This window comes from Dasypus novemcinctus, chromosome 19, assembly GCF_030445035.2.
Source record: "Dasypus novemcinctus isolate mDasNov1 chromosome 19, mDasNov1.1.hap2, whole genome shotgun sequence".
NCBI lineage: Eukaryota > Metazoa > Chordata > Mammalia > Cingulata > Dasypodidae > Dasypus > Dasypus novemcinctus.
The window spans coordinates 51,308,430-51,449,619 of NC_080691.1; the positions used below are offsets into that span (position 1 = coordinate 51,308,430).

The 141,190-nt window shown below is 49.0% G+C and overlaps 3 protein-coding genes, 2 long non-coding RNA genes and 1 pseudogene across 12 annotated transcripts in view; 3 read left to right on the plus strand and 3 right to left on the minus strand.

Annotated features, from left to right (window-relative positions):
- Positions 1-7,412: 7,412 nt before the first annotated feature.
- On the plus strand, positions 7,413-12,465 carry CCDC74B (coiled-coil domain containing 74B). 3 transcript variants are annotated; one of them, XM_004480987.3, is made up of 8 exons: positions 7,413-7,702; positions 8,720-8,764; positions 9,799-9,858; positions 10,686-10,845; positions 11,489-11,675; positions 11,763-11,842; positions 11,930-11,986; positions 12,096-12,465. In XM_004480987.3, exons 1-8 carry the CDS (start codon positions 7,426-7,428, stop codon positions 12,232-12,234), a joined length of 1,005 nt encoding a protein of 334 aa, XP_004481044.2. In that variant the 5' UTR covers positions 7,413-7,425; the 3' UTR covers positions 12,235-12,465. The 3 variants fall into 3 exon arrangements, with proteins under 3 accessions (XP_004481044.2, XP_071066023.1, XP_071066024.1); XM_071209922.1 differs by having other exon boundaries at positions 11,763-11,986; XM_071209923.1 differs by lacking the exon at positions 7,413-7,702 and adding an exon at positions 8,342-8,524 and having other exon boundaries at positions 11,763-11,986.
- A 689-nt stretch (positions 12,466-13,154) lies between these two features.
- On the minus strand, positions 13,155-78,210 carry MED15 (mediator complex subunit 15). 4 transcript variants are annotated; one of them, XM_004480974.5, is made up of 18 exons: positions 78,013-78,210; positions 55,337-55,424; positions 46,051-46,102; positions 44,484-44,513; positions 42,672-42,884; positions 34,184-34,404; positions 32,618-32,950; positions 31,738-31,866; positions 25,869-25,988; positions 17,752-17,888; positions 17,511-17,638; positions 17,199-17,333; positions 17,056-17,119; positions 16,081-16,147; positions 15,547-15,707; positions 15,297-15,463; positions 14,672-14,770; positions 13,155-14,175 (listed from the first exon to the last, which is right to left on the minus strand). In XM_004480974.5, the coding sequence occupies exons 1-18, from the start codon at positions 78,078-78,080 to the stop codon at positions 14,039-14,041; spliced, it is 2,349 nt and encodes a 782-aa protein (XP_004481031.2). In that variant the 5' UTR covers positions 78,081-78,210; the 3' UTR covers positions 13,155-14,038. The 4 variants fall into 4 exon arrangements, with proteins under 4 accessions (XP_004481031.2, XP_023441122.2, XP_058137771.1 ...); XM_023585354.3 differs by having other exon boundaries at positions 14,668-14,770; positions 78,013-78,192; XM_058281788.2 differs by lacking the exon at positions 42,672-42,884 and having other exon boundaries at positions 78,013-78,192.
- Positions 72,527-74,027, plus strand: LOC139436988 (uncharacterized). Its single transcript, XR_011646539.1, has 3 exons — positions 72,527-72,601; positions 73,576-73,659; positions 73,773-74,027. It is a non-coding gene; the product is annotated as an uncharacterized lncRNA (long non-coding RNA).
- A 4,717-nt stretch (positions 78,211-82,927) lies between the features above and the next one.
- LOC111761276 (U6 spliceosomal RNA) lies at positions 82,928-83,022 on the minus strand (annotated as a pseudogene).
- A 14,664-nt stretch (positions 83,023-97,686) lies between these two features.
- On the plus strand, positions 97,687-138,680 carry KLHL22 (kelch like family member 22). 3 transcript variants are annotated; one of them, XM_058281789.2, is made up of 8 exons: positions 97,697-97,758; positions 102,270-102,314; positions 102,955-103,220; positions 116,378-116,543; positions 119,716-120,434; positions 128,137-128,329; positions 134,716-134,949; positions 137,707-138,680. In XM_058281789.2, exons 3-8 carry the CDS (start codon positions 102,994-102,996, stop codon positions 138,082-138,084), a joined length of 1,917 nt encoding a protein of 638 aa, XP_058137772.1. In that variant the 5' UTR covers positions 97,697-97,758; positions 102,270-102,314; positions 102,955-102,993; the 3' UTR covers positions 138,085-138,680. The 3 variants fall into 3 exon arrangements, with proteins under 3 accessions (XP_058137773.1, XP_058137772.1, XP_058137774.1); XM_058281791.2 differs by lacking the exon at positions 97,697-97,758 and adding an exon at positions 98,026-99,043; XM_058281790.1 differs by lacking the exon at positions 102,270-102,314 and having other exon boundaries at positions 97,687-97,758.
- LOC131274621 (uncharacterized) overlaps positions 132,481-141,190 on the minus strand; it is a 9,259-nt gene continuing 549 nt past the window's right edge. The window contains exons 2-3 of the long non-coding RNA XR_009181907.2: positions 140,255-140,382; positions 132,481-134,535 (exon numbers count right to left, since the gene is read on the minus strand). This is a non-coding gene — a long non-coding RNA (uncharacterized lncRNA). The remainder of the gene's footprint in view (positions 134,536-140,254; positions 140,383-141,190) is intronic.

Below are 141,190 nucleotides of genomic sequence, written 5' to 3' on the forward strand. Positions count from 1 at the left end.
GTTGTTCAACCTCACTAGCTATTAGGGAAACGCAAATCAAAACTACAATGAGATTGGAAAGCAGACTTGGCCCAATGGATAGGGTGTCCGCCTACCACATGGGAGGTCCGTGGTTCAAACCCCGGGCCTCCTTGACCTGTGTGGAGCTGGCCCATGTGCAGTGCTGATGAGTGCAAGGAGTGCCATGCCACACAGGGGTGTCCCCCTCATAGGGAAGCCCCATGTGCAAGGAGTGCGCCCCAAAAGGAGAGCCACCCAGCATGAGAGAAAGTGCAGCCTGCTCAGGAATGGCACCGCACACCCGGAGAGCTGACACAACAAGATGATGCAACAAAAAGAAACACAGATTCCCGGTGCCACTGATAAGGATAGAAGCGGTCATAGAGGAACAGACAGTGAACGGATGCAGAGAGCAGACAACTGGGGGAAGGGGGGGAGAGAAATAAATAAAAAATAAATCTTAGAAAAAAAAAACACTATAATGAGATATCACCTTATACCTCCTGGACTGGCTACTATTAAAAAAAAAAACAGAACTGCAATGTTGGAGAGGATGTGGAGGAATAGGAATGCTCATCGCCTGCCAGTCGGAATGTAGAATAGGCAGACTCTGTGGAGAATGGTTTGGCAGTTCCTCAGGAAGCTAAATATAGAATTGCCATGTGATCTGGCAATCCCACTACTAGAAATATACCCAGAAGAATTGAAAGCAGGAATGTGAAAAGATACAAGCATGCCAATGTCCATCGTGGAATTATTCATAATTGCCAAAAGTTGGAAGCAACCCAAGTGTTCATCAACAGATGAATGGATAAATAAAATAGGGTATATACATACAATGGAATATTACTCAGCTGTAGGAAGAATGAGGTATTGACACATGACACAATATGATTGAATCTCAAAGACCTTTTATTGAGTGAATTTAAGCCAGTCACTAAAGGACAAATATTGCATGGTCTCACTGATATGAACTAAGGATGTTGAGCAGACTTACAGAGGTAGAGTCTGGAAGATAGGCTGCCATGAGATAGAAAGGGAGTAGAGTATTGGGCCAATGCTCAATCTGGGCAGAATCTATGATAATGGAATGAGGGTGGTTGGTACTGGACAGGGGTGATGGTTGTACAGCGATGTGACTGGGGTCGACAATGCTGAAATGTGAGCAGGATTGGAGGGGTTGGGCCATCCATAGAGCTATGGGGAGGACTACAGGAAGGTGAACTCTGGGGAGGTCAAGGACTATGGTTGAGAATACAATTGTGGGAGTGTGCTTTTGGCAACTGTGGCAGGGGAGGGTCACTGGTGCAGGGTGTCAGTGGTGGAAGGATGTGTAAGGAAGGGTGCACCTGGAACATGTCTCTATGGAATATGAATGTGTTCGTTCATGTGGTCATAGGGTGTTATCTCAGGGGATGGAGACCCACACAATAACCAACAAAACATTAAACTCTTATCCTAGGGAGTCCTGCTGTGTTCTCTAATAGAGTGACAAGAATCTCTGGAGTGTATAGGCAGTGCCTAATAAAAGAAAACAGACCAATACTCCAAGCCCTCAATATTAATGCTTATACTTTTGAACATTCTTGTAAAGTTAAAACTTAGCCTAACACTGTATTTTGCCTAAGAGTTATCTCCTGAAAACCTCTTTGCTAAACAAATGTGGCCTCTCTTTAAGCCAAACTCAGCAAATAAACTCACTACAATCCTCCCGGCATGGGACATGACTCCTGAGGATGAGCCACCCTGGTACCGAGGGCTTAATACCAAGCACCAAAAGGCAATGCATTTTGAAAAAGACCTTGACCAAAAGGCGGAAATATTATACAAAAGAGTTTTTATGGCTGAGATTTCAAAGTGAGTCAGGAGGTCATTCCAGACGTTATGCTCATGAACAGCCAAAAACAGGGTGCTCCTGAGGGCTCTAGAGACATCTGGACACTATAGGGAAGGCACACAACCCCATGAAATGAGCATCCCATCAGTAGGCCTTTCCTTGGAATATGTAATAACCTATTTCCCCAATGTAACAGAGTTAGACTCATTTATAATTTCCTTACACATGATTCTTCTACCCCTTGTATTTGAACCTTTAATCAGCACTATACTTGTTAAACATATGAACCAGAGACTTAAATCTTTGGTCAGTTCACGTGCCAGTTGAGCCCTGAATCTCAGCAGAGTTGCAGCAGACACCTATTCTCCATTTCATTGGACTTGCCCAGAACAACTAACAAAATTATGATGATGGACAACCCCCATCCCAAAAAGCAAAAAGGATCTACAACATCAAGCAAAACATTTGCCCCATAAGATCTAAGACCCCTCTCAATCTGAAGCAGAATGTGCATTACCATCCCCAAATCCTCAAGACTGAGGAATGAACAAACATAAGAGGGGAATACAATAATGGACCAAAGTAGACTTATTATTATTGTAGTAATGGAAGAACTTGTAACATTGACATAAAGATAGTGGATACCAGAGGTTCTGAGGAGAGGAGGAGGGAATAATAGGTGGAACATAGGGCATTGTTTAGACATTGGGATTGCTCTGCATGATATTGCTATGAAGGATATAGGCTATTATATATTTTGTCAAAACCTATAAAACTGTACAATGCAAAGTATAAACCATAATGTAAACTATAGACCATGATTAGTAGCAATGCTTTGATATTTGTTCATCAATTGTAATAAATGTTATCACACCAATGTAAGATGTCATAGAGGGAAAATGTAAGGGGAGGAGGGGTGGGATATATGGGAATCCCTTATATTTTTGATGTAACTTTTCTATAATCTAAAACTTCTTTAAAAATAAAGTTAAAAAAAATATTACTACCAACCATAACCCATATCTTACATTTGGTGTATTTTCTCCCAAATCCACCTGATCAGCACCCTGTATTAGTATTATATATTTGTTATAGTTATAATAGGATAACTATAGTTATTATAATATATATATAGTTATAATCCCTTTTATTTCTCTAAGGTTGGCAGTAATGTTCTCACATTTTTCTTTCTCATTTTAGTTATTTGTGTCATCTCTCTTTTTTTCTTGATCAGTCTAGGTAAATGTTGATCTAAAAAAATTGTTTTTTAATCTTTTCAAAGTACCAACTTTTGGTTTCATCAATTATATGTATTTTTCTCTCCTTTTCATTTATCTATGCTCTAATCTTTTTAATTTCCTTACTTCTGTTAACTTTGGGTTTAGTTTCCTCTTTTCTATTTCCTCAAGGTGTGAAATAAGGTTATTGATTTGAGATTTTCTTCTTTTTTAACAGGCATTTACAGCTATAGATTCTGAGCACTGCCTTTCCTCTATCCCATTTTGGTATATTGTGTTTTTGTTTTCATTCATCTCTAAGTATTTTCTAATTTCCCTTATGCTGTCTTCTTTAACTCATTGGTTGATTAAGCATATGTTGTTTAATTTTCACATAATTTTGAATTTTCCAGTTTTCCTTCTGTTATTCATTTCCTGCTCATTTCATGTGGTCAGAGAAAATAAAGGAGTTACTGCTGCTATTTAGCTATTTTGTTTGCTGTGTCTTCTATGTTTTCTGTTCCTCTTGTTGCCCTTTTGTTGCATTTTGTAGCAGTTTGATAAAGTTATGAATTCCAAAAATAGATATTGGATTATGTTTGTAAACTGGTCTGTACCTGGGCGTGATGAAATTATGATTAGGGCTTTGACTGGCCACATCAGTAGGGTGTTGAGTCCCCACCACTTGGCAGGTGGGGACTCCCAGATAAAAGGCATGGCAAAGGACAGAGTTGAAGGTCTTTAATGTTGGAGTTTTGATGTTGGAGTTTGATGTTGAAGTCTTAATCTGGAGCCCTAGGAAGTAAGCACACAGAGGAAAGAGAAGCAAGCCCTGGGAAGAGAGGAACCCATGAAGCCCGAACCCTGACTGATGTCAGCAGTCATCTTGCTCCAACATGTGCAAATAGACTTTGGTGAGGGAAGTAATTTATGCTTTATGGCCTGGTATCTGTAAGCTCCTGCCCCAAATAAATACCCTTTATAAAAGCCAACAGATTTCTGGTATTTTGCATCAGCACCCCTTTGGCTGATTAATACACATTTAGTTGACTTTCTTTTTTTTTGTACTCGACCATTTTGATTCCTCTTCTTCACTTTATTTATTTATTTAGTTAGTTAGTTATTTTCTTAGTGATTACCTTGGCGAAATTTACCTTAATTTAACCATAATTTACCAGCCTCTTCTTCCAGTTCATACTTGGGTTATTCAAGTGTTCTGTTAGACTCCAGAGTCTCAACATAGTTGATTCTGTGCCAGTTCAAAAGTAATTTCAGAGGGGAGACTGATTCCTGCAGCTTGCTACTCTTCTGTCATCTTCCCACAATCCTCTCCTCAGCATTATTTCTGTAGGTATGTTTTCTGTCCTATTCCTTCTTTCTTGTCTTTCTGAGACTCCATTTTCCTGTATATTAAACTATTTAATACCATCCCACTGTTAATTGCTCTCTGTTGATTGCTTTTCACGGTTTTTCTTTTCCCTCTTTGCTTCATTTTATAATTTCTACTGATTCTTTTTGTTGTACCCATCTGCTATTAGTTTCAACTAATGAATTCATAAACTCAGATATGTTTTTCAGTTATAGGATTTCCATTTTGCTTTTAGGTTCCAAATTCTTTTTGAAATTCTCCATGATTTTAATCACCATATTTATATTTTTTGTAGATTCTTTAACATATTTATTGTAAGGTACTTTGCTATTAATTTCAATATCTGGACTTTGTGTCTCTGTTGCTATAGACTAATTTCTTTTTTTTCCTTTTGACTATACATCACATCTGTTTCTTTGCATGTCTTGTATTAGTGCACATGCTCTGTGGAGATGACGTTTTGGGAAGACTTTGGATTATGTTGTCATCCTCTTTAAAGTGTTGAGTTTTGTTCTGTAGGCACTTAAATTCCTGGACGATCACCAGGAACTTGTGGAGAATAGGGTTAAAGCTCTATTATGGCAGATATATACTGATATTTCTTTTAGTCCCAGGACAAATCCCTTAGTCCTAGAACATAACTTTAATCCTTACATGTGGCCCTTCTCTGGTTTGTTGCTTTTTTTATTTATTTATTTTTTTTTTTAATTAATTTTTTTATTTTTTATTGACTTTGTAATAATATTACATTAAAAATATATATGTGAGGTCCCATTCAACCCCACCCCCCCACCCCCCCTCTCCCCCCCCCCAACAACACTCGTTCCCATCATCATGACACATCCATTGGATTTGGTAAGTACATCTTTGGGCACCTCTGTTGCTTTTTTTAAAGGTTTTTTTTCCCCTTCTCTGACCCTGCTGTTTTTGCTGTTTGTGTCCATTTGCTGTATAATCTTCTGTATCTCTTTCTCTTTTTGTCTTCTCTTCTCATCTTTCTCCTCTAGGACTCACCAGGATTCAATCCTGGGGACCTCTGATGTGGAGAGAGGTTCCCTGTAATTGTGTTACCTCAGTTCCTGGTCTCTGCTGCACTTCAGTTCGACTCTCCCCTTCGTCTCTCTTTTGTTGCATCATCATCTTGCCATGTGACTCACTTGCACGGGCACTGGCTCACCACACGGGCACTCGGCTTGCTGCACAGGCACTCAGCTCACCATATAGGCACTGGCTCGCCATGTGTGCTCTGGCTCACCACCTGGGCATTCACGTGGCCACTTGGTTTGCCACACGGGTACTTGCACAGGCACTGGACTCACCAAGTGGGCACTCAGCTCACTGCGTGGGCAGTTGGCTCACCGCACGGACACTCAGCTCACTATGCTGGCACTGGATTGCTGCTCAGGCATGCTTTCTCTTCTTTTTTTTCACCAGGAGGCCCCAGGGATCAAATCCCAGTTCCTCCCATATGATAGGTGGAGGCCTTATCACTTGAGCTACAACTGCTTCTCAACATTTATTTTTATTTATTCCACCCCTCATTGTTTTGTGCTTGCTGTGTGCTCTCTGTGTCCATTTACTGTGTGCTTTCTGTGTGAGCGCATCTTCTCTTTAGGGGGCACCAGGAACCAAACCTGGAACCTCCCATGTGGGAGAGAGGCACTTAATCGCTTGAGCCACCTTTACTTCCTGCTTTTGTTGTCTCTCTCATTGTGTTTTCTCTTTGTGTCTCCTTGTTGCATCAGCTTGCTGCGCCAGTCCATCGCGCCAATTCACTGTCTTGTTCATCCTCTCCAGGAGGCACTGGCTGCCAGTACGAGTTCTAGCTGACCAGAGGAAATCCAGCCGATTTTTCCTCAGGGCAAAAGCTGTTCTTCCTTCAAGAGCTGGCTCCTCTCCAATTTCTGCCTACGCATTGTCATTCTACAATGCCTTCAGATAGTTGTTTTTTTTTTATATTCTGTCCAAAGTTTTAATGCACAAAATTTCTGTAATTATTGGAAATGGAAACTCTACCTTTTTAAGAAGTGTCTTTATGAATTTTAAAAATCAGTTTCATTGAGATAAAGCCACATATCATACAATCCACCTTGGTGTACAATCAGTGTTTAGTACAATCAAAGAGTTGTGCATTCATTTCCACGATCAATTTTAGAACATTTTCATTACTCCAGAAAGAGGTAATGAAAGTAATTGAGAGGTGATTGGCAGTCAGTCACCTGTCAATCCCTCTATCCTTCCCTAGCCCTATATAACCTCAAATCTAATTCTGTCTCTATAGACTTACATTTACATTTTATACAAATGGATTCATATCTTATGTAGTACTTTGTTTTCTTTCACTCAGCATAGTGCTTTTCAGTTATTGTAATTTTTTTAAATTAGAAAAGTTGTAGATTTACATAAAAGTCACGTAAAAAATACATTCCCATATACCCTCCATTGTTGACATTTTACTTTGGTGTGGTAACTTTGTTTCAATTGAAAGAATATTAAAATGTTACTGTTAACTATAGTCCATAGTTTGCATTACCTGTATTTTCCCCATCTACCATCCTATTATTAACACCCTGTAATAGTGATGTACATTTGTTATAATCCATTCTTATATTTGTACTATTCAGCACAGACATCGTCCACCACAGGGCTCACTATGTTACACAGTCCCGTGGAAACCCTATCCTTTTGATTTTTGAACGTGTAAACTGTACCACCTTTTGAAAAAATGAATTACGGAAATGCAAGTAAAGGAAATTAAACATTAGGATCTACGACAAAGGCAGACAGTTCTCCTGTCAGAGGATACCTTAAACTTGGTCATCCTCAAGCAAGGCCGTACCCAGGCCCCGCCCCTCGGCCAGCGAGGCCCCGCCCCTCGGCCAGCGAGGCCCCGCCCCCGGCTGCTCGGGCCCCGCCCCTAGGAGGCAGGGCCGTTTCCATGGTGACGCTGCGCCAGGCCGCCGCGGCCGGCCCACCGAGGGGCGTGCAGCAGCCCTGGCGACATGAGCACGGCGGCGGCGGCGGCGGCGGCGGCGCCCGGGTCGCGGCCCCACAGCTCCGGCGCTGCGGGCTCCCGGGGCGCCTCGCGCCTCCGCCCGCGCCTGGGCCTCCCGCCCCAAGGCTCGTACCCCACGCCGTACAGCCCGCACCTGGGGCTCGGCGAGGCGCAGAAGCGGGTCCTGGACCTGGAGAAGAGCCTGCAGTTCCTACAGCAGCAGCACTCAGAGACGCTGATGAAGCTTCACGAGGAGATAGAGCACCTGAAGCGGCAGAACAAGGGTGAGTCAGGTCTGGCCTTCCGGGGACCGCCTCTCGCCGGCCTTGTGCACCAAACATGCACGCCTTAACTCTCAGGAGCCTTAGGGTGCCTGGAGGCCCTGGAAGCGAACCCCTGCCTGGGTCCCCACCGCGGAGCCCGGGCTCCCTGCTAGCTGGTATCTAGGCAGGGTCTAGCCCCGCCTGCTTTAAAAACAAAACAAAACAAAAAACTTCTATAGAAGTAAAACGTACGAAAGTGCACGGTGCACAACTTGCAGAATTTTCAGGAACTATACACACTAGATCAAGGGCAGACAAGGCCAGCCTCCCGGAGAATCCCTCATGCCCTTTCCCCACCCTGGACCCAGGCCTGGTGGCCCCTGCCCGAAACCCCTCCTGAGGAGAGCGGGAGGCCTTCCTTAAGGTGACCCTGCCGTGCTCCCCCGCCCTCCCGACTGGACCTACCTCGGTTTCTCACCCACAACTTCGGGCTGCCTCCTTACCTGCAGTGCCAATTCCTCCATCAGGACCCTGCCTTGCCTTCTTGAATCCCACTCTGGGTCTCAGGCCCATCAAGTGGGGTTCTGGCAAGTGTGGGGGCAGCCCCTGCGGATCTGGCTGGATGTGGCCACTTTAGGTCCTTAGGCATCAATCGATTCTGGCCAGGGGTTATCTTGTCATCCATGGGTCAGGAGGGCTGAGTGACCCTGACTCTTCTCCATGTCTCTGGAGCCCCGGGTCCCTCCTGGCGTGGGCACCCCATGGATATCACTGATGAAGAGACAGTTGAGTGTCCCAGGCCTACTTTCCTCCGCAGGGGACTGCTTCAGGGAACAGCCAGAGGTATTTCTGTCTGGGGGGAACGGGGTGCCCAGGCAAAGGCTTGGTGGAAATAAGCTGGCAGGGTCACAGGGACAGGGTCGTGAGCTAGGACCTGGGGGGCTCAGCGGTGGGAGGAGGGGCAGTCAGCAGGGGGCTGTTCTCAAATCTGTGGCTTCCAAAAAAAAAAAAATAAGGAGTACCTCTGCTTGCTTTCAGATCTCCACTACAGGCTAATCATGAATCAGAAGCCACAGAAGAAAGGTGAGGTCAAGGCCTTCGGTGCCTGCCGGGAAGTGCTACATTGGGAGCATGCTGTCCCAGGGAGGGGCCTCTGGGGGACCTGGATCGATGTCACTGGCCCCCAGCCACAGTCTGGGTGATTGTGCACATCGGCATGGCAGGGGCTGTTCTATGGGGGCCCAAGGCCAGTGCCATAAGGACAAGCCCCCCACTCTGCTTCCATCTCTGCAGCCTGCTGGGCTCCTTCAGTAGTAGATAGTGCTGCAGCCGGCACCAGGCTTGGTGGCGAAAGTCTGTCCAGGCTCTGCAGACCCAAATCCTGGCCTCTGGTCCCTGCACCTGGGAGAGGCGCTGAGGTCCCTCCTCCCCACTCGGTGATGGGGCAGGAGCCCAGTCTTGTCCAAAGCAGAAATGAATTCTGGCTGTGCCCAGCCCTCAGCCCCAGCCCCTCCTGGCCCTGGGAGTCCACCCACCTTGCCCAGCCCACAGCCCAGCCCAGGTCACCTAAGTTTAGTTCTTGGGCTCTCTCCCCGCCTTACCTTTGGGGTCAGGGATGCAGTTGACCTCACACATGGAATTTGGTGGGCTGGCCTGCCAGCCTGAATAGTGAGTGCCCCAGTCTGGCGGGTACCCAGGGCTATCCCTTCCTTAACACAAGAGAAAGGAAGGGGGAGAGGACCCTCCTCTGGTGGGCAGAGCCACCCCAGGAGCAAGAAGCACGGCCCGAGGTAGTGGCCCCAGCTCTGGGGACAGCAGTTGAGGGCATCCCTGCATTCAGCACTTGTCTGCTGCAGTGGTCCCCGCTCCCCCTTTCCAGATGGTTCCTCGGGAAACATTCTCTTTCCCGTGGCCTTCTCTCCCTCAGGCATTCAGCTGGGTTGGGGGCTGCGTCGCTGAGGCCTGAGGAAGGGTGAACGGGGGAGGCCCTGCTGCTGGGCTGCCACAGACAGCTAAGCCAAGGCCAGGGTGGCAGGCGTGCACAAGCTGTTGCGGGAGCTGGGGTGGGCCGGTTGCTGCCACCGCCTTGGGCTGACGCCTGCGTGTTCTCCTCGCAGGCAGCCTGTCCACTTCCAGCATCTACTCCAACAAGTCTGTCTCGAATTCAACAGTGTCAGGTATGCGTGTTCCCACAAGTTCCGGGGTGGGGGCCCCCAGCTGGGGGCCGAGCAGAGAGCCCCACGGCTGGCAGTGGTGCGCTAGTGGGCAGACCTTAACAGAACCTCCTCATCTGTGCTCGGCACATGGATTTGGGGTGAGGGAGCAGTGGCAGGGAGCCGGGGGTAGAGGGAGGGCAGCCGAGGAACCCTGTGGAGCTTAGACCACCGGGAGGGCCAGGTTGGAGGGAGAGGAACATGGACTGCCAGGAGGGAGGCCTGGAGGTGAGGCTTCCAATATAGACTGGGCCCAAGGACGGTGAGTGGCCAGGCTTGCGTGGCAGGCCCAGAGCAGCAGCAGGAGGCACGGCCCAGGTAGTGTGGAGCCCTGCTCGCCCATGTGCCCCTCACCAAGCACACAGGACGCAGGCCCAACGCCCTGCTCAAGATGGGGCTCCGGCCTGCTCACCAGCAGCAGCCTCGCCACACCACCAGGCAGGTGCTGGGCCTTGTCCTAAGTCATCTGTGGGCCTTCTAAGACTCACATGGGGGCTAGAGCCTGGGGACAGCTTGTGGGCCTTCCTGGGGACTGTGAGACCAACCTGGGGTGAGAGGTGAGGCTGCACACTGGCAAGGCTGGCCCTGTTTTTACCATGTCCAGCATGGGCGATACCTACCAGCCTTCATCCTCAGACCCTCATCCACTCATCCCAAAGCCCTCCTTTACAGAGGAGGAAACTGAGGCGGGGGGAGAGGCTCCTTGGGCCCACACATGGCTGATGCCAGAAGACACAGGCATTGGCTGCCGATTATGGCAGTGACGGCCTCTGTCGTGGTCTGACCTGCAGGAAACTCTCAGGGCAAGGTCAAGCCGCAGCCCAACTCCTTCAAGAAGCAAGACTCGAAAGCCGATGTCCACCAGAAAGTAGACTTGGAGGAGCCTCCGGGCCCTGCCCTGCCTCAGAGCAGCAAGCTGGACAAAGGCCCTGGGGCGCAGGGGCAGGCTAAGTAAGGCACATGAGGGCGCAGGCCCAGTAGTACCAAAAGCAATTTGGCCTCCAAGTTGTTTGCTTTTGAGACAGAGAACAACGAACAGGGTTGCCAAGACCCACTGTGGGAGTGTCTGGCTTGGTTAGAAAGAGCAGGTTTTAGTGGGTGACTTCCCTTTAACAGTTGCCACACACTGCACAACCTGCCACAGCGTGGCCTGGGAGGCCACGGCAGAACCAGGCTCCAGCAACACCCCAAGTTTCTGGGACTACCAGGGAAGCAGTAGTGAGCCTGGGGACTTGGCATTTTAAAAGGGGACCCTGTTGTTCCCCTGGGCAGTACAACTAGCAGCCCAGGCTTCTGGGTCTCTGCACACATCCTCAGCCTCCCTGGCCATCAGTCTCGCAGCAAATGTGGGGACAGGACTGGGGGTAGCCTGGAGCCAGCCTGAACTACACTGACCCCCCAGTGCCCCTCAAGGAGAAGAAGAGACAGGCTTGGGTCATCGCTGGCTGAGATACCCCCGCCCCACCCTGACACTGATGCCAGAGCCCCGGGGCCAGGCCATACCTGGCCCTGTGCAGAGCGGCTGCAGCCCTGGGGAGGGGAGGTGGCTGGGTGGTCAGACCCGTCGGGGCCAGGCTGCAACAACTGTTTTCAGGGACGAAGTGGAGACCTTCAATGTGGGGGCTGCCCCGGCGACAGGCAGCCAGCCCAGGGGCAGGCAGTTGGCGGGGGTGCCCCCCCTGATGAGCCTGCCCCCGCACCTGCGCAAGGCCACCACACTGCAGCAGTGCGAGGTGGTCATCCGCCAGCTGTGGAACGCCAACCTGCTGCAGGCCCAAGAGGTGAGCATCTGGGCGGCGGGGGCGGGCCCAGGGCCTCTGCAAGCCCCTCCACACCGCCTTTCCTCGCCGCCTCTCCTCGCCTTCCAGCTGCAGCACCTCAAGTCCCTCCTGGAAGGGAACCACAGACCCAAGGTTGCCCCCGAGGAGCCTGGGCCCAGCTCTCCCAAGTGCGTGCCCGGCTGCACCCAACCCCCCCCACCCGCCCTGGCTGCGGGGCCTGGTGCCCTGGGGCTCACGGACCCATCCTTCTCCAGGGACCAGGAGGCCACGCAGTTCCCCAAGGTCCCCACCAAGGGCCTCGCTAAGAAATGGTGCGTCCCACTGGCACTGGGAAAGGGCTGACTGCAGGGAGGCGGGACGGGCTCAGGGCAGAACAGGCCACCACGGCAGGTGCTACCAGTGACCACCCCCCACCCCCAGCCTGCTGCTGAGCCCGATGCCGGTGGCAGAGAAAGCCATTCTGCCTGCACTGAAGCAGACCCTGAAGAGCAACTTCGCTGAACGGCAGAAGAGGCTGCAGGTGGTGCAGAGCCGGCGCCTTCACCGCTCTGTGCTGTGAGGGAGGGCAGCCGTCAGCCCAGGCGCTGGCCCTCCCACGGAGAATGGAGGGAGAATCCCAACCTCCTAGGGCAAGCTCGAGTCTGAGATCAACAAAACTCACGATAAAGATCTCAGAACTGAGAAATGGTTTATTTTCTTGCTCAAATTTTGCTGTCCTGCATTCAGAAGCATATTATGAAATAAGCATCACCCTGCCCGTTAAAGATTACAAATAAATTTTGTTTCTCCAGATTGCTCACCTGAGTCCTCACTGCTGACCAGGCATCACGTTCCTGGTCTTGTTGTCCTCAATCCTGCTTCCTGCTAATCTAGAAAAAACTGCCCTTCTAGTTAAATCCCAGCTCATCTCCGGACCTTCGTCCCAAACTTTGGCCGCCCTGGGAGAGAGGCTCGGGCAAAGCATTCCTGGTGTTTGTGGGGCCAAGGGAGGCCCTGTCTGCCTTCTGGCATGTCACCGGGTCTTCCCCTCTGCCCAGCCCGGGCATTTCTGGGAGCAAGGTGCGTCCTTGCTGCTCATTTTTGCTCTGACTCGTGATGAACAGTGCTGGACAAGCCTTCCAGGCTGGGCCTGGCTCTTCTCCTTGGAGGCCCCTATGCAGGGCCTCACGCCACCCCCCTTGCCACAAGCCTAGGGAGGCAGCCGCTGTGTTCTACTAAGGTGGTCGGCTTGGTCCCCTCCCTGCCCTGCCAGGCCAGACCCCAACTTCCTCAGCACTGTCAGCCTTGTCTTCAGAGAGCAGGAACACTTGCCTGGAAACCTGGTGGTGAGCCGGGCCTTGGGGCAGGAAGAACGTGGGGTGTGAGGAGGAGGGTGAACTAAGGCCCCAAGGTGGACCTGGTCCTAACAGGACAGTGGGCCCCAGGCTCGGGGGGGGGGAGGAGGAGGAGGAGGAGGGAGTGCAGTGACAACTCATGACCGAGACAGGAATGAGGTGTTTATTATAAGAACCACAGGTGACATAGTATGCACATACAAAAGGTGGAGGGCCGTCACGATGGGCTGCGGGCTGACACTAGGGGTAGGATAGGGGTGCAGCACCCGTCCGCCGGGGGCTTTGCTCTCTGCAGCAGCGGAAGAGCAGGTGCTCCTGTGGCCCAGGCTCAGAACTGGCTGTCACAGAACAGGCTGTGGAGGGCAGCCCTATGGCAGCAGCTGGGCTGGTCACTTGGTCCCACACGGTGAGGCCGAGGGAGGGCATCTCACGCCCCTCTGGGCTTAGAGGACATGCCCTGCTGGCGGGCATCACACCCAGCCACCCTCCAGCCACACCGCTGCTCCCAGGTGGAGCCTCCACCCCAATCCGAGTTCCCTGTGACGTGGCCCATTCTGAAGGCCAGATTTTCTGAGCTCAGAACTGGGATCACAGACTGCTGTGTGTGTTTAAGGGTTTCCTACAGGAGCAGGCAGGACTGCACCCCTGCACCCACACGAGGTGCTCCAACAAGACCTGGAGACTCCCACAGCCTTCCAGAATGGCCCTGAACATGAGGCCTGCAGAGCGTGCTGGGCCCCAGGGAGGGCAGCCAGAGGTGTGAACAAGGTGGCGTTAGTGTCTGTCACCCTGCAGGGAGTCCTTGTGGAGATCTTCTCTAAGAAGCCAGCACCCCTGCCCTGACTCAGTTGCCTGTCCAAGAACTGTACAAGTGTGGGAAAATGTCCCGTAGGTCCCCAAGGCGGAAGATAAAAGCAGGAAAGCTAACCTAACCCCAGGCTCTCTAAAGAACCCCACACCTAGAAATGTCCAATATGAGGCTTGCCTCTCCAGCAGCTCCCGGCAGGTGGCCCTAGGAGCGAGCTGCTGCTACGCGGCCGAGAGGCAGGCCTGGTGGATGCTCTGCGCCCAGGTATTGAGCAAGGCTGTAACCGAGTGCTTGTCGGGGAGCTGTAGCAGCCGTGACGTCATGCACTGGTGCACTGACCGCAGGAAGGGATTGGCATCTGCAGTGGAGAACAGAGGGCTGTCACCATCAGCCCTCCAGGGAGTCAGCCAGGGGCTGGGACAGGGGACCCACCCCACCCACTCAGTCCTGCTCAGGTCCCAGCAATGCCCGGGGCCATCAGGAAAGACCTGGATCTAGGCCCGGGTCTCAAGTCCAGGGCTTCCCTCTGAGACACCCCTGGGTGCCCGTGCTGGCCCACAGCCCTAGGCTCCTGTGGTGACCAAAGCCCCTGTGCCTGCATGCTGGCCTGCAGCTGCCTCACTTCACCAACACGGCTGCCTGCGAGTTGCAAGGTTGAGAGGGCGGGGGTGAAGGGGCAATGGGACACAGTGGGGGCACAGAGACCCCTCTCTCTCCAGGAAGTGCTGGGTCACCCACCCGTCTGTGTTGTGGGAGCAAATGAGAGGGGGAAAGGCCTCAGAGGCCTGTCCCACGGCTCAGGAAGCTCTGGCCGCCCAGAGCTGACCCCTTGCCTACCCACCCCACTCACCCACCATATTGCCACTGCCGGTCAATCCACAGTGGGCTCTGGGCAGGGTAGTCGGCAGGCACGCTGAGCTCCAGCGGTGGCACGCTGGGGAGTTCCTTGTCATCTGCAACACAGGAAGTTGCCCTTGACCCTGGCCTTGCCAAGCCCTGCCCCAAAATACATGACGCCAGAAAGTTCTGGTGAAGCTGGCTGCAAAGCCCAAGACCACCCTAACTCTAGTTTCTGCCACGTCCCTTAAAATTTGAGATGGGCAGATGTCCTGGCTTGGATGAATGAGGGCTCCTGGGGCACCCCAGGGGAGAGGGCACCATCAGGGTCTCCCCAGCACTTGTTTCCAGCTGAGAGTAAGTATGGGGGTATGGGCTCATGACCTGGGGCCAGGTGGGCCAGGACCTTGAGGTGACCAGGAGTGAAGGCCGAGAGCAGTGTGGCCAAGGACAGGGCCTGAGTGGGCAGGTGGCTGCGAGCTGGCCGGGGTGAGCGAGGACATGTGTATGCAGGGGACAGAGTGCAGGCTGGGAAGGAGCGTGGGGCTGCTGTCAGGGGCCAAGCCCTGCTGAGGGGTGCACCTGGGAAGCGGGCAAAACCACGCCAGAACTGTGGTCAGGGCTCACGCTCGCCACGCTCACCCAGCTTGCAGATGAGGTGGACAGTGCCGCTGTTACTGCAGTGCGAGGGGTCCAGGTTCACCAGGAACTTGGGGTCTAGCCTGGCTACCTCGCCCTGGAGCACGTTGGGAATGCTCTGCCGCTCATCCTCGTCCAGCCTGCGCTTCCGGGAGCAGACCGCGGGGGCCCTGAGGGAGGGGGTGCGGTGAGCACTGAATCCGCACTGCCCCTGCCCCAGCCGGGTCCCCAGCCCACGCCCAGGTGGTCGTACGTGATGGGTGGGCCATGGATGGCTGTCATGGCCGGCACGAAGGTGCGGTACAGGGAGTGGTTGAAGACGGGCGAGCGGATGTTGGCCAGGACGGCTTCCAGGAGGGGCTGGCATAAGTACTGCTGCTTGGTTGGTGGCACCGGGGGTGGAGGCGGCGTGGGCTGAGGGCAGGACAGGTGGGGTTAGGCTACCTGGGGCTTGTGGCCATATACACTCTTCAGAGTGCTTTCAAGACCCCAAAAGCCCTCGTCTCCCTCACCCACAGGGCTTCCCACTGCGGCCCCACATCCCCACCCCACACTGGCACTCCCTACAGGCAGGTGCAGGATGGTGCTGCACAAAACCCCCAGCCCAGGAGGTGGAGGAAGCTGCTTCCTTGTTCCCACATCCATGCTCCTGCCCCATCCTCACCAGAGCTGCCCTGAAAGAAGAACCCCTGGGCAGGCACCCGGGCAGAGTGACAGCCGCAGGCTCCAGGGCCTTGTGGGTGTGCCCTGCTGACCTCCCGACGACTGCAGGCGGTGCCACACTCACCACTGCCATGTCGTTCTTGAGCTTCTCCAGGGCAATCTCACACTTCTGCAGGGTTTTCAGGGGACACCTGCAGGGAGAGGAACAGGCAATACGCGCGGCCATCAGCCCTGGAGGGTCAGAGGGAACGTGTGCCAGCTGTAGGCCACCAGAAGCCTCCACAGACCCCCAGAGGCTGGGCAGGCAGTTGCAAATACCTTGACTCCCTTCCTGGCTCAACCCAAGAGGTCCCTGATGGTCCCCAATTTGGCAGTGACCAACACTCTGCCCATATAAGCAGAACAGGGGAACCTTCTAGAAGGACAGAAAGGGAGCAGAGCCTGAATGAAGAAGGGAGAGGGAGGTGGCCCACAGGCCTGTACACATGCAGTGTCTGTGGCACAGGCCAACTTGGTGCTCAGGGCAGCAGTGGCCGGCAGGGTGGGCCTCTCAGCTTGTTTCCAGAAAACAGGAGACAAGCTGGGGCATGGGAGAACTTGCTTCTCAGTGCAACATCTTCTTTTACTCTAACAAGTGCAGGCCACAGCCATGCCTTCTGCAGGTGGGGTGACAAACTAAGTTATTTGCCCCAGGTCATCGGCAAGTCAGGGACAGAGCCAGGGTCTGAGGGCAGACCGAGGCCCGTCACAGCCCAGGCAAAGTGGCAGCACCTAGGCAGCAGCAGCTAAACAGGGTCAGGCCCCGACAGCCACAAGCTGGCTGAGTGGCATCTGTGAGGGCTGAGGGGTTGAAAGCGAGGTGGTACAGTAGTGACTGCAACGTGGGCCCCTGGCCAAGGTGAAATTGGGGTTTCCTCAAGGGGTGAGGCTTAAAGCCAGAGCAGACACAGTCAAGGGGCGCCCCGGAGAGCTGCCCCAGCCCCTTCTCTAAAGCCATGCGGTCACCGAGCGCCTTTCCTCCTCACGGTAAGCATGCCGTGGGGAGGGCGGCTAAGCAAGCACACTCTCCTCCCCTGAGGGTGCTAGGGACAAAGCTCACCGCTTGGAGGGGTCTGTAAGAATGTCCAGAAGGCTCTTCATCTTACTCAGGTCCTTTTTTCTATCTGGGACAGAAAAGGCGACACTAGGACACAGGTCCTGGGCATCTCGGCCTCTCCTCCCAACCCTTGGCCCTGCCCCCACCTTCATTCTTGTCGATCTTGTTGATCATGCGGCGGAGGGGCTCGATGTACTTGGAGAGCTGCTTCAGCTTGTCCAAATACTGCTGCTCCTCAGCCTGGCTGGAGCCGGCAGGGCTCATGACCGCGCTGGGGTTCACTGTGGGGACACAGTGCAGTGAGCATGGCCCAGCCCATGTGTGAGCTACAGGCTGGGAGGCCGAGGAGCAGGGTGGCTCCCAGCTCCTGCAACCCACATGGCCTGTGCAGATCACAAAGGCAGTGCCTGTGATGACTGCCACCAAGCCCCCATGGCCCAGGGTCCAGGTCGACTCACCAGGGGTGTTCAAAGGTCCTGGGGACGGGACGCTGAAGTTCTGTGGGGTGCGTGCTGTCACAGGGCTCTGGGAAGGTTGAGGTGAAGGGCTGGGCAGGAAACTACTGGGTGACGGGGCAGGGCCGGAGCTGTGGTGAAGCAGGAAGTGCTGGGTGAGCTGAGGCCCAGGGGTGCCCACCCACAGGCCAGGGAGGCCCTCCAAGCCACCCACCCACAAGCCATGGTACCCCACCGGGTCTACCTGACGTTGGAGCCGGGCTGTGAGCTGGGCTGGCCGGGCTGTGGGGATGGCTGTGGGGGCGGGGGCATCGACTGTGGGGTCTGGGCCTGCTGCCCCGGCGATGGTGAGGACAGCATGGTGAGGCTGCTTTGGCTGACCTGGGGGCAGAGGGCAGCTCAGCCCACTCACGGTGGCCTCTACCTCAGCAGCCCCCAGAAGCCCACATCCTCTCAGCCCTCACCCACACCCTCTGGTCTTCCATAGCACCTTCCTCTCCCAAACACACACATACCCCACAACACCCTGTCCTAAACTCTGCACTCGCCCGCTCCACGGTGAGCATGTGCATGCACACACACGAATACACACACATGCACACACTCTGGGGCCCTGCCAGCCCTTCCACCCACAACGAACTTCTCCAGCAAACTCTGCTCCCCAGCTGCTTTTGGTTTAGGATGCTGCCCCAGCTACACCTACATCCCTGCAGCAAGGGTGAGCCTGACCAAATGTGCAGAAAAACCAACCCCTTCTTTAGGCCAACCAGGGTACAGGCAGGAAGGCTGGTCTGGGTGGGGGCCCTTGAAAACCACGGCACACCATGGTGTGGCAGCCCTAGAGGGAGGCGAGGGAAGGCCCAGGGCCCAGGCAACCACCAGCCTGGTCCCTCCATGAGCTCCGCAGCCACAGGCAGGCCTGGCTCGATGGCACTGAGCCGCACCCAGCCAAGAAGGTACCCTGTCCCATCCCCACACCCACGGGCAGCCCCACTGGTCAGACCAGCTCCATCCCAGCAGGGAGGGGCACAGCCATGAATACACCCCCAGCGGCACGGTGCCTCCAGGAGGGCCCAGCGCCCTCTGGCAGACAAGCCCCTCTCTGGGGCTAGATGAGAGACCTAGCGTCAGAGCCTGCCCTCTGCCCTGAGGCGTTCCCACTGGAATCCTCTCAGCTCTATGTCCGCAGAGCCTTGCTGAGGAGGCCCAGGCAGGACACCACCACTGCCCGGGAACAAGGGAGGAGGAGTGTGGAATCCCTCTATGTCCTGAGGGAGAAGTGTGTGGTGGCAGCCCTCAGCGGGCAGCCCCTCCTGGGATGTACTCAGCAGGGCCGTACAAAGAGCCATGGGAAGGGTTGGTGGCGACCCTTACTCACTCTCCGCAGCTGACTGGTATGTCCCCGTGAGTACTCTGGATGCTGCTGCCGCCCGTCTCGGGCCACGCGCTTGCCTCTCCCACCATGCTCAGGGTAGAGTTAGAATCCTCTCAAGGGGCTGCTGCTCTGTTGGTTCCCTGAATCGGGGGTCAGGAAGGAGCCCTGGGACCAGCCCAGACACCTCCCACAGAAGCAGGATACGTGCCCTCCCACTGCCTCTCTGTGCCTTCAGCCAGGCTCGCAGAGGAAACTGACTCTCCTATCTTGCTCTTTGGTACCCCTTCCCCTCCCCCCGAGGCTGCCACATGGAATGCTGGCTGGAGACTGCTTTGGGGGAACCACCCACCCTGAGTTAGGGCCTGGGAAGGCTCAGGGCCCAATGCAGAGGATACTGGCCTGCCATCCTGGGCTTCTGAAACAAGTGAGTCAGAGTGGTGCCAAGCCAAGGCCGCTGGGCCCGGTGGCCCCATCACTCCATGACCCAGGTCCCTGCCAACAGCTCTGCAGAGAAGTTTCACATGGGACAAGCAAGAACTCACAACATTCCCACTTGTCAAATGTGGCTCCTTGCAGAGTCGTGGGACCTCAGTTTACAAGCTCCTGTGCTATGGCATTTAAGAAATGTGGTTCAAACGGATTCCAACAGATGTCATGAGTTAGGATCAGGAGCTTGGTTCCCCTGAGCAGGACCTGTCAGCCTCTGTGGGACAGGTGGGGGCTCTAGAGCAACCCAGATGCCAATGAAATTCTGCCACCAAGCAGGTAAGCAGGTTGCCTCGGGACACTTCCCTGTGGGTGTGGGGAGCTGCCTCCAGCTGGGCCTCTTCTGAAGGCAGGTCCAAGAGCCCCCACAGCTCCAACCTGCTGCTGTCTAACAAGGCCGACCCGCTGGGGATTTCTCCAGCTCGGCCTGGGGGAGAGAGAAAGGCCAAGTGGTGGGTGTGGCATCAAGACCGAGCATGTGAACCACAGCCCTTTAAAGAGCTGCACCCCCATGGTGGAGTGGCAGGATGCTGGGGACAACGTCCACACCGCGTGCTCTTCCAAAGCCACATGTAGGTCCGAGCTCACAGGCCCTGCAGTGGGACGCAGCCCAGCCTACCTGTGCTGCTGAAACCCACAGCCACCCTGCTGGCCTGTTCCTGTGCCTGTGAGCTCCTGGGACAGGCAGCCTCCTCGAAGCTGCCTCTTAGCCAGCCTTTGAGAGGCTCCCTGGCATGTGGCAGGAGTAGCAGAGCAAAAGCAAGAGGTTGGGACGCATGCTTCTGAGAATGGCGGCCACCTGACTCCTGGGGAGATTTAGGGGGGTTAGGGAGTGGGGGGGGACAGGCAAGGAGGGGGAAAGCTGTAATGACAGCTGTAGGGGGCAAGGACCCCACAATCTGGGCTCTGGGTTGCTGTCCCCACGTTAGCCCTTACCCAGCACCCCCCAGTTGACCAGCCCATCCTGTCCATGCCATCCTGACATGTCCACAACCAAGCCCTCCCAGCCACCTTGCCACATGCTGCACCCTGGCCGTCCCCTCACCAAAGGCTACAGCTAGAGCCCCTTGTCTGCCATCTGCTCCCCCTCCCTGCTCCCGCCACCTAGCATCCTTCCATTTCTATACAGGTGCCACAGCCCCCAGGGGGGCACACACCTGCTGAAGTCACTCCTGAACAGCCTCAGTGGAGCTCAGAAGATGGCCTTGTAGCCCATACCCTGTCAAATCCTGGGTCAAGCCAGTCCCTCTCTCCCATCCTGCCGTCCTCCTGAAAACTCTGCCTCGGTCGAATCTGGCCTGGCCTGGGAAGCAGAGAGAACAGTCTTCTCGCAGCTTTTGCTCAGACTAATGTAACAGAGCCTCTGTTGGGGAGGCAAGCCACAAAATGAGGGTGACACCGAGGAAAGCCGCCTGCTCCATTGTGACTTAGGCTTCCATCTCTTCTTTCCGCCTCTTGTCAGAGCCATAGGCTTGCAGCTGTTCACCACTGCCAACAGCACGCCCCAAGCACTAATGTGTCCCTCTGGGCAAGGGGGCTTCGAGCACCTACTACACACCCAGCAGCCCCTGTGAAGGTGGACACCAGAGGGGAGGGGGCTTGCTCGAGGTCACACAGTCCTGGACAAGTTACACTTCAGCACTTCAGCAACAGCGCAAAATCTGTTTCCCAGAAAGCCAGAACGCAGCTATACACAAATGGCCCCTATCCCACAGCCCTGCCCACCTACCCAGGGACACCCTCCTGGGCTGGGTGATCCAGGAAGCTGCAGCAAGCCAGGGGGACAGAAGGGAATGCACTGGGCCCTGGGGGGGGGGGCCACCCAAGCAGAACAGGCAGCAGAGAGTAGGGAACCGGGAAGAGAGGGTGAACACAGTGAGCAAAAGCAGCAGCCATAGAGGATAAGGGGCAGCGGGACCAGATAATGGGACAGGGCAAAGGGCAGAAAAGCAGAGCCAGGGGACTCATGTCTTAAGAGGAGAACCCAGGAAAGGCGGGTGGCACCGCCTGCCCCTCACTCCTTCCCAGCCCTGTCCCCCACCCACCTCCTACCTCTACTCATGGGCCTTGTGGTCCCCTCTCCAAAGCAGGACAGAACATGGACCCACCCTGTGGCCATCTGCTGACACCTTCCCAGGAGGCAAAGCCCATGTGACTCTACATGACCCTCAGAGCCTGGCCTGGGTGGTGGTCCCTATGCTAGGATGCCTCCCCCAGTTACTCAGCATGGCACATGGTGTCACTAAGGCCTCTGCCTCCCACGCAGCCATGGCTGCCGGGTGACCTGGTACCTCCCAAACGAAGCAGAGGCTCTGCCTCATCAGGTGGGCGAAGAGATTTGCAACGCCAGGGGAGCACTGAAGGGTTCCGGGCGAGGAGGGAGATGTTCCAGCTGATGTTCCTGGCCAGGGACCAGGTGGCAGGGGGCACCTCTGAACAGTAGGCACCTTCCACAACCCTGGGGATAGCACTAGAGCCAGGGCGGGGTCCTTGCAGGGCACCTGGAATGTGAGGCCTGCCCAGGGACCGGCTGTGGGCCTGGAGGACATACTGGGTGAGCAAGGGACAGGGGCAGGGAGCTGGGGTGGGGTGGGATCAGGAAGCAGGAGGGCTGTGGGCCAAGGTCTGGGAAGGAAAAGGGTGTTTGTGTGAGTTCTGAGGCAGTGGGCATGGCTCAGTACCACCTGTGTCTCCCAGCCCCTCCCTGCCTGATGACACCTGCCAAGGTGACAGCAAAGAACTATGACAAAAACACACGTTTGGTTTGTTGTTTTCTCAGAAACTGAAATGTTTGGAAGAAGAAAAAAACTTTTTTAATTTATAAAAATATATCACATCAGTAGTAATTAAAAATTATGGACCTGTTGAAGAGCCAACAGCTTGTCCCACTTCCAGTGTGACAGCTGCCTCCCTTGGGACAGGGGCCTGGATCACCCGTGGAGACCCGTGCTAGGCACGGAGAGCACCCCAAACCCCAAGATGCAGCCAAGTGACAGCATCACAGAAATGGGGGTGGGGATCGGGGGCAGGGGCTAAGGAGCCCCCACTAGACTGGTACAACGCTCACGTCACAGCTTCCCGTTCGGCCTGTCTCTTGGACCTGTGTCAGCATAGGCAGTGTGAAGGCCAAGACGCACCTGTGGCGGACTCTGGGCAGGGGCAGGACACAGGGTCCCTGCCTGGTCACCATGGGATGGGCAATAAGGTTACTGATAGGACGGCAGGAGCAGCTCCCTTCTAGACGACTGAGCAAAGTCCTTTTGCCGCTGGGGCTGGGTTAGGAAGGCCCTGAGCCCAGAGCGTCTGCACACTTTCCTGGAACCAGGTTGTTAGCAGATGCCCCTAGTAAGAGGCACTCTGTGTGAAGCCTGGGCCCATGTGGGGGTCCCCGTACCCACGCCCAGCCCTCAGCGGGCAAACAGGAGGTGGCCAGAGGGTGGGAGGAAGCCCACCTGTGTGTGTGTGAGGCCGGCCTGCAGGGGAGTGGGGCCCGCTGGTACAGAGGCCTCCAGAGGCGGCAAGGTCAGCCTGTGGCGGGGGGAGGGGGGTGCGGGGGGTGGTGGCCGTGTACTGAAACGCCAGCCAAGTCTGAGCAGGCAGGGCCATCCAGGTGCCACCGTGAGGGGTGGGAGGTGCAGGACAGGGCTCCCTGTGGGAGAGGATGGGATCAGAAATAGGCTGCAGAGCAACATTACAGGCAGTGGGGAGGCCTCTACTCTAGCTCTCCTCTCCACTGCTCCTTTCCCTTTAGGGAAATCCATTTAGGGCCTCCCTCTCAAAGGTCTCAGACAAGCAGAAATGTGCCTACTTTCAGAGCCAAACCAAACACAAGCACAGCTGTGTCTGAGCAACGCTGCCTCCTCCTCTCTCCTTCCAGGGATCCTCTGGCTTCGGCTCACTGCTGGGACAAGGAGTTGACACTGCCACATGTGCCCTAAACACATGCCCAAGCTTCAGGGATGTGTCCCACCGTGATAATGGGTTGGGAACCGGTAAGCCACTGTGTGTGTGGGTAGCCAGCATCTCCCCACAATGCCTCCATCACTTCACTCACCCCCACACCACAGAACCCAGATGAAGCAGAATTTTCCATGGCTTTCATTTCAGGCACTAGCTTTATTTTTGCTCTAATTTTCTCTTTATCTTCCCTCACCTCTGCCTACCTCTCTTGCCTTATTTTGGGGAGTGGGTACTATGGAGAGTGAGACCCGTAGGCAGCATGCTTAGGTCAGCATGCTTAGCACTAGCTGGTGGCCGATGTGCCATGGGGGTGGCGGGTGAGGTGCCTGAGACAAACAATGCTGAGATGGCAGTGGCCAGTTGTGTCAGGAGCGGTGACCACGCAGGAGGGTGACAAGCAAGGTGAGGCCCAGGGCAGAGTCCAGAAGGACCCTGCTGAGGGTCTGGGGTGGGAGGGCAGCAGAAAAGCAGGAGCCTCAACCCTCATTGGGGCAGCCCTCGCTGGCCCTGAGTACCACCTACCTCACGCGCCACTGGGACCAGCGGCTACTCAGCACCACCTGCCTTCCTGGGGCTGCTGGCAGATAAACAACACCCAAAGAACCCACCCTAGCCTTGCATGTGCCACCTACTACGAAGTGTTACGGTTTTATAAAAATCAATCCTACAAGTTGGTGCTAAAGCCACCCCCCCCCCACCCCCAACAACAACCCCTCCCCAACCTGGCCCATCACCCTAACAGACACTGAGCCTGAGGCTTAGCCAGAGGCCTCTGCGAAACAGAACGAGCAGCTACAAGCCCAGAGCCAGGGACCCAAAGCGGACAACCACAGAGACAGACAGTACAGACTCATGAGCCAGGAACAGGGGACCCTGCCCTGCCCTCCCCACCATGCTGCCTCCCACCCTGTAGCAGTTTGATATAATTGATGAATTCCAAAAAGAAATATTGGATTATGCTTGTAATCTGATCTGTACCTGGGCATGATAGAGTTATGATTAATCACCACCAAGGGGTGGGGGGGGACTCACAGATAAAAGGCTTGGCGAAGAACAGAGTTGAGGCTTTTAATGTTGGAGTTTTGATTTTAGAGTTTAATGCTCAAGACTTAAACAGGAGCCCTGGGAAGTCAGCACACAGAGGAAAGAGAAGCCAGCCCCAGGAAGGAAGGAAACTTAAAGCCAGAGTAAAGCAAGCCCCAGGAATGTAGGAACCCAGGAAGCCTGAACCCTTGCAGAGGTTGTCAGCCATCTTGCTCCAACACATGGAAATAGACTTTGGTGAGGGAAGTGACTTATGCTTTACAACCTGATATCTGTAAGCTTCTACCCCAAATAAATATCCTTTATAAAAACCAACCAATTTCTGGTATTTTGCATCAGCACCCCTTTGGCTGACACACCCCCACCTGCAAAACCTCCAGGAAGCTCTTTCACAAGGCCCTTTAACCAGCAGATTCCAGCAACATCCTCTTCCTACAACCCAACAATCACCAAGAGGGAGGTCAATGCCAAAGAATACAACTTCCAGTCACTGGCACCTTGGGGACAACCTGGGGGTTGTGTTCCCACCTCGGGAAGGCCCCTGTCATTGTGAAAAACAGGTTCCGCTCCTTTTGAGTGTCACGTGAGGAGCACAGGACTGGGATGGCTCCTTGGGATGAGGCAGCACCTGGTACTCAAGGCTGATGAGGACTGGCAGGCAGGAACTGCTCTTAGACCATAGATAGAGTTCTTAATAATAGAAACTGATTTTTAAAGTTCTTTTGGCAAACCTGAGGTTTTCATAGCAAACCTGTAAGATGAGGGAACCTCACCAGTGTTTGTTCTCAAACTCTTAGAATAGGGTGTGGCATACAGAACACACGCAGTAGTTACTTGTTAAACAAATGAATGCACCATGGAGTAATTTCAATTGCACACAATAGCGGAGAACCACAATCTATGTCTCAGGAAAAGTATAACATGTGAAGAAGCCTATAGACATGTGTGCGCTCACACGCAAATGTAGTAAAGGTCATTTGAAACTTTGGAACAGTACTGCCCAAAGGAACTTCCTGTCACTTATAGAATGTTCTTTAGCTTGTGTTGTCCAGGGCAAGGGCCAATAGTTTCCCCAAGTGGCTTCTGGACACCTGCAATGCAGCTGGTGGAACTGAGGAACTGAGTTTTGAATTTTATTTTATTTTAGTTAACGTAAATGTAAAGAGTCACCTGTGGCTGGTCACTACAGTATTAGCGCAGCTCTAAAAGTAAGGTTATTGGCATGGTGTGTTTCACCATGCCATTTCATTTAACCATGAAAATGACAGCGGCATAACTATCCAAAACCCTAAGTAAGGTTTTACAAAAGACATTTCTACCGAAAACGGAAATGTCAGAAATATGGAAAACATTAACCTCAACACTAAACCCCAGCTATCTGCTCACATCCCTCAAGAGAAACCCTTTTTATGGAAGGGGGTAAAGCTCGGTTTGCATACTGAAAACATGGGCAAATGAGTCACTGAGGTGGAGTTACGAAGAATTCGGTTAAATACCTGTGCCGTGGGCTGTCCACTCACAGGGATGGAGCTTGATGGGACGGCTGGCGCAGCAGTGGATGGCGGGAACCGGGCTCTTACTTGCATCCCGCCTTGGGCCATGGCCGTGGTGATCATCTTTGGGACAGAGGGACAATAGACAAGGTCATCACAGAGAAGGCAGTGTGCTGGCTGGCAGTGAGCTGTGGGTGCAGGCTCTGGCTCAGTTCAAGGAGCACCAAGCCAGGGCCCTGGACTGCTCACCTACAGGTTTCACCACAGCATTCTGAGGCCTCTAGCAGGCCCCAGGCATCTGGAAGAGCGGCTGGAATGCAGCCCTAGAACCATCCATTGGCCACACTCTCTCCTTGCCATCCTGAACACACCTCTAAGTAACTGATGGATTTCAGGGGCGAGGGTTTGTGTTTCTGGGAGACCAGGCTACAGGGGGCATACTTCAAGAAGTTACCTTCCACCAGCACTCACTGGAGGAAAAGGCTTCCACCATTAAACCCAGAAATCATCTCAGGGAACCCCCTTTTTGTGCCTGATGGAAAACAACTCTTAGGTCCTAAACATGCCCCACCCTTTATCTCCCCCATACCTCTATGAAGCTACTAATTCTAGCATCTACTGAGGAAATGGTTTTCTTTTAGAACTAAAAGGGGGAAAGGTGGGAAAGAGAAGCAGGGGACTCCCATCTGGAGGGCGACTTCGTCTTTGTGGATGCTTACCTCTAAAAGATGTGTGTCAGATTTGTTCTTAAATATACACAGAAGACTACAGATCTGAGAACTCCATCTTGGGCTGATCACCTACCCCCTATCAGTTAGTTTACCTTCCTGCAGTATGAAGGCCACGAGACGGGCCCAGGGCTTCGAGGGCAGGGCCAGGCCAGCACTACAAGTGCCTGGGCAATCTCTGGGCTGCACTGGTGGGCTGGAGCCCTGGCCCGGTCCTGGGAGTGCAGGGACAGCACGTGCTCAGAACTGCTAAGATGAAGCCAAACTGGGGTATATATGGGAACCTCTTAAGTTTTTTAATGTAATGTTTTGTGTCATCTAATAACTTAAAAAAAGACAATTAAAAAAAATTTTTTTAAATAAAGAATAACATTTATGTAATCTAAAACCTTTTAAAAAATAAAATAAAAAGAAAATTATCCTATTTTTCAAAGGGAAAAAAAAAAAAAAAAGATAAAGCCAAACTAAGGCTGAGCAACACAGCCGGGCTCGGAAAGCAGAACACGCAGTCCCAGAGGCTGCTAGCTGGCCGTGGATAGTCCATGCAGTGAGCGCCGGGAACAAGACTCTGGAGAGGCAGGTGTGCCTCCCATGCTCCCACTGTGCCCCATGCAGCAGGTGCACGGGCTGGGGTGCTGTGAGCACCAGCAGATGCTACGCAATGGCTATGGGGGGACAGCTAGGAAGTGGCATTCTTGCAGCCAGGCCTCTTCATGACCTGGAGGTCATATTCATGTCCTTTGGGGGTGATGGGGGAAGGGATTACCCAGGATGCCCCTGGGTCCTGAGGACCCACTGCCCAGAACTCTGTCATTAGGCACAGAGGGAAAACAAATCGGGCTGTGCGAGGGCTCAGAGTATAATTGGAGAAATGAGAGACAGGAAGGCTCAGGGAAACAGGCAAATGGGCAGCTCTGCCTGGGTCGTGGCCTACGGTGGCTGCTGCAGGTCAAGTGTTCATCTATGCTGGCCACTGTGCTAGAGGAGGCCCTGACAAGAGCAGCAGGGGTTAAACAGGGCTTCTTCCAGACAAGAAGCAAGGCCTGAAGTCAGAAGAACTCTCAGTACTTTAAGTACTTGAAGGAAAAAGGCCTTGAGAGATGCAAATTTTTTTTCCAGGAAAGAAAAAAAAAAAGAAACATGGAACAAAAAACTTAAATCCAATTCACTTCTCACTGGTTTTCTTATCAAAGAAATCCTGCCAGGGAAAGCTCATTTTCTTTTTGAAAATGCACCAAAGAATGTTTACAGGGTTAGCTGGGTCAGGCAGCTAAGAAGTAACTTGTTTCCAAGGGAGGCTATATTTTCCTACTTCCCAACACTTAGACCCAGGAAGAATCCAAAACATTCTCACCAGCCTTATGGGGCCTGGAAGGAGAAGGGAGGGGAGCAACTGCCACCATAGTGATGCTCAGAGACATCTGGAAGGGAAGCCTGTTCTTGGAGACAATTTTTCATAGCTTGTGAATTATAATTAGTTTCCGTATAGACAAAATCACGGATACTGAAAGAAAAAAAGATTTAAAAAGCAAAGGAACTGTTTGAAAGGGAGGTGTATACCTTGGCTGGTTTTCCTTCTGTGTGTGGATGATCACAGATAAAGCCTGGGGAGAATCACACATTGATGCAGCTCTCCTGCTGGGGCCAGAGTGGGTTCCTCATCTACCCTGTGGGGTGCTGCTTTGCTCAGCTACCCAAGTCAAAAGGGTCACACATGCATACCATGAGCTAACCAATTTCCTTAACACCAAAAAACCCCAAACGCCACCCCAGGGTGAGAGGGGCAAAGGCCGGCCAAAGGCTCATCAGCTAGTCGATCTCCTGAAAGACAAAGTGCTGTCTGCTTAGGCACCCTAAAACACAGCATTTCCTTCACAAAGCACCCAGCCTGCTGCTGCGTGCCACCCACAGCAGCTCACAGGATCTGCACCAAACTGCACAGTACCTGTGCCCTGAGGTCAAGTGCAGAAACGCCACGTGGGATGTTCTACTCTGCATCTTTGAGCTCCTGCCTGAACAATGCTGTTAAGACTCATGGGGCCTTCGGGAGCAGGTGTAGCTCAGTGGTTAAGCACCTGCTTCCCACGTATGAGATCCTGGGTTTAATCCCTGGTACCTTCTAAAGGGAAAAAAAACACAAAAAAATAAAAAAGAATCACGGGGCCTAGAAGTATCCATGCCAGGTGACCCAGTAACCCAGTTCTGGGAAGCTTCAGGGAACAATGCAGAAACACAGTCAGGCATCAAGATATGCATCCCAGCACCACTGGTGATAGCAAAAAATTGCGAATGATCTGAAGACCCAAGAATGACAGAGAGACAGCGAGACACATCCATAAAAGGACTAGTACACAGCCATTTTAAACATTTTGTTATCAAGTTTTTAATAACACTAGAACATTTCACTTCTGTTGTAACGCCAACATGAAAAAAGTTGCATGAAAATTTCCACATACAGAATGACCTTACCTATGTGGAGGAGAGAAAGAAACGACACCAAGGTGTTTCTCCTGCACTGGGATGCTTCTCTTACTTAACACTTCTCTCATCTTTCCAACTTTCTACAGTTTCCACATACTTAAAAAAGTGTCTGCATCTGAGAATCCATAGCCTCATCTTGTCCAGGGAGCCAACCCAGGTTTCAAAGAAAGGCTGTGGAACAAAGACCCTGTCCTCAGACACCCAAGTCACCAGGCCACACCCTGGGACTCCACTGCTGCTACAGCAGTGATGATAGGCTGGTCATCCTCCATGAAGCTTCAGTGGTGCGAGACCAAGTTTAGAGACCAAACTAAGGAGAACAAAAGGCGCAGACAAGCCAAGTGCTGCCATCTGAGCTGAGAGTGCAACACAAATACGGTGTCGGCATCCTGGTCCGCTCACTGAACAGGGCTGCTGATTCCCCAAGAGTCTGGAGGTTCCCTCCTGTCACCAGTGGCTGGGAATCCCACCACACAGCACACCATGGAGGGGTGCCCTATCTCGGGGATGCATGTGACACGGTTCGGCTGGAGCAGGGATGGTCTCTCACATGCCTCCTCCCTCAGTCTCTTGATGCTCCAAAAGGGAGGTGGGCAGCACACCTTAAAAAACTAAAGGCTGAGTCCTCATCGAACCAAACCCACACGTGAACTGAGTCCAACTGCTTTCCACCCTCTCCTGCCACTAGAGAATCCTACCAACTTTCCATGGGGCCCACTACGTTAGTTCCATGAACCATGAACCCTCCATGCCCCACTAAGGTGACAGGAATGCAAAAATCTAAGAGTACCCCGGAGATGTCTGTGCTGGCCACATGCACTCACCGGCTGGACTGGGAGCACCATGGGCAGCCAGGAACGAGGGTGAGACCCAAGTGCTGGCGTCCTGCTTTTAAACAGTAATGAGACGCCAGAGCGGCTCCAGGGCGTGCACTTTCTTGAGCAAGAAGCCACGAGTACAGCAGCGGAATGGGACCAGACAATCAACTTGCATTCAATGTTCTAGGGATACTCACTTTCCAAACACCAAGAAGCTGGGTGAAAAGGAAGTTTTGCTTCAGGACAGACAGCTGTGAAGGCGAAGAATGCCAAGTCTCTGTTCTCTACTCAACAAGACCTGACATGCAGGAGTTTCAAGGAGGTCCGGCTGACCAGGGAGGGAAGTCATACAGCAGCATGGGCAGTGGCTCCCAGGGCCAGGTGGTCGCTACATGCCACCAAAGGGCAGACTCTGAGCATGCATCACCTCCTTCAACCTGCAGGGGAGGCCTGAGAGGAGGGTATGATCTGCCCATGAGGCCTTTGGGAGCCATCAAGAGGAAGAATGAGCAGCTGGCCCCATAGCACACAGTTGGGGGTGGCGAGAGAGACTCTAACCTAGTTGTGCAGGGCAAGCTGCCTCCTTCCCAGCTACAGCATGAAACCTATAGTGGGCTTCTCAAAAACCATGTCTGAGACAACTGGTGGTTGGGGAGTCCTGGGCCCAGGCACGTTGAGTCCCAGGAGGCAACTGGGCCAGCTTGACTACATCCAACACTCAGGCCCCAAGAGTGGCAAGCTTCTCCTCAGCCAGCTGCCCTGAGTCAAGGAGAGCTGAGAGCAAGACCCCTCACCCAAAAAGGGATGGCTGACAGATCATCTGGGGGTGAGGCATCCTGCCACCTAGACACTGCACTCAAAGGTGCACAGTACACACATGCAGGGTGCAGGGACACCCGGATTCCACGTCCACCACGGCAGGGACCCAGAAACATCTGACTTTCCCTCAGACAACCCTCGGCTTCTAAATGAGGGCTATCTGTTTCCACCACCATCTGTGGACAGGAAGAACTGAGGCCCCGGCCTGGGTTGGTCTCCCCATCTCCCTATCAGTACAAGGCTGATGTGGGTCTGGCAGAGAAGTCACAGGGCTTGAACCACCCGTCTTCAAATGTGAACAAGGATGTGGCCGCTTTATGAGAAAGGCCAGGTGAGGAATTCCTGTTCTGAGCTGCCTGCACCGTCGGCAGAGAATGCCCATAACTCAGCTGAGCCCGCCCAACGATCTGGCATGCATGCGGCACTGTGAGCAGGCTGAAGTCCTCAGTGCACGGCAGGCCCCAGCCGGAGCTGAGAGGGAAGGCAGGTAACAGGCTGAAGTGAGATAGGGATGGTACTGCTGCTCCTGCTTTGGACCTGAGCGGGCCAAGGGATGGGTGCCCTCTCCCTGCAGTGCCAGCCTCCGTGTTATCTTCCAGAGAAGGCCTGGGCTCAATTCTCTCATCCTCTTCCTAGTTTCCAGAGAGCTACTCTCCACCTCCCAGGCAGCCCTGCCCTCCAACACTTGGGTGGGAGCTGTTGCGAGGATGACATGCAGCAGCCCCCACAAAAGTGTGTTCCTAGACCACACCAACCAGCATTGGCAGAGGAGATGGAGGAGCCATGGGAAGGGGGACATCGTGTGGACCAGGCATCTGTGTGGTCCCAGACCAAGACCAAGCCGAGTGACCTCTCCTAGGACCACGGGGCCAGCTCACAGGGGCACCTGCCTCACAGGGCACAGGGAGGGAGAGAAGCCCTGTGTTTCTCCAACTTGGCTCTCAACCCAACCTGGACTCCTGTCAGAGGGCCACAGGAAACCCACCTCCATAAGCAGAATGGAAAAGCACTTCCTGAGGCCCTTACCTGGACCCCGGAGGCCACCATCTGGGCAGCCTGAGGCGGCTGCACAGTGGTCTGCGATTGGCCTTGAGGCTGTCCTGGCTGGCCCTGTGGCTGCCCCTGCGGCTGCTGTACCACCATCGGGGCTCGGACCTGCAGAGAGAGAGAGAGAACTCAACTGGGTGCCACCCATATTTTGAGGCGGGGGGCGGGGGTTGATTCAAAGCTCTTCTTGAGGTGGTGGGTAGGATCTCACAATGGGGCTGCACTGTCGGCCCCTTACCACACAGGCTCATCAGTGTTCCAGCCAGCTCGCCCCACCTGACCTCCCCAGCTCAGTGGGGAGCAAAGCTGCCTCCCACTAAGGATGTCAGCCACACCCCATCACCACTGGCCACCACTTAGGAATGCGACTGCTTCCCCAGCCCTCACCTAATGGGACAAGCACCCTGACAGTGTGCTGGGCTGCACTCAGAGCCCTAGGCTGCTCGAAGGAATCCAGGGTAGGCCAGATGAAACTGGGCACAGAGCCAAGGAGGAAAAGAACCAGGCAAAGGCACACAACCTGGTGGAGAAGCCTCCAGAGGGCAAGTCACATGTGATCCAAACCCCTAGAAGGTGGCTCTCCCACTAGATGCCTCTAGGCTACCAGACCTGACCCCAACAGGATACCCAAGGAGCACCCAGACACAGGCAACAGGTGTGTGGCCATATCTGCTCTCCATGACCCTGCCCAGCCCCCCAGCTCTCCCCAAGCCCGTAATGGGGAACTGGCCTTGGGGGCCAGCTCCAGTAACAATGCTAGAAAGGAAAGGATATGTCCCTCACAGCCAAGGAGCCTCCAACCCAGCAGTGGACAGAGAGGGGGCCCTATACACCCACAGGGAGAGTGATGGGTACTCACGAGTTTCAGCTGTTGCTGTGCATACAGCATCTGTCCAGCGAGGGCCGGTGCCTGCGATACCAAAGGCTGGGGCTGGGACTGGGGAGGGAGTTGTGATGGCTGGTTCTGGGAGCCTGGTGGCTGCTGGGGCTGCTGTGGAGGTGGGTGGTGCTGTGGGTGATGCATCTGCTGCAGCTGCTGGGGCAGGGTTTGAGAGGGGGGAGGCTGCGGCTGCTGCATTGGTGGCTGCTGGAGTGGCGGCTGGGCCTGCAAAGCCTGCTGCTGCTGCTGCTGCTGCTGCTGCTGCAGTTGCAACTGTGCCATCCGCTGCAACTGCTGTTGCTGCTGTTGTATCTAGGGGCAGAAGATGTAGCGCATGGTCACCACCCACCAGATTATGGGGTACCAGGTGTTCCCTGGGCCAGCATGCAGTAAGCCCGGGTGGGCACCATCACAGCCTTCGAGAAAGCCTGCCTGCTCAGATTGCTCAGAGGCAGCAGGGGGCTCTGGCACAGAAGGGCTCTGGGTCCCCAAGGCGGACACCAACTGTCCTGGCTGAGGCCACACAAAGTGTGCACCTGGGCCCTGGTCCACCTCTAGGTCTGAGAGAAGGAAAAGTTAAAGGGAACTATCTAGAAGGTTAGGTAAGGAGTGAGAAAGAATAGCTGCAGCCCCACAGAAGCAAGGAAAAGCTCAGGTAACTGCAGGTCTGATGGCTTCTCCAGTCACACTTGCTTTTGCTTTGTCCTGACAGTGGACATTAGGATGAGGAGGAAAGGCGGGGATGGAAGAGGAACTGTCAGCTCTGGGACAGAGGGTCATATCAAGGTCCAGGAAGGTGGCACTGGGAAGAGGAGGTGGTGAGCCATTCTGGAGGGGTCTGGAAATGGGGAGAAGCCCCACCAAGGCTTCCTACTCTCAGCCAGGACACAAGCTGACAACAGGTGCTCAACGTGCCAAAAGTCTGATGGCAAGTCACAAAAGAAAGAAAAATGGTCCTTGTGAGTAGGCCTCAGAACATGCCACTGCCACTGCCCTGCAGAACACTGGACAGGAGTCCCTAAATACAGTAGCCAGAAACCACAACACTGAAAGACAAAACAGAGGCAGTGAGTCCACAAAAGAATGTCCTGGGTAACGGTATTTCTCAGTGGTTGAGCATCTGCTTCCCATGTATAAGGTCCCGGGTTCAATCCCTGGTACCTCAAAAAAAAAAAAAAAAAAAAAAAAAAATCCTTACACCAACATTTCAAGCATTCCCGGGAATATTCTCCTTACTTCTTGCTTTGTCTGACTCTTCTATGATTGACTCCTGCCCAGAAGCCTCCTCTGATTCAGGCCCCTCAGGGCTGAATCAGCCCATAGTTGGACACCCTGTCTCCTTGAGGCCCCCTCCATCATCACTGCACCTGTTACAGGCAAGGGCTTGGTTTTTCCTTCCTATCCTAGACTCTGAGGAACACTGTGAGGAGGCAGGCACCTCGTGGAAGCCTCTGGGACTCTGTACCCAGTACTGTGGCTTGAGCCTACCCAGGATTCAACAATCTTAGGACAAAGACTAAGGACTAAAGGAGGGAACCCTGGTACCTGTTGCTGGTTTTGATGATGCAATTTAATCAGGTGCTGCTGCTGCTGCTGCTGCTGCTGGAGTTGCTGCTGCTGCTGCTGCACCACTGCTTGGAACTGCTGCTGCATGGCATTCTGCTGAGCCTGGAACTGCTGCTGCTGCTGCTGCTGCAGCGCCACCTGCTGCTGCTGCTGGAACTGCTGCTGCTGTTGCAGCGCCACCTGCTGGAGCTGCAGCTGGGCTGGGGATGAGGCCACGAGTCAGTAGGGGTCAGCGCGAGTCAGTAGGGGTCAGCGCGGGTGACCAGGGGGTCCAACACCGCAGAGCTGCGCCACAGCAGAGGCCCGGCTGCCACACAGGCAGGGCATTCAGACAAGGCCCCCTCCCTGGACAGCTGCTGACTACAGTCTACGCTCACTGGAATTTGAACATTCCATTTACTTCAGAGACAAATATGATGGGAAGCAGCATTATGAAACTTACTATTATGACTTACATTATAACCAGAGAGAAAAGAAAAGGGCCAACTAAGTCCACGGGGAGTACCAGAGGCCCAGCCCTAAGCAGCCACTAATCTACTTCCTGTCTGTCTATTTTCCCTATTCTGGTTATTTCTTATAAATAGAATCTCACCGCGATCCTTCAAGGTTCACCCATGTAGTGCCATGCATCAGAACTGCATCCCTTTCTATTGCCAAGTAATATTCCACTGTATGGATACACCACATTTTATTTTTCCATGTGGACATTTAGGTCATTTCCACTTTTTGAATATTATGAATAATGCTGCTATGAACATGTGCGTACAATTTTTGATGTCAGAGGATTTCTTTTTTGGGTGATGAAAATGTTCTAAAATTAATTGTGGTGATCAGTGCCTATCTCTGTGAAACTACTCAAAAACACAGAATGGTGCACTTTAGAGATCTTTTTTTTCTTATCACCCCCGCCCCCCATTTTTGCTTGCTGTCTGCTCTCTTTGTGCATTCCCTGTGCCTTCTTCTGTGTATTTATTTTTGTTTATCTCCCCCCTTTGCGGCTTTCATGCTGTCTGCTGTGTCCATTCGCTGTGTGCTCTTCTGTGTGTTTGCTTATCTCCCTTTTTGTTGCATCACCTTGCTGAGTTGGCTCTCCACGGCACTTATGGGCCAGCAGCACTCCACGGTGCCCAGGCTGGCAGCTCTCCACAGCATGCAGGCGAGCCTGCCTTCAAGGAGGCCCCAGGGGGAAACGGACTTGGCCCAACGGATAGGCCATTCACCTACCACATGGGAGGTCCGTGGCTCAAACCGAGGTCTGCTTACCACATGGGAGGTCCGTGGCTCAAACCTGTGTGCTGGCCCATGCGTAGTGTTGATGCGCACAAGGAGTGCCCTGCCACGCAGGGGTGTCCCCTGAGTAGGGAAGCCCCATGTGCAAGGAGTGCACCCCGTTAAGGAGAGCCGCCCAGTGCGAAAGAAAGTGCAGCCTGCCCAGGAATGGCACCGCACACACAGAGAGCTGACACAACAAAAAGAAACACAGGTTCCCAGTGCTGCTGATAAGGATAGAAGCGGTCACAGAAGAACACACAGTGAATGGACAGAGAGAGCAGACAACGGGGGGGTTGGGAGGGGAAAGGGAGAGAAATAAAAATAAATAAATCTTAGAAAAAAAATTAAAGAGGCCCCAGGACACAAACCTAGGGCCTCCCATATGGTAGATGGCAGCCCAACTGATTGAGCCACAGCCACTTCCCAAATAGGTGTATGTGTACGGTATGTGAATGGTATCTCAATAAGGCTACTGTACAAACAAACAAAGCAACACTGCAAGATAGATTCCTTGTATGCTGTGCCCAGTTTCCCCCAATGGTAACATTTATGTAAAATTATAATGTGATACCACAACCAGGACAGATATGTGTACATGGGGAGTGGGGAGGGGTATGTGTTTTAAATTCTACACTAATTTATCACCCGTGTATGTTCCTATACCCACCACCAAAAATCAGGATACTGAACAGTTTCAACACCACAGGGGCCCTCGGCCTCTTCCCTTCAGCAACCTCAACCTGTGGCAATCACTGATGTGTCGCTTGTTTCTAAAATGCTATCATTTCAAAATGGGAACCGTATAGTAGATAACCTTTAAGGATTAGCTGTTTTTATTCAGCACATTTCTCTGGAATGTGCAGATGGTAGTGTGTATCAGTGGTTCCTTTCTGTTGCTGAAAGGAACTCCAGTAGCATGGAATGCACCAAAAGTTGTTTTGCCATTCTACTGCTGAAGGGCATTGGGATGATTCCAGTTTGGGGTTATTACAAACAGAGCTGTCACACCCATTGGCTGAGAGGTTTCTGTATGCGCCTAAGTCTGTTCCTCTAGCTAAATGCCCAGGAGGGCAAGTGCTAGGTCCAAAGGTAGGTGCATGTTCAGTTTTTTATCCATATCCTTGCCAGCATTTGGTGTTTTCACTATTTTTGCCATTCTCCTAAGTCCAAGAATTTTTTATTCATCTTTTCGGTTCTGACGTCTAACCTCAACTGTTTTACAGTAAAAAAAACATTATCTGTTGACAGTACTTATACACTACGAGTCACTTTACAGTTTACTTATTTATTTTGAGATACTGGGGCCAGGGATTGAACCCAGGACCTAGTATTTAGGAAGACAGCACTCAATCATTGAGCCACATTGCCTCCCTTGAGTTGGTTTTTGTTTCCTTGTTTTGTTTTTAAGAGGCACTGGGAACCAAACCCAGGACCTCCCATGTGGGAAGCAGGCACTTAACTACTTGAGTCACATCCACTCCTATGGTTTATTTTTGAAATGTATTTGTTCTATCTACCTCCTTAATAAAGCTTGTTCATTATGTTATTCAAATCTTCTCTAACTTTATCACTTTTTTGTCTGCTTAACTGTAAGTAAATGATAATTGCCCAATATATCTTTTATCATTTTTTATTTTCAAACCTTTCTGAATCTCTTATTTTAGCAGTGTTTCTTATAAAGATTATATAGGTATACTGTTATCTTTCATTTATGTTCAATCTCATAATTCTTGTCTTTTAGCAGGAAAGTTTAGGCCATTCATATTTATTATGACTATTTGTATTTTTCAATTTATTTCTCTGTCTTCCCTTTCATTTTCGTTGCATTTCGTTATATTGGTTGGATTTTTGTTTGTTGGGCTTTTTCCCCCTTTAGTGAATTTTTTTCCTACCACTTTGGATTATTATTTTTTTTATTTTGTTCCCCCTTTGAGATGGCTCCCCTTATCTGCTTGCTCGTTGTTTTTGCCCATTGTTTGCGCTCACTGTCTGCTCATTGTGTTTTCTAGTTGTTTTTTCTTTAGGAGGCACTGAGAATTGAGCCCGGGACCTCCCATGTGGGAGGCAGGTACTCAACTACTTGAGCCACATCTACTCCCTGCTCATTTTGGGGTTTTTTTGCTCATTATCTATGGTTTTTCCTTGTTTTTGCTTGATGCCTGCTCACTGTCTGCTCATTGTCTGTCTTCTTTAAAAGGCACTGGGAATTGAATGCAGGACCTCCTATGTGGGACATGAGTGTCCAACTGCTTGAGTTACATTCCCTCCCCTTGATTTGGAATTTACAAAAGTATTTTTATTATTTTAGCAATTTACTCTTTCTACTTGATCATGCAAATTTAACTTTACAAAGTAAAAAGTAAAAAGTTTATCAGCATTTTAACCTCTTTCCCAAACAAGACAAGGACTTTTGAACACACTATTTTCAAAATTTGGTTTACTAATTATTTTGTTGTTGTTGTTTTTGTTTTTATTAATTATTTTTAAAAGTAGTTTTTACATGTATATGATATACCTGATATAGGCCCCACTTATTTCCATTAGGTTCTGTTCCTGCAAACATTATATTAAGAGGCAGGAAAGAATAATGGCTAGGTTTGAACTAGACTGCCTGGACTCAAATCCCAGCTGTTACTGCTCTGTCTCAGCTTCCTCATCTGTAAGAAAATAATACCACCTCTCTGACACAATGCAGCAAGAATTCTTAGGTAAAACTGACAACAGTGGTTAGAATGTGGCAAGTTAGTACGAGGTTAACTTTAAGCATTATCACTTTACAGAAGTAATTTCTATTTACACCAAGGTTCTCAACCTTAGCACTATTGACATTTGTGACCAAATAATTGTGTCGTAGGGGCCTGTCCTGTACACATTTAGCAGCCTCCCTGGCCTTTGCCCATTAGATGCCAGTAGCACACCCACAGTTATGACATCCCCAAATGTCTCTGCACATTGTCAAATGTCCCCTGGGGTACAAAATGGCCTCTGGCTAAGAAATACTTGTTCAGATTTACTCATGTATTTACTACCTTACATGTTCAATGTTTCTTCTTCCATGTCACTTTCATACCTTGCATCTTAGAAGGATGATCAGAGCAGTAGGAGGAAATGGTGAGCAAATAAAAGAATAAAGCCTTTTGAAATCCTTACAATGAAGATCTCTTAGGTCTTGTTTGTGTAAAAATGTCTTTGCTCAGGAACTACAAAGGTTGGAGAAGATGTGGAGAGATAGGAACACTTAATTCACTGTTGGTGGGAATGCAGAATGGTACAGCCACTGTGGAAGACTGTTCAGCAGTTCCTAAAGAAGTTGAATATAGACTTGCCACACGACCCTGCAATACCACTACCGAGTATATACCCAGAAGAACTGAGAACAGTGACACGAACAGATACCTGGACACCAATGTTCACAACCACAACTATTCATGATTGCCAAAAGGTGGAAACAACCCAGGTATCCATCAACAGATGAATGGATAAACTAACTGTGGTGTATTCACATGACGGAATAGTATGCAGCTGTAAGAAGAAATGAAGTTGTAAAGCATATGACAACATGGATGAACTTGGAGGACATTACGTTGAGTGAAACAAGCAAGACACAAAAGGACAAATACTCTAAGACTGAGTTACTATGAACCAAATATATAGTGTAACATACTGTATAATCGAAAAAAATTTATATGTATCCAGTACATTTAACTGAGAAATGTATGTTTTTATTCAATCGTGTTTTCTTTTAGTTTTTAATTGTTTATATTTTCAACTATTAAATGTACAAAATTTTTTTAAAAAATTCTTTGCTCCCCTCTCATTCTTTAAAGAGAGTTTTGCTGGTACACACCTGGCCTGCCAGTTATATTCTCCATGCTCTAACAATATTTCATGATCTTCTGGACTCCAATGCTAAGTCTGCTGAATCTACTTATTGCTCCTTCAAATGAACCGGCTGTTTCTAAGGTTTTCTTTTGGTCTTTAATGTTTAGCATTCACAATAAAAGGTTAAGATGTAGCTACCTTTTATTTAACTTGCTGGGGGTCATCTGGGCTTTCTCAGCTAATACCTACCTCCTCACACACTACCATTCTTCCATTCTCTCCACTTGGCCCTTTTGGATTGTCTGTTAGAGGTCGGTTAGATTTTCTCATTTTATCCACATTTCTTACCCACGTTTTCACATTTTCATTATTTGCTACATTCCCAATTAATGTCATCATTGTAGCTTCTATATTCTAGCTCGCAAATCCTCTTTTCACCTGCATCAAATCTGTTTACTCAGCCACAATTTCTTAATCCAATAATTATATTTTTCATTTTCACAAGTTCCTTTTGGTTCATCTTATAATATGCTCTATCGTGTCAAGCCATGTGTCTGAGCCCTAGCAATTCCTGTAGGTGGTCCCTGAGCGTGCCCACTCCTGTTTATCACTTCTACTCTCCCTCACAGTGTCTCTAATTCCTTTCAAGCCTGGGGATCTTTGATCATGTGCTCACTGCTTGACATTAATCGGTCTGATTCCTGTGGGCCTAAATTGGGGACATTTTCCTCAAGCTGCACCTGATTGTGGGGGAGCCAGGGGACACCATCTGCCCCAGTGCAGACCCTGACTGGACAAAAGAATCAAGTCCCAGGCTCCTGTGTCTCACTGAGGGCCAAGGCTCAGAGGGGCAAAGAGCTTCCCCTACCTTCTGCAGGCCCAGCAATCCAAAAGTGCACCCTAACCAGGATCTAGTTATCCAGAAGGAGAAGGGTTCCTCAGCACACAGTCTGGCAAACAGCTGGAAACAAATTATTCTTTTAAAGTAGGTTTTCCAAGCACATGGTACAAAACTCACTAAAGAACAAAAATGTATAGCAGGAAATGTCAGTCTTGCTTCCAAACCTGTACCCCAGTCTCCAGCCCCAGACACATCCAGCAAGCAGTTTCAACATTTTGTATGACTAACCCCGGGCCTCCTGAACTGCCCTTTGAAAAACAGTCTCTGATACTGGCTCTGCCCTCTTGATAGACTGGATTAAGACTTGAAGCATTTGGAGAAGGCATCAGCAAATGCCTGTTGAGTGAAAGCACCTATTTCAGGTAGACTGGGAAGGTAAGAGGTCAATAAGAAGGAAGGTCTCTGACAGAGAAAGCAGCAGGACATGAAAGTAGAGAATGCACGTCAACTTTCAACTAGTGCCACACAGTAGATCAGGTTCTCCTGAAGCTGAAAACAGGATGTGGGCCAAGGTCAGACTGCAGAGGGTGTGGGCAGGATACCAAAGCTTCGCCACTGAACTTATGACAAATAATCGGTCTGAGATAAAGTCTGACAAGGCAAATCATGTGAGTATTCTAAACTCCAGCATTTTAAAGCTATTTCTCATAAAATAGAAGTTCATGGTAAAAAGAAATTCAGCCAGTATAGAGGGTAATGAAAAAGTAAGCAGAGTCAGGTGCGTCTCTTGCACCTGCCTGTGTATCAGGTGTATTTATATACCAAGAGAGAAGAGAGGAGACTGCAAGGAAGAACTTAGCAAAGACTTTAGGATGGAGGACACTAGAACATGCTAAATGGCAAGAAGTCAGTAAGAAGAAAAGAATGAAGATATGCAAAAGAAGGAGATGGCAGCTGATGGAGGAAGGTTCCAGAACAGGAGTGTGTGGGAATGAGGGTGTCATGGCCCCAAGAAGAGCAAAGTAGTGCTCACACAGGAAGCACTCACATGCTGACACCAGACGGGGGACGCAAGAAGGATGTGAGGGGGATGTAAGGGTACTCGAGTCCGGCAACCCAGTTACAATCCCAGCTCCAACAGGCCTGGCCTTGCAGGCCTTGGCCGCCTCCCTGACGAGGCAGAGGTGGCGACACTGCCCTCTTGATGGGGTTACTATAAGGTATACACTACAAAGATACACCGAACACAAAAACCAGTACACAAGTGTTCACAGGAGCGTTACTTGTACTAGCCCAAACCTGGAAGCAACCCCAGTGTCCTTCAAGGGTGAGTGGATCAACAAACTGTGGTCCATCCATACCGTGAATCCCACTAATACCAGTTTACAACAAAGAGGAAAGAACTACCAGTACAACTTGGCTGCATCCCAAGGGCGCTAGGAAAATGACAAAAGCCAATCTCAAAAAATCACATATTGAATGATTCCATTTATGTAACATTTGAAAAGAAACCAATTATAGAGGTAGAAAACAGATACACGGGTGCCAAGGTTTAGGGTTGGGGGAGGGTGTGATTACTAAGGGGTAACCATAGGCTGACTCATTCTACATGTGCTATAACTGCATGTAACTACATGCAGGTACACACATGCATACATGTGCACATAAAAATGCACGTAAAAACCAATAAGTCTGAATAAGGGACCTGAGTTATTAGTATTGCTTCAACATCAACGCCTTGGTTTTGACAAGGTACTAAGTAAAATATTATCACTGGGAGAAGCTGGGTGAAGGGTGCATGGGAACTCTCTGCTATTCTGCAACTTCCTGTGAGTCAAACTATTTCAAAAATGAAAAGTTATAAAAAGGAAAAAAAAAAATCACTGAAGCACTTTTGCAGAGTGCACGGCACAAAGTACTTGATAAATGTTTATGAGCCCCAAAGTACATGGAAACAGGCCCTGGGGAGAAGAGGGCAAAGGGTCTTTAACTGCCTCAAAAACCTATGACCCACGAGAGTCCCTGCCCTGCAGCTGCTCCAGCTCCTGCAGTGAGTGAAGGGATAAAGGCCGGCTCTCGCAGAGAAATGGGATGAGGACAAAGTGCCTCCTTTGTGGAAGGGGAAGCCTGACAGAGACCTGGCTGCAAGCCACAATGCAGGACTGACAACGGGACAACAGCAGCACTGGGAGGGACAGCTCCCAAGGTGTGGAACAAGGGGGTTGGGGGCTCTGGCCACAGCCCTGCTTCATGGCTGGAACACCCTGAACCATAACCTTCTGCTTAGTAACAGGGTCCCAGGCCACCCCGACCTCCCATGTTTCTGCCTCTCTGCCCTGGAGGAAGGGGAGTATCACTAAACCCTTCTGGTACCTCAAAGAAGGCCTGGAGCTTTTTCTCTCCACATATGACAAATACAGAAAGCTATTTGGAACCTATTTGTGCCTTCCTCAATACCCTCTTTAAGAAAAGGTATGACATGCCCTGTCCCCTGCAACAAGTGGCAAGTCCTCTTGGGTGTGTGGTACTTACTCTGTGGAGTTGCTGTGGACACAACTGCCATGCCATGAGGGGCCATGCCAGAGGTTCCAGGGGGTGGCTGCCCAGAGAGGGGCATGGGTTGGCCCATGGCACCAAGGCCACCCATCCCGCCCAGAGACTGTCCCGGGCCCCGAGAAGCCATGCCAATGCCAGCAGCTCCTGTGGGGGGCCCGCCGGTTAGGGTCTGGAGAGCATTCATTGGATCTGCAGAGACACAAGGGCACAGAGCCTCAGAAAGGCACCCGCTGAGCTGGGTGAGGCTTCCGTGGCTGTGAGGCCTCTCCCACCTGCAGGCTCCACCCCTCACAGCCCTTCACAGTGAGAAGCCCACAGGGTCCTGGGAGCCTTGTTCACCCCTGCCCTGGGCCAAGATTCAAGATGTGTCTGTCCCTGGACCTGGACTATGAGCCTTCCAAGGGCAGAGACCATGCCACATCCCTAGCCCAGCCCTGTGCCAGGTTCCTAATGTCGAGGGCAAGTGACCCCTCCCCTTCTTGCAGCCCCACTGGAGAAGGCTGGGGCCTAGCAGGCAGAGGGCAGCACCTAGTCCTCCTAGCTGGACACTCCTCCTGCTGAGGGAGCAAATGGCATATAGTGGACTCCAGCAAGTTCACTGGGCCTTATACAACAAACAGGACTATCGCCAGAGAAACCAGGAGAAATGAATCTAATCCATTACAGTGCTGGGCGGGTGAGGCCAGAAATCCCACCTCGGCTGCTCAGTCCATGTAGGACTCACAGCCCACAGCAATCATAGGAAAGACTCCTGTTTTCAGGGCCACTCCTCAAGAACTAGCACGGGAGTGATGGAGCCCCTTGCATGAGTCCACAGCCTGGACAGGCTCTGCATGGCACAGAGGGGCAAGGTGGTCCCCACCCACCCTGCCAGGTCAGTGTGGCCCCCCAGCAAACAAGGCGGTGACTGAGGTCAGTGAAGAACCTGATGCTCTCGCCAAAACCGAGGAGGGACTCATGGCAAATGGCTACCTGTAGACAGCCGCAGCCCAGAAGAATCACCCTGTCCTGGAACCAAGGACCCCGAGGACTCTGCGCTACAAGGCGAGGGAGTCCAGGCCATCTCCTGGTGCTCGATCCCCTGGCCCAGGCTGGCCAAGAATCACTGTACCACAGCAGACACCCCTGCTGGGAAAGGACCATATGGGCAGGTGCAGCTGGCCCGTGCTCAGGCATGGACTAACGCCCTGTGTGGCTGGCACCTCTGCCCACAGAAAAACAGACAGAGCTTCCTGCCCACGAGGCCAGGTTGGCCCCTCCCAACAGGGTGATGCTGAAGCTGAAGCTGCCACTTTAGATACGCTAAACCCTCTTATTTGCATCTTAGTCAGCAGAAGCCAAGGCTGTATTAACTGGAGTCCCTTTGATAAAACCTTGAAATTTAAAAATTTAAAAAAAAAAACATAACTTATAAAGAAACTTTATAACTTAAACTACTACTACTGTAGATTTTCACACTGTAGTATGATCGGTTCTCTCCCAGAAAGCTCAAAGTTCTAGCTGTCTTAAGTTTGTGAGTATTTGTACTTGTTCTGCTGAGCAAAACAGCATTTTCATGAAGCAGAATGGACGGCATCGTCTGATCCAAACTCTGTCGGGAAGGAGGACGGAGGAGGCCGGGCCTGCTGCTCACCAGCGCGGTCACAGCCAGCCAGGGCGCTCCCGCCAGCACACTTCCTCTTCCCTTAACAGGGGTAGCCCAGGCACACAGAGTACCCACTACCTTATTCCTGCTGCCCAGAATCTTATATTTGGAAAAACTTTAATTCAAAAAGGAAAAACTCTTACCACTGACGGAAGCTTGAGATTTCTTGTTATCTATATAAAAATAAGAATAAAAACAGTCAGCAAAGTTTTATGTAATCATGTGTTCATTCCTATGGATGAGTCACTGTTGTAGGCATTTTTGCCTTTGGGTCATTTGCAAAAACAGAGCTAAGCCTGCCTAGAAGCCAGGCGAAACACACCTGTCGGCTACAAAGACTGGACCCGCAAGGAGCTCCTGGTGCTCCCAGCAACTGGGGGTGAGGGTGGGACGCCGAAGAGCACCTGCTCCTCGCAGCATGGAAGTCACAAGGGAGGCCAAGGAAAGAGAGGGTGCAAAACTGCTCCAGGGTCAGCCTGGGGCTTGGGAGAAGTACCTCCAAGGCTGAGGTAGGCGGGGGGACAGGCAAAGCCTTCTGGGCCTACTCTGGCTTTCCTTCCCTCCTTCCCCGCCACATTCTGGCTCAGGCGAGTAGAAATCTATGACGGGCCAGAATGATGCTGAGCACCACTCTGTGAGACGGTACCTCCATTTCCTAGAGGAAGACACTGAGGCTCAGAAAGGACTTGCCCAAGGCTGGCTCAAAGTCAGGCCTGGCTGGACCCAGAACCAGGGCACAAGTGCTGCTGCAGCATCAGCTGCCACACCAACAGCCAGCTGACCCTCAGCCTTCTACTTTGTTCCGTGCCCTAAGCTTGCAAGGCAGGGCTGTGTGCACCATGGAGCCAGGGCCGCCTTGTGAACACACAAGCAGCGTGGCCAAGAGTCCTGCCAGGAATAAGCTGGGCCCAAGCATCCAAGGTGCTCATTCTCTAGGCTCGCAGCTCCTTCTGTTTATCTACACTTCACAGGACCTTCCCACACTCTGCAACAAAAGTAACATCAATCAAAGTTTACCTTGCTGGTCATCCTGATAAAATGTTATTGTGGAAAGAAACAAAACTGACTGGCACATGGGGACTTGGAAATCACCCATGGTTCCCTTGACCAGAGGTTACTGGAAATAACTCTGTCATGGCTTCTGCAACCAATGTTCTGACTGTAGCTAAGCCTTGTGGGAGCAGCAGAAGGACTTGTCAGAGCGCCTGCTCCAGGCACCAGAGCCCTACTCTCTGGGGTTGCCTAGCTGTGGGGTGGTGGGAGGTGCTGGAGGCTGAGACCACGGGGCGCCTGCCACCCCAGGCTTCTTCTGGGGACGAGGGAATGTAGCTGCTCAGGCACGCTCAGTGTCTACATGTGGGCGATATGCTGACCTGTAACACATCAAGATCCTTGAGATGTCCAGACCCCTGGACACCAGTTCCATTAAAAAATGGAGATGAAATGGACAAGACCAAAAAAGCAGCCCAGTTTAGACCACTTTGAGGGAGTTTCCATTAAGCTCAAATCAGCACTTTTGAGGCTGAGGCGCAGGGAGGATGGGAAATAAGGGATCAAATGTATTGCAATGGACAACTTCCCAGAAAGCAGGCATGTTTACAGACGTTCGACTCAGTGCTGCAGCCAAGTGCCTCCTCTGCAGCAGCGACCAAGACAGCCTCTCACTGTGGCACTGATCACACCAACCCAGAAGTGAAAATGTTTACTTACGGATGTCTCGAAAATGGATAATGAGCCTGGCCACAAGAGAAAGGTATTCATCCTAAAACGAGAACAAGAAGCATTTCAATCCCAGATGAAGCAGCGAGGCCATGTGACTCCCTCTCCCACCCCTGCACACGGTTCCTCCCGCAAGGCTGCTGGCCTTGGGGCCAACTTATACCGATGGTGATACTCTGCCCAGGCATAACCCTTCCTGGACTCCATCTTTCAGAGAAGAGCAGGGAACATTCAGCGAGGCCCAGCAATAAAAGGGAGCAAGAAACCACTGGTCCTTCTGTTCTGAGGCCATCAAAGCTGTATCCCTTTCCAGAGGGGCCAGCCTGACCCTGAGAGGACAAGGGGCTGGCCTAAGGTCATGGGCTCATTGGCTGTAGATGAGGATGACTGTGCTTGTCTTGGCACCATTTGTATCCAAGTGCTTTCATTTTTCATGCTCAGCCTGTTGCCCTTTCACAGCTGGCATTTCATTTGTGTGCAAATCTGGACTGTGGCTTTGTGGGATCTGTGCTCATCTCAATCTCCTGGGCAGCTCTACCCCAGGGTGCAGGGGAAGCCCACTTGCTGACAGCCTCCTGGTCCAGGCTGCTAGGTGCCTGGAACTCCACAGACTTCCTCTTTGCCCCCAGACTGCCCCAAATGGACAAAGCCCTAGCTCTCTGCCCTCCCTGCACGACTTTCCTTCTAAGTCACTACTCTCTCCAGAGAACAGATGGACAGGCAGCATCTATGCAGCGAGGGTCCTGCGGCAACACCACGGTGGCACTGTCTGGGTCACATACCCTGTGAGCCCAGGGCAAACAGGAACCAGAGCTGCAGGAAGACTTATGTGGAGGGGGAGTAAAATGAAAGTGGGTTTAGATGAATTAAAAAGATAAGGTTATAAACCTTTATTACCCCTTCTCTCTCTCCAAGCTCCACCCCACTACTTTCTTTCCTCTGGGGGAATTAGCAGAGGATTAGTGAGAGATGAGGGCCAAGGGAGAGAAACGGGTGACAACAGAGGCAGGGAGGGCAGGCATAGAGCTTTTGTCAACATTCTGACTTCCGACTTCCCTGCCCCACCCCCATCAATTTCCTGTAGGAAGGACAATGTGCTGGAGCTGAAGAGGCCCCGGCTTTAGTTGGGCTCCTGACAGTGTGTGGTGCGTGGGGCCAAGGACTAAGCACAAAGGAGAGGACCTTCAGGACAGTCAAGCCAGTACCTTACATCTTGTCAAGTCTCGGGACCAGTCTTTAGGTCTGCAGTATTTGAAAGTAATTTGTTGAAAGAGGGCTCTCCATTTCCATTAAATAGATTAAGAGGAAGCAGGTTTAAATGTAGGTTAAATCCTTGGACTTAGACCCAGGGCACAGTAAATGAGGCTCAGAAACTGCCTCCAGCCACCTTGGGTACAGGGCCAGGTGAGTGTGCCCTGCCACCAGCCGGCCACTCACTCCCTCTTGCTCCCTGGCACCCTGGCCTGTGATGGCCTCCCTCTTTGCTCACAGCCTACGCCGGCCGGCAGTCTGCCCTCAGCTGACACTAACCCACTGGCCTGTGGAGGCTCTGGGGACATGCGAAGTAGCTGGTGAGACTGCAGCAACCTGACACCTTAAACGGGCTTGGGACACAGTCAGTCACATTTCCTGAATCTTTCCAAAGGCTAGGACATCCAGGAACACCTGGGGATGGACTGCTGCAGGGCAGCTGCAAGAGTGCCCCGAGTTTCTTTGCAGCATGAGAAAACCCTGGAACCTCAAACTGCACCTTGTACCTCTGCTCCCCTGGGCTGTACCCTTTTACTTTACCAGTTGTGGAGCTGCTGCTCCTTAATGTCCCTTTTTGGGACACTGGTATCCAAACTGACTTTCCCAACTGTGAGCCTTCTGAGCCCCCATCCAGAAGGACTAGTTATGGTATCTTCCTTCTGTCCAAAGTACCCTAATTCTCTACTCAAAAAAAAAGGGCTCACTGGCGCAGAACCTGTACCATCTCCCCTGTTCGCCATCAAAAATCTGTGTCCAAGGAAATGGATGTGGCTCAAGCAACTAGACCCCCATCTACCAAATAAGAGGTCCAGGGTTTGATTCCCGGGGCCTCCTGGTGAAGGCAAGTTGGCCCCACACAGCCAAGATGACACAACAAAAAGAGACACAGAGGAGAGACAGTAAGAGATGCAGCAGATCAGGAAGCTGAGGTGGTATAAGAGATTGAGCACCTCTCTCCCACTCTGGAAGGTCCCAGGCTTGGTTCCAGTGCCACCTAAAGAGAAGACAAGCAGACACAGAAGAACACACAGCAAATGGACACAGAGAACAGACAACAGGGGGAGGAGGGGAAAGAATAAATTAATTAAAAACGAAACAAAACAAAAAAGCAACCTGTGTCCACACAAGGATAAATGTCACCAGACCATGACCCTGACAGCTGACACTCAAACACTTTGTGAGGTGCCAGGCACAGTTGTAAGCACATAGGTATTCATTTAATTTTCCCTACAATCCATGAGATGGGTCCCATCAGGATGCCCATTGTACAGAAGAGACAACAGAAACATTAAAGGAAAAAGAAAGGCTTCAGGGAGTTGAAAACCTTGCTGGACCTGGGCCCAGCGCAGCAGAGGTAGTGAAGGCCTCTCCCCAGGAGATGGGGAGGGAGCACTGGGACCAGGAAGAAGGCAAAGGGGGAGGCAGGGCCACACCCATCCACACACCCTACGCCTTCTGTACACAAGGGGAACCTAAACATGTATCTGCAAAAAAGAAACGCTGAAAGGATAAACCAAACTGGAGCTTACAGTTATCTCCAGGGAATACTGGGAATGGGCTAGATAGGAGACTTTTTGGGATCCACCTTGCTCTTGATTTTTTGAGAACATGTAACTCTTTTGCCCAGGGGAAAGAACCAAATCAAAAGAAGAAAGGATAGGGAAGCAGACTTCGCCCAACGGATAGGGCATCCACCTACCACATGGGAGGCCCACGGTTCAAACTCCAGGCTCCCTTGACCCGTGTGGAGCTGGCCCATGCAAAGTGCTGATGTGCGCAAGGAGCGTCCTGCTATGCAGGGGTGTCCCCCGCATAGGGGAGCCCCACGTGCAAGGAGTACGCCCCATAAGGAGAGCCACCCAGCACAAAAGAAAGTGCAGCCTGCCCAAGTATGGCGCTGCACACACAGAGAGCTGACAAAACAAGATGACACAACAAAAAGAAACACAGATTCCCGGTGCTGCTGATAAGGATAGAAGCGTCACAGAAGAACACACAGTGAATGGGCACAGAGAGCAGACAACTGGGGGGATGGGGGGGAGGGGAGAGAAATAAATAAATAAATCTTAAAAAGAGTTTAAAAAAAAAAGAAGAAAGGATAATTCCCCCAAAATCAAAATGGAAATGAATGACTTGGCTATCAAGTTGTTAGTGGAATTATACAGGGTGAAAATTCTTTGGAGTGGCTTTTTTTTTTTGACTGCCTAAGTTTAGTGGAATGGATATATTTTAAGGACAAAGAGAGCTGCAAAGAAACCTTCAATTTTAATTCCACATTGTATTATTAGTGGCAATAGTTGACTTTTATGCAGAAACTATTTTAGAGTAAAGCGTAATTTTGCTAACGATATCAGAAATCAAGATAGTCATAGTAACAGAAAGATACATGTTTAAAATGAAAAAAATAAAAACTCTGTAAGGTTAAATTAAAATTGGAAATAATGTGAAATTATGTTTGGTTTTTTTTTAGGGAGAGTACTGTTATTTCAAAAACACTTATTTCTTCTTAGCTGTTCACTAAAAAGCCCAAATACAATGAGCAACCCAGTGTCTACCCTGCATCCCCTAAATACCATTTCACGCTGAAAAAAGGAAGCAGGACTCAGGGGAACAGCTGATTCTGAGCCTAAAGGCAAGCAAGCTATAAAAGATTAATGGGGAAAGTGGATCTGGCCCAATGGATAGGGTGTCCACCTACCACATGGGAGGTCCAAGGTTCAAACCCCGGGCCTCCTGACCCGTATGGAGCTGGCCCACGTGCAGCGCTGATGCACACAAGGAGCGCCATGCCACGCAGGGGTGTCCCCCGCGTAGGGGAGCCCCACACACAAGGAGTGCGCCCCGTAAGGAGAGCCACCCAGCATGAAAAAAGTGCAGCCTGCCCAGCAGTGGTGCCGCACACACCAAGAGCTGACACAGCAAGACGACGCAACAAAATGAGACACAGATTCCGGGCGCCGCTAACAAAAGCGGACACAGAAGAACACACAGCGATTGGAAACAGAGAGCAGACAACTGGGAATGGGGGTTGGCGGGGAAGGGGAGAGAAATAAACAAAAAATAAATCTTAAAAAAAAAAAAGATTAATGGGAGAATGCAAGTCGACACAGAAGAACACACAGCGAGTGGACACAGACAGCAGACAATGGGGGGGAGCGGAGATAAATAAATCTTTAAAATAAAAAGATTAATGGGGTCGACATAGGGCACCCCAAGAGTGACAAGAACACTTGGGTTCTCCTGTGGGGCAGGGATGAGGCCATTTAAGCCTCAGAATGAATGCAACGGACTGACACACACCAGAGCCACAGCCCTGAGCTTAAGATGTCACTCACAGAAAGAGGAACCCATCCCCACGCCCACTCCCAAACCCCACAGGCAGCAACACATCCTGTAACAAGGAGCCACAGCACAATGGCCTTCATTTCCCTGACAGTCATGGGGCAAGCTGAGTTTCGATCCATCAAGAACCCCTAGTTGATGGGGAAAATCCTTCTTTAGAGAAAAATTCCATACAATAAAGGTGTGAGAAAGGACAGAATTAGGGAAAATTACCATTTTACAATCCCTGATTAAATGACAGAACCATTGGATGAAAAGTAAATTGGGGGGGGGGGCAGGAAGCGGACTTGGCTCAACTGACAGAGCACTTGGCTCAACTGACAGAGCGTCTGTCTACCACATGGAAGGTCCAGGGTTCGATCCCCAGGGCCTCCTGACCCATGTGGTAAGCTGGCCCACAAGCAGTGCTGTTGCACACAAGGAGTGCCATGCCTTGCAGGGGTGCCCATACGCAAGGAGTATGCCCCACAAGAAGAGCTGCACCATGTGAAAAAAGCGCAGCCCACCCAGGAGTGGCGCCGTACACACGGAGAGCTGACGCAGCAAGATGACACAACAAAAACGAGATGCAGTTTCCCAGCGCCACCAGATAATGCAAGCGGACGCAAAAAAACACACAGAGAATGGACACAAAAGAGCAGACAATGGGGGGGAGGGGGAGAGAAATAAAATAAAATGCTAAAAAAAAAAAAAAAAAGTGAATGGGGGAGGTCCCAGGTTCAGTTCCCCATGCCTCCTAAAGACAAACAAGACAGCGACCTGACATGACAGGCTGGTGCAGCAAGCTGGCTCAACAAGATGACACAATGAGGAGACAAAACGAGGAACACAATGAGAGACACAACAAGCAGGGAGCAGAGGTGGCACAAGAGATTGGGTGCCTCCCTCCCTTAGGGAAGTCCTGAGTTCGGTTCCTTGTGCCTCCTAAAAAGATGACAAGCAGACACAGATAGTAGATAGTACACAACAGACAGACACACAGAGCAGATAGGGAGCTCTAACAACGTGGGAGGGGGAATAAATACATAAAATAAAATCTTTAAAAAAAAAAAAGAATGGGATATATATACCCCAAAGAAAGACTCAGGTATTTATTTGTACACCAGTGTTCGCTGCAGCACTATTCACCACAGCCGAAAGGTGGAAGTAACCCCAAGTGTTCATCAGCAGATAGACAGATAAACAAAATGTGGTCTATTCATGCAATGGAATATTATGCAGCCATAAAAAGAGATGAGGTTCCTGATGTATGCAACAACATGTATGAACCTTAAAAATACAATGTTGAGTGAAATAAGCCAGACACAAAAGGACAAATATTGTATGATTTCACTTACATGAAACATCAAGACCAGGCAAATTCAAAGAGACCAAGAAGACCAACAGTGGTTACCAGGGGTGGGAGTGGGGGAGGTATAAATGGGGAGTTGTTGCTTCATGGAGGTAGAGTTTTGGTAATGGATGGTGGTGATGGTAGCACAACACTGAGAATGTTAATTAATGCCACTTAACTGGACACTCAATGGTTAAAATGACAAATTTTATGTTTATATATATTACCATGATTTTTTTCTCAAAAGAAATGCCTTGATGAAAATATGATTAACTTCATTATTGACCAAGGAAATACAAGGTAAAATCACAAGGCAAAAATAAAAAATTAATTTAACAACAAAAAAACAAAACAAAAAAAACCCATAATGCCACACATCACACACTCACCAGAATGGCTAACATCTAAAATGAGAAAGACAAAAATACCCAGTACAGATGAGCATGGAAAGCAACCCAAACTCTCACAGGCAGCTTGTGAAAGCACACTGGTAGAATCCCTCTGGAAAACTCCTGTGTCAGCTAAAGCTACTAAAACTGGACCTATGTCCCAGCAATTCCACTCACAGATATATATCCCAGAGAAGTGCATACACACAGGCAATGAAAGACATGTACAAGAACATTCTTTTCTTTTTTTTAGCAAATATAGGGAAGCTTTATTTTTTTTTAATTGCCTTTTTTTTTAAAGTTACATAGATCACAGAGAATATTAATTCCCAATTACTGTAACCTCAAATGCCCATCGACAGAATGGATAAACTGTGGTATAGTCACATAATGGAATACTATACAACAACTATATGTATGACATGGATAAATCTCACAAATATAAGGTTGAGCAAAAGAAGCCAGACTCAAAGAGGAGTTAATGAACGATTGTTGAAATAAAGGTCCCTCTCTGATGTCAGAAGTCAAGTTAACTAACTCCTTAGAGAGGGGGAACGACCGGAAAGGAGATGGACTGGGGTTTGTTTCCAGCTCTGGAGGATATTATAACATGACGGTGGTCAGCTGTGAAAATTCACTGAGCTGTGCATGTACAATTTGTGTACTATTCTGTATAACATACTTCAATGACGTTAAAAGAATAGAAAAACAAAAGTGGACAGGGAGTTTTACAAGGTAAGAGTGGAACTGCCACATTCCGAGCCCCCGACCCACTGTGGCCTCATGAGAAAAGCAAGGTGTACAGAAATGCAAATTGAAGGCACCAACCCCTTCAGATGCATTCCTGCTAACAAGCCCACTTCATCCAAATCTAATCTGGCCTTTCGCTCTAGTGTCCAGATGGTGGGAAATTAGGGGAGGCAGGAGCGAGAGGGATGAGAAGGGGTCACAGGGAAGCCTCTGGCTTCTCCAACGGGCAGTGAGTGGCCTGAAGGAAGAGAGGGATCTTGTTTGGATTCTGATTCAAATAAACCAACCATGAGGAGTAAAGTGTTGAGGCAGTGAGGGTTCCTCAAGCAGAACCATAATGGGGCACCATGGAGGGGTGCTGCCAGTACTTGGGGTCCCTGGCATGCCTGCCGTTTGAAGAGTGAAGTGTGCAGAGTTGAGATGTGGTGAACTCGGGATCTGCTTTTCAGTACTCAGGAGGGAAACAGACACGGAGGAGGGAAGGGAAGGACTGCAAGACCTCTGCAGTAGGCTGTGGATTAGAGTACGTGGTGCCTCTCTGCTTTTCTGTCTGTTTGAAAGTTTTCCTAACATGGTGACAATGTATGGAATGCACCAGATCCCAGAGCAGGCACTCCAGAGCTAGTGCTCTCAGCTCCCTGAGACCTTGGCCCTTGGCCCCTGGCCAGGCATCAGAAACCAAGCTGGGCCGTCCTAGCATATAGCATATCCCAGCCATTCCCCCCATCAAATTGTCCCCACCTGGCTATAAAAAGCTTTCTATGTGGTGTAAAAAGTCCCTGGTGAAGCAGGTGACACAGATAAACATGTGGCAGAGAAAACAAAGGCCCAGGATTGTCCTGACCTCTGCTGGCCACAGCACCAGCAAAACTGTCATGTGAGGAAAGATCAATGAATTGTGCTCCCTCCCACATACAGGGAAATATTACTCAGCCACAAAAAGGCGGGAAGTTCCAATACAGGCCACAACATGGGCTGCAGACATCATGCTAAGTGAAAAAGGCCAGGCATGACCACATTTATCCAAAAGGTCCAGAACAGGCAAATCCAGGGAGACAGAAAGTCGAGTAGTGTTTGCCTTGGGCTGGGGGAAAAGGACAGTGGCTGATGATGGGGTGCCTTTTGGTGGAAATGAAAATGTTCTAAAATTAGATTGTGGCAATGGGTGCTCAGCTCTGGGTATATACTAAACACAATTTAACTGGGCAAACTGTACGGTGTATGAATTGCATCTCAATAAAGATGTTTAAAAAGAGAATTATCACCTACATCTATTTTGACACGCACACTCCCACCCTCCTGCATGGTGGAAAGTCCACTGGACCACCTCAGGGCATGTGCCTGGAGCACAGCCGTGCACACCTATGTGTTCACAACATGCATACATGTACTCTCACCAAGACCAGACTGTACTGACCGTTTTCGGTTTTGTAACCTGCTTTCTTCAGCCAATGAACTCTTCCTTCCCATTTCAAAAAATGCTCACCTCATCCAAATACCTAGAACATACCTAAATTAACCCCACTTGCATTTGTTCCTGACACACAGCACGTCTCAGAGCCGCAGCCGTACTCAGGAAGGAGTCGGCACAGCAGAGGACAGCATGGTTGAGGAACCAGGTGGAGGGTGGCTCTGGTGGGGTGCAGAACAAGATGCCAAAGGCCAGCTCCTCTCACGAGCTAAGTCACCTTAGACAAGTGACTCAGCTTCTTTGTGCCTCTGTTCTGCTACCTTTCTAGTAAAACAGGCCTGGCCCCAGGCGAGTGCAGGAATGCAAGCACTGGGGCACACAAAGGTAGGAAGCAGGACAGGACGCTTTCCTCCACCCACCTCTGACTTCCACTCCTGGGTCCTTGCCCAGGCCTTCACCTGAATGAGCGTTGTCCTGTCACTTAACAGCAGGGCCACAAACCTTTTTCAGCCTGTGCACCAGGGAAGCATGGGGTTAGGTAGGAGACTGCTCTGTGGAGGCAGAGGAAATACAAGACCTCAGAGCACTCATCACTTTCAGGAACAGCTGTGTGCCTGAGCAATGGGGGGTTCCTGGCAGTGAAGTCTCAGGCCAGGCTTGTATCCTGGGTACCCGTCCAGCTCTGGGCCTTCCACTGACACAGAAACATGTAAGGACAATGTGTGGCAGGTAGAGGTCCCCCCAGCCCGCCCATGTGGGCTCCACCCATTCCCCCCACCTGGCCCCACCCCAAGGTCTTACCCGGGTCTTGGCCTTCAGGAACACATGGCTCTCCATGTCTTTGCTGGATTTACTGTGCGCCACGCCAGCTTTCCTCATGGCATCCTCACTGAAACACAAAAGGAGAAGGGACGTTTGTACCCCAGTGAGTCCCCTCCCGTGGGGGAAGCTGCCCCTGGGCCAATGAGGCTGCGTCACCAAGGGGATTCCTATGTACCTGGGCACTCCTGCCCGGCTGAGACCAGAAGAGGGCATGAAGGGCAAGCACGCAGCAGAGCGATGAAAAGCAGCTGCAGGGTGGGCAAGCAGGGAGGGAAGGCCATCATGCTGGCACCAAGAGGAGGCCCCTAGCAGGAGAAGGCAAGATCAGAGCATTGTCACAAAGCCACGTAATTATGCCTCTAATTCCTATCCCCTGAATGGCCAGGAACCCCAACAGCTCTGCCACTGTCAGTGGGACTCCTGATCCCAGACTTGACTGCAGAAGGAAGGGGTCATATGAAGTTCTCTTTTGGTCCCTCCCAAGGCAGAGTTCCCACATGGGACACGCACACTCTCCACCTGGGACCAAAGAGGCTTTGACAACTTCTAGCTGGGGAATGAGAGGAGAAAGTCCACACATACTTGAAAAACATCTCAAAAACACACTCGCCAGGGGAGTGGATGGAGTTCAAGTGATTGAGCATCTGCTTCCCATATATGAGGTTTCTGGGTTTGATCCCCAATACCTCCAAAAAACAAACAAATACAAAAACCAGTTCTCATTGGGGAACAGACGTAGCTCAGTGGTTGAGTGCCTGCTTCCCATGTATGTATGAGTTCCTCGGTTTAATCCCCAGCACCTCCTAAAAAAAAAAAAAAAAACGAACAAACACCCATACTTGCCTAGCAATAAACAAATGTACAATAAGAGATGGGATCCTATTAAATGTTTTGCATCACCCTGATGTTCCATAGTGATGACAAGCTGCTTTGAACGGTAACCTTCCAGCCCCTCTCCCCCCAAGTACGAGGATCTGCTAGAAATGTTCATGGTCCCCAGGCCTGGCCCAGGCTCTCCCACATCTTGTAGGCTGACTCCTCCTGTGCCAATAAGCAAGTAAGCAGAGTAGCAGTTCTGCCATCCAGCATCTAAATGAATGTCAACAGGCTTAGTCCAGCTGGTGTAAGAGAAAGCACACAGCTGCTTAGAATGTTCTGACCACACCAAACCCAAACAAGGGACTCCCAGAGCCCTGAAGGAAGGTGAATATGGTGCTGCTGAGTCACGTTTGTCATTCTTAAAGAAGTCACAGAGCAAAGACGTACAGCCAGAGGGGTACACATCTGTGCTAGAAGTAAAATGGCACTGTTTGCCATCAGACTGCTAGATAATTCATTCAACAAGTATGCCTGGAATCCTTGCCTCTTCACCCAAGCCTGGACTTTTAGGGTGAGGAGGAAGCAACAGGATGAGGAAGACACATGAAGGAAATCTGACCAGGGATACTGAGAGACCCAGTAGGGACAATGCAGGTACAGTGCAAGAGTCAGTCAATGAGCAGCAAAGGGTCAGACATGTGGTACGAGGAGGCACAGGCTAGCAGGGCAGAACTGGCTGAATGCATACTGAGGCCAGTATGGGACAGGATGTTCACATTTAGAGACAGATGTCACCTGGTAGGTTCCAAGAAGTGGATGCACAGAAATCATTTTCAGAAGCCTACCTCCCTGCACCCACCCCTCCTCAGGACCATACCTGCTCCTCTTTCCCCTTCCTGAGAGCAGCATGAAAAGGGGACCATGAAGCAAACCCCAAAATAGAGGGAGACCTACCAAGGGCCAAGGGCTACAGTGTCATCTGGGCAGGCGGCCCAAATGAGGGCAGGGGCAGGAGGGCACTCACTAATGGGACAGCATGGAGGTTGGCTGGGAGGGGAGCAGGAGGCCATGGGTGGCAGGTGGAGACAGGAGCACCGGCAGGAGAGGCAGAGAGGAGGGCACCTTGGAGGAGTGGAGGAGACGGGTTCTGCTTGCAGAGACCAGAGAAAGCAGTCACCAAGGCCAGGCCAGGTTTGGGGAAGGCAGTCACCCTGAGCTGAAAACAGCCGTGCTGATGGCATCACTAGAATAACAGGATCAAGACACACCCCAGACCCCAAGCATCATGACTGCAGCAAAGGATCCTTTGCAGAGGCAGAACAAGGAGGCTTAGTGTGACGGCTAAAGCTGGTCGGATGGTAATACACAAAGAATCATGCTTTGTGAGTTGATGGCCAGGTGGCCTGATACCGAGGGACCAGCCAGGTGATGACTTCCCCTGTCCTGGTGAGTGCCACATAACAGGTGATGGGGACAGGAGCAGGCACCAAGCATGAGAGATTCGTAGACTGAGTAGCATCAGCCACACTGGAGACCAAAAACAGGTGGATCTCGACAAACAATAGACAACGAACTGGGTGGACGTCCAGCCGCCCTTTGCTTGGAGTACAGCGGCAGAGGTACAGAACTGGGTGAGGCTCCGCTCTGGCTGGGTGTCCAGCTGTGAGGGCAGCACATGCCCAGCTTGCTCATGTCCCCTTGGGCCCACACTGTGAATAATTAAGACATCCTGAGCACCATTTTGAGCTCTGTCACCCTATTTTTAAAAATGTTTTTTGGTCCTGTTTCTAGTCTGAAGATCATATGCCATAAAATAGAAGAGGAAGCAAAAAGAAACCAGTCAGTTTGCTTTCCCTTTCTAGTCTGCATTCTCCCCTCAGATGTGGAGAGGGCCTGCACTTTCCTTTGGGGGGGGGCAGTTAGCAGCTTTCCAGAAGTTCGGGTACTTACCCTCCCTAGCAGAGCAGACCTCCCCCGAGCTCAGGCAGGGTCTCCTGTGCTCACCCTGGGGTAGGGCAGGTCCTGGTACATGAGGCTGCCACTGGGGTGAAGGTGAGAACCATGGACCCCAGGCGGAACTGCACCTGCTACAAAGTGATCCCTAGCACCAGAGATGTGCGTCACTGCACCCCAATTTTCCTAAGTAGAGCACTGCTCACCTTCCCCAGAAAACCTCCCCAGTGGCTGAGTCGAAGTTTCTGTCTACTGAAAACAAGACCCTTCCAGGAACTTTCGCTCAACTGAGACAGCTACCTGTGCGAGGAGAACAGAGAGGGAGACGCACCAGAGGCTCTGCCCTATGCAGGCTGTCCCACGTGTCTGTGCAGGGAAGGGTGGGCCTGCCCAGGTGTAGGCTAAGGGGTGGGCCTGAAACGACTTTCCTGTCACAGTTCCCTGATCTGCAATGTGCTCATAGAAGGGTGTGCTCCAAAAGGTGTGTGAAGAGATGTCCACTGAAGAACCTGGGGCTGCCAGAGGGACCTGGCAGCCTGTTCCCTGGGGCCGCCAGCCGGTCCTGAGAAGACAGATGTGAGAAATGACTGCAGCCTGGGAGCACGCAGCCCCACGTCGGGCCCCACGTGCCACAAGCTCCCCCTTGGTAACCAAAGATATGCCTGGCCTTGGGCCATCAGTGTTCCCAATCAGTAGGTGGCCAGAGGCCTCTTGGGAAGGCACAGGTGCAGGCCACAGACCGATTATCATACGGGTCTCTGAGCTCACCCACTGGTAAGTATAAGGATGAATGTTAGCCAGATCCTCCAAGGAGTGTACCGCCACCCCCAGCTGAGCAGCCAGCAGGCAATGCACCAAGAAAATATCTTCCTTTCTGTAACCTTAGCTCTGTCATCCATGTTGTGAGAACTCCCCAGCCCTGCACCCGTTTGCACATCCCCATTTCCACCTCCATTCCCTAAAGTTCCAATCCTCAGCCCACCTCTCACAGTAATGGTGCAATCCCTCCCCACAGCCTGTTGTCAGTTCCCCAATCCCAGGTACACCACTTCCACCAGCTCCCCAAGGCACACGACTGCTGGTGCGCTGACAGCCAATGAGCTGGTCGTCCCTGCCTACCACAGGGCTTTGAGCCTCACCCTCTCCCAATGAGCTGGCAGGCCATTAGGAGCTTACACCTGGTCGTGCCGCTCACCCTGGGCGCTGGTGGTTGGTGACCCTGCTGCCTGGCACACTGCCCTGTCTGCCAGCCTCTGACTGTGCTTCCACCTGGCACCCAGCTTGCTGCCTCACAGACATATAACGGCCACCCCGACTCCTACCCAGCCTCTTGGTCCTGCTGTATGATGAACACCTTGAGAACAGAGACTGCATCACCCACTGATATGTGCAGTAGGCCGTCACTGGTGTTGGACAAAACCATTGGATATTTTTAGCACCAGGAGGGGTAACATCAGGCATTTTTCACTGGACATGATAGGCAGAATTGAAAGTTGTTACAGCAGGCACAGAGAGAAACTCAGCCACAGTTGAGAATGTCTAGGCAGTGGGTAGCCAGTGTGAACAGGGCAGGCATGGGCTGCGTGGAGGCCCCAGGACAGCTGACCTGGCAGGAAGTATGACAGAGAACTGCCTGGGCTCCTAACCACACAGTCTTGAGTTTAAATTCCAGCTTGGCCCCTGCCCAGTGCTGGGTCTTGGCAGATAGGTCTCGTCTCTATTGAGTATCAGAAAGGGTGGGGCCAGGAGGAAGTGAGAGGCTAAGAGGCAGGCAGACGTAGGGCAGTCCCTAGCCTGGGCCCTGGGCCGACTGGTGTGCCCGAGGCTGAAGCCAGGGAAAGACGGCTCCACGCCCACCTGCTCTTCCTCCCCTCCTCCCTGGGCCTGCCAAATCCAGAAACACAGTCTGTCCACCAAGATTCAGGCCAGGTCTTGTCATCTCACCAACGCGAGATAAGCAGAAACAGTGCAAAACCTGTGTCCTCGGCAAGTTACAAACTCAAGTGGGCTCCGAGTGGGCTGTGGGGAAAGCCGACAGCTGTTGGTCCAGAGACTCTGAGGCGGGCTGTCATCCACCCCCCTGCTGTGTGACCATGGGTGAGATGCTGCCATGCCCTCTCCCGCAACGGGAGGCTGTCTTGAGGATTCCCTCAGTTCACACTCTAAAGCACATGGCATAAAATAAAAATTAAAGTAATAAAAATAACAACAATAAAGCACATGGTACCCAGGAAGCACTGAGTATGGGTTAAACAAGTACCAGTCAGGGAAGCGGACTTTGGCCCAGTGGTTAGGGCGTCCGTCTACCATATGGGAGGTCCGCGGTTCAAACCCCGGGCCTCCTTGACCCGTGTGGAGCTGGCCATGCGCAGCGCTGATGCGCGCAAGGAGTGCCGTGCCACGCAAGGGTGTCCCCCGCGTGGGGGAGCCCCACGCGCAAGGAGTGCACCCGTGAGGAGAGCCGCCCAGCGTGAAAAGAAAGAGCAGCCTGCCCAGGAATGGCGCCACCCACACTTCCTGTGCCGCTGACGACAACAGAAGAGGACAAAGAAACAAGACGCAGCAAATAGACACCAAGAACAGACAACCAGGGGAGGGGGGGGAATTAAATAAATAAATAAAATCTTAAAAAAAAAAAAAAAAACAAGTACCAGTCAGAGGCAGTCAGCCTAGCTTCGACAGCATCCCCAAATACTCCCACTGGGCTCAGGTGCTGGTGTAGCCCCCTTCCTAGGAGACGGCAGCAGTGAGGCGTGCAGCCCCCAGGCAGGGCTCTTCTACAGGGAAGGCCCCGCCCCCGGGGCTCCCAGGGTCCGGTGAGTGATGAGCTTTCACCAGCCCCCTCCTCCCAGCTTCCTGACCCTGCCTTCCACGCTCAAAGCCTCCTGGCTCAGGCCTCTCACCCCTCCCCAGCCTCTCTCCACACGGACCACCCAGGCACTTTCACTGCTGAATGAGCGTGTCCTCCCCAGGAATGCCGTCTCCTCCGGCCTCTGCTGGTGTCTAATACAGGAAGGTTCTGGCCCCACCCCCACCGGGTCAGACTCACCCTCCTGACCTTGGTGGACAGGATACCTCCCTCCCCTCTGCTTGTGACAGACTGACGCTCTGCCCTAAGGCACCCTCTGGCTTTCTCTTAATTTTAAGAACCACAACACCTGAGCTCCTGTGGGGCAGAAAATGTTCTGCCAGACCCATCACACCCCAGGGAGAAGCACCCCCACCTGCACACAGAGCTGTTCACTCGCCTGCAGCAGATACAAGTAACTTGCACCTGGGACCTTTCACCCAATCTATGTAAAAACCCAAATCATCAAAGTACCAGAAGACAACAGAAAGACATAGATAAGGTAGCAAGACAAGATTCTTTCCCCAACATGTCATTGAGAGTAGACCCCATAAAGGGGAAAAAAATCTTGCCATATTGAAAAAGGGTTTCTACCAGCCATCATCTACCAGGGAGGTAAGGAAAAGCTGTCCCCGATATCGTGCGCCACCACAAGCCCAGCACTGACATCGGGGCGAGACTATGCAGCCCAGTGTCTGGGTCTGGGCTGCGGGGTGAAATCCTCAGGGTGCTCAGGGCAGTGCTCTCCCCCTTACCCCGTGGAGGGGAGCTGTGCTCCTAGCATTTGCAGCACAGACCAGGGTGCTTTATTTTGCACAGCACAGCTCATCCAATCCGAATGGAACTGCCCAGCCCGGGCTCAATGTCAGCAGCCACATACTCCAAAAGACCCCAGTGGCCTCCAGCATCCACCGCTGGGCCCACACGCCACATACGGAGAGAGATGTCAGCACCAGGGCACTCAGCAGCCCCTGCTTCCTGGAGAGGACCCAGCAACTTGGGGGTGGGAGATATATAATAAGGGACACACCCCACAAGGGCCTGAGGGAGGAGGAGAGGACCACTTCCCCCCAAAGGAACTTCCTCCTTCACTGATGCTTGTCACATCCAAGGGGATGCAGACTTTCAATCCAGAAAAGCCTTATCTATCACTCTCTAATTTGAATTTGTTTCTTAGCACATATCTATAAGTCTTTTTTTTTTTTAATCAGGAATTTATTTAGAGAAGATGATGAAAAAGGATCAGCCAGAATAAAATCATACAGGATCCAATGTGATTTTCTGACCCTCTGAAAAGAGAACCCTAATTCAGGAAACTACAAAGCTGGGTGATGGGTGACGGGCTCAACTTAGATTAAGCCAGGTTTAAGTCACAACCCAAATAAATCTATTCCCCACAAATTCATATTTTAAATAAAATCAAATGAGATGTGAACCTCCAGGTTAGAATGGGGGAATGAGCCTGTGCATCTCATTTGTTCCATCCCCAATTCCCAAAAAAAAAACAGAAAAGAGGGTTTTTGTTTTTCTTTCAGACTGGAAGATCAGGAGAGGTGGCCCAGGTGGTGACTGAGACAGCACTTCCACCAGGAAAGCACATTCCTAAGCACGTCCCAGTGAAGAGAGCTGAGATACAGCCCAGTTATAGCCCTGGGCCCCATGAGCCCTTTCCCAGGAAGCCATGGAATGAGGGAGTGAACCAAAAAGAATGAGACAGGGTACTGGCAACAAGTGTTATGCTATCAGGCAGGATAACGACCCTTCCCAGACTGGAGCCAGGCAACCAGAGACAGACACACCAGGGCTGTCATCGCCACGCCTCGGGCCTCTGTGGAGGGACAGATCTGGGGAAAACTGGAACCGATGGACAGCTGGAGAGCACGGAGCTGGGCTAACAGAGCTGGGAGGTAGCTGGCAGGTACAGGAGACCCTAGCACCCAGTACACAGAAAACTCAGCACATTTTTTAAAAGGCAATTATTGAACTTCTAGGGAAAAAGAAGACAACACTGACAGCACATCACTATGCTCAGCTGTGCACATCATCAGCAGAGGCGGAAAATGTAAACATTCACTCCCCATTTACCCTAAAAGTAAGATCCTAGAAGGATGTGAAAGGAAAAACAGAGATGATGGTGGTGTGAGAGGGCCACAAATTCGAAAGGTAATTCATCAAGCTGATGGGTCAAGAGGTAAGCATGTGCACAAGAACTAGACTCTTGGGGACAGGCAGAAGCAGCCACGGAGAGCGGTGCAGTCATGTCCAGGAGGACAGGGGTGCAGGGAAACACTGTTTCCTTAGCAGTCTTTTATTATTCCTTGACTTTTAAACTTATGTGCATGCACTGCTTTGATAAAGTAGAAAGTAATTTAAAGTTAAATGATATTGCTAGGATTAAAAAAGCTCTCCCTCACCCTTCTAAGGTGAAAACAGGGAGCTTCTGCTTCCTTAGCAGTTTTGCCCCCAGGATTGCACAGCTGTCTGGAAAAATCTCCGACCCATTTTGCAGGTCCTGGAACTGCATCGGGGTCACCAAGTAGGGAGATGGCAGGTTCCTGGGACGCCGCCTTCACAAGGAAATCAGTCCCTGGGAGCGTACTGGAGGGAGCTGCCTTCTGGTGGCGCTGACCTGTACCCCTTCCCCCCTCCCCCACAGCTGGAGCAACTGCTATCCTGGAGTCTGTCCTGCAACAGCACAAGGCTAGCTCTGATCTAGCCTTCTATTCAGTTTTCACGCCTTCGGAAATTTACAGGGCTTCAGCAAACAGCAGAGTCTGCCCCACCACCTTGGCTCCTCCTGATGCAGCAGCAGGGCCCAGGGCCCTTCAGCTGCCGGGCAGGAAATGACTGGTATGTTGAGTCACCAACAGTAACCAAAGCAAAAAGGGGAAAAAAGGGCCACGCCACTTGACCTCACAGGTAGCTGGGAATATGTTTGCCAAACTACATATAAAACAGACTACTATGTCTTCCTTGTCCTTGTTAGCTAGCTTCTGCATTCTGGTTCTCTGACTTTTTAAGGAAACATAAAAGCAGTTTTTAAGACCTATTTCAGAATTTAACCACCCACCTACATGTAGCAGTCTATTTTTATTTTTTCCTACAAGAAATTTAATCAAATGCAAGAACTTTAAACATTTTGTCTTCACATTTCTCTACATTTGTTTGGTTAAGATATCACAATTCCCAATGAACTAGATCAATGAAAGAATGCCACCTGAAGAAAATGCTGCCAACCTTAGTAAGCTGCTGCAGAAGACGATGCATCTGTTGGCTAGACCCTGAATGAACCAGGAAAGCTGGCGAGGCCTGGAGATGGATCCCTGTCTATGTGAGAGGCCAAAGGCTCCCAACTCCCTCAGGTGGCAGCCCCCAGCATGTCTCATGCACCACCAGGCAAGCACAGCATAAGGATGCACTCTGCCAACCCGAGCCTTTAGTAAAATGCTGAGCTCACAGGATTTTGTGGTGCTGGGTGGGGGGCTTGTCTGTTAGAGATCTGTACACAGGTATTCACAGTTGAAATTCCATAAGGTCTAGAATGTGATTTAAAATAACGAAGGGAGGGGATGACAGATGAAACAAAGGCCCTGAGTTTCTAAGTCTTCGAGTACTTGGGAGGCCATTTTTCTATTATCTCTATTTCTGTGAACATTCGGAAAGGCCCATTTTTAAAACTTGTTAAAAAATATAATAAAATGTCCATCTCAGAACACGGGATGGCTGGGCCAGGGGCCTGAAGGAATCTTTCTGCAGAGTGTCCCCTCCAATGGGGCAGCAGGGTCCTCTCACAGGGAATGACCACGTACTCTTGAGTCACTTGGCTGCAGGCTCACCCCTGGTAAAAGTTTTTTAAAAAAAGCCTACTCCCATAACGTCAAAACAAGATCATAGCTACCCTGAGCCTGGCTATCCCAAAAAGGCCCAGAGCCCAAATGATGGCTGATACAGGCCACACCTCAGCCAAACCTGGTTGGTAGCTGCTTGCCGCTGGGGACCCAGGTCCCAGCCAGAGCCCACCCAAGGAGATGAACACAACACGCGTGTGAGAAGCACACAACTCAAAACTGACCAAATGGGAAGTGGACGTGGTCCAATTGATAGAGCATCCGTCTACTACATGGAGAGTCCAGGGCCTCCTGACTAGTGCGTTAAGCTGGCCCACACACAGTGCGGCCGCACGCAAGGAGTGCCGTGCGACACAGGAGCACCCCCACATAGAGGTGCCCCACATGCAAGGTGTGCACCCCGCAAGGAGAGTCACTCCACGTGAAAAAAGAGCAGCCCACCCAGGAGTGGCACCACACACACGGAGAGCTGACGCAACAAGATAATGCAACAATAAAGAGACGCAGTTTCCCAGTACCACCGGATAACGCAAGTGGACACAGAAAAACACACAGCGAATGGACACAAAGAGCAGAAAATAGGGAAGAAGGGAAGAGAAATAAATCTTTAAAAAAAAAACAAAACCTGAGCTAACATTTACAGCTTGATTCCATTTTTTAAAAAAAGGATACCTATGTATTTCTATTTCTAATAAACTGCACACACATGTATATATATATATAAAGCTTTATGCACCCAGAAACAGGGCTGGAGCAAACAGATTAAAATGTCAGTAACAGCCATCCCTGGGCAAAGGGATGACGTAAAACACCTTCCTGTTTTCAAATTCTCTTCAATGTTATCTGGGCAGGAATAAAGTACTACACCCAGAAGCACTGAATCCGCTGCCACAATAGGAACCGGTGACAAGACTTGATTTCATGGGACAGCTAGGTCCTATTGTGCTCCACCACACACCCCCAGCACTCCCTGCCCCCGGGCACCCTATGCTGCCTCCCCTTGCTCTCTCACTTGCAGAGATGTGGAGATGTTCTGTACCTCGGCCTCCGCCCAGGATGGCCGCTTCCTGTGTGCAGTTGGTGGTCCTTCCAAGAATACTTTCCATGCTCCCCTCACTGTTGGACATTTGTCCTTGGGGCCTCATCACCCCCACAAACTCCACCCATCATCATTTTGCATCCCACCCTTAGATTAGCCCAGAGGAGGGCTCATCTACCCCAGTCTCTGCTCCTTCCCTCCCACCCTCTCGCACATGCCTGGACATATATGCACGCACGTGGTCACCACCTCTTTCCTTACAGGGCCTCTCCCAAGGAAATCATTCCTTCCATTCCAATTTTCACTGTACCCAGTGGTTCTCAAATTTGAGCCAAATCACCAAGGGGGTGTTACAAATACAGGTACCTGGACAATGCCAAGTGCAAGAAAGCATGTCCAGCAAGTGGAATGCTCTTACGCTGATGGTGGGAACATCAACTGGCAAAACTACTGAGGAAGACAGGCCTATCTCCCCAAGCTGCTCACCACATACCCTGATCCAGCAAGCCACTCCTCTCCTGGGAACATACCCCAGAATGAGGGCACATAATCCCCAGCACATTCCTGGCAGCTGTAGTCATGGTGCCAGCACCTGGAACTAACCCAAATGCCCATCAAGCATACAAAAGTAATCTGTAGTGGAGCCATACAGTAGAATAACACATAGCATAAATAAGAACAAATGCACCCGTGAAGATGAATTTCACAGCCTGATGCTGAATGAAAAAAGCCAGACAAGACTCGCTGTGTGACTCCAATGACAGAACGGGTGAAACGTCTCCATGGCTGCAGCAGTCAGAAGAGATGGCGCACAAGGAGGCTGCTGGATGCTGGGTCATGGCATTTACACTGAAGATCCATATCACTTACTGGACTATGTCTTACTTCAAAATAAATAAAAAATATGAGAAAAAAGGGAATATCCCCAAACCCGAGGCCCCAGGATCCTGCCCCATCTTTGGTTTGCAGACCCCAGGCCTCTTGCCTGAATTCCTCCTACAGAGTGCTGGGCACTGATTCACGCGGCATGTTCACCAGCATGATTCCTCCCCAGTGTGAGTCAGAGCAGACAGCACTGGAGAGTCCACAGTTATCTACCCAGAGCTCTGAGAGCAAGTCTGCTGCTCTTTCTACTTTAATAGGGCCTCTCTTCCCCACACAGCAGCCAGATCATCTTCCTCCAACATCAACTCCAGTGAGGAGGAAGTTGCAATGGCAAGAGGGGAGAGCAGAGCAGCACAGAGCTGGGAATGTGGGATGAGTCAGTTCTTAACCAACCAGCACTACCTCACTGTCCCACCCTTCATCACCCCCTCCCCCCACAAGCCTGCAGGTACAAAAGGGTAAGGGATGCACCAGCTAGAAAAACAGGCACCCCCGAGGCACAGGGATCTGTTTCGGCCCTGGGCCCTCAGCTTAGATGCCCCTGACTGTCCCTCTTCCTGATCTGCACCCCAGGTATCATCTCACTCCTGTTCCCTACAGGTCCCATCCCCTCTCCACTGGCTTCCCAGGCTGAGAGCTAAGAGAAGTAGGGCCAAGGGCTAAAAAGGAGCAGGGTCCAGAAGATGGTATTGGCTGTAATGCATTAGAAGGTATGCAAACCCCAAAGTGGGCCAGTGCTAGCCACCAGGGATGCCAAGGGAAGGTGGTGCCTGTGGGCTTTGTAGTAGCCTTGCAGCTTCTCTGTATGTTTGAAACATTCTCAAAATTAAAAACTAAAAAAAAAAAAAAAAAAAGTAATTCAGTGTTAAAGAACCACTACTGGAGAAAGCCCTCTGGGAAGTGACACCACTGCTCTCCACAACCTGTCTGCAAATACCGAGTACCCGGCCTATGCTACGGCACTGCACTAGGAGCCAAAGAAAACGCTGGGTTGTATAAGATCGGGACCCACCCCCAAGGAATTTATCCTACTGTTGGCGAGGCCAATAATAATAGTAAATGTAAAAACAGCAAAACTAGTTCATCTGTACAGTTCATGCACCCAGTATGGGCTCCATGGACTCAGAGCAAGGAGGCTGTACCGTGGGTAGAGTCGTCAGGAGATGAGGTCACAGTCAAAACTTCAGTAGTTGGGAAAACAGGAGGGCAGCTGTGGGAGGAAGAGGAGGAACCGATGTGGGCAGGAAGGGTCTGGCTAGGGATCTCACATCAAACAGGGAGGGAGGTCACCTGGAAGGACAGTTTCAGGTAGAAAGGAAGAGTGCCTAGAGATGCTTAACAGGGAGGGAAGAGGTAGAATCATCCTAGGAAGGGTGATCTGGCACCGAAGCATAACAGGTTTGAGAGGGCATCTGCTCTGAACTCAGAGCACATGGTGATTCCCTGATCCACTCGAGGGAGCTATCTATGACCATGGTTCACCTCCAGACCAGACCTGCGGGGGGGAGGGGAGGCGGGGCGACACCACCTCCTCTTCAAAAGATTTCTGATTACAAAAGAAGTAGGCAATCATTATTTAACAAAATACACACACACGTACTGAAAAGTACAAAGAGCTTTCTGCTGAAGGCCTCAATGGTTGCTGGAGAAATGTGCAAGTTCATGAAACCGGACAAGGTGGTGCTCGTCGTGGTTGGATGCTACCCTGGCTGCAAAGCTGTCATCATGAAGAACAGGGATGACGGCTCTGCAGACAGCCCCCATGGCCGTGCTCTGAAGGCTGGAATGGCTTCCTAGCCCTACAAAGTGACAAAAAAAGTGGGCAAGAAGGAAATTACCAGGAGGTCAAAGATCAAGTTTTTTTGTGACAGTTTATGCTCACAATCACTTCAAGCCCACAAGGTACTCGGCATATTCCCCTGGACAAAACTGCTATCAACAGGATGTCTTCAGAGGCCCTGCTCTTACATGCAAAGCCCGGCAGGAGGCCAGGGTCGAGTTTGAATAAAGGTACAAGGTAAGCAAAAACAAGAGGTTCTTCAAGAAGCTATAGTTTTAGATATTTATTGCTTTAATCATTAAAAATACAAAAAAAAAAAAAAGCCTTGTGTCTGACTGGAGATGTTTAATAGCCTGGGAAAAGAAAGGCATCCATGGGATGAGAGACAATGGGTGATGGTGGATGAGGGGCCATGGGAAATATAAAAGCTAAATCGGCCTTTATGGAAAAAAAAATACAAAGAAAATTACAATAACTCGGATCACCAGATAAAAATATCTACTTAGCAAAACTCAGCCCCCACCATACATCCTGCTTGGTAATCTGCTCTTCTTGATAGCAATGGGCTTTGGAGCACACAGAACCCCACCACTTGCAACTACAATAATAAACCTCACCAAGCCCCCACAGCTGGTTTGTTTCAAATTTCCTACTACTGAGATGACATGGCAATGAGTAACCTCATCACCTTTCAGCACTTTTTGACTATATCCTTGGACTAAATTCCTAGAAGCAGGAACTAAGAGTCAAAGGAAATGGCCATTTTAAGGTCACTGAGCTAAAGGGGACTGCCAAACTACCTTCCGGAAAAGGGGCTCTAATTTATGTACTGTTGGCAGAAGCTTATGAAGATGGGGGCTTCCTTGCATCATCGAGGGGTGTTACTACTTTTTCTAACTCAGGTGAACGGCCCTTTTGGGGTGACTCCACTATCACCTTGGCACCTGGTGGGGCACGCAGCAGGGCCCAGGAACCTGCATCGCACAGACCAGTGAGTCCTGTGTGCCACCACCCGACCAGCCAGGCAAGACCTGACTGATTCAAAAACACTCCTGATGTTACCAAAACTTAAAAGCAAACAAACAAAAAATAATTAAAAAAAAAAACAAAAATAAAGCAAAAATTAAAAAAACAAAGGAAAAAAAAAGCAGACAAAGAACACAGACCTGTACAACACAAAGAGGAACCCTACTGTAATATGGGATATAATTAATAGTACAACTATAATAGCATTGTTTCATCAATTATAAGAAGAGACCACACCAATGCAAGTGTTGTTAATAGTTAAAACCATATATGTGGGAACTCTATACTTTTTGCATGGTTTTTCTGTAAACCTACAAATGCTCTAACTTTATTTAAAAACAAAACAAAACAAAAAAACCAGGAGCTTGTGGTTACCAAGAAAGTGAAAAGGCAACCTACAGACTACAGAATGAGAGAAAATACTTAGAAACCATATACTTGATAAGGGTTTAACATCCAGAATAAATAAAGAACTAATATAACTCATAACAAAACAACAGCCAGGGCAAAGGACTTGAACAGACATTTTTCCAAAGAAAATATACAAGTGGCCAATAAACACATAAAAAGATGCTCATCATTAGCCATTAGGGAAATGAGAATCAAAACCACAATGAGCTACCACATCACAGTCACCTGAACATCTATTATTCAAAATAAAATAACAAGCATTGTAGATGCAGAAAAACAGGAACCCCCATACATTATTGGTGGGAATGTTAAATGTTACCGCCACTGTGGAAACAGTTTACTCGTTTCAGAAAGTTAAGTACAAAATTACCATATGACCCACTAATCACACTTCTAGGCCTTCGCCCAAAAAACTAAAAGCAGGGACCCAAACAGATATTTGCACACCAATGTTCATAGCAGCATTATTCACAATAGCAAAAAGATGGAGGGAACCCAAGTGACTATCAACAAAGGAATGGATAAACAACTGTGGTCTATCCACGCAGTAGAATATTATTCAGTCATAAAACAGAACGAAGTTCTGACACCTGTTAAAACATGGAGGAACCATGAAAACATCACATGGAGCAAAACAACCAGATACAAAAGGCCAAATATTGTATGACACCACTTACATGAAATAATTAGAATACACAAATTCAGAGCCATAAATTAGAATTCAGGTTACCAGGAGCAGTAGTAGGGGAAGGGAATGGAGAGTTACTGTCTTAAAGAGTACAGAGCTTCTGTAGAGGGTGATTGGAAAAGTTCTGGTAATAGATGGTGTTGATGGTAGCACAACATTTTGAATGTAATTAACAGCACTGAAATACATATTTGAATGTGTGGTTAAAAGGGGAAATTTTAGGGTATGTTACTAGAATAAAAAAAAAATTTTAACTTTTTTTAAAAATTAAAAAACACTTTAAAAAGCACAGTGGGGAAGCAGATGTAGCTCAAGCAACTGGGCTCCCATCTACCATATGGGACACATCCAGGGTTCAAGTTCCAGGGCCTCCTAGAGAAGGCACACTGGCTTGACCAGAGTGTTGGCCCACACAGGAGAGCTGGCCCGCGCAGCGAGCTGGCCTGAGCAGAAAGCTGGTGCAGCAAGATGACGCAACAAAAAGAGACACAGAGGAGAGGCCATAATAAGAGACGCAGCAGACCAAGGACCTGAGGTGGCACAAGAGATGGGGCACCTCTCTCCCACTCCAGAAGATCCCAGGATCAGTTCCTGATGCCACCTTAAGAGAAGACAAGCAGACAGAAGAACATACAGAGAATGGACACAGAGAATAGACAGCGGTGGGGAATAAATAAATAAGTCTTAAAAAAAAAAACACACACAGTGGACCCTACTGTAAGTGATGGACTATAGTTAATAATACAATTATAAAAAGGTTCCTTCATTGAACTGTAACAAACGTGCACTAATCCAAGATGTTAATGGGATGGTATATGCAGGATTTTTCTATAAACCTACAACTTTTCTATTAAAAAATGAAGAATGTGAGCCTAATGAACTATAATTAATTACATAACTATAATAATATTGGTTCGTCAATTGTGGCAAATGTACCACACTAATGCAAAATGTTAGTAATAGGGAAAACTATGTGTGGGGGCAGTATATAGGAACTCTGTACTCCCTGCTTGGTTTTTCTATAAACCTGCAACTGCTCTAAAAAATGTAAAATACACAGAAAGACTCATGGTGTTACTGCCCTGAGTTCAAATTGGGGGAGAAAGGCACGTGTTCACGGGTTCACTGGCACATCAGGAACATGAACGCAAAAGGCAGAGAGAGTGGGAAAGAGGCCTAGCTCCTGGGAGGAAGGCTGCATCAGCTGCTGGGTCAGCTGCTCAGCCACTGCAAGGACAGTCTTTCAGGCAGAGGAACAGAGAGTAAGGGGCAAGGGGCAGTGCAGTGGGGCTGGAGTAAGGGCAGAAGGCAGGCAGCCCCAGTGGAGGGAACCAGGCTCAGAGCTGAACCTACACCAGGCTGCAGCCACTAAGACATTCTGAGCAATCAAAAGCATTGTGGAGTCATCTGACCTATCTGTGCTCATTTATTCATCTTTCAGAACACTAGAGAAACAAGTGAGTTTATTAGGATTGAATAAGATAGGTGTGCCTTGTTGGGATTTTTTAAAGTGGTGCTTCCAAGATTTGTTGGGCTGCCTTTTGTCTTTTTATGTTGTGAAGTTGAAAAAACAAAAACAAAAAAACACATTGTGGGGGAGGGGGATGGGTGAAATGAGTTGAGAGCTGATGAAGCTGAGTGGTGGGGACATGGTCATTGGGGTCTTTTAAAACTACTTCGCTTTATGATTTATACTTTCCAAGAGTTTTTAAAAAATTCACCAGAATTTCTTAGGAAATTTACCCTGTGGGTATTTAGCTAAAATGGCTGCCCCTGAAGAATGCTTTCAACCCGGGTACTCCCGGACTCTGCTGTCATAGGTGGCAGGAAAAGTAAACAACTAGTTCTGGTCTTTCCACCCAGAACTCCCCACACAGGCCCTGGACTAGTCACAGCCGGATCATCACAAATGAGAACAGCTTAAAGACTTCTGATCAGGAATTGGAGGTAAGAAAATCCACACTGGCAGCTCTGTGGCAGGTGGTAGAGTCTATTGCAACAGGAAAGCCGAGAGGTTTGGGTTTACCTGTTGTACACTTGTATAAGGGCCAGAGAGCAATCTGGGATTTGCTGGTTGGTTCTTCTTCTATTGTTTGGGGGATGATGACCCAGGGGGAGTTGCTAAAATTGCAAACAGGATGCCCACCAGCAGCAGACTCCTCTAACTGGGTCTCCCAGGGCATGCAGCTTAGGGTAACCTTGGGCTACCACCCTTCCCCCCAACCCAAAATAAAGGTGCTATTTTTCTTACAAACATTAAAAGGTGGTTTGCTTCTCCAGCCCTGCTGTGGTTCAGCAAGCATTCATTTGTAATGTGCAAAATACGTATAGGCAGCAGCAGTCCCTCCTCTATGCCTGTTTCCTCATCCAAAAAATGGGAGTAACAAGTACACCTACGACAGGGCAAATGTGAAGCCAACTCCACTGCAGGGCTGGGCACTGGCACTAGCTCACTCCACAGCAGCTGCTGCTGAGAAGACCCTGGGCTCCGGGGCAGATGACTGCAGGCACACAGCGGCACACGTTCCCTCAGTCGCTGTCACTACAGGTCTACAGGCAGCAGGGCCACAGGTCGGGAATGTGAAGTCAGTGGCTCAACAAACAACCCTCAGTTGCCCATCAGGAGCAGGCACCTAGGAACAAGGCAGTTAGAAAAACAGGGTCCCTGCCTCAGGGAGTGGACTTTCCAGCAATGGGTTATATGCAGAAACCCTGTCAGCTAGTGGGCACAGTGGCCTGAGATAATGACTGGCTATGACAAAAGCAGCAGGGCTTGACAGTCTTCCCCCACTGGAATACAAGGGCCAGAAAAGCACTTGAGGAGCAAGGGCTGGGGGGAGGACTGCATAGGACAAACCACAGAGAAAGCTCAGCAGAGGTCCAACACAAGAAGCACTCTCTACAACCTCTTATTCCGTAAGACAGGGGGCCTGAGAAGGGAACCAGTGAGAGACATGCTGCCTTGTGCCTGTGAGCAACATCCAAGAGAGGCCCTGGACTACAAGGTGAGGGCAAGTCTATCCTTCCACAGGTCTCTCGGGAACTGGGAAATTTTCCGGTTTTCTGTACCATGTTTTCTTATATTTGTTGTTTTGTTTTACTTTATTTCTGGTTGAAGAAGCACTCCTTCCAGGTAGGCTGACCTCGCCGTATGTCTTCTAAGTCTCAGGCCTGGAACTCCCGTCTCCCTCAGGGGCTTCACCTGAAGAGGTGCTGGACCTATCTGCTGCCAACTTCCCCCCACGCTCTCCATGACTTCATCCTGGCACTTAACAAGAACCCCAACTCGGAGCTGCCCTTCCCCACCTGGGACCTTCTTCTCTGCATTGTTTGGCCCAACAGATATTTTATGGCAAGATTTACAATCTGCTGTCCTGAGGGTAGGAGGGATAAAATCCCAAGAATAAGGTAGAAGAAAAAATAAAAAGAACTGGGAAGAAATTACTTAAGTCCTTTCATTCACTCACTGATTAATTATTTCCTGTGAGCCTATTCTTTGCCAGGCCAGTCACTACATACCCATGCTTGTGCTTGGGAGCCTGTAGATGCTCAAGATTTACCAACAATCCCACAAGCAAGGCCCAAGACCCACAAAGACCAGTTCAGGGGGCTCTAAAGGCAGCTTCTCCTGGGGTCTCTGCAGGCAGACTGGGGTCCCACGAAGATTAGATCTGAAACTACCAAGTCTCACTAACTACCCTCCCCCCAAGGATGCCTCAAGCGTCAGACAACTTCCCTAACAAGGTATAGAGTCTCTCACTTTCCAAGGCTACTGAAGCTCCCGCTCCTGCAGGGATGCAGGGAGATGCCACGGAACTGTACAGAGGCCCCTTTATTTTCCTTCCCACCATCCCTGCTAGACAGATAGGATTCTCTGTCCAATTTACAGGCGAGGGATGCGATTCAGAAAGGTTAAGTATCCCCCTAAGGTCACTCAGTTAAGCGGAGAAAGTAAGAGTTACACGAGCTTGGGTAAAGGTCACTGTACTGCAAGAGGGGCCCACATTCTTCACCAGGGTTTTTACACATGGGGTGCTATTAAGTCTGGGGTCCTAAGAAGAAAGCCAAAATGGATGGTGATAACAGCATCAAGGAAGGCAAGGAAGGAACCTAAGTATTTAAGAAGAGAGACCAAAGGAAGAATAATCCTGACAGAGCTTAAAACACACAAGAAGCTAGAAGACCTTTTCCAGAGAGGCTAGAACAGGGCGGAAGTACAGAAGAGGTGGGTGGGTAGGGCCTGGGAGGGTGGGATATCTGGAGTTTCATTTTAAGTTCTAAGGGATCTCACCGATGGGCTTTCAGGGCTTTCAGCCAGGCGGTGGTGTGAGCCACTCAAGCTGTGCTGCTGGGGGAGGAGGCTGGGAAGGGGAGGCCAGGAGAGCAAGGAAGCCAGGGGAGGCAGCAGGCCAGGACATGCCAGGAAGAGGCGGAGGCAGTGGAGGGCTAAGAGGAGACTGGACTACAGTCTCCATGTCAGCGTTCATTCATGGCTCTGCTAAACACCCCAACTCCAATTTGCTTTTTTTCAGTGGCAGCTGGGAGACAAGTGTGCCTGAGCTCTGCAGCAGTATGTAGGCTCTGGGGGGATTCCTAAGACCTAGATGGAGACAGTGAACTGTCAGATGCTTTCCTTCCCTCAGAGCCTCCCAGTTCTTTGTTATGCTTCCTTTACTCCCTCACTCAACTATAAATTACCTGGGTTCAAAACATTTCCCAAGATGGCTGACTTTTAAAAGCAGCATAAACACCAGCGGAAGTTAGAATTAAAGACATGTAGAATAACCTAATGCAAATCCTCTTTTTTTTAACTGTAAAAAACGTAAATCAAGTCACCAAGAATTATAATTTTCATTTAAAAGTGATCCCCAGAGAGAAAAGAAACAAATCTGAGGATAACCAAATCGCATTTGGAAGGCAACCTAAGGCAATCCACTCATGCTAGCTGTGGTGGGCAGGATGGCCTCCCAAAAGATGCCCATGCTCTATGCCCTGGAACCTGCATATGCTACAATACAAGGCAAAAGGGACTTTGTAGATGTAATTAAGGTTATGGACTTTAAAACAGGGAGATTATCTTGGATTTTCTGAGTGGCTCCAATCTAATCACACATGCCTTCAAAAGCGGAGAATTTTCTCTGGCTGGAGTTCGAGAGATGTAGCAGAAGTTCTCATCCCAGAAGCCAGAGAGGGATTCCACCCACCCTAGTCAGAGGGGCAACATGGAAACCCTAAGAACTCATGCCAGCAGTCTCAAGGGACAAAGACTGACCCACTGGCTGACAGCCAGTTAGGAAAGAGGACCGCAGTCCTGCAAGGAACTGAATTTGCTAACAACCAGAAAGATCTCAGAATGAGATTCTTCCCCAGAGCCTCTAGTAAGAAATGAGGTCTACCAGCACCTTGATTTTGGCCTCAAGCTGAAAACCCAGCTGAGCCTACCTGAACCTCTGACCTACAGCAACTATCAGATAATAAATCGTGTTTTCTAAGCTGCCAAATTTGTGGTGATTTGTGACAGCCACAACAGAACATTAATATAAACACGCAAGCAGTGATCAGGCCAAAAACAGTTCTCCCGGAAGCAAAAAGAAGCTGGATTATAAATTCTCCAGTCAGCCTCAACACCCAGAAACTCCTCATTTGCCCTTCCAGCTCTATTATCCTCTCCGGTTTCCTTTGATGACATCTTATTCTTAATGTTCTTAAATTCTAGGCTTTCCCAAAGAGGAATCCTTGCCCTGGGGGTTTCTCTTGCAGGAGATGCAAAAGGATCCACCCTCCAGGATTTCACCTACAGACAACTTCCCAACCAACACATCCGCCTTTGAGTGCAGCCACAAAACCCAGCTTCTGCAAGATGCAGAATCATCCTGAGGCCACTTCACAGCAGTGCCCAGAAGCACTAATTCTATGTTCCCACGCTCCTTCCACTGTACCAATCAGTTTCCCGGCATTCAGTCCCACTTCCTTCCTTCCACACTGCTGCACCTCCCCCAATCAGTTAGTCATCAAAGACAGTGTATGCTCTCCCCTCTCTCTGGAATCTTCCTCTTTCAGTTTCTACCATCATCTAATGCAGATCTCTCACCTAACTAGGTCATTCCATGATCATATTACAGAGCAATGTGACAGGTATTGATCTAGGACTGGGAATCCTGAGAGGAAAAAGGAAAGGACCCCAACTCCCCGATAGCTTAAATTTTTCATAAAGGCTTCCTAATGGGCCTCTCAGAAGCATCTCTTTTCCTGTGTCCAGGGACTTGGGGATCCTCCCAACTCTGGTGTTTCACTACCTCAAAGCAGGCCACATGCCAAATACAGGCTCAACTCCATAACACTCACCCTCATTCCCTTATCATCTCCTGTCCTCTCTTACTCCTCAAACCCCAGAACTCAAAGAGTACCGGCAAGTCCCCTGTGCAGTGAGCGAGCACGCATCCCAGCGGCTCAGCTTAGATTGACGGTGGCCCTTCGCACTCCTACTCCGCTTTCTAGGACTCAAATTTATTCACCACCTACTCCACAAGGCTGCTGCTCTTGGCCTATCCAAGCTAACTGCCCCGTCTTCTGGGAAGCCCCTGCAGTATCCACTGCCTTATGCTGCACCGGTAAGACTGCACGGCAACTGTTCCTTTCCGAGCTGTGCCTCCTGCAAATCTGCAGATAGCACAGCAGCAGGTGAGCTCAATAAAAGTCTGCTAAAACAAACAAGCGGTCGGTAGTGAGGGGATCGGGAGTTTCGCTTAAGGCTGAGGAGGCACTAACCCCAGCTGCTCACTCCCTCCTCCAGAACCCACAGCCACTTCCTGCCAACCCTCGGCGAAGTCCACAGCTCGTCTAGGGATCACCCTTTAGATTCTCCGTCCCACCGCCCACAATCCAAACACCTACCCTCCCAACCGCATCTTCCATTTCCCCTCCTCCAATCTCTACCTCTCACCCTGAAACGTTTTTCTGGAAGACGACCCACGGAGTACTCAAACCCTGCTAAACCCATTACGGGCTATCCCCTACCCTTTTCGTATGCAGTGTGATTCAAAGCGAGGGAAAGTCTGAATCCGAGGCACACAAAATGACGACTGAGAAAGCCCAGGACGATGAGTCATAAGCCAGGGCTCATCGGTTTGCAGCGTTCGGCCCCAGGAACGCTAACAAGCTGTCCATGTCGGCCGAGAACGGGGGCGGGAGCCCTAGAAGGCGGCGCCCTGGAATCCATGAGGGTCTCCGCCGCCTTCGGTGTCTCGGCGCCCTGGGTCTCCCTCGGGTCCGGCCCGGGCCTCGCCCGCCGCGAGAAGGGGGGCTGGGGGGGGGGGGGGAGTCCGACGATCCCACCCAAGCCCCCGGCCCCTACTCACATTTGACTGACCAGCTTCTGCCTGAAGGCGGTGCTCCGCCAGTCGGTCTCCTGCCCTGAAACGTCCATGCCGGCCCCCCGCTCCAGCTGCCCGCGTCCCGCTCGGCCCCCGCCCCCGCCGCCGCCGCCGCTGCCGCCGCCGCCGCTTCAACCGCAGCGCCAGGCCCAAGCCCTAAATCCTCGGCTGCGCTGCAGCCGCGACGGAAGCGGAGCAGGCATTGTGGGAAATGGAGTCGCGCGCGGGCATTGTGGGAAATAGAGTCCCCGGTCTCGTACTCGCGCGGGATCTGCTCTTTGACCCCGGGCTTTTGGAAGCCCGCACACGACTCCCAGCTGGGCTGCTTGCCCCGCCCGGAACCCAGACGGTACCCGAGAGCTCCAACTGCCGACTCCGGCAGGTCTGTTCCTGGCCATCAGCCTTTCTTGCGACCCTACTGTTTGCAAATCTCTCCAAGTCCAGAGATTTGGACCCGTCCGGGTTGCCGGGCGAAGGTGCAAGCTATCGACAGGGGGTGATCTATGGAGAGATTGTCAAATATTTATGAGCACCTACTGTGTGCCAGATATCCGCATCCGAAGGCTGACGGGGTAGACTAAGTAAAATAAAACGGCCGCCTGCCTTGGGCAGTACTGGAAGGGATCCCTTTCCCAGAAGGACTTTCTAAAAGACAAAAACAATTCACCTGCTGGGCTCTCAAAGAAAAGGAAACACATCCTACGGAACTGCAGATTAGCAATACCTGGCAATAAACTCAACTAGAGATAGCTTATCAGAATGGACAAATATAGCACACTAATCAATGTATATGTGCTCCGCCCCCACCATGTAAATTGGAAACTTAATGTTAGGCAACCAGAACATTTCCTCACTTGCATCCACATCTGCCTTCTATGAGCTCCCTCTTTAACCCCCCCCCCCCATGGAGCTCCCTTCTACTTTCTAAATGGGATGTTGCCCAATTTGCAAATGGTTCAATAAAGCTATGAAATCCTAAATTTAATGTTGAAAACTTTCACTTTCACCTCTGCTTCTCTCTGTTAGACTCTTAGCATTTCATATCCTACCAATTGGCTGTATTTTGTAGCAGTTGGGGATGTATGAAAACTAAACCATTTTTAGTTTTTAAACATTGGTTTGTTTGTTTGTTTGTTTGTTTTGGTCGACAGCCCTATCTCCTCCCAGGAGGACATAGCCCAGATTATTCCGGGAAGTTTGACGTCAGACAAACTTGAGGAGACAAGCTAGGCCAGAGAAGCATCTTGAGGGTACTTCTAGGAAGGTGAAAGATCTGCTGGTTGGACCTATGTAACCGTTTCCTGTGTCCCTGGGGAAGAAAGGCCGGCAGGTGACAAAAACCCTGAACCCCAGTGGTTCACAAGAAGGTGGACAACTTCTGTCATGAGCCTCAGAGAGAGTGGACTGGCATCTACTAAGGCCTACTGAGTGCCAGGCCCTTGTACACACCCCTTGTCTCTGTGGCGGAGACAGAAACTTAGGGTAGGGATGCAATGCAGGAAGTGAGCAAGTTCTACAAAGGAGTGTCTCCTACGGACAGGGTTTCAGGTCCTGTGTTGTGATAGTTATTCAGACCAGTTTCCTTCAAATGTTTTTTTGCCCTCATTCTCCCAAAAATACATTTTTATTTTCACAAAAGTGACCAACTTGTCCTATTTCCCCCAAGACTTTCCCAAGTTTAGCATTGAAAATCCAGTGTCCCCAGCAGCCTCTTCAGTCACAGGCAGAGTGGAATGGTTGGTCATCTACTCTGTGCCCCTTCTGTACATATATATATGAATTGAGATGTAATTTACATACTATATAATTCACCCTTTTAAAGTGTCGAATTCACTGGGGTTTTTTTAGTATTTTTACAAGTTCATAAGGTTGGGCAACCTGCAGCATCCCAGTCTTGTGCATTTTTAAGGTGACATCTAAACATTTTTTCTGTAAATCATTAGAAGGGTATGATTGCTGGCATATCTGAAGAATTGCCAAAATATTTTCCTTAGCAGCAGCACCATTCTGCATTTCCACGAACAATGTACTAAATTTCCTATTTCTCTGCATCCTCGCTAGCACTTGTGATTTTCTGGATGTTTTCCCCACTTTTGTATTTCCCGCCCCCCAGATGGCTCCCTCTGTCTGGTCACTATCTCTGCTCATTGTGTCTACTGGTTGCCTGCTTGTATTCTTTAGAAAGCACCAGAAACCGAACCTGGGACCTGCCATATAGGAGGCAGGCACTCAACTGCTTGAGTCACATCCACTCCCATGTATTTTTTTTATAAGATTTATTTATTTATTTATTTATTTATTTCTCTCCTCGTCCCTCCACCCCAGTTGTCTGTTCCCTGTGTCTATTTTGCTGCATCTTCTTTGTCCGCTTCTGTTGTTGTCAGAGGCACGGGAATTGCTGCGTCATCTTGTGTCATTTCTCCGTGTGGGTGGCACCATTCTTAGGCAGGCTGCACTTTCTTTGGCGCTGGGCGGCTCTCCTTACGGGGCGCACCCTGCATGACAGGGTACTCCTTGCGCGCATCAGCATTGCGCATGGGTCAGCTTCATATGGGTCAAGGAGGCCCGGGGTTTGAACCGCGGACCTCCCATGTGGTAGACAGATGCCCTAACCACTGGGCCAAGTCCGCCACCCCATGTATTTTTTTTAACTAGAGTGGTTATAGGTTTCCAGAAAAATCACGCAGAAATTACAGAGTTCCTATATACCCCCACATACATATGCAGTTTTCACTACTATTAACATTTCCATTAGTGTGATACTTTCATTACAATTGATGTAACAATATTATTATAATTATACTATTAACTATATACTATAGTTTACATTAGGGTTCTTGTTTTGTGTTGTATAGTTCTATTGTTTTTTCTCATAATTTATATATACAACCGAAAATTTCCCATTTTATCTACTTTCAAATATACAATTCAGTGTGTTAATTACATTCACAAAGTTGTGCCTCCATCACCATCATCCATTGCCAAAACTTTTCCATCACCCCAAACATAAACTCTGTGCCAATTAAACATTAACTCCTCATTCCCTGCCACCCAGCCACTGGTAACCTGTATTCTAGTTTCTGACTATATGAATTTGCCTTTTCTTCTTATTTCATATAAATGAGATTATTTTGTCCATTTGTATCTTGCTTATTTCACACAACATAGGTTGTACCACGTCCCAGCAATTCAGTTTTTCTTAATGATGAATATCTACTGTATGATGTACCACATTTTGTTTATCCATTCATGTAGGATAGTTTCCACCTTTTGGCAATTGTGAATAATGCCTTTATGAACATTAGTTCACAAATATCTGTTTGAGACCCTGATTTCAGTTCTTTAGGTATATAGCTACGACACTGGGTTTGCAGGATCATATGGTAATTTTACACTTGACTTTCCAAGGAACCACCAAACTGTTTTCCATAGGATCGACACCATTTGGCATTCCTACCAACAATCTATGGGGATTCCTATTTCTCTGTACCCTCACCAACACTTACTTTCCTTTTTTTCTAATAATAGTTTTTTGTTTGCTTCCTTTTTTGTTTTTACCAATTCGAGCTGTTTTATTATATTTCTTTATAATAGAAATTGGATCCACAGGGAGAGTAAGGCTATCAGAAAGGTCTGTACTGGATGTTTTCTGTGAGGCCAATAGAGAAGCCTCGGAATAGTTTCTTTTTTTTTTTTTTATTAAGATTCATTTATTTACTTCTCTCCCATTCTCTCCCCGCCCCGTTGTCTGCTCTCTGTGTCTATTTGCTGCATTGTCTTCTTTGTCCACTTCTGTTGTTGTCAGTGGCACGGGAATCTGTGTTTCTTTTTGTTGCGTCATCTTGTTGTGTCAGCTCTCCGTGTAGGCAGCTCCATTCCTAGGCAAGCTGCACTTTCTTTCATGCTGGGCAGCTCTCCTTATGGGGCACACTCCTTGTGCTTGGGGCTCCCCTATGTGGGGGACACCCCTGCATGGCACGGCACTCCTTGTGCACATCAGCACTGCGCATGGGCCAGCTCCACGCAGGTCAAGGAGGCCCAGGGTTTGAACCACGGACCTCCCATGTGGTAGATGGACGCCCTAACCACTGGGCCAAGTCTGCTTCCCTCTGAATAGTTTCTGATTGCGTTGTACTTGCCTGGTCAAGTTGTTTCTTCATTTCTGTTTCATAACGTTCACTCAAAGCAAGACAGTTCACATCTTCACTGATTTTATCCTCTTCTGTCTTGATTTTTCTTGGGACTCTCTTCTTTATGAGGTCAGGATGTCCTCTTGATTGCTACTATAGGATGAGGTATTTTTATTGCTGCATTTCCTAAAGGGCTAGGTGATTGGTTTTCCAGACAAGTTGAAGAAACAACTCTGGAGACCACTAGATTTGATGGTGGGGAAATGGCTGGTTGGGTGCCAGTTGGAGGAATGCTTTCACTCAATATACCCCAAACTTTCACTGGAATTCACAGAAACATCAGTGACCTGTTATGTCGGTCACAGATGCTACTGTTACAGCCGGAGCAGGACTGTTTCTGACCTGAGAACTGCCAGAACTATTCAATGGACTTGTCTTCATAGCACCATTAGGTGAAGGTGTTGACATGCCATTATCACTGCCCATAGACAAGTCAAAGATGCTGTCATTCAGGGCTGTCAATCTGACACCTTCTGTTGAATGCTTTTTCTTTTTTCTGAAGCACATGCGTAGGTAGTAGTTGATGGAGTTGCTCTCTTTTTGCAGCATTGCAGCAATTTTCATATCCACCTCAAACAGTTTGCTGCGTGTTGCTTGCCTATAAACTATAGCTGTGAAAAACTGAATATCATAGGTGAGATCAACACTGAGGTTTTCAGAGTCTTCTGTTGTTTTTTTTTCAAACACTAACCCAACCACCCACAGTGTACAAAAATGTGGACTGCTTAGCAAATTTGTTTGTCATCCTTGCACAGGGACCATACTAATCTATCATTTCAATTTCAGTTTATGACCTACCAAAGCAATCCTTGCACAGGGACCATACTAATCTATCATTTCAATTTCAGTTTATGACCTACCAAAGCAAGTGCCTCATTCTGCTTTTGATTTGCATTTTCCTGATGACTGATTTTGAATGTCTATTCATGTGTTTATTGTCCATTTGTATATCCTCTTTGAAGAACTGTCTATTCAAGTATTTCTCCCACTTTTCAGTTGGGTTGTTCCTCTTTTTGTTTTTGAGTTGTAGGAGTTCTTTATGTATTTTGGATATATAAAGAATATATACTCTTATCAAGTATATGATTTCCAAATTTTTTTCCCATTCTGTAGGTTGTCTTTTTATTTTCTTGATAAAGTCCTTTGATGCACAAAAGCTTTTAATTTTAACTAATTCCCATTTACCTATTCTTTCTTCTGTTGCTTGTGCTTTTGGTGTGATGTCTAAAAAACCATTGCTTAACACTAGGTCCTGAAGATGTTTCCATTTTCTTCTAGGATTTTAATAATTTTGGTGGTTATATTTGCTCCATTTTGAATTAATTTTTGTTTATGTTGTAAGGTAGAGGTCTATCTTCAATCTTTTTTTTTTTAAGATTTATTTTTTATTTATTTCTCTCCACTGCATCCCCCCCCCAGGTTATCTGCTCTCTGTGGCCACTCACTGTGTGTTCTTCTGTGACCACTTCTATCCTTATCAGCAGCACCGGGAATCTGTGTTTCTTTGTGTTGCGTCATCTTGTGTCAGCTCTATGTGTGTGCAGCACCATTCTTGGGCAGGCTGCACTTTCTTTCGTGCTGGGCGGCTCTCCTTACAGGGTGCACTCCTTGCCCATTGGGCTCCCCTTCGTGGGAAACACCCCTGCGTGGCAGGGCACTCCTTGCGCGTATCAGCACTGTGCGTGAGCCAGCTTCACAAGGGTCAAGGAGGCCTGGGGTTTGAACCACGGACCTCCCATGTGGTAGGCGGATGCCCTAACCACTGGGCCAAGTCTGCTTCCCATCAATCTTTTGAATATGACTATCCAGTTCTTCCAGCACCAACTGTTGAAGAGACTACTCTTTCCCCACTGAGTGGACTTGGCACCCATGACAAAAATCAGTTGGCATGAGTGTGAGCATTTACTTCTGAACTCTCAAGTTGATTCCATTGGTCTATGTGTCTGTCCCTGTGCCAGTAACATGCTGCTTTTTATTACTGTAGCTTTGTAATAAGTTTTAAAATCAAGAACTAAGGGAAGCGGACTTGGTTCAGTGGATAGGGCATCCGCCTACCACATGGGAGGTCCACGGTTCAAACCCCGGGCCTCCTTGACCCGTATGGAGCTGGCCCACGTGCAGTGCTGATGCACGCAAGGAGTGCCATGCCACGCAGGGGTGTTTCCCACGTAGGGGAGTCCCACGCGCAAGGAGTGCCTCCCATAAGGAGAGCCGCCCAGCGCGAAAGAAAGTGCAGCCTGCCCAGGAATGGCGCTGCACACACAGAGAGCTGACACAAGATGACACAACAAAAAGAAACACAGATTTCCGTGCTACTGACAACAGAAATGGACAAAAAAGATCATCCAGCAAATGGACACACAGAGCAGACAATGGGGGGGTGGGAAGGGAGAGAAATAAATCTTTGAAAAAAAAATTCAGGAACTATGAGTTCTCCAACTTTTCCTTATTCAAGATATTTTTGGCTATTTGGGAACTCTCATTCTTCCAAAGGAATTTGATGACTGGTTTTTCCATTTCTGCAAAGGCGGCTATTGGAATTTTGATTGGGATTTTGTTGCATCTGTAAATCACTTTGGATAGAACTGACATCCTGACAATATTCAGTCTTCTAATCCATGAACAAGGACTGTCCTTCAATTTATTTAGGTCTTCTTTCCTTTCTTTCAGCAATGTTTTGTATTCTACAGACAAGTCCTTCATATCTGTGGCTAAGTTTATTCCTGTATACTTGATTCCCTTAGTTGCTACTGTAAATGGGACTTTTTTCTTTATTTCCTTTTCAGATTGTTCATTACTAAGTATAGAAATACCAAGAATTTTTGTGTGTTGATCTTATATCTTGCAACTTTGCTGAATTAATTTTTTAGCTCTAGTAGCTTTGTTGTGGAATTTTCAGTTTTCTTTATATAAGTTCATATCATCTGCAAATAGGGAAATTTTACTTCTTTCTAATTTGGGTGCCTTTTATTTTTTATTATCTATTTGCTCTAACTAGCACTTCTAGTAAAATGTTGAAAAACTGGTAGCAGTGGGCATCCTTGTCTTGTTCCTGATCTAAGGGGAAAGCTTTCAGTCTTTCACCATTGAGCATAATGTTAGCTGGAGGTTTTTCATATCTGCCCTTTATCATGCTGAGTAAGTTGCCTTCTATTTCTGTTTTTCTACATGATTTTATCAGGAAGGGGTGCTGGATTTTGTCAAATTCCCTCTCCACTGATTGAGATGATCATGTAGTTTTTGTCCTCTGTTCTATTAATATGGTATCTTATATTAATTGATTTCATTATGAAGAACCACCCTTGCATTCCTGGGATAAATTCCTCTCAATTACTCCTTTAATGTCCTGTTGGATTCTGTTTGCCAGTATTTTGTTGAGGGTGTTTGCATCTATATTCATAAGGAATACTGGCCTATAATTTTCTTTTCTTTTGGTATCTTGGTATTTTGCTTTGGTATCAGGGTAACACTGGCCTCATAGAATGACTTAAGGAAGTATTTCCTTCTCTTATATTGTTTAGAAGAGTTTGAGGGAAACGGACTTGGCCCAGTGGTTAGGGCGTCCGTCTACCACATGGGAGGTCTGGGGTTCAAACCCCAGGCCTCCTGATCGGTGTGGAGCTGGCCCATGCGCAGTGCTGATGCGCGCAAGGAGTGCCCTGCCACGCAGGCGTGTCCCCCGCGTAGGGGAGCCCCACGCGCAAGGAGTGCACCCCGTAAGGAGAGCCGCCCAGTGCGAAGGAAAGTGCAGCCTGCCCAGGAATGGCGCCGCCCACACTTCCCGTGCGGCTCCCGTGCCGCTGACGACAACAGAAGCGGACAAAGAAACAAGACGCAGCAAATAGACACAGAGAACAGACCAGACAACCGGGGGAGGGGGAGGGAATTAAATAAATAAATAAATAAAAATCTTTTTAAAATAAAAATTTAAAAAATTAAAAAAAGATAGAAGAGTTTGAAAAAGATTGGTATTATTTCTTTAAATGTTTGGTGGAATAGCAGCGAAACTGATTTTTCATTACTGATTCAATCTCTTTACTTGTTATAGGTCTCCTGAGATTTTCTATGTCTTCTTGTGTCAGATTAGGTTATTTACATATTTCTAGAAATTGGTCCATTTCATCCAGGTTCTCTAATTTGTTGGCATATAATTGTTAGTAGTTTCCTCTTAAAATCCATTTTATTTCTGTAAGGTCAGTAGTAATATCCTTACTTTTGTTCTTGATTTAAGTTACTTGTGTCCTCTCTTTTTCTTTGTCAGTCTGGCTAAAGGTTTATCTTTATTGATCTTTTCAAAAAATCAACTTTTGGTTTTGTTCTTTTTTTCTTTTTTCTATCCTCTATTTCATTTACCTCTGCTAATCTTTACTTTGCCTTCCTGTCCTAACTTTGGATTTAGTTTCCTCTTCTTGTCCTAGTTATCCTAGGTGAGAAATAAGGTTATTATTTTGAGATGTTTGGTTTTTGCATTTTAAACTTGTTCTGTTTTTAATGTAGGCATTTTAAGCTATAAAGTTCTCTCTGAACTTTGCTGCATCCCATAAATTTCAATATATTGTGTTTTCATTTTTCATCTGAAGGACTTCCTAATTTTCCTTATGATTTCTTTGATCCATTAGTTGTCTAATAGTGTGTTGTTTAATTTCCACATATTTATAGATTTTCCAGTTTTCCTTTTGTTATTGATTTCTAGCTTTATTATAATGTGGTCTGACAAGATATATATGTATGAGTTTGATTTTAAAATTAATTAACACTTCACTTGTGGCCTAATATATGGTTTATTCTGTAGAACAATCCGTGTGCACTTGAGGAAAAGAATGTGTATTCTGCTATTCTTGGGGAGTGTCCCACATGGCTTTCTCTCTCTGTCTGACTTTCATTCTCTTATAAATAACTCCAGTAAGAGGATTAAGGCCCACTCCGAATGAGGTGGGTCACATCTTAAGTTAAGATCCTATTTACCAAGAGATCCTACTTACAATGGGTCCACACCCAAAAGAATGGACTAACTTTAAGTACATACTTTTCTGGGGCACATATAGCTTCATAACATCACAGTATGTATGTTTTTTTGTTCCTCAATTATTTCTCACTGCCTTTTTTGTATTTAATTCCTTTTTTGTAGCCTATCATTTTGATTCTCTTCTCTTTCCCTCTTTTCTCTTTCGCGCTGGGCGGCTCTCCTTACGGGGCACACTCCTTGCGCGTGGGGCTCCCCTACGTGGGGGACACCCCTGCATGGCAGGGCACTCCTTGAACGCATCAGCACTGCAAGTGGGCCAGCTCCATACGGGTCAAGGAGGCCGGGGTTTGAACCACAGACCTCCATGTGGTAGACGGATGCCCTATCCACTGGGCCAAGCCCGCTTCCCTTGTTCAAGTTCTTTATTGCCTTATTGATCTTCTGTTTAGATGGCCTTCTATTAATTATTGAAAGTAGTGTATTGACGGCGGACTTGGCCCAGTGGTTCAGGCGTCCGTCTACCACATGGGAGGTCCGTGGTTCAAACCCCGGGCCTCCCTGACCCGTGTGGAGCTGGCCCATGTGCAGTGCTGATGCGTGCAAGGAGTGCCCTGCCACGCAGGGGTGTCCCCCCTGTAGGGGAGCCCCATGCGCAAGGAGTGCGCCCCGTAAGGAGAGCCGCCCAGCGCAAAAGAAAGTGCAGCCTGCCCAGGAATGGTGCCGCACACACGGAGAGCTGACGCAGCAAGATGATGCAATAACAACAACAACAACAAAAAGAAACATAGATTCCTGTGGTGCTGACAACAACAGAAGCGGACAAAGAAGACACAGCAAATAGACACAGAACAGACAACCGGGGTGGGGCGGGGGAAGGGGATAGAAATAAATTAAATAAATAAATAAATAAATATTTTTAAAAAAAAGAGAGAAAGTAGTGTATTGAAGTCACCAGGACTGTCTTTCTTCCTTCATTTCTGTCAATTTTTGCTTCATATATCTTAGAGCTCTTTTGTTAGGTGCATATATATTTATAATCTCCAATGTATCTTCTTGCTGTGTTGAACTTTTTATCTATTTGCTGCGTCTTGTTTCTTTGTCCTCTTCTGTTGTCATCAGCGGCACGGGAAGTGTGGGCAGCGTCATTCCTGGGCAGGCTGCACTTTCTTTCACGCTGGGCGGCTCTCCTTACGGGGCGCACTCCTTGTGTGGGCTCCCCTACAGGGGAGGTCTGTGGTTCAAACCCTGGCCTCAGGTACAAAGACACAAAGAGGTTGAAAGTAAAAGCATGGAAAAATATATTACATGCACATAGTAATCAAAAGAGAGTTGGAGTGGCTATATTATTGTCAGACAAAAATAGACTTTAAGTCAAAAAGGATTACCAGAGTCGAAGAAGGATAATCCTTTTTGACTTAAAGTCTTTGTACCTGAGGTGAATCTGTTGTAGACATCATATAGATGGATCAATTTATCATCCAAATATTAACAGTAATGGCAGCATTTGTCTCGATATTCTAAGATCACAGTGGTCTCCTGCTTTAACTATTTCTAAAGTTATTTTATCCATTTGTTCACTGCTATGTGACCTGAACCCAGATGACCCCTTAGTGCCAGAGATTGCATGGATTTATAAAACAGAGATAAGTACAACAGAATATCTCAGCAATGGACTCAGAAGTATGCCATGTGATGCTACCTTAAAGTCAGAATAACCTGCATTATAGCTGGAATAAACTTTAAATTACTGCTAAAAAAATAAAATAAATAAATTTTACTTCAAACGTTTGCCTTTAAGTCACTTTTGGGAAAAACAGTTAAAACTAAAAGTTCAGTAGCACAGAGTTTTACATTTACCTATGTAGTTACCTTTACTAATGTCCTTTATTTCTTCTTATAGCTTTTATTTTAGCCTGTAGTACTCCTTTTAGTATTTCTTATAGGGTTGGTCTTCTGAGAATGAACCCTTTCAGCTTTTTTGTAAATGTCTTTGCTTGCTTTTTCCCCCTTTCCCCTGCCCTCTACACACACACACACTTTCTGTATAACTTGAAAATAGGAAACAAAAATCCTCAACTGTTGTAAATCATGTAATTGAAGCTGGTTACTTATAACATGAACTTTGGATCATTTCATAGATTGTTACATCTGATTGTTAAATAAATTGTGTGAGACAGACAAAAAAGTTAATTTTTAAATTAATCTTATCGGAGATTCCTGGTATGTGACATATAGTTTCTCTCACTGCTTTCAAAATTATCTCTGTCTTTGGATTTTGAAAACTTTGCTATAATGTGTCTGGGTGTAGATCTCTTTTGAGTCTCTCTTGCTTGGAGTTCACTGAGCATCCTGCATGTGGATATTCATGTCTTCCCTAAGATTTGGGAAATTTTCAGCTATTATATCTTCAAGTACCTTTTCTTCCCCTTTCTCTCTCTTGTCCTTCTGGGATTCCAATGATGTGCATGTTACACATGTTGGTGTCCCACAGGTTCCTTAGAATCTGTTTATTTCTCTTCATTCTTTTTTTCTTCTCTTTCTCACACTGGACTACTTTAATTATCTTCTTTTCACCTTTGCTGATCCTTTCTTCTGCCTGTTCAAACCTACTTTTGAATCTCTCTAGTTTGTTTTTCATTTCATTCCTGTATTTTTCAGAGTCAAAATTTCTGTTTGATTCCTTTTTATAATTTCTATCTCTTTATTTTGTTCAGACAGTGTTTTCCTAATTTCCTTTAGTTCTCTGAATATGGATTCATTGGACATATTTAAGATAGTTCACAAAGTCTCTGATAATTTCAATGTATGAGATTACTCAGGCATGGTTTCTGGCAAATTCTCTCTCTTGAATGTGTCATACTTTCCTATTCTTGTATGTTTTATAATTTTTTTTCTTCATAACTGGACATTCTGAGTATTATCTGATATAACTCTGGAAATGCAGTCTCCCTCTTTTTGGGATTCCTAGTTGTTGTTCATTTCTTGTTTGTGGCTAGAGCTGTTTATTATGATTTTCCAAAACTATTTTTGCTCCCACACAGGTAATGGAAAGAGGAAATGAAAAGTAAAAGAGGTACTGCCTTTTTTAATTCTTTTTTTTTCTCTCCCCCCGCCCCCTGACCCTGGTTGTCTGTTCTATGTGTCCATTTGCTGGTCTTCTTTGTCCACTCCTGTTGTTGTCAGCGGCATGGGAATCTGTGTTTCTTGTTGTTGCATCATCTTGTTGTGTCGGTTCTCCGTGTGTGCGTTGCCATTCCTGGGCAGGCTGCACTTTCTTTTGTGCTAGGCGGCTCTCCTTACGGGGTGCACTCCTTACGCGTGGGGCTCCCTTACGCAGGGGACACCCCTGCGTGGCAGGGCACTCCTTGCGCGCATCAGCACTGTGCATGGGCCAGCTCCACACAGGTCAAGGAGGCCCAGGGTTTGAACCAGGAACTTCCATGTGGTAGACGGATGCCCTAACCACTGGGCCAAGTCTGTTGCCAACCTTTTAAAGACTCTTCTGCTGCTTTTGCTAACTGAGTTAGAAACAATGGCTACTCTCAGTCCTGGCATACTCAGAGATTTGAATAGCTCATCAAAACAGTGAAAAAAAAAAAAAAAACGAAAAACTGATTAGTGATCAGACCACACACCCAGGGGGTTTGAGATGAGGAGTGGTAGCTGCTTGTGAAATTCACTGGTGTTTACTGCAATTTAGTAGCTTTCATCCAGCTCTTTTCTAGATGCTGCAAATGTTCACTAGATGCCAAAGTTCCAAAACCAGTTGATTCAGAGAGTTCTGCCAGTTCAATAGTCGTTTTGGTGGAGGGACCAATTCCTGGGGCTTCCAGCTCTGACTCTTCCCACAATCCTTGTAAAATATGGTTTGAATAGCAACATTACAATGCATTCTCTGGATCTATTATAATGTCTTATTCATATCCCTCTTCTTGGAAGTTTAACTGGTCATTGCTTTTTTCCCTGTTTGAAAAAATATATGACTAACATTTTTGTACACTGATCTCTGTTAGTTTTCAGAATTTCCTTAACCCAGGCACTAGAAACGAACAGGGTTTGAGGGACAAACGCTTTAAAGCTCTTACATTTTACATAATTTCATACTTTATGTATATTAAAGGATAATTTTCAAAAACTGATAAAATAGTAATTCTCATACACATATAAAAAGCCTACAGATAACAACTCTTTGATGAGAAAACTGGTGACATCTTTATCAGGTTTTTCAGTATTCGGGAATATTGAAATGCATATGCAGTTGGCAAACTGGCTTCTTCCACAGTGGGGGAAGGAAGTCAGTAGAATCTTCATCTGAGAGAGTTTACTTTTCTACAAATAAGAATTATTTTGCATTGCTATCAGCTACAAAAGTTTATAGAATTGTAAAATAGCTCAAAGGCAATGAGAATCTGATAACTCAGAAAAGTATGTTCTATACAATGTATAGTTCTCCACGGAAGTACAAAATTTTCCCCAAGTTTATAGCATATATAATGTATTTTTCACAGGTTTTTACTTTTTTTTCCCAAGAAGGTAGCATTATAACCCCAGTGGTATGGAATATGGTGATCTCACAAAGTCCTGGTCAGCACTGCTCACAGGGAGGCAGGGTGAAGCTACAGGACAAATGACCCAATTTCTTCAACAAGAAGAAAAACAAAAGATGGAGGTGTTAGCTAAAATAAAATGGCTGCTGGCATTGTGCGTTACTGGGAGAAGTCCCATTTATGAAAAGGCTTACCAGAGGACAAAAAAAATGACCCAGGGGAGTTTTCTGAGAAAAGGGAACACACCATAAACATCACTTATAAGCAATAACTGGTGATAAAACTAGTTTTTCATCCAGTAGAGAGAGCTTATCAGAATGGACAAGCATACCATACTAATCAATGTATATCTACTCCCCACTTTGTAAGATCCCCTCTAAGTAAAATGGAAACTTAGTGCAAGCCAATCAGAACATTTCCTCCATTGCTTTTGCTTTCATCCTATATGAGCTTCCCCTTTCCATCCTGAGTGGTATTCTTTCTACTTTCTGAATTGGATGCTGCCCAATTCATGAACTGCTCAATAAAGCTGTGAGATCCTACATTTTATGAAAAGTTTTTATCAGAGGGTATCCTAAAGATTAAAAGAGACTTAAAGGCATCTCAGGGAAGTGGATGTAGCTCAAGCAGTTGGGTGCCCACCTACCACATGGGAGGCCCCAGTTTCGGTTCCTGGTGCCTCCTAAAGAAGACGAGCAAGACAGTGAGCTGATATGATGGGTTGGTGCAGTGAGCTGACACAATAAGATGACACAATGAGATGATGCAACGAGGAGACACAAAGATGAAACACAAGAGACACAACAAGCAGGGAGTGGAAGTGGCTCAAGCAATTAGGTGCCTCCTTTCCACATGGGAGGTCCTGGATTTGGTTCCCAGTACCTCCTAAAAAGAAGATGAGCACGTAATGAACAGATACAGAAAGAAGAGCAAGAGCAAACAAGAGCAGGGGCAGAAATAAATAAATAAAATAAATCTTTAAAAAAAGAGAGGCATCCCAACTGTTCTAATGTGAGGCCCTTGTTTGGATCTTGTTTAAACTGCTCTAAAAAATGTTTGTTAGTAAAAACAACAAAGAAGGACATGTATGAGATATTTGGGAAATGTGATCACCGAGTATTTAGTAGTATTAAGAAATTATTTCACTCAAGTATTCAGAAAATACACTGATAGATACACAGATAGATGGAGTAATAGAATGATGGATAGATACTAAAATGATATGGCAAATGTGGGGAAATGTTAAAATTGGTGGATTTAGCTGTATGGGAGGATGGGGTATGGGGTATATTGGAGTTATCTGTATGGTGTTTGTATTATTTTTTAATTGTCTTGCGAGTTTGAATGTATTTCAAAATAGAAAGATTTTTTTTAAAGAAAAAGATTATTTTGTGTGAGAATAGAATTGAGTGGGAAGAAAGGGGAGGGCAAAGACAAGATGTTTATAAGGTTTGGGGGCTTAGTTTAAGATGGGTCTTTAACAAAGCTTCATATATAATTGTTGAGGAGTGGTGGACACAGCTGGAGGAGGATTTGAAAGAGCCCTGAAGAGTAAATAGTCATTTAAGGAGCCCAGTTGAACCATTTATTATTCTGGAAATGGGACTACTCCCCCTGATAAGGAATAGTTGAGTAGCCTATTGTTCAGATAAATGGATTCCCAGAAAGTTCCTGAAAAAAACAATACAATTATTTGCAACTTCATCTTCCCAGAATAGTCAAGTCCTGTTCACACAGCTTGGAATAATAACTTCCATCTCCATGGAGACTGTGGTGAGCTAAAGACTGTGCTGGTTTCACTCTTCAGAGCTCTTGCTTTTTTTTTTTTTTTTTTTTAAACATAAACTTGTTCTTTCCATTTAATATTTTGAAGAGTTATTTCTACATCAGAGTCCATAGTTCTGCCAGCTGCAGATCATTCCACAGCACTAATGCATCAGTTTGTTTATGAACATTTACTTTTTCACATTCCCTTTGGTTCCACTTTTGCATGATTAAAAACTTGCCACACCTCGCTCCAAGCTAAACACTGCAAATAAACTCACTACCATGCCCTCTCCTTTCCCCCCACCACAATGTGGGTTGTGACTCCCAGGGATAAGCCTTCCTGGCACTGAGGGATTATTACCAAGCATTAATCAGCAATGTGTTTGAAGAAAAACCGTGATCAAAAGGGGGGAAATATGAAATAAAAGTTTTTATGGCTAAGAGATCTCAACATGAGTTGGGAGGTCATTCTGGAGGTTATACTTATGCAGCTTTCAGCCAGACGCCACAAAATACCACAGTAAACAAAGCCTCAAACAAAAGTGCTCCTGAGGGCCCTGGAACATCTGGACACTAGGTAAGCCACATGGCCACATGGCAGGCTCTATGTAGGAATAAATGGAAAACTATTTCCCCATATAACAAAGTTATACTTACATATAAATCCCCTAATCATGATGCTTTAATTTCTTTTATTTGAACTTATAATTTCCAATTTACCTGTTATATTTCTCAGAGACTTAAAGCCTTTGGATTGTTCTTATGCCAGCAGAGTCCTGAAACACAGCCAAGTTGGTGACCAAATCTTACCCTCCAAGTCTTCGGGACTACCTTGGACAACAAACAAAATGATGATGATGGACCAGCCCCAGCCCAAAAGGAAGGAGTTTCTTCAACTGCCAGCCAAAAATTCCATTCCTTTGTCTCATAATAGCTACATAGCCTCTGAGCCTGAAGTAGTCAGAATGGACACTGTTTCAAATCCCACAGACTGAGAAAGGAACAAAAATAAAGGAGTGTAACTGCTGACTAAAGCAGATTTATTGTTATTGTAGTCATTATGTTGTGTTAAAACTAACACAACTAAAACTAACATGTAACATTGATATTAAAACCTTAAAAATTTTTAAAGTTCGACCACAATAAATATCCTGTTATGCTGCCTTGCTTCCCTCTGGGTATATATATCTCCAATATAGAGACTCAGAAGTGGAATTGCTGGTTTGCAGAGAGGTACTTTACATTTTATTTCAACATTAATAGCTACTGCCAATTGTTCTCTGCATTAATTATCTAATGCTGCTACATTAGATGTTGTATACATTGCAAATATATACAATGAATTTGTAATTTGGATTTCTACTTACTGTCACTGAAGATGATGATTCTTCCAAGTGTTTATGAAGTTATTCTTTCTCTTTCAAGTGCTATCTTTATGCCCTTTCCCATTTAACTATAGGGACCTTGGTATTTTTTTCTTACCATTTTCTACGAATTTTTTATTAAGATGTGCTATTGTTTTTGTTACAAAAATTTCAATTGTCTTCTTTTTGTTTAGGTTGGCTGCCATCAAATTGTTTTGCAGGCAATTCAGTTGCTCTTTTCCTTTGTGTTACTTTGTACTGGGTTGAGGCTTAGAAAATCTTCCATCATCTTTAACAGTCCTTTAGCCAGTCTCCCTGCTTCTCATTTCTCTCCACTCCAGTTATCTTGATTTGTTTACTTAGCATCCCCCCCCCCCCCCACGCCCCCTGCCTTTGTTTTGCTGTCTGTGTCCATTCGCTGTGTGATCTCATGTTTCTGTTTCTTTTCGCCTTCTCGTTTTCTCCACCAGGCTTCACTGAGATTCAATCTCAGGGAACTCCAATGTGAGAGAGAGTTTCTCTGTCACTTGCGCCACCTCAGTTCCTAGTTTCTGTTGCGTCTCGCCTTGACTCTCTACTGCTTCTCTTTTGTTGCCTCATCTTGCTGCATCACTCGCCTGCGTGGGCCTGGCTCACCACACAGGCATGCCTTTACCAGGATGTCCCAGGGATAGAACCCGGGTCCTCCCACATGGTTGATGGAAACCCAATTTCTTGAGCTACATCTGCTTCCCAACTTGGTATCTTTTTAGTACCAAACCCTGTTCTCATGATGGGAGACAGCTGTGCAGGAGCAGATGACATTCTTACAAAGGAGCTCTTAGGCAGCACACACATCCATGGGAGGATATCAGAATATTCAGTACACCATGGCTACGGAGGCCTCCTCTTACCTGCCACTCCTCCTCATCTCTGAAACTTTCCAGGGGTGAACCACTGACCTGCATATTTTCAGAAGGTTCCTCTAGCTCAGAGATGTATCCCCTTTTCCCCAGCCCAGGTCAGCCTCCACACTTGCTCCTGGATGCCTACTTCTCACTAATCCCCGCCCACCTTCTTCACCCTCCAGCTCCTTCCTCTCACTTGTGAAGGTGCTCGCCTCCCATCTCTTGGACTAGAGTCCCATCTGTTTTCCTCATCCTCCCATCCTCACCTCCTACCACACCCCAGTGCTTGCAGGCCAGTTCTGCCACTGCTGCAGATCCAGGGATCACATCAACTCTCCCTTTTTGGTTTCCCTTGATACCTGGTTCTTACACTTGCCCCAGCCCCTCTGTGCCCATGCTTCTGCTCTCAGCCATTTCTCCTCCCCCCTTATTTGCCATGGCTCAGTGCTGCGACTGTGGTACATCATATGCTGATGTCCTCACCTCCAGATGGAACCCTCAGAAGCATCCTTAGCTGGACATTGGGAGGCCCCTCACCGTGCTTGGGGCCAAGGTGGGCCTCGTCTCTCCCCCAAAAGGCTCCTGTTCTGGCCTCCCAATCCCCCACCATTCCTCCTGGGCTTCCCCCTTACCCACCACTTGCCCGTATCATGGAACCTGCCTCCTCCCCAGGTTTCCAGCCAGCACCAACCTCTGTCTTCACTTCCTACCTGCCTGAGGCCACAGCCTCCTGGCTACCAACCTCCTTTCCCCTGCTCTTCAGAATAGCTTCTGCAGTCCTTGGTCCATGTGAAACGCAAATCAGACCCTCTGCTGCCCTTAGGGTCAAGTCCAGACTCCAGGGGATAATGTCTGGTCTCCAGGTTTCCCTTCAGGCTCAGAAAATCTTGGCACCCTCCCAACCACTCACTTTCCTGCTTCCCAAAAGTCTTGGTCTGTTACACAGAACAGGAGTCACTTACTCCAGGAAGCCTTCCCAGAAGCTTACTCCAATTGGGAACTTCTGCTCCCTGTCCAGCTCTCCCTGCCCCCCAGGGACTCTTTGGGACAGCATTCCTCTTTCATTGATTTTCTTCCTCTTCTTCATTTCCCTTCCCCTTTCTTTTTAACCGTTAGCCATCCTTGGCCAGCGGGGCCTCCCCCCCCATTCCCAGAGGTAGGTCACCCGGACCCCATCTTCTTGACGACCTGTGCTTTAACATCTGGACATGGCCATTACAGATGTTGGAGGATCCAGAACCTCTTGGACACGGTGCTGAGAAAAATGAATGCCAAGAGTTCCTTCAGCACGACCAACCCAGACCAGGCCTGAGGTATGGTAATTGGACTTACTCCAGAATTCCAGTGAAAAGAAAACAAACAAAACACTGATCACACAGGTTTCTTCTGCCAGAGCTCCCAGGGACTGGCCTGGACTTGTGCATCTCTTTTCTCCAACATCCAGCAGGCGGCTGGCTGCTGGTAGAATGAGGGGGGAGAAGAAGGGCGCAAGAGGGGGCGGAAGAGAGGGGGGAAGGGAGAAGGGGATTGAGGGAGGGAGAGAGGGAGTAAGGGAAGAAGTGAGTGAGGGAGCGAGTGGGAGGGAGGGAGGGATGAGAGAGTGAGAGAGGGCGTAAGGGGAGCGGGTAAGGGAATGAGGAAGTGAGCGCGGGAAAGCCTGAGAGAGGCAGGGAGAGAGGAAACTGATTTACACCGCGTAACCCTCGCCAGAGGGTTTCGCTCTTTCGTTCGTTCAGCCCCTCAAGGGGCCAGGGGCTGTGCGGGTCAGGCTCTTCTCCTCAGAGCGATCTACGAGGGTCAACGGCGACGGCTGCAGACGCGGCGTGGAGACGCCGCCACCGCGCGAGCAGCCCGGCCCGGAGCGCGCAGGGGCCCGGCAGTCCGCGCCCCCGGGCCCCCGCCCGCGCTCGCCCCGGCGCCTGCGCGCGCGCGCACGTGACGCCCTGCCCCGCCCCGCCCCGCCCCGCCCCCGTCCCCCGCGAGAGCGGCCTCGGCCTGCGGCGGCTCCAGGTGAGCTGCGAGGCGCGGGTCCCGTGGGCGGCGGCGGGGCGGGGAGCGCGGGCCGCGGGCGCGGGGCGGGCCGGCAGGCGCTGGGGAGCCCGGCGTTAGCTGCGCGGGGGCCGCGGGGCGCCTGGGCAGGCGCGGGCTTGAGGCGCGGGGGCGGTGGCCTGAGGCGAGCCCGCGGCCTGACGTGGCGGAGGCGCGGCTGGCCGGGTTCCCCTCGGGGCGGCGTGGGCGGGGGACTGGCGCTCGGCCGGGGACTCCCGCGGGCCGGTCGCCCGGGGCGGGTCCGAGCGCGGCCTTCCCAGCGGCTGCCCTGGGCGCTGCGCGGGTCGGGCCTGCAACCCGCGGCGGATAGGGACCCGCCTGCAGCCCCGCCTGACGCGACCCTGGGCCGCCTCCGCTTCCCCAGTCGCGCGCGCGGGCTGCCGTCCGGGGCGTCTTGAGGGAAGCTGGAGAAGATCGCTCTGTCAGGATCAAATTCCCGGGTCCGAGGCGAGGGCCGCCAGTTCTACTTGAAATCTTGGGAGAGCCGAGCAGACGAGGGACCGAAGCGCGGGGGGGCGCCATCTCCGGTGGCCCCGGCTCTGGGACTCCGGGGGCGGGGCCAGGAGACAGCTGGGCTTTCGGGGACATTCCTCCTCAGAACATCCGGGATGGGATGGCACCCCCGTCTGGAAACTAGCCCACTCTCCCCTTCCCAAGCTAGCCCCCTTGCAATTCGATGGAGCCCTGCCGTTAGGCTGCCAGTCACCATGGTGTGTTCGTTTTGGGACCCTCCTGAGGACTTAGGGCCTGATGCGGGACTCAGTGAATGGTTGAGGAGTTGAAATTTTTGCATTTTGAAAACGCTTTTGACTCTGTCATGCATAAATTCATCAAAATTCCTTTTATGTCCAATTTGTACCTAGTTGAGGCCTAAAGCTTATTTCTTGTCCCCCCAAAGCTTGGAACCAGGACTGAGCAGAGGAGGAGCCTTGCCTAATGATGGCTGAAATCTGGGATCTGATTGGAGGGGACTTTAATCAGTGAAGGGCCTCAGGATAGAGTAAAATGAAATAATTTTGTAAAATGAGTAGAAAGAGGAGGGTGCCACTGATTCAGCTCCAAAGAGCATTCTTTATTCCAGAAAAAACTGCATTTGGAAGGAATCATAAAGGATATGCCGTATTTAATTTTCTATTTCTTGAAATGTTAATTACAAAAATGTAGTTCCACCCAGAAATGCATTTTTTTTTTTTCCTTTCTATGTGCTAAGTCAGAGCAAAGATGAAAAAGAAACACTATTGCTGAGGTAAGCCAGGCCAAACTGGTTGTGATAGCAAACAATTTGAAGAAACCCAGATATCCCTCCAAAGAGAATTGGCTAAATAATACATAGCTATTCTTGTAATGGACTGTGGGAGGGGTAGGAAGTCATGCAGAAGTAATTTAAAAGAGGGGATTTGCCTGTAAATCCCCTTCCTTCTGGAAGGGTATGCAGGAAAGTGGAATAGTAGTTGCCTCTGAGAGATTGGTTAGGACCTAGATGGAAGGGAAATTTAAATTTTTAGTATACTTTTCTGTGCCTTTTGAATCTGAATCACATAAATACTAAGAAAAAGTGGGAATTTTATTAAATATTTCAAGCTGATAGAAAATACAGATAATAATATACCACCTCTCCTGATCAAGTCTTAATGCTTTGTCTTGCTCTTTTTTTATTTTTAGGAAGTAAAACATTTCCTGTTTTTCTTCCTGGAAGTATTCATGACCCTGAATCTGTCATTTATCATTACTGTAAATGTTTTTATATTATTTTATACCATGATGTCCATGTATAAACAATATATAGCATTGTTTTGCATGTCTTTGAACTTTTTGTAAACAAAATCATACTAGTTCTACCATTTGTTATGTTCTTGTTTCTCTCTGAGTGGCTCTGAGATTGTTCTGTGCTGACCACTGTAGTTTGAGTTCCAATGTACTCTGCTCACTTCTGGTATTCTGTTGAATCACTAAGTCACCGTGCTGACCTTCTCCTGAGGGTAGACATTTATTTCCAGGATGGCCTGTGTTTGCTTTACAAACAGGGCTGTAATACGTGGTTTAATATGTTGCAGTCTGTGCTGTACTCCTTCAGAGCAGGGAATGGTTTCATTTTTCTCCATTTTACCCCTCAGTACCTAGCTTAATTCCTTAAATTGTGCTTGGTAAATGGGTTTTGCCTGCTTAAGCAGTCTCCCTGTTTTGTGTACTTGTTCTTGCAGTAGGCATTTATGGGTAGCTGCCTTCCACCCCTTCCTTCCTGAAGGGTCAGTGGGCGGTGGTGCTCCAAGCAGAGTGGGGCCCCCACCTGGGGACTTGAATTTCCAGAGTAATGTCGTTAGCAAGTGTGCCACTGCCCCTGAGCTGAGAGAGACTTGTAAGCTAAAACCCCAGCCGTCTAGGATCCAGAATCTCTGTGGGCCCCTAAGCCTGCTGCTATTGGTAGAGCTTGCTTGTTCTGTTCTTGGTGATAGGAGGAGAAACAATTCAACTAGTCCTTGACCAAAAGCCAAGGTGAGCAGGTGAAGGAGTTCAGAGAATGACTGGTGTCCATTCAGTGGCGGTACAGTTTGAAGGAATGTTGAGCCAGATTGTGGAAAGCCCCAAGTGATAGCCGGAGGAGACAGTGCTTGACAAGTCAGAAATCATAGGGACATTTTGGGACAACTGCATAGGCTGAGCAGGGGAACCAGGGAAGGAAAAAACAGGAAGTAGTGAGACGTGTTTGGTATTACAGCAGTGGTTTGCACAAGGGTGGTAGAATGAGGGGGTGACTGTCTGAGGTAGGGAAGAGGAGAAGGAATTGCCAACTAGAGGGTATGGTTGGATACACGGGTTAGAAAGGAAAAGGAGGGAAGTGGATTTGGTCAGCGGATAGAGCATCTGCCTAACACATGAACGGATAGAGCATCCGCCTACCACATGGGAGGTCCAGCGTTCAAACCCAGGGCCTCCTGACCCGTGTGGTAAGCTGGCCCACACGCAGCGCTGATGAGCGCAAGGAGTGCTGTGCCATGCAGGGGTGTCCTCCCGCGTAGGGGAATCCCACGTGGAAGGAGCGCGCCCTGTAAGGAGAGCCACCTATGCGAAGAAAGCGCAGCCTGCCCAGGAGTGGCGCTGCACACACAGAGAGCTAACACAGCAAGATGATACAACCAAATGAGACAGGTTCCCGGTGCCACTGACAAGAATCCAAGTGGACACAGAAGAACAAATAATGAATGGACATAGAGCAGAGAATGGGGTGGAGGGGAGAGAAATAAATAAAAAATAAATCTTTAAAAAAAAAGGAAAAGGAATAGTTGAGACATTGAGGCTTCGGACATAGAAGATAGTGGTTGTGCCAGTAACTAAAATGGACCAGTCAGAGGGCTTTTGGCTGGATTCGGCATTCGTTGAGCTGGAGGAGGTACAGTTGGGAATGAGGGTACCCTCTTGGGAAAGGGGTGGAGCAAGGTGTGTCGGGTGAAAGGAAGGGGTCAAAAAGAAGAGGGCATTGCCGTGGACAGCATTTCAAGACGAGAGTCCCAGGTGAAGGAGGTAGGCGGCGGCTATGCTTTGGCGCCCAGCATTTTGTGGTGGGAAAGCCAGCCCACGGTGTGGAGAGGAAGTGGGTACCTGGGTGGAAACCACATGTTGAGAGGCAGGAAGGCCGTGAAGGAATACACTGGGCTGAGAGGGAGAATTAAGCTTGTTAGATGGGACCAGAGTGGATAAAGAGTATACAGAGCAAACAGGTCTTGGTGGAGTGGGAAGGCAGGTGAGTGGGAGGAGGGGCCCCTAAGCCTAGGTAGTGAGGCAAGTTTTACATTAGAATCTATTTTTCATTCTTTCTTTTAAAGATGTAGTAGGGAATTGGAGAAAAAACAAATACTGAGTTGGGGAAAGTGGAGCAACGAGAGGTGGAGGTGTTCATGGCCTTGTAGGAGGTGGTGTGGGCCTGACGGCCGCTCTGCCCACCACTCAGAGCCCCTGAACAGCCTGCCACCCACAGTCTGTCCTGCTTGGCTTCCAAGTCCATGGCAAGTGTGTTTGCAGTAGGTTTGTTTTACTGATTGGATTTCTGAGGTTTCTGTTCAAATCAGTGTGTGTTCTTTAAGCGTATGGACTCAATTATGAGATGGTCACCTAGAATTTCCAACATAATAAAGATGATCTCAGGTACACCAGGTATAGTCAAAGTTACTGACCTTGACTCTCAGAACTTCCATAAAAGGGAGTAGATCTGGGAACACCCTCTCCCATGCCCTGGGTCTCCTGACCATCACCCAGACCTTGTAGTTATTTTTATGTATCCATTTCTGCAGTGTGGGAGAATCCAATTTGTTCTTTCTCAGAGGGAGGGAGGAAAAGTTCTTGAGAGGAACTTGTGGCACTAATGCTGTATGTTCATCATTTAACCAATTTTTTTTTTTTTTAATTTTATTTTTTAAGATTTATTTTCTCTGTGTCCATTCACTGTGTGTTCTTGTGTCTGGTTGTATTCTCATTAGGTGGCTTCAGGAACTGATCCTGGGACCTTCTGGAGTGAGAGAAAGGTGATTACTCTATTGCACCACCTAAACTCCCTGTTTGGCTACGTCTTCTTATTTTCTCTTCTCTGTGTCTCTTGTTGCGTCATCTTGCTGCTTCAGCTCTCTGTGTCGGCCAGCAATCCTGTGCAGGGTGGCTTTCCCGTGCTGGGCGGCATTCCCATATGCAGGGTGGTACTTCTGTGTGGGGCGGCATTCCCACATGGGCTAGCACTTCATGTGGGCCAGCTTGCCGCTTGGGCCTGGAGGCCCTGGGCATCGAACCCTGTACCTTCTGTATGGTAGACAGGAACCCAGTTGGTTGAACCACATCCATTTCCCTAACCAATTTTATAATACCCCAACCAGTGGGGACTTTTATCTCCCTTTCTACACTTGAGGAACCTGACCCAGGCCTCTCTGTCTTCCAAGCCTCTTCTGTCACACAGGATACTAAAGAACCCAAAATGAAGACTTTTGGGTAGAGGGGACGCAGGTCATCAGGAAGAAGGCACAGTTTGGGAGAAAAGGGGGAGGGAACCAGGGTCTTTGAGCCCACAGGGAAAGCAACGGTGAGCAGCAGGTGCACTGAGAGCAGAGCCAGCCAATCAGTGCAGGGATAGGTGCTTGCCTCCTTGCTGCATCCCTCTGCCCTCTGTTTTTCTAGCTGACAGGCCACGTGGTGAGGTCTGGAGTGGCAGTCAGGATGGCGGAGGACCAGGAGTTCACCCAACTGGGCAAGGTGCCTCTGCAGCCCGCACACCCGCACTGCATCAACAACACGTACCGCAGTGCACAGCACTCCCAGACCCTGCTGCAGGGGCTGTTGGCGCTGCGGGACAGCGGCATCCTCTTCGATGTGGTCCTGGTGGTGGAGGGGAAGCACATCGAGGCCCACCGCATCCTGCTGGCCGCCTCATGTGACTACTTCAGGTGAGGTTGACCTGCATTCTTGTTTTGTGTATTTTTAAACTTCCCATCTATTCCAAGTATGCTATGAGTTTTTATCCTGAATTGATATTGATTTTTTAAAGATGTTTGTGGATCTGTTGAGATGATTTTTAAAAATATATAATAAACTTTATTTTTAGAACAATCTGTTTTTTGAAAAATCAATTTTATTGAGACATTCGTAAACCATACAGTTTGTTTAAAGTATACAATCAATGGCATTTGGTATAATCAGAGTTGTGCATTCGTCACTTCAATCAATACTAGGTCATTTTCATTACTCCAAAAAAAAAGGAAAAAAACCACAAACATAAAAATGAACACAAAAAACCCTACCTCCTAGTAGTCATCTCTCAATCTTTCTATCCTCCTGCCATACGTAACTGCTAATCCGTTTCCATCTCCATAATTTTCTTGTATATATATTTTGTATAGATGTATAGATGGTTCAAACAATATGTAGTATTTTTTGTCTAATTTCTTTCACTTAGTATGTTCTTTTTTTAACCATTAATGTAAGATTATTAATATATTACTTTACTGTCCACAGTTTGCTTTGTTATATTTGCCCAGATATCAACCTGATAGTCATATCTTATATTATTAACTTATATTTGTTCTGTTTTCAGAGGAAAACATTCTTATATATGTACTGTTAACCACATTAATTTTTCATAAGAAGGTTCGCTATGTTATACAGTCTCATGTTTCATTTTTTAGCTTCCCTTCTAGTGACATACATGACTTTAGACTTTCCCTTTCAACCGCTGTCATACCCATATTTAGCTCTGCTAACACTGTGATGTACTTTCATCATTTCTATTCATTTCCAAACATTTACAAACCACCTTTTTACCAATTCTGCACAGATTAAATCTCTGCTTTCCATTCTCTAACCCTTTCATTTTCTGGTGACTTATATTCCAGCTATTAACTCCATGGGTTTACCTGTTTTTTTTTTTCAGTTCATAATAGCAAAATTATACACTGTTTGTCCTTTTGTGTCTGGCTTGCTTCACTCAACATAATGTCCTTCAGGTTTCTCCAAGTTGTCTTATGCATCACAACTTCATTTCTTCTTACAGCTGAATAATATTTCATCGTTTGTACATATCACAATATGTTTATCCATTCGTCAGTTGATGGACACCTGGGTTGTTTCCATCTATTGGCAATTGTGAATAATGCTACTGTGAACATTGGTGTGCAGATGTGTTTGTGTACCTGCTTTCAGTCTTCTGGAGTGTTTACCTAGCAGTATATTGCTGGGTCACATAGCAGATCTCTTATCTAATTTCCTTAGAAACCTCCAAACAGACTTCCACAGCAGCTGTACCATTCTACATTCCCACCAACAATTTTTGTAAGTAAAATGACAATCCTAGCACAGTAGCTAGATGTACTTGCATGGACTATACCTGTGCCCCACTGAGGCGGTGTCTCTGCTGGGTCGGAGAGACCAGACAGAAGCTGCCAGGCCTCCAGTTCGAACCTGAGCTCCTTCCCCTGCTTGTTGGAGTGACTCAACAAACCTGAGAGGAAGAAGTTGGTTTGGGAACTTTTTGGTTTTCCTTCAGCTATCCCATCTCTCAGGCATGTTCTCTGTTTTTATTTTTGTAAGGTAACAAACATGCTTTGGCTTTATTTGTTTTATAAAGTGAGATTTCTGCTTTAAGTACAATATCTTGGTATAAAACAGATTTTTCCCTACATTATTCTGGCTTTCCATTCCCCACCCTTCCTGTCCCCTTCCCCCAATTTATATTTTGAAAAATTCCTATCCTATGGAAAAGATGAAAGGATAGGACAATAGACACCCTGTATCACTTGTTACCTTTTTGCTACCTTTTCTTTCCCTCTCTTTATACATATACCTTTTTTTTTAAGACATCTTGACACTTTAGTCCTCAAGCGTCACCCTTGCCCTGTGTGCTTTTTTAAAAATATGTTTTTCATTTATTTTTAAAAGATACATAGATGACATAAAATATTAACCCCTGTGTTCTTTTTTTTTTTTTAATTTTTATTTATTTAATTCCCCTCCCCTCCCCCGGTTGTCTGTTCTCTGTGTCTATTTGCTGCGTCTTGTTTCTTTGTCCGCTTCCGTTGTCGTCAGCGGCACGGGAAGTGTGGGCGGCGCCATTCTTCGGCAGGCTGCTCCCTCCTTCGCGCTGGGCGGCTCTCCTTATGGGTGCACTCCTTGCGCGTGGGGCTCCCCCACGCGGGGGACACCCTTGCGTGGCAAGGCGCTCCTTGCGCGCATCAGCACTGTGCATGGGCCAGCTCCACACGGGTCAAGGAGGCCCGGGGCTTGAACCGCGGACCTCCCATGTGGTAGACGGACGCCCTAACCACTGGGCCAAAGTCCGTTTCCCACCCCTGTGTTCTTGTAATGCTGTCTGAAAGGTCCCCAGGAGCCCTGGTTGGGGTAGTGGTGGGAGGGTCAGCATTACCATATCAGTGTCATTGGCACAACTTTGTGATTTTTTGAGACCCACTTCCCCACCCCCAGCCATTGACTGTGCAAAGGCCACTTGTGCTCCCCTCCCTTGGTCATCCATCTTCTGGCTCATGCCTTCTCATCCCTCAGGTCCCACCCTCTGACCCTCCCAGTGGGATCAGTGGGGTTCTCATGATCTCTGGTGCGACCCCAGCCTACCACTTGGCCCACTGGGAAGACTGGGATGGAAGCTGTCTCCAGTCCCAGCTTAATATTGTGGTCGCTACAGATACTCCACAAATACCTGTAGTTAAATGAATAAATGTGCACAAATACTAATTGCACGTTAGTACACCATTATCGCCCATTGCTACTCAGCACTGAGGAGGTGGGTGCTGCTACCTGATTTTCCACAGGCAGAAATGAGACTTAGAAAGAGTGAGCATGCATTTCGCATTCTGTTAGATTGATTTGTTTTCAGGGTTAGGTTGTAGCTCTCAATTTTTTAAATTTTAGTAACTATTGAGCAATATGTTTCTTTGTAAATTTAAGTGCATCCTATTTCCAGAATGAGTTTATGGAACAAGTGACCCAGTGGTCATATGGTGCAGACATATCCAAGGTTGGCAGTGGTATCTTCTCAGTTTACTGTGGGGTTCAGCTGGGGCCTTTATTTAATAAATTAACTTTAAGATATATGCAGGATTATGTGTATGGGACAGCTGGGGGCCACCTGCAGAGGGACTGGGCCCGACCGGCTGAGGCCTCCATTGGCTCCCCTTCTCCCTTTCAGCCCTTCTGCTGCCCTTCAGTTCTCTGACTGTTGTCATCCTGCTGCTCCTTTCCACAGTGTCCTGGGAGATGCTCTTCTCTCAGGCATAGCCCCTGTGCATGGTGACACCCCCACACCCCCACCGCTTTCTCTTCCACTGGGAAGGGGGCAGAGAGAATGGAATCATCCAGAGAACCCAGATTCATCCCAGAAACTAATGAGAACTAAATCCCTCCCAAGCTCTGTGATCTGTTACTTGATTCTGGTTATGCAAATAAAGAACCCTTTTTTCCCATTAAGGTGGGTGAAAACATGAAAGATTTGTAATTCCTGATGGGGGCAAAGGTGAGAGAAGAGTGTTTCAGACAGTCTTTCTGGAGGGTAGGTTGGCGGGACCTCCCCCAGATTGGAAGCCTTGAACCTGAGGCCACCGTTGAGCCTGCAGTGCCTGCCCTGTGTAATGATGCACCTGGTGCTGAGGCCATCACATCGTGGCCTGCCCTGGGAGGCAGCTGGCAGGGCTGACAGGTAGCCTTTCATGCTTGTGTGCAGGACAGCTGCTGAAAAACGAGGTGTTTGGTCCATTCTGAGAGAGGGGAGTGGACACCACACATTTTGGAGTGAAGAAGGTCAGAAGAGTGTGCAGGAGGATCCCACTGTGACACTCCAGAAGGACACACACTGGTCTTGGGAGAAGGGAACTGAAGACTCTTTTCATCCCTTTATTGGATTATTTGAATTCTTTCATAGATAATATAAGGTCCTTTTTTTTCCTTCTTAATTGTAGTAACATATATGCAATTCAGTTTTTTCCCATTTTAACTACTTTCAAGTGTACAATACAGTAGTATTAATTACATTGACAATATTGCACTACCATCACCAATATCCATTACCTCAACTCTTTCTTCACTTCAGATAGAAACTTTGCACCCATTAGACGGTATCTCCTCCTTCCCCTTGTCCCTGGCCACTGGTAACCTGTAATCTCTGGTCAGTCTATGAATTTTGCTTTTTCTGGGTAAACAAGAGCATACAATATTTGTCCTTTTGTGTCTGGCTTATTTCATTCAACATGATGTCTTCAGAGTTCATCCATGTTGTAGCATGTACCTGAACATACATTATAGCTAAGTAATAGTCCATTTTATGAATATCCACATTTTATTTATCCATTCATTTGTGGATGGACACTTGGGTTGCTTAGGAGATACTTTTGAAATTTAAAAGACGTTTAAAATCATGGTTGGTGCTTCTTATAGCTGGTGGAGCTGCCCAGGGTGGAGTGTCTACCCAGGGTTGAGAATGGCTTTCCCAAGGCCTTACATGTTCATGGGTTCCCTGGCCACAAGGCCCTCTAGGAGTTGTCTCACTGCTTTTCCCAATCTTGTTTCCCACGTTTGCCTACATGTGTTTTTTACTGCAGTCTTACAGCCAAATCAACCATGACTGCTCTAGGACTTCTTGCCTCTGTGCTTTTGCTGGTATTCTCTCAGCCTGTGCTGCCCTTCTCTCCCTTTCCTGCTATGCAGGGCGTTATCTTCTTTCCAGGAGGTGCCTCCTTCTATTTGGAGCCCTTCCACTTCTTCCCTCCCCTTTCCCAGCCAGAGGGATGTTGGCCTCTGGCCCTTGGGCGCTCTTCACTTGTCCTATCCCTTCAAATGGGATGCTGACCCCCTTGGCTTTTGTTGGTAACTTTCCACTGGACTTCTCTTTTGGCTTCTGTGAGCCTGTACTCTCCTGGTTTTCTTTGTAAACTTTTTGGCTGGCTTCTCTCTTCTGGGCCCCTGACTACTGGAGAACCCAAGACTCTGTCTTGCATACAACTCATCTGGGTAATCTCATCCCTCTCTTAGTTTTAAATGCCATCTGTGAATTATAAAAGACTACTCAACTTGATGCCTGTAATTCTGAAAACTTGGATAAAATCAATGATCTTGTAGAAAAGAAATTGCCAGAACTCTGCTCCCTGAAGAGAAGAATAATCCTCGTGAAAACCCAAGGCCCACATGTTTCCCTGGTGAGTTCTACCTTTTATGAATAGTTGCCAATGCCATTTAAACTTTTCTAGAGCAGAGAAAAAGAAGGGAAGTTCCCTGATTTTTAAATGAAAGTTATGTAAAAGCTGATACCCGAACTGGACAGACAGCCCACTCACAGAAAGAAAGCTACGGTTCTGTTCTACATGACAGTGTGAAAACCCCCAATGAGACTGTGGCACACAGAGCTGGGCCATGCATAGTACAACCTTCAGAGTGATATACCCAGATCCTCTTAGGGTTTCTTCCTACAATGAAAGGGTAGTTCCATGTGAGGAAATCTTTATTCCAGCGACAGATAGGCATGTGATAAAAATCATTGTCCATTCTTTCAGTTTAAGAAACTTTTCTTTGAATAGGTGAAAAGGTTAGTACCCACTTATATCCCTGCTCTTCCATCCCATCCTTGCCATGGTAACCATTTCTTAGGCATTCCTATTCATCCACATAGTGTTTCTTTTTTTTACAAATACTAGTTCACAGTCCTGGGTTTGTAATTCTTAATCCCCATAGGCTCCAGAAATGAAATTTTAAAAAATTTTTAAGGCATAAATTCATTGAACCATAAAATCCATGGTGAACTGATAGAAGGCTAATTTATGTTTTTTTTTAAATCCTTAGTATGAATCTTTATACATCTTTCTTTGGAAATATTAAGGTTTTTGACCCAGATTGCACAGGGGTAAAACATAATATATGGCATATATACAATACAAAATCTTCTTAGTTCTGAAACACACCTGGCCTCAAGTGTTGGATGAGGGCTTATAGACAATAGAAATGCTTGTCTTCCCCACCTTGCATAAGAGGCAGCACACTGGATCTTCTGCAGCTTGCAGTAAATCCTGGAGGTGCTGAGTGGAGGAACACAGGAGATAATTGGGAGGAATGTACGTTGCACATACCAGCACAGTCCTGGAAAGTCAAAGCCAGCCAGCTACAAAGAGTGAGGTAAAGTCCTATGAAGCTCAGGAAGCGGACTTGGCCCAATGGATAGGGCGTCCACCTACCACATGGGAGGTCCGCAGTTCAAACCCCAGGCCTCCTTGACCCGTGTGGAGCTGGCCCATGCAGAGCTGGCCCATGCACAGTGCTGATGTGCGCAAGGAGTGCAGTGCCATGCCACACAGGGGTGTCCCCCACATAGGGGAGCCCCATGCGCAAGGAGTGCGCCCTGTAAGGAGAGCTGCCCAGCGTGAAAGAAAGTGCAGCCTGCCCAAGAATTGCACTGCACACATGGAGAGCTGACACAACAAGATGACGCAACAACAACAAAAAAGAAACACAGATACCTGGTGCGGCTGATAAGGATGGAAGCAGTCACAGAAGAGCGCACAGCGAATGGACACAGAGCAGACAACTGGGGGGGAAAGGTTGGGAAGAGGAGAGAAAAAAAAAGTCCTATGAAGCTTCAGTATAAGAAAATCAATGTGAAATACCATGTTAATAGAAGGAAGGAAAAAACGTGGTCATCTTAATGGGCTTAGAAAAGACATTTGACAAAATCCAGACCCTTTCTTATCAACAACACTTAGAATGCTAGGAATGCAAGGGAAGTTTCTCAACATGATAAAGGTAATTATGAAAAACCCACAGCTAACATCCTGCTCAAAGGAAGAAGAATGAAACCTCCCCTCCTCCAAAGGTCAGGAACAAGACAAGGATTCCTGCTTTCCCCACTATTCAACATCACACTAGAATTTCTAGCCAGAGCAGTTAAGGGAGAAAAAGAAATAAAAGGTATCCAAATTGGAAAAAAAGTAAAACTGTTTCTACCCACATGATACTATATATAGACATGATACTATATATAGAAGATCCCAAAGAATCCACCAGAAAGCTACTAGAGCTAATAAAATGAATACAACAAAGTTGCAGGGTACAAATTAACACGCGAAAATCCGTTGTATTTCTATACACCACCAAAAATCAGTTTTATTTCTTTACGCCACCTTGAACAGTCTGAAAAGGAAACCAAGAAAACATTTCCATTTACAATAGCATCTAAAAGAATAAAATATAAAAATTTTAACCAAGGATGTAAAAGATATGTACACTAAAAACTACAAAACATTGCTGAAAGAAATTAAAGTAGGCCTAAATAAATGGCAGAACATCCCATGTTAATGGATTAGAAAGCTTACTATTGTTAAGATACCATTACTACCCAAGCAATCTACAGTTAGCACAATCCTGCTCAAAATCCCAGCAGCCATTTTTGCAGAAATGAAAAACTAATCAAATTCATATGGAGCAGGGAACTCCGAGTAGCCAAAACCATCTTGAAAAGGAAGAACAAAGGTGGGAGACTCATACTTTCTGATTTTAAAATTGACCACAAAGCTAAGTTGTCAAAAATGTGGTACTGGTTTAGACAGTGGGATATAAATATAGAGACCAATGGAATAGAATTAAGAGTTCAGAAATAAACTCTTAAATTGTCTATGGCCAGTTGATTTTTTGACAAAGGTACCAAGTCCACTTAATAGGGAAAGAAATTGTCTCTTCAGCAATTGGTGCTGGGACAACTGGAAATCCATATGTGAAAGAATGAGTATGGACACCTATCTCACATCATGTACAAAAACTAACTCAAAATAGGTCAGTGACCTAAATATAAGGGCTAAAACCCATAAAACTCTTGGTAGAAAACCTAGGGGAAAATCTTCAGTACCTCGTATTTGGCAATGGATTCTTGGCTATGATACCAAAAGCATGAGCAACGAGACAAAAAAATAGATAAATTGGATTTCATCAAAATGTAAAATTTTTGTGTGTCACAGGACATAAGAAAGTGACAAGACAACCTATGGAATAGGATAAACTTTTGATACAATGTATCTTTTTTAAAAGATTTATTTATTTATTTATCCCCCCCCACCCCCAGTTGTCTGCTTTCTGTGTCCATTCGCTGTGTGTTCTTCTGTGACCTCTTCTATCCTTAGCAGCAGCACTGGGAATCTGTTTCTTTTTGTTGCGTCATCTTGCATCAGCTCTCCGTGTGTGTGGTGCCATTCTTGGGCAGGCTGCACTTTCTTTCGCGCTGGGCACCTCTCCTTACAGGGTGCACTCCTTGCACATGGGACTCCACTACACAGGGGACACCCCTGCGTGGCATGGCACTCCTTGCGCGCATCAGCACTGTGCATGGTCCAGCTCCACACGGGTCAAGGAGGCCCGGGGTTTGAACCGTGGACCTCCCATGTGGTAGGCGGATGCCCTATCCATTGGGCCAAGTCTGCTTCCCACAATATATCTTTATATATCCAAATATATAAAGAACCCCTATAACTCAACAACAGAAAGACAAACAACCCAATTGAAAAATGGGCAAAGATTAGAATAAACATTTCTCCAAAGAAGATATACAGATGGCCTATGAGCACATGAAAAGATGTTCAACATTGCAGCAGTTTGATGTGGTTATGAATTCCAAAAATAGATATTGGATTATGTTTGTAATCTGATCTGTACCTGGGTCTGATTGAGTTATGATTAGGGCTTTAATTGAGCCACGTCATAAGGGCATTGAGCCCCCGCCCCTTGGTGGGTGGAGACTCATAGATAAAAGGCATAGCAAAGAACAGAGTTGGGGGTTCTTGATGTTGGAGTTTGATGCTGAAGTTTTAAGCTGCAGTCTTTTTTTTTTTTTAAAGATTTATTTATTTATTTCTCTCCCTCCCCCCCCCCCCCCCCCGTTGTCTGTTCTTGGTGTCTATTTGCTGCATCTTTTTTGTCCACTTCTGATATTGTCAGTGGCACAGGAATCTGTGTTTCTTTTTGTTGCGTCATCTTGTTGTGTCAGCTCTCCGTGTGTGCAGCACCATTCCTGGGCAGGCTGCTCTTTCTTTTGTGCCGGGCGGTTCTCCTTACGGGGCTCATTCCTTGCACGTGGGGCTCCCCAGCACAGGGACACCCCTGCATGGCAGGGCACTCCTTACACGCATCAGCACTGTGCATGGGCCACCTCCACACGGGTCAAGGAGGCCCGGGGCTTGAACTGTGGACCTCCAGTGTGGTAGATGGATACCCTAACCACTGGGCCAAGTCCGCCACCCTAAGCTGGAATCTTAAACTGGAATCTTAAACTGGAATCTTAAACTGGAATTCTGGGGAAAAGAGACAGAGCTATTTGCCTGATAGTCTACACCTGACCTTGTGAAAAGAGGCAAAGCCTAGAGAGCCTCATAGTCTACAGCTGTCCTTGTGGAGAAAACAGGAGCTGAGCCCAGAGGAACCCAGGAAGCTTGAACCCTCACAGACATCGGCAGCCATCTTGCTCCAACATGTGAAAATAGACTTTGTTGAGGGAAGTAACTTATGCTTTATGGCCTGGTATCTGTAAGCTCTCATCCCAAATAAATACCCTTTATAAAAACCAACCAATTTCTGGTATTTTGCATCAGGACCCCTTTGGCTGACTAATACAAACATTATTAGTCATTATGGAAATGCAAAAATCAAAACCACAGTGAAATACCACTTCACATCCGCTAGGATGGTTACTATCTAAAATAAATTAATGAAAAGTGTTTGTGATGATGTAGAGAAATAATTATCCTTGTGCTTTGCTGGTGGCAATGTAAAATGGTATAGCCACTATGGAAAACCATATAGAGTTACATATGATCCAGCAGTTCCACTCCTAGATCTATCCCAAAAGAATTGAATACATTGTTGAACAGCTACTTGCACACCGCTATTCATAGCAGCATTATTTGCAGTAGCCAAAAGGTGGAAACAGCTCTGTGTCTGTCAAGATGAATGGATAAACATAATGTGGTATGTGGTATGTACGTACAATGGAATATTATTCAGCCATAAAAAGGAATGGAGTTATGAGACATGCTGAACTTTGAAAACATTCTGCTATGTGAAATAAGCCAGATACAAAAGGACAAATAATTATTTCACTTAAATGAAATATCTAGAATAAGCAAGTTCATAGAGACAGAGTTACCATGAGTGGGAAGGGGGATGATAGGGGAGGTATTGCTTAATAGGTTTGGGGTTTCCGTTTGGGATGATGAAAAAGTTTTGATAATGAATCATATTTATGGTGGCACAACTTTGTCACTGGACTTGATGTCCCTGAATTGTACACTTAAAAATGATTCAAGGAAAGAAAGTCTAAGGTCATGTATATGACTAGAAGGAAAGATAAAAACTGTAACATGGGACTATAAGATAGTAAAACTTCATATGAAACATGAATATTGTATATTGCATATATAAAACTTTTTACAAAATATAAATACAAATATATTAGAGAGAAGGAAAAAGAATAGGGAAGCGGATTTGGCCTAATGGATAGGGCATCTGCCTACCACATGGGAGGTCCAAGGTTCAAACCCAGGGCCTCCTGACCAGTGTGATGAGCTGGCCCACGCTCAGTGCTAATGTGGCAAGGAGTGCCATGCCATGCAGGGGTGTCCCCCGTGTAGGGGAGCCCCATATGAAAGGAGAGCTGCCCAGCGTGAAAAAAGTGCAGCCTGCCCAGGAATGGCACTGCACACATGGAGAGCTGACACAGCAAGATGACGCAACAAAAAATGAGACACAGGTTCTGGGTGCCACTAACAAGAATATAAGAGGACACAGAAGAACACACAGCGAATGGACACAGAGACAATGGACACAACTGGTGCGGGGTGGGGAAGGGAAGAGAAATAAAAAATAATAATAAAGTAAAATAAAAAGAAAAAAGAAAAAGAAAAAGAATAACAGCTATATATTCCAGACTAGGTATAGAGAGATCGAGAGGTGATGAGTTTTGTTTGTTTTTTGTTTATTATTTTTGGAATAGTGAAAGTGCTTTGGGAGTGGTTGGGGTGATGAATGCACAAATATGTGATTACACCAAATACCACTGTTTGTACTCTTTGGGTGGATTCATGCTTAATTAATGTGTATCAATAAAATTGGAAAAAAAGTACTTAAAATGTTCAAGGGAAGCAGATGTACCTTGGTGACTGAGTACCTGCTTCTCATATACAAGGTCCTGAGTTCAATCCCTGGGACCTCTTTTAAAAAAAAAAGTTTCAATGTCAAGTTTTTGTTATATATGTGTTACCTCAATTACAAAAAAAAAGTGCTAGGGAGGGGCTGGGCCTGGTATGAGGGTCAAAATCATCATCTTTCTAGATACAATAGCAGTCAGCTAGAAGACTTAATGAAGAAAAGACCTAATTTGCAACAGCAGCAAAAATGTAAAATGTCTGGAATTGACTTAACATACCTGTGCCAGGTCTATGGGAAGATGACTTGCAAGACCTCCGTGAGAGCCAGAGAATGGCTTGATGGAGGGAACAGGTACACTGTGCTTGTGGGGAAATTCAATATTATGAAGATGTGAGTCCTTTGAATCAGTCTCTGTGTAACATGTTCCCAGTAAATTTACAAAGAGCTTAGACGGGGAAATTAGACAAGCGGATTCCTCAGGGTGAGGGGTGGGGAGCTGGTGTCTGGAAGCAGAGGTGGGAGAGATCTTCACCACAATTGAGGATTTTGTACCATGTATATGTATTACCTAGTGAAAAAATAAAGTGTAAAAAGAACTACCCCGCCATTTACATGCTGATACCCTTTAGATTTAAATTTTTAGCCCCCTTAGCCTCTGTGTCTCTGCCCCAGCCTCTTCACTTCAAACACCTGATTCACGTCACCACTTGGCTGTAAGACTGGCAGGTCACACTTGATGGTGCCAGGATGGAACTCCCACTACCAACCTGAACCTGCTCCTCCTGAATTTCCCACATCCCCCAGCTGCTTTCTCCCGGGCTCTGCTCCTTTCCCTCTGCCAGTGTCTTCGCTCTCATTCTTCTCCAGAGCCCCACCACCTTCAGGGTCCAGGTCATCCCTGCCTAGCAGTCTTCTCACTTCTCCACCCCTCCGCCTCTACCCTGCCCCTACATTTCTCAGTCAGTATGCCCCCGGGGTCCCAAAAGTCAAGCCATCTCCACAGCGTCTCATTGTGCTTAGATTTCCATCCAGACTATCCTAATGGCTATGCTGCCTTCTGGCCCTGTTCCACCCTCCCCCTCACTTCCTCCATCACCTCCCTCAGCAGGGCTGCCTCTCCCAGCTCAGGGCTGCCTCTCCAGCTCAGATTTTCCTTACCTTGAGACTTGGGGACCTTGCCTCCTCCCCTGGAGTACCCTCCCTCTGGCTGGTAGTGTGCCCTTCTTAGTCTCATCCTGTAGGTTTCCCCTCTTCAGGGTGGCTTTGTCCCTGTCCCCCAGTAGCTCTCAACTCCCCATTTCCTAGCCAGTTTTGCCTACAGCAGACTGCCCTCTTCAGGTCCTTAGCATTTTCACAATCTGCACTACCTTGTTTGTTTTTCCTTTCCTTTATTGTTTGTATTCTTCTCCTAGTATTAAACTCCTCACAAGTAAGAATCTTATCTCTTTAGTTACTACTTCTGCACTTTGAGTGGTACCTGGCATTTGGTAGACGCTCAGGACATATATGTTGAATGGAATGAATTTTATTAGTAGTTTCCAAGTAACTTACTCTTTCTTTTAAAACATGCTCTAGAGCTCCTGCTGTGGTCCAGGTCCTGCTCTGATGGATGTAGCAGAAAGCAAGCTGAGCATGTGCATACCTGGGGCACATGTAAAGAAGAGTCAGGGTGATGTCTGGTTTGGCTACCCAAACCTCACCAGGAACTTGTGGGTTCCTTCAGTATGATGAATAAAAACATGCAAGCTATTTACTCAGTGCACAGAGCAGGCCAGTGTTTCATCCTGCACCTTTATGCTGAGCCAGCTCCCTCTTGTCCAAGCCCTGTGGCCAAGTGCTTTGTCCTTACCTAAATGCTCAAGTTCTCGGAGGCCTGGGCTCAGATCCCAATGGTGTAACTTCGTTGTCTTGTCTCTTCACTTTGCAGAGGAATGTTTGCTGGGGGCTTGAAGGAGATGGAGCAGGAAGAGGTCCTGATCCACGGCGTGTCCTACAATGCCATGTGCCAAATCCTGCATTTCATATACACCTCCGAGCTAGAGCTCAGCCTGAGCAATGTGCAGGAAACACTGGTTGCCGCCTGCCAGCTTCAGGTGAGGCTCGCCTTGTTGAGCAGGGCAGATCTATGCTCAGGTGGGATCTCCCCAAGGTGCTCGCCAGCCAGTGCCCTTGGCATGAAGGTGGGTCAGAAAGGTGAGGATGCCAACAATGAAGAGACTGTAGCGCGGGGGTAGTCTTGGGCATGTGAGCTGCCTCAGCCAGCCCCAGCAGCTTAAACAGAGCTTTTCCCCTTGCCTCCTGGACTCAGGTTCCTCTTCTTCCTTTGCTTTCTACATTTTGCTGGTTTCTTTCCCTCTAGGCCTTGGGTCTCTCTGCCCTTGAGAAGGTCCCACATGTAAACCAAAGACTGGCCCTGAGGGCCCACATGTGGCATCCCAGTGCTCTGGTCTCTGGTGATGCTGAGCTTCCCTGGCACTGCTGCATAGGCCCTTTCTGCTCGTCTGCTACACCTTGTCTCTGATCTCTTTAAGACTGTTTTTTTCTTTTAAATACTTGATTTCCTTCAGAATTCAGAAAGTTTCTTGAGGGTCTGACTGTACAACTTACATTTTAGAAGTTTCTAGTCAACGTTGGAAGTGCAGGTGCCGTAAGACAGGCCTGGGCCTACAAATGCCTCTGCTCCGAAGAGCTATCCATCAGACAACCTGAGACCTCTCTTTCTACATTTCTTAGAAGTTAAGTGAAATGCTACATTGAGTTCATTAGTCTTACCCTTTTTCAGGTCTGAGTGTATTTTGGTCAATTAAAAAAACTTAAGTTTTATAAAAACCAACCTGTCCAGGGGCCTTTGGAGGCCAAACCATGGCAGCCTCCCAGGCCCTGAAGTCCATAGGTTGGCAAGAGGGAGGCACTTGATAATGTGCTTGTTGGATTGATTTTAGACCCTGCTTGCCTTGCTGTGTTTGCCTGATGGGGAGGTAGAATTAAGCCAAGGTGGCCTTTATGGGGGGAGAATTTCCCTGCCTTCTTTTATTCAGAGCCATTTTCTCTCCCCAGTGCCCTGTCAGTGTTGTCTTGAGGGCTCTCCTCTGAGTTTTGTGCTTAGCGGCCTCTGGCCTGTCTCCACCAAGAGGGCTCTCATCAGCAGGGCTGAGGTCCAGTGATCTGTACCTTCCTCACCTCACCCCTGCTCCCCTGCTTGAGCTCCCCTCTCCATTTCCTTTGCCTCCATGTTTCCCTGGACCCTTCTATCTCCATTCCCTCAATCTAGATTGTGATAAGGCATCCTTTTAAATGTTACTTGCAGCTCTCTCTATTCTCTATTTCCATCTCCTTTTTCCAGGCCTCCAGTCTACCTCCCAGCTGCTTTCTTTGCCTCCTACTTCTCTTCACCTGCACCGATCATGCCCTCAGACACCAGATTATGTTCCCAAAGAGGGCTTTCCCTCTCACCCAGCCACTCACAGCTGAGGCTCGAGCCAGTGCTCCTTAGGGCCCCGGACAGTGCGGCCCTGTGCCTCACTTCTTGAGTAGCTCTGCCTTGTTTTATTTCTAATATATTGGGCTCAAAGTGTCCAGGTTTACCAGATCATATTTGTTCATGTACTCAGTGACTGCCTGTGACTTGTCCCCTGCCCTAGGCCTCAGGTCCCATCCACACTCTTTCTGGTGTTCCCAGAGACCTGGGTCCGAATCCCATCAAGACTGTCCTAGTCAAATAACCCTGAGCAGATCATTTTTCTCTTCTGAGCCTCTAACAGGTCTCCTCCCAGGACAGGCCTGGGACAATTTCTCCGAAAAAAGGCCTGGAGAAGGGCCACGCCGGTCTTGCCATGGGGCTCTTTTTCCCAGGAAGCTACATCTCAGATCTACTCAGATGATGTTTTCTTTTACATTCAAACCAGGACCTGGTCTTTAGCATCCTCACCCATGGCAAACCAGACATAGTGTTTTAGGAATGAGAGGCAAAAGCAGAAGACCCACTAAGGCAGAAAACAGATAATAAAGGAAAAACAGGATCTAGCAAAGCACTGTGGGACATTTGGTAAAGGACCCATGCTTGCCTGTTAATTTGCAAATTTCCATTTGGCCCTTAGCAGATTATCTGGCAAGAAATACGTGTCTTTTGATGTAGAAAAAAAGAATATTTTTAAATGTTTACTAATAAGCTTCAGATACCAGTAAAATTACTCTATGTGCAATAGTTAATTTTGATGATGTTAGATCAGTGAGGTAGTCTAATTTTAAGAGAAATTAGAAAGTTCTGTTTTCCTGAAGAATTGGTAGATACCTGACTTGTGCTCCTGGGGAGTTTCCTGTGGAAGCCTTTACTTTATCTCATTTCATTCTGCCATGTTTTGGTTATATGCTCCATGGGTGCTCTAATAGTCCTTGGGGACTGTTAATTCCCTGCTCCCAACTGAATCCTTTTCTCTCTCTTGCCCGCCTTCCAACCAGCTGATGTTTCTGCATGGTGGAAAAGGTGTGTGTGTGCGCAGAGGCACTTGGGAGCCTCTGTGCTAACTACAGTCTAGCTCGGCTGCGCCCAGGGAGCCTCAGGAGGTATTTGTTCTGGGTCAGGTTCCCAGGTGGGAATGGGTGGGAGTGTCTGTGAACACTCTGCAGGGGATTCTGATGCATGTTGTCAGTTCAGCCCTACTCCTGATGAAGGGAGGGCTGCTTCCCTGTTCCTGCAGCTCTGGCTGAGCCTGGAGTTGGCAGGGTTTCTGGCTGAAGATAAGAGTTGGGTGTGGTTTTGGTTCCAGCCCTTTTTTAGAGGCAGACACTTGTAGAGAGCCCTGGGGTAGGGTCAGGGTCACAGGTCCCTTCTGATAATCTGACGTCAGGCCCATTTCTTCCGCTTCCTGCATCCCTGGAGTTCCAGTATTTTTAATCTAGATGGTAACTAATATATACTAATGGTCTACTATGTGCCATGTGTTTCCTATGCACTGTCACTTTTAATTTGTTCCTCTCTGCTTTAACTGACCCCATTTTACAGATGAGGGAACTGAAGCCCAGACTGCCAGTTTCTGAGCCAGAATATAAGCCCAGGCAGTCTGGTATGAACCTGGTTGTCTCAGGTGTGTGGGAGGAAAGCACAGCACTGGATCTGGGTAAGGAAAGGTCAGGGCCTTGCTTTTCTTCCTGAGGATCAGCTGCGGAAAACCTCTGTATGGGCTTTGTTTTGCTGTTACCTTCTGTCTTCTCCCCCAGATGCCGATCCCTGGCCTGGGCTTGAGTGGGTGTTCATTCTTTCTGCAGATCCCAGAAATTATTCATTTCTGCTGTGATTTCCTTATGTCCTGGGTGGATGAGGAGAACATCCTTGATGTCTACCGGCTGGCAGAGCTGTTTGACTTAAGCCATCTGACCGAGCAGCTGGACACCTATATCCTCAAAAACTTCGTGGCCTTCTCTCGGACTGACAAGTACCGCCAGCTTCCCCTGGAGAAGGTCTACTCCCTACTCAGCAGCAACCGCCTGGAGGTCTCCTGCGAGACGGAGGTCTACGAGGGTGCCCTGCTTTACCATTACACCCCGGAGCAGGTGCAGGCCAACCAGATCTCACTGCACGAACCCCCCAAGCTCCTCGAGACAGTGCGCTTCCCCCTGATGGAACCCGAGGTCCTGCAGCGGCTTCACGACAAGCTGGACCCAAGCCCCCTGAGGGACACGGTAGCCAGTGCCCTTATGTACCACCGGAATGAGAGCCTGCAGCCCAGCCTGCAGGGCCCTCAGACGGAGCTGCGCTCGGACTTTCAGTGCGTTGTGGGCTTTGGGGGCATCCACTCCACACCATCCACCATCCTCAGCGACCAGGCCAAGTACCTGAACCCCATGCTGGGCGAGTGGAAGCACTTCACCGCCTCCCTGGCCCCCCGAATGTCCAACCAGGGCATTGCGGTCCTGAACAACTTTGTGTACTTGATTGGTGGGGACAACAATGTCCAAGGATTCCGTGCCGAGGCCCGATGCTGGAGGTAGGAAAAGGCCCTTGACTGTGCTTTTACCTGCAGCTAACACGGGTGCAGGAATCATGGATCAAAAGGGCTGGGGGTGTCCACTGCTCAGGTAGGAAACACGTTCTACAAGGGCAAGGTATCCAGGGCAGGAAGGTATGATTCCCCGTCAGCCTTTCACATTGTTACAGCTTGTCAGGGGTACTCCTATTTTATAGAATGAAGTCTACATTAATTCACAGGCTGAGGATGGCAGTGAGATCAGGAAAAAGAGGGCCTGCAATGCTTTTCTTCTCTCGTCACCTCCTCCTTCTCAGAAGCCCACTCATCTGTAATCACACCCTGCTCAGTCTTATGGAGAAGGGCTGCATTGTGAGTAAGCAGGCTGCACTCAGACTGGCTGAGTGCAAGGAGAAGGGGGCCCTTGACAGGAGGGGCAGCTAGGCCCCAGAATGAGGGGGCCTAGGTGCTGAAGAGCATTGGGCCAGGGCCACTGAGTCTTCCCTCTTGCCCTCTCTTGAGCCTTGAATGTCATGTGTCAGCTCCCCTTGGCCTGTCCTCTGAGGTCCTCTCTCATACCCACCAGTCCTGGTGGAAGGTGGCGTCCTGCTGCTGCCGCCAAGCGGGCAGTCCTCAGCCAGGGCGAGCAGTTAAGGCTGATGTGCATCCCTGAGCCTCATGCACATTTTCCCTAGGCCTGTTGTCAGATGTATATTGGGCATGAGGTTCAAGAACGGGTTTTGTGGACTGCCAGTTCTATTGTTCTGAGGCTGTGATCCCCACTGATCCATCTCTTCAGGCAGAACAAGGGAAGGAAGGCAAGACCCCACAGCCTCAGCTACCATGAGATTCCCAGGGGCTTCTCCACTCTGCTTTGGTGTAGGAAGTCTCTAACCCTGAGACCTGAAAGACGGTGCTGCAGAGAGAGATCTCCACCAGCTGCTTTTCTGCACCTGTGAGCTGGGTGCTGACCAAACTCATATTCATGATTCCATCTTCCGGGGTGAGGGGTTGGTCATGCCACTCAGGGTCAAGGCGGAGACCACGACTGAGGTAGAGACAGCCATTCCTTGCCCGCCTCTGCTCCCTGGCCCCAGGGACTGGATGCTTTCGTTTTAACTGATGAGACCCAAACAAAGCTTGGCAACTTACTATGAGGATGGACAGAGTTCAGAGGGGAGGAGACTGAGAGCCATGCCCAGTGGGTGTGGTGGCACCCGTTCCAGGGCTTCCCTCTGGCCAGATCCCGATGCTTCCTTTTTTAGGGTGCTCAGTTTCCCAGTTGAAGGGCCAATACCAGTTCTCCCTGCTGAGGGTGACCCCCAAATTTCCACACACCTCTCTCTCAGAGTATTCCAGTCTCTGCCCAGCAGAAGGCAAAGGCCAGTGTATACCTGGCAGGGGGCCTGAGGGCTTTTGCACAGAGCCATCCCGGTGAGTGATAGCTGGGGACTGTGCCTGTCCCTGTGCTCCATCCTCATGTTATGCACTGTTGATCTCAGGTCCATTTGAGATTGTGGCCTAAACTTCCCTTTTGTGAACGTCACTACATGTGTTGTAAGCTGAAATGGGCCCTGGTAGTCAGCCACAGCTCAGACACCCATTGAGGGTGGTGAGGCCTGCTGGGGCGAGAAGGGTGGTGGGCAAAGGGGCTGAGTCTGCTGAGTATCTGCAAAGGTGAGGGTGAGTGGCAAGCATATCCTCGGCTGCCGGTGACCCTGGGGTGTGCCACCATCATTACTGAAGGAAAGGTTCATCATCTCCCTGTGGACTCTTTTTTTTAAGATTTGTTTTATTTATCTTTCCCCACCCCCTCTTTGTTTGCACTTGCTGTGTCTGTTTGTCTTCTTTGCTTCTTCAGGAGGCACCGGGAACCAAACTTGGGACCTCTGATGTGGGAGGGAGGCACCTAATTGCTAAACCCACCTCCGTTCCGTTTTGTTGTGTCTCTCATTATGTTTTTCCTCTTGTGTCTCTTTTTTTTTTTTTTTAATATTTATTTATTATTATTATTTTTAATTACATTAAAAAAAAATATGAGGTCCCATTCAACCCCACTGCCCCCGCCCCCCACTCCCCCCACAGCAACACTCTCTCCCATCATCGTGATACATCCATTGCACCTGGTAAGTTCATCTCTGAGCATCACTGCACCCCATAGTCAATGGTCCACATCATAGCCCAGACTCTCTCACGTTCCATCCAGTGGGCCCTGGGGGGATCTACAGTGTCCCGTAATTGTCTGTGAAGCACTATCCAGGACAACTCCACGTCCCGAAAACGCCTCCACATCTCATCTCTTCCTCCCGTTCCCCACACCCAGCAGCCCCCATGGCTACCGTTCCCACACCCATTCCACATTTTCTCTGTGGACATTGGATTGGTTGTGTCCATTGCACACCTATGTCAAGTGAGGGCTTAGATTGCACATGGGTACTGGATGCACTCTTCCCGCTTCTAGTTGTAGACACTCTAGGCTCCATGTTGTGGTGGTTGACCTTCTTCAACTCCATGTTAGCTGAGTGGAGTAAGTCCAATAAGTCAAAGTGTAGGAGCTGAAGTCTGTTGAGGCTCTGGGCCTGGGTGTCATATTATCAGTCCAGAGATTCAAATCCCCTACATATATCTTAAACCCAGCACCAGCTACAATTCCAATAAAGTAGCATGCAAGTCTTGTGAAAAGAGATCCCCTCTGAGTCCATTTGCATCACGCAGAAACACCAGCTCCAAAGAAGGGCCATCTGTCATGGCAGTGAACCCCTTCTGCCATGACCATAGAACCCGTGGGTCTCTTTATCCCTCAAAAGAACCAATACCTGGGGTTGTATCTACCTTATCTGTCTCTTAGACTCTGTTCAGTTGTACATAGGGCTATTCCTTCTGACAACCTCCAGACTCTTTTTTAGAGACTCACAGCCTTATAATCTCATTTCTCCTTTCCATTTCCCCCTTACATTAGGTCAAACCGCTTCCCGAAGTCATGTTATTATATGTAGACAGGTATATTCTGCTGTTCCGCATTGAATCTTTAATTCAAGGTCATTTTCTAGTTGCTTCTTCAGCTGGTATGTGGTAGTGATCCCTCGGTGCCAGGGAGGCTCATCCCCGGGTGTCTTGTCCCACGCTGGGGGGAATGCATCACATCTACACGCTGAGTTTGGCTGTGAGAGTGGCCACATTTGAGTAACATGAAGGCTGTCAGGAGGAAACCCCCAGGCTCAATGCTACTCTAGGCCTTGTTCTTATTGCAGGTGCATAGGCTCAAAAGTGTAGCCATTAGTATCAAGAGCCCACTGTTGGGCCCTCTTGTGTCTCTTGTCGCCTCATCTTGTCACATCAGCTCACCATGCCTGCCCATTGCACCAGCTTGCTGTTCTGCTCATCCTCTTTAGGAGGCACTGGGAACCTCTCTGCCTGCTTTGTTGTGTCTCATTATGTTTTTCTTCTTGTGTCTCTTCTTACATCATCTTGTGACAGATTGCCGCTCATACCCATCGCACCAGCACACTGTCTTCTTTAGGAGGCACTGGAAACTGAACCACAGACCTTCCATGTGGTAGATGGGAGCCCAGTTGCTTGAACCATATCCCCATCCCCCGTGGAATCTTATTTATTTATTTTTTAAAGATTTATTTTTATTTATTTCTCTCCCCTTCCCTCCACCCCGTTGTCTACTCTCTGTGTTCATTCGCTGAGTCGTCTTCTGTGTCTGCTTGCATCCTTGTCAGCAGCACTGGGAATCTGTATCTCTTTTTTGTTGCGTCATCTTGCTGTGTCAGCTCTCCATGTGTGTGGCGCCACTCCTGAGCAGGCTGTGCTTTTTTTGCGCGGGGCACACTTCTTGCGCATGGGACACTCCTGCATGGCTCGGCACTTCTTGCGCACATCAGCGCTATGCGTGGGCCAGCTCACCACACGCGTCAGGAGGCCCTGGGTTTGAACCCTTGACCTCCCATGTGGTAGGTGGATGCCCTATCAGTTGAGCCAAATCTGCTTCCCAAGTCCCCTATGAACTCTTAAAACTGCCAAATGAATCTCTTAATTTGAATGTTTTGACAGTTTGGTTCTCTTTTACCCTTCTGTAGTTCACCAGCCTTCAACCTACAGTCTCTTAGAATATAAAAAAACAAGACTTTGTGTTAAATTAGGATTTGTATTTCTAGCAATTTGCCAGGTTGTGTTTTAAAGCGTTGGTACAGGAACTGCATATTAAAAGTTGTCTGTCTTGGAGCAAGTTGCATTTGCCTCCAAATGCCACTGCCTTGCTTTGATTTCTTTCTTTGATTGCTTCCATCTCACCCACATTGTTGTTCTTTGAAACTTTTCTATAGATGCTGTCCCATGGGTTCTGTTTTTATTAAACACTGTCAGCAGCTTACCTAGGAGTAGTCCCATCTCCTGACCCCCAAGTTGAAATAACTTGTTTTTTTTCCCTTACATGTTTCCAAGACTGTTACTTTTAAATGGACATGTCATGAAAATATAGAAGAAAAATCACCTATTAAATTTTTTTTAGGATTTATTTTATTTTTCTCCCCTCCTTGTTTGCATTTGCTGTCTGCTTTCTGTGTCCATTCATTGTGTGCTCTCTCTGTCTGCTTGTCTTCTCTTTAAGAGGCACTGAGACCTGAACCTGGGACCTCCTATGTGGGAGAGAGGTATTCAATCACTTGAGCCATCTCTACTCCCTGTTTTGTTGTCTGTCTCATTGTGTTTCCTCATTGTGCCTCCTTGTTGTGTCATCTTGCTGTGTCGGTTTGCTCCACCAGCCCATTGTACCAGTTCGCTGTCTTCCTTGTATCCAGGAGGCACTGGGAACCAAAGCTGGGACTGCCCATGTATTAGGTGGGAGCTCAATCACTTGAACCACATCTGCTTCCCCAACTATTAAATTTAACAAGGACTTCAAAATTGTTTTATATACCAGCACTAGATTTCACCTCTGAGTTTGCAATAGGATGACCCAAAGTCTTGATTAAAGTGACTAAAACTATATCTGTATATATGCCAATAAAGTTTCTTTTTATTAGCAGAATACATCTTACTTGAGAATTTATCCTGACAAAGTAGAAAATTAATCCAATAAAGAGGAAGATATGGGATATGTAGGACACAGTGGGGAGATAGAAATCAGTGAAACTTTGGTTAAATCTAAATTATTAATGTGCAGTGTACATAGGTGTGTGTGTGTTCTTTATCTGCAGCCAAAAATCCAAATGAACTCAGCCTAGGAACATGATGGCCCGGGACCAGTAGGAAGCAAGCAAAAGCATTCCAAGGTCTTCCCTCACTCTGGCAGAAGCTGGAGAGGCTGACTTGCACCAGACTTAAACTAGGGGAGAAAAAATGTGTACATGAACAAACAAGTGTGTAGGAGAGGCAGGGGAAGGAGCCACCTAGCCGGTTGACCTGAGCCTGGGCTGCCCCGTCACCAGCTACACCTTCCTCGGGTTGTGCCCTGGTCACTCAGGCCTCAAATGCCATCTTCTCAGGAGGCCTTTCCTGGTTGCCTTAATAGAGCTCTGCCCTCTGCAGCCCCACTGCCCAGCAGGTCTCTCTCTCTCTCTCCTCTTATCCTTCTTTTTTTCTTCCTGGTATTTGTTGTATTGTGTACTTGCTTATAACTCTCTTCTCTTTAGCCTCTTTCCCACTCACCAGTGGAAGACGGTGACCTCTCTTTCAAGTTTACTTCTGGATTCCTGTAACTAAGAACCATGCCTGGCACATGTTAGGTGGTCAAGTGGGAATATTTGTAGGGTGAATGAATTATTTCCTTGCTGGTAATCCTCTCACTGCTTTATGTATCCACCTAGCAGACATTGCATGATCTACCCTGAGCCAGATGCTGTGCTGAAGCCTAGAAAGACAGAGACAGACCCCGGTCCTCTATGAACTCCCCACAAGTTAACAAGGACCCTTTTTTATGTGATTTGTCTGTTCATGATCCCTGGATCCCCTCGTGGTGGCTCTTTTAGTCAGGCATTAGCATTCTAAAAGACAGATGCAGGGAAGCGGATTTGGCCCAACAGGAATAGGGAATCTGCCTACCACGTGGGAGGTCCGAGGTTCAAACCCTGGGCCCGAACCATTCGCGGTGCTGATGCGCGCAACGAATGCCTTCCCACTTGGGTGTCCCCTGCGTAGGGGAGCCCCATGTGCAGAGTGCACCCGTAAGGAGAGCCGCCCAGCCAGAAAAAAGTGTAGCCTGACCAGGAGTGGGGCCGTACGCATGGAGAGCTGACACAGCAAGATGACGCAACGAAAAGAGACACAGATTCCCAGTGCCACTGACAAGAATACAAGTGGGCACAGAAGAACACACAACAAATGGACACAGAGAGCAGACAACTGGGGGGAGTGGGCGGGGAAGGGGAGAGAAATAAATAAATCTTAAAATAAAAATAAAAGACAGGTGCAGAAACTGAGTGATGCCCATAGGAAGGGCTGGCATCTAATTGGTGCTTTGATCTCTTCACTGACCAGCAGAGGTCTTAAACCAAAGAAAACTGTTCACTCTCCTCTGAGCCAGCTGAAATTGTTAGACTCGTTCTCTTTGTGGTTGCTCTTACTCTGGATAAATTTAAAAAACACTTATTTGTAAGAGACTGATATCCTTATCCATGGGCCATTGAGCAAGGAGGCTCCAGAAGCAGGAGTGTGTCAGATGCTGGTGCCTAGGTGCTTGCCCAGGGGAAATGGCCAGACATCGGTCAGGGAATGAGTGGGCTTCGGGATCATGTAGTCCTGCGACCCATCCATATAGCACACCTGCCTGTGGGCCCCATGTGGGCCAAACAGCAGTGTATCCAGAGGATGGCGAAAGTATGATTCCTCTCCTGGGTTAGCCCCTCGGTCCATAGCACAGGCCAGACTGTTTTCAGCCTCCAAGGCCTTGCTGCATCCAGCCTGGGTGGATGGATTGGTGGACTGGAAAGCATCCGTCTTTCCAGGGGAGTCCCTGAAATCCTATAGGACCCTGCCCTGAGCGTGTCCATGGGAGAGGGAACCTGTGAGAAGAAAGAGGATGCTCCCAGCTAGAAAGGTCAGGAAATCCTGAGACTGGGTAACACCTGAGCCGGGCTTCACGAAGGATCAGCAGACCAAGGTGTGAGGAGAAGCAGAGGCTGGTGGATGGCTGCATGTACAGAGCACAATCAGCAGTGTGACTCCCACATGAGACACACGAAGGGCATGACCTGTGCTGGGAGCTCAGAGCATGTTCCAAGGGCACTGACCAGCACTCTGGGCAGGGGGCATCCTGATCAACCCTGAGTGATAGAAGGCTGCGGGCAGCTTGAGGCCAGGAGGCTGTCAATGCTAGACCAGTCCCAAGGGATCATGAAAGGGAGCTGGGCCATGGGGACTGTGAGGCAACAGGTGGGATTGAAGTGACTGTCGGCAGCCTGGGGTGGACGGGTAGGTGGACTGGAAAGCATCTGAGAGGAAAGCACTCAGGAGGGACTGGCATTATGGGCAGAAGCTAGGAGCCAGGCTCCTCACCACACCCTCCAGGGCAGAGCTTTGGGAACGTTACCTGCACTCGGCGGTGGGCAGGAGGCCTGATGGTATGGCTGGTGGGGTCAGGTCTACACTGGCGTGAGGGGCAGTGGGGCCAGGATTCAGGTTGGACCATGGCAAAGTGGCACAGGGTGTGGCTGAGGCCTGCTGAGTAGGCTTTCTTGCCTGGCCAGTGAAGTGCTATTCTTATGTCTCTTTGCAAAAGGTATGATCCCCGACATAACCGCTGGTTCCAGATCCAGTCCCTGCAGCAGGAGCATGCTGACCTGTGCGTGTGTGTCGTGAGCCAGTGCATCTACGCTGTTGCAGGCCGGGATTACCATAGAGACCTGAATGCTGTGGAGCGCTATGACCCCGACACCAACTCCTGGGCCTATGTGGCCCCACTCAAGAAGGAGGTAAGGAAGCCCTCTCTGCAAGAGACCTTCTCATGCCTGCCTTCTTTCCTGAGGTATGGGGAGGCCGAGAAGGCCCAAGTTTTAGGGCAGGGCTTGTGAGCTGTCAATGTCCCTTTGGAGACCTAGTACTGAGAATGTGTCGATGGGGGAGCCCCTGATGCTTGGAAAGCCACCTGGGGAGAGGGCTCACTCAGTCTTGAGTCTCAGGTGCTGAGACCTTGGTCACCATGTTGGCCCCAATAGACTGCTTTAACCCTTCAGTTCAGATGTAGCCGGGAACCCTCCCCTTGTCTGTCCCTTTGCACAGCTGAGGTGAGCTGGGATATTGCCAAAAATGTTAGACAGGAGACATAACCTCTCGGTAGGCACATCCTCAGACTTTACCACCAGACAGCCCCTGGAGGTTAGGGCCACAGACCCAGAAGCCTTCTAGAAGCCAAAAATGCTTTTGAAGTTTTTGTGTGTGCGTGTTAAAAAAAAAATTGGATAGTTTACACAATACTTTTTTTTTTTTTTTATTTATTTATTTATTTATTTTTAAGATTTATTTATTTATTTGTTTCTCTCCCCTTCTCCCTCCCCCCACCCCGGTTGTTTGCTCTCTGTGTCTGTTTGCTGCATCTTCTTTATCCGCTTCTATTGTTGTCAGCGGCACGGGAATCTGTGTTTCTTTGTTGCGTCAGCTCTCCGTGTGTGCGGCACCATTCCTGGGCAGGCTGCACTTTTTTTGCACTGGGTGGCTCTCCTTACGGGGCGCACTCCTTGCACGTGGAGCTCCCCTATGTGGGGGATACCCCTGCGTGGCAGGGCACTCGTTGTGCGCATCAGCACTGCGCATGGGCCAGCTCCACACGGGTCAAGGAGGCCCGGGGCTTGAACCGTGGACCTCCCATGTGGTAGACGGACGCCCTAACCACTGGGCCAAGTCCGCCGCCCACAATACTTTTATATACTCGTTTCAAGATGTTTAAAATCATTCATGGGGAGCAGGTGTGCTCAGTGGTTAGGGACCTGCTTCCCATGTATGAGGTCCTGGGTTCAATCCCTAGTACCTCCTAAAAAAATTTTTTTTTGGGAAACGGACTTTAGCCCAGTGGTTAGGGCATCCGTCTACCATATGGGAGGTTCGCGGTTCAAACCCCGGGCCTCCTTGACCCGTGTGGAACTGGCCATGTGCAGTGCTGATGCACGCAAGGAGTGCAGTGCCACGCAAGGGTGTCCCCCACGTGGGGGAGCCCCACGCGCAAGGAGTGCGCCCGTGAGGAAAAGCCGCCCAGCGTGAAATGAAAGAGCAGCCTGCCGAGGAATGGCGCCGCCCACACTTCCCGTGCCGCTGACGACAACAGAAGCGGACAAAGAAACAAGACGCAGCAAATAGACACCAAGAACAGACAACCAGGGGAGGGGGGGAAATTAAATAAATAAATAAATCTTTAAAAAAAAAAATTTTTTTTGTTGTTAAAAAAAAATTTAAAATCATACTCATTGTACAAAAGTGATGCCCTTGGGCAGTGTCCCTCTTTTATCTTGTGGCTTTGGGGTACTTGGACACTAGCCCAAAAAGCAGGCGTAGGATCCTAGAGGAGGCAGAGGCCTTGCAGGTCCCAGCCTGTCAGCACAGGGTACTGGCCCTGCTAATAGCAGCACCACTTGAGAAGCATCTGCCATGGGCTCTGTACTGCCTTTGGGCATCCCTGAGCACCTCAGGGTCGGAGGATGCTTGGTGGACACACGTGCAGGTTCTGAGCCAAGCTCTGGCCACACTAGTTCTGAGACCTTGGCAAGATTTTTGGCCTTTCTGAATCTTTTTCCACTTTGTCTCTCACCTTCCAAGCCCCCCAGAGGCTTGGACACTACCTACCCCCATCCAGGAGAATGGAGCAGATTTTGTATAGAAAGATCAGGGATCCTTGAGACATGGTAGACAAGGAAAGGCTCCCTGAATTCTATTCCAGGAGTCATGGGAGGGTATGAGGGTAGGATGCCTCCTGGCAGGGGGTGGGGTGGTTGGAAAGCAGGAGAAGGGGCTTGAGGGGTTCCTTGTCTTGGTTGCCTGGGGAAGCTGCAGTTTCCAGCTTGGCCACAGAGGGGCAGCCTTGGTCCTCAACCAGCTACAGCTGGCGACAACTTTCCTTCCTTCCTGCATTCATTCAGCAGCTATTTGTTCTAAATTACTAAACAAATCACTGAAGTAACTGGAAGTTGTGACAAAGGTGATAAAGGAAGTAAAAAGGGGTTTGAACAAAATAATTCCCTGGAAGGAGGCTTGGGCAAGACTAATCTAGATATATGAGTTGGGGAAGGTCTCTGAGGAGATGTCAAGTAGACTGAGGCCCAAAGGAAGACAGACAGGCAGCCATTTGGAGAGAGAGGAAGGAACTAGTGGGCCAGGAAAGGAACTTTTTATAATTCGTTATGAAAGAAAGAAACCAGGGAAGTGATTGCAGAGACAAGGAGGTTTAGAGGAGTGAGATCAGAAGCCGGGTGATTATTGGGTGGTTTAGGTAGAAGCCAGTGGTGGCTTGTGCTTAGGTGGAGGCTCTGAAGATGGAGGGGACTAGGTAGAGTCAAAATATATTTTGGAGGTGGACTGCCCAGGCTTGCTGATGGATCAGATGTTGGGGAATGAAAGGGATGGGTCAGAGAAGACTCCCAAGCTGCAAGTATGAGCACCTGGGTGGAAGGTGAGGCCACTTGGCCAGAGGATGAATGGGTTTGGACAGAAGGAAAGTTCTCTCTAGAGCATGATAAATGTGAGATGCCTGGGGGCGACCCAAATAGAAATGTCAGTTTAACATTAGCAGTTTGAAGCCCAGGAGAGTGATTAAGCTGGAGGTGGAAATGTGGAGGACTTGTCAGCATGGCCCTATGTATCGAGACCGTGCACCCCCCCTCCCCCACATGGTACCAGAGGAGGTCGTTTGGGAGCAGTGATGAGGTATTCCTCTCTCTACCAGCCATGGAAGTATCAGTGGAAGCCTAGTGGGGAGATAACCCCACACCCCCTGGCAGGAGTAATGACAGGCCCCTGCCTCAGATGTGAAGAAGGCTGTTCAGGGTTGAATCATTTTCTCCAAAAAAATATGTTCAAGTATTGATCCCTGGACCAGTGAGTCTGACCTGTTTTGGAAATAGAGTCTTTGAGGATGTGATTAGTAAAGATGAGAAAAAAGGGAGCAGATGTGACTCAAGCAGTTGGGCACCTCCCTCCCACATGGGAGGTCCTAGGTTCAGTTCCTGGTGCCTCCTAAAAGATGATGAACATACACAGAGCAGACAGCAAGCACAAACAACGGGAGGGGGGGATTAATAACAATTTTTTTTAAATCTTTTTTTTAAAAAGATGAAGCCAAATCATTAAGGTGGGCCCTAATCCAATATAACTGGTTTCCTCATAAGAAGAGGAAATTCAGACACAGACACAGGGAGAAAGCCATATGAAGATAGAGGAGGCAGAGATTCGACTGATGCACTAGAAGTCAGGAATGCCAAGCCCTGATGTATTTACAAGCCAAGGATTGCTGGCAAACACTAGAAGCTAAAAGAGCCAAATGATGATCCTCTCCTACAGGTGTCAGTTGGAGCATAGCCTTCATGACACCTTGGTTTTAGGTTTCTGGCTTCCAGAACTATGAGACAATAAATTTCTGTTGTCTTAGGTTACCTAGTTTGTAGTCATTTGTTATAGCAGCCCTAGGAAACCAAGACAGAGGTCAAGTGAGGGACCTGCACTAGTAAGACAGTTACTCTTCTCCTGCTGGAGCAGTGTCACCAGAAGCCAGCGAAACAGAAAGGTCAATAGAGGTCAAAAGCTTCATAACATAGACGTCCTACTTGAAAATCACTTCGTGTACCAAGAACCAGAAAGATCTCAAACGGACTGAAAAGAAAGAAAAAAACAATAAATATCAACATTAAATGACAGAGATATTGGAATTACCTGTCAAAGATTAAAAGCGATCATAAAATTTCAACAAGCAATTATGAACATGCTTGACACATGTATTAATAAAAATAAGTTTCAGCAAAACCAAACAGTTTAAGCAAAATAAAAAATAAATTGAGAGTATCATGGGAAGATGGTGGAGTAGGAAACTCCATGAATCACTTCTTCCACTAAAATAGCTATTGAACTGACAGGAACTATCTGAATCTACTGTGTTGGAACTCTGGAGTCCAGTGAAACGCTTGCTTGCCTCCAGGGAAGAGATGGACAAAGAGGCCAGTAAATTGCAATAAAAGTCAGTGTCTCCAGTATTTGGTGGGTGTGGACTGATCACTGTTTTTGTTTTCAACTAATGAATTTTATTGCATCTTTAAAATATCACAAATAGGTTTGACATCTTGTTTCCATTGATGCACAACTCTTAGAACTTTTTTTTAAGATGTATTTTTTTATTTATTTCTCTCCCTTCCCCCCCATTTCTCTGATCTCTGTGTCTATTCGCTGTGTGTTCTTCTGTGTCCATCTGTATTCTTGTCAGAGGCACCCAGAATCCGTGTGTCTTTTCATTGTGTCACCTTGCTGTGTAAGCTCTCTGTGTGTGTGGTGCCATTCCTGGGCAGGCTGCACTTTCTTTCACACTGGGTGGCATTCCTTAGGGGGCGCAATCCTTGTGTGTGGGGCTCCCCTACGTGGGGGATACCCTTGCGTGGCACGGCGCTCCTTGTATACATCAGCACTGCGCATGGGCAAGCTCCACACAGGTCAAGGAAGCCTGGGGTTTGAACCGTGGACCTCCCATGTGGTAGGCGGATGCCCTAACCATTGGGCCAAGTCCGCTTCCCCCAAATATTCTTATATCCTTGTTTTTAACTTTGCTGCCTGTTGAGTCAAAGCACAGTATGATTTCCTTCAAGAATTAATTCATCTTTCTGAGCTTGAGATACTGAACAAGCAATACCTGTCCTCATTTGAACCCTACAAATATATTTTTCACCCAGAAAATTTCGAATTTGAACCAGAGACTCACTCTCCTGGGAAACGATGTTGATGGGGAAGTGAGCAAACATAGACCTCCTCTTGTAGTGGAAGCCTTGTGTGACACCCTCGATCGCATTCTGTGCACGACTACAGATAGCATAGACTGTAGCCAGTTCCTTTCTGTTTCTCCACCATTTATCAACCCGAAGCCTCTACTTTTTCTTCCCAAGTAGACAGTTCCACATTGATGTAATCCAAGTCCCTCTGCAGGGCTCCTCTGGGGCCCTCCAACTTAGCTGTGCATCCCTTCAGCGTGATGTCAACATTTTCTGGAATGTGGACAGCCTGGTTGCTGAGAATGGTCTCATTCCCTCAGTAGATGTGGCAGAGCAATCACTGCTTTTGATCCTCCACTTCAGATCAATGGGGACCCAGCACTGAGGGCAGCCTTATTTCAATCCCCTTAAGGCAGAAGTGGCAGAAGAGTCTTAAAGAAACAGTGCCTTTTTTTCCTCCCTCTTTTTTTTTTTCCTTCCCTGTATTGGAATGAAACTACTTTGGAAAAGTCACAATTTCATGGCTCTAGCCATCAAAAGAAAAAAACAAACAAACCTGGCAATCCCATGGAGTGGGAAAATTAGATATCCAGAGTTACAGTGCTCAGAATTTACAGGTCTCAACAAAAATTTACAGAACACAAAGAACCAAAAGGCCTTCAGTTTGCCTGCTGGGCTTGAGAGGGTGTCGTTCGTGTGATTTGGTATGAGAGGGGGCTCTTGAAGAGCTGGCAGGGACCAGGGTGAGGGGTACATGTTGGGGGAAACTGGGCAGCAAGGTGAAAGGCCACCAGAGCGTGGGTGGCCAGAAAACATGTGAGAGGTTGAGGATCAAAGCCCAGAGCACACCGTGGTGTTCTGTCTTCCCCTGCACGTCCCCATCCCTTGTTCTTTGTGTTTGATTTTGCATCTCACCTTTTTCCTCACTGTATCATGAACTTCGTATAAATAAATGTTATTTGTGAAGAGACAGGTTTTGTGAGCAGGATAAGCAGGCCTGGATGAGTGTTTAACCATCGGGTATGGGGGAGAGGTCGAGGTGACAACAGACTGTGTTTCCCAGAAGTGCCATCACCAATCCTGGGGCTGGCTCTGAAAAAGACGCTCAGGTTTCTTTTGAGGCCCCCTACACAGATGTCTTCTTTAGGGACAGAGGAAAGGCACAGATTCAGTTCTCCTCTCTGTGGAAGCTCAAGAGTAGATCCCCAGGTCTGTAGATGTATCCCCTGCTGGGAAGAGGTCAGGGGTCAGAATGTGAAGGGGGGCCTGGGTCCCCTGGGGAAGTCCCCAAATCCACAAAGCGTCAGGCAGGGGTAGAATCTGACCAGCCTCACGCAGGCAGGGAGCCCTACTGCCCAGGCTCCCCTGCCTCACTGCCCTCTTGTCCCCTCCCTGCCCATCCCCAGGTGTATGCCCACGCAGGCGCCACGCTAGAGGGGAAGATGTATATTACCTGTGGCCGCAGAGGGGACGACTACCTAAAGGAGACACACCGCTATGACCCACTCAGCGACACCTGGAACACCCTGGCCGACGGGCCCGTGCGGCGAGCCTGGCATGGCATGGCCACCTTGCTTGACAAGCTGTATGTGATCGGGGGCAGCAACAATGACGCCGGCCACCGGAGGGATGTGCACCAGGTGAGCCCACACGCCGGCCAGGCGGCCTGCAGGTGGGGGAGATTGTTTTCCATCTCCCCCAACTTTGCTGCTTTCTTCTTGGTTTTCAGTAGAGTTAGAAATGGAGTTTTCCAGCATAGCCTTCCCCCAGAACCCAGCAGTATTCCCATCCCTTCCCATTGTTATTGATGAAAAAACAGTTGCTACTTGTTTAGCAACCTGAGCTTTTTTTTTTTTTAATATAATTAAGAACTTTAATTTTAAAGTGAAGGTAAACATGTTGCAGAACCTTAAAAATGGAGAAGGGTGAGGAAAAGCACTCAGGCTCCAGCCATGGGGACACTCTTTTTGGGACGTTCTGCCTGATGGTAGAGAGCATTCCATCTTGTTTTTCTCACTGAAGTTTTTGTTTGTTTTTTAAAGATTTATTTATTTATTCCGCTCCCCCCATTGTTTTGTGCTCGCTTTCTGCTCTCTGTGCTTTGCTGTGTGTCTTCTGTGTCTGCTTGTCTTCTCTTTAGATGGCACTGGGAGTGAACCTGGGACCCTCTGGAGTGGGAGAGAGGCACTCTATCTCTCGTACCACCTCAGCTCCCTGGTCTGCTGCATCTCTTATTGTCTCTCCTCTGTGTCTCTTTTTGTTGCATCATCTTGCTGCGTCAGCTCTCTGCTTGGGCCAGCTCATCTTCACCAGGAGGCCCCAGGAATCGAACCCTGGACCTCCCATATGGTAGATGGGAGCCCAGTCACTTGAGCCACATCCACTTCCCTCTCACTCAAGTTTAACCCAGGCATTTTCAATGTTAGCACTTAGTTATTTCAAAGAACATTATGAACAATACTTGCTTCATAGAGCTTTCCAGGCATTTGGGCTAGTTCCTTCGGTTGGAACAGTGGTCCTCCTAGTGCGTCCCCAGGTCGGCAGCATCACATGGAATTTGTACAGATGCCAAGTCTCGGGCCTACCCCAGACTTGCTGTATCAGAGACTCTAGAGGTAGGGCCAGCACTCTGGGTTTACAGACCCCCACGCCCCCCAGTGGGGAGAGGCACTGGGCTAGTATCGTAGGTGTCTGTTGCTGCTGAATCCAGTCACCACAAGTTTAACAGCTTAAACAGCATACACTTATTCTTAGAATCCTGCAAGTCAGAAATCTGTCCTGGGTCTCACCGGGCTGAAGTCAGGGTGTTGACAGGGCTATGTTCTTCCTGGAGGTTCCAGGGGAGAGCCCATTTCCTTACTCATGCCAGCTCTAGGCAGAATTCCTTGCGGTTGTAGGACTGAGGCCCCCCTTTCCTTGCTGACTGTCTCAGCTTCCGGCGGCCACTCATGGCCCGTTCTGTCCTCAAAGCCAGCAGTGGCGGCCCAAGCCCCTCTCCTGCCTGCTCTCTCCTGTCTTGTCTTCTGCTTCTCTCTCTTGCTTGGAAGGGCCCATGCAGTTAGATGGGGCCCCTCCTCCCCAGAATAATCCAGGATAACCTCCCCATCTCCAGGCCTGTCCTCTTGATCACATCTGTGGAAGTCCATTTTGCTATGCCAGGTTGCATCCTCACAGGGTCCAGGGCTTGAAGCACGGGCATCTCTGGGGGCCCTTGGTCCTGCCACCTTAGTTTGCCAGGCTGTTAGGACAAATACTACACAATGGCCTAAACAACAAGTACCTCACAGTTTTGGGGTTAGAACAAGTACAAACTCAAGGCAGCAGCCGCACTTGCTTTCTCCTGGATTCAGGAGTGTTCGGCTGCTGGCTCTTGACGGTCCTGGGGGTACCTTGGCCTGTGTCCCGGCCTCCCGTCACGTGGCGATGTCCTCTCCTTTCATTGGCTCTTCTGGTTTCCCCTCACTTCCAGCTGCTTCCCATGTGGCCTCTCCAACTTCTGGCTTCTGGTTTCTCCTCTTTATAAGGCCTCCAGTCAACCAGATTAAGACCCACCCTCATTCAGTCGGGCCACACTTTAAAAATAACATCTTCAGGAGGCCCCATGGACATTGGGTTCACACCCACAGGAATGTGAATGAAAACTAAGAACATATCTAACTTGGGGGCTCCCATAGAAAACCAAAACGATCAATAAGTCAAAAAGACAAGATTTTTTATGATTCAGTACATACTGTCAGATTGTTTTCCTGAAGTGTCAAGACAAATGTACAGTTGTATGTTTTTATACACCTTCACCAGCTTTGGGTTTTGTGGGATCCCCCCTCCCCGGTGCTTGCTCATTAACAGTCGAAAGTTTGTCCCTGACATTTTATTTTGCATTTCTCTGATCACTTGTAGGTTGAACATTTTTATACCTTTTTTTTTTTCTGATTCTGTTCTGAGTCATTTCCATCTTGAGGGAGGAAAGAACTGATACCTTCTGACCACATAAGCCGATTGCATGCTAACAGATGCCCCACATGTGCATCAGAGCCCGCAGGCAGCTCAGGGGCTGGGATGGCTTGAGGAGCGGCCGTGCCCAGTAGGGGCAGAAAGAGCGCCGCTGGGGTCAGGTCAGGCCGGCTCTGGGCGGAGCGGAACAGTGCCAGCCTGGCCTGTGGGCGGGGCATCACCACGCTTGGCCCAGTGCCGTTCCTCCAGGAGCGCCGTTAGATCCTGCTCTGCAGTGTCCCTAAGCCTTGAGGTGAGGCCAGGCCTGTCAGCCGTGGGTCACAGAGGCAGCCCCCACACAGCGCCTGCACTGGTCGCCTCCACTCAGCCCCGGTCAGATAGCCCCGTGGTGGGCTGCTGGCCCCCCGGCCAGCGGGTGTTGGCTTCACTCTGGCCTTGCTTTGCAGGTGGCCTGCTACAGCTGCCTGTCCAAGCAGTGGTCGTCCGTCTGTCCACTTCCAGCTGGGCACGGCGAGCCTGGTATTGCCGTGCTGGACAACAGGATCTACGTGCTAGGTGGCCGCTCTCACAACCGCGGCAGCCGCACCGGCTACGTGCACATCTATGACGTGGAGAAGGACTGCTGGGAGGAGGGGCCCCAGCTGGACAACTCCATCTCGGGCCTGGCTGCCTGCGTGCTCACCCTGCCCCGCTCCCTGCTCCTCGAGCCGCCCCGCGGCACCCCCGACTGGAACCCCGACCGTAGCCAGGCCGACCCGGACTTCGCCTCCGAGGTGATGAGTGTGTCTGACTGGGAGGAGTTTGACAACTCCAGTGAGGACTAGGTTCCAGGGGGAAGGGGTGGGAGCTCCGAGGGCCCAGGAGGCCACTGGGGCCGCAGCCCTTGATCCCAGGCCTGTGAAGCCCTTCCTCCCAGCACCTGACAGCCCGCCTGCTCCTGCCGCCCTTTCTTCCACCCAGCGCCTTAGCCAGCTTCCACAGGTGTTGGGCCATGCGGACCTCGTGGCTGTGGACTGCCCTCTGGTGGGAAATGTTCCTGAAAGGCTTTGGTCCTTGGAGGAATCTGCCAGGCCCCACCTCCTCAGCATGGACCAGGCTCACTGCCACCAGCTGTCTCGGCCCTGCCCCCACCCCACCCACCCCCACGCTGCTCCAAAGAGATTTGGAAACTGGTAGCCCTGGGCGACGGGGGCCGAGGCACATGGGCCCCCTTTCCTGGACAAGGTGGGGAGGTGCAGGATGGCAGGTGGGCAGCTCCTCGGCCTTAGCGGTTAGAGCTCCCAGGGCAGCCAGGGAGAGCAGGTGCATAACGTTGCCTGAGATCACTTCTAATAAGAGTAACTTCCCCTGCAAGCTGGGTTTTTCTGTCCCCATGTTGTTGATAAATGAAATAAAGCACCTCACAAAAGGTTTTACTGTTTTCCTGTGCCGCAGGCTCACTTGCTTTCAGCACGGCTTGTCTGAGCTGTCTCAGCGCCACTGTGGTCACACAGCTGGGGCCCGAAGCTGCTGAGGTCCCGACCCCCCAGGAGAGAGCACAGTAAACCCCCAGGCTAAAGGGGCCTCAGCAGTCACCGGGCACTCAGGCCTGCCTGATGCAAGTGGCCCCCCACCCCTTCTTGAGCACCTTCTCTGATGACACACTCTCCCCGCCAGGGCAGCCCCTCGTTAGAAACCTCCAGGCCTCATGATAGCAGCCCAAGGTTCTGGAGCCTCCGAGCCCTATGATGGAGTGGGCCTGGCTGCCCTTGGATGGTGGGGTCTGCCTCTTCCCACTCTTAGGGCCCCCCAACAGTCTGCTCCCCCAACGTTGATCTCCTGGGCTTCTGGGCCACACACAGCTCTCTCCGACCTGGACACCCACAACTCCTCCACCTGCAGGCTCCTGCACACAGGCTTCCCTCATGGGCACCGTGGCAGCTCGGGCAGGCACTGGGGGTACCATCCTCCAGGTGGGGTTGAGATTTCCTGGGCAGAACACAGGGGTGCCTGGGTCTTCTCCCTCTGTCCTCCAGTGCCCTCCTGTGGCTGGTGCCCTGAGGTGGAGGGGCAGTGCCCATGCTGGTTGATGGGAACAGGCAGGAAAGGTGCTCCTCAGTAGGCAGCAAGTCAGGTGTTGACCGCAGTGGGGCGCTCCCAGTGGGACAGGATGGCTGCTTCCTCCAGTGTCACTCTCCTCCCCAAGGATGCGGGATGTAGGCTCAGAGTAGGTACCCCACTCTGTGTATCTTGGACCCATACGTCCCTGTGTATTTGTGGCCTGTCGCAGTTCCCACTGACCCCAGGGTCCCATGGAGAGGGGCACACCAGGGGTGCCCACTGCCATTCCAACTGTGCCCCAAGCTGGCTGGGGCTCTCTTCCCTACCCGGGGCCACCAAGGGATGGCTACAGATGTGAGGAGTCCTCCCTCTGAGGTCTTGCGTGGCACAGCGTGGGGAAGAAGACACCAGCCTGGACAGGGGAGCCGGGAAGACCCCTGGACTCTCCCTGCCCCTAGACTCTGAGGCCTGAGCAGCAGGCAGCCGGACTGTGCCTGCACCTCCCACCCCCACCTGTCCTTGGAGCCCCCCGCTTTCCTGCCTGGCCTAGCCCTCAGGCTCCTCCAGCCCCACTCCCCCATCTTTCTCTCTGCTTGAAGGCTCGCTCCTTTCTGCCTGCGAGATCCTCCCTGTCCTTCAGTCTTTCAAGGCCAGCCTCCCCTGTGCACCCACCCTGCTCGGACTAGCAGCCTGGCTCGGCTCCACGGCTGTTGGCCACGGTGTAGGAAGAGCCCGTGGGTTGGTGAGTCACATGTGGGGAGCTGTGGGCCCACAGCTTCCTCGGCCTGTCCCTCTCCCCCTGACTCCAGTGAGGGGCCCAGCGTGGTGGGGCAGATACAGAAACTGTCCTCACCACCAACGCTCGCCGTCCAGCAGCGGGGTGGCTGCAGTGGGCGGGAGCAGGTCTCAGGTCGACGAGACTGGAGACAACTCGAGAGCAGGAAGGCTACTCACCTCAGGGAGGCACAGCAGACAGATCCTGGTGCTGGACATGGAGGGATGGGCATCGTCCGGATGACGACCAGAACTGGCTGGTCCAGGTGGCCCCTCCCAGGAGTATGGGGTGGGCAGCAGGAGCAGGCCTGGGGCATGAGAAAGATGCCTGTTAATGAACTGGGTCCAGCCGTGGTGAGTGGCCCCTCCAGCCCTGGGGTCAGAACTGCCAGAAGCTTATGGGATGGACACTGCAGCTGCGTGGATGACTCCAGAGCAGGTGGTGGCAGTCTGTGGGCCTACCCCACCCCTTCAAGGGCAGGGCTGTGCCAGGCTGAGCTGCCCCAAAAGTGGTGTCTGTTTACCCGTCCCCTGGAAGCGTTTTGTGTCCTTGAGTGCCCAGGTGTGTGATTTCCCTTCCAGCCATCCAACGGGTGCCCTCACCTCACCCACTGCCCCAGCCCCTTCTGAACCAGGGCTGAGAGAGGCCCTGCACCTCCTGGTCCCACACTCCACCGGTCTGGTGATGGCCATGTGCTTTGGACCCCTCCACGGCTCTTGTCCCAGCACGTCCTTCAGTCCCTGCAGCATAACCCTCCCCCGCAGGTGAGGGTCTCCCCAGGCCTCAGGGCACCCCTGGCAGGTCCCTCCCCTGCTCATGTCTCCCTCCCAACTTCCCCTCCCCTCCAAGATGCTCTCTAGGTCTTTCAAGTCCACTGTCAAACTCAAAACACAGCAGGTGCCACCTTTTGTCCCACTCTGCAGGGGGTACCATGCCTCACACCCACCCTCTCTAGGATGCCCAGCACCCCCTGCTCACAGTCCCTGAGTCCCTCCCCTGGGCCCTCTTCCTCTCCGTCCTGCCAACCCCCCCATCCACATTCCCTGCTGCCCCAGCTCTGTGCCGTTAACCCGCTCAGCTCCCATCCAGGGGCTCCCACGCCTCCGGCCCGACTG

Coding starts and splice junctions, on each gene's coding strand:
- CCDC74B (XM_071209922.1), top strand. CDS start 7,426: ATGAGCACGGCGGCGGCGGCGGCGGCGGCGGCGCCCGGGTCGCGGCCC. Junction 9,859..10,685: donor CTCGAATTCAACAGTGTCAG/GTATGCGTGTTC, acceptor TCTGACCTGCAG/GAAACTCTCAGGGCAAGGTC. Junction 10,846..11,488: donor GGGGCGCAGGGGCAGGCTAA/GTAAGGCACATG, acceptor AACTGTTTTCAG/GGACGAAGTGGAGACCTTCA.
- MED15 (XM_023585354.3), bottom strand. CDS start 78,080: ATGGACGTTTCAGGGCAGGAGACCGACTGGCGGAGCACCGCCTTCAGG. Junction 31,867..32,617: donor CACAGCAACAGCTGAAACTC/GTGAGTACCCAT, acceptor CTCTCTCTGCAG/GTCCGAGCCCCGATGGTGGT. Junction 16,148..17,055: donor CTTACAGACCCCTCCAAGCG/GTGAGCTTTGTC, acceptor CTCTCCCTGCAG/GTGTCCCCTGAAAACCCTGC.
- KLHL22 (XM_058281790.1), top strand. CDS start 102,994: ATGGCGGAGGACCAGGAGTTCACCCAACTGGGCAAGGTGCCTCTGCAG. Junction 128,330..134,715: donor TGGCCCCACTCAAGAAGGAG/GTAAGGAAGCCC, acceptor GCCCATCCCCAG/GTGTATGCCCACGCAGGCGC. Junction 134,950..137,706: donor ACCGGAGGGATGTGCACCAG/GTGAGCCCACAC, acceptor CTTGCTTTGCAG/GTGGCCTGCTACAGCTGCCT.